The sequence below is a fragment of the Nelumbo nucifera genome, chromosome 8, assembly GCF_055504915.1.
Source record: "Nelumbo nucifera cultivar China Antique chromosome 8, China Antique-T2T, whole genome shotgun sequence".
Taxonomy (NCBI): Eukaryota; Viridiplantae; Streptophyta; class Magnoliopsida; order Proteales; family Nelumbonaceae; genus Nelumbo; species Nelumbo nucifera.
The window spans coordinates 56155210-56281628 of NC_142656.1; the positions used below are offsets into that span (position 1 = coordinate 56155210).

The 126419-nt window shown below is 39.1% G+C and overlaps 3 protein-coding genes, 1 long non-coding RNA gene and 1 pseudogene across 13 annotated transcripts; 1 reads left to right on the top strand and 4 right to left on the bottom strand.

Moving 5' to 3' along the window:
* Positions 1-10881: 10881 nt before the first annotated feature.
* Positions 10882-12906, top strand: LOC104589209 (beta-amyrin 28-monooxygenase-like). The gene is made up of 3 exons (XM_088893636.1): positions 10882-11951; positions 12073-12260; positions 12428-12906. Exons 1-3 carry the CDS (start codon positions 11393-11395, stop codon positions 12722-12724), a joined length of 1044 nt encoding a protein of 347 aa, XP_088749762.1. The 5' UTR covers positions 10882-11392; the 3' UTR covers positions 12725-12906.
* Positions 12907-19515: 6609 nt separating this feature from the next.
* On the bottom strand, positions 19516-26558 carry LOC104589210 (uncharacterized). 2 transcript variants are annotated; one of them, XR_016079294.1, is made up of 6 exons: positions 26303-26558; positions 24570-24635; positions 20300-22348; positions 19981-20184; positions 19815-19885; positions 19516-19730 (listed from the first exon to the last, which is right to left on the bottom strand). It is a non-coding gene; the product is annotated as an uncharacterized LOC104589210 (long non-coding RNA). The 2 variants fall into 2 exon arrangements; XR_016079293.1 differs by having other exon boundaries at positions 20300-24635.
* A 13396-nt stretch (positions 26559-39954) lies between these two features.
* LOC104589211 (beta-amyrin synthase-like) lies at positions 39955-54176 on the bottom strand. 3 transcript variants are annotated; one of them, XM_010247454.2, is made up of 19 exons: positions 54038-54176; positions 53307-53626; positions 46575-46760; positions 45448-45537; positions 45176-45373; positions 44722-44806; positions 44098-44264; positions 43819-44007; positions 43571-43684; positions 43047-43169; positions 42842-42964; positions 42651-42749; positions 42293-42349; positions 41524-41570; positions 41286-41429; positions 40973-41150; positions 40768-40848; positions 40509-40592; positions 39955-40406 (listed from the first exon to the last, which is right to left on the bottom strand). In XM_010247454.2, exons 2-19 carry the CDS (start codon positions 53502-53504, stop codon positions 40278-40280), a joined length of 2292 nt encoding a protein of 763 aa, XP_010245756.1. In that variant the 5' UTR covers positions 53505-53626; positions 54038-54176; the 3' UTR covers positions 39955-40277. The 3 variants fall into 3 exon arrangements, with proteins under 3 accessions (XP_010245756.1, XP_088750022.1, XP_088750021.1); XM_088893896.1 differs by lacking the exon at positions 54038-54176 and having other exon boundaries at positions 42842-42958; positions 53307-53715; XM_088893895.1 differs by lacking the exon at positions 54038-54176 and having other exon boundaries at positions 53307-53715.
* A 14030-nt stretch (positions 54177-68206) lies between these two features.
* On the bottom strand, positions 68207-84656 carry LOC104589212 (aspartate--tRNA ligase 1, cytoplasmic-like; annotated as a pseudogene). Its single transcript, XR_016079809.1, has 11 exons — positions 84500-84656; positions 83745-84303; positions 83559-83669; positions 83110-83223; positions 81440-81730; positions 81109-81219; positions 80938-80991; positions 78654-78681; positions 78399-78566; positions 78091-78206; positions 68207-68737 (listed from the first exon to the last, which is right to left on the bottom strand). The product of XR_016079809.1 is annotated as an aspartate--tRNA ligase 1, cytoplasmic-like (transcript).
* Positions 84657-89890: 5234 nt separating this feature from the next.
* Positions 89891-108435, bottom strand: LOC148790024 (uncharacterized). Of its 6 annotated transcripts, XR_016079237.1 has the most exons (5): positions 106554-108079; positions 102495-102637; positions 100508-102295; positions 99486-99772; positions 98980-99360 (listed from the first exon to the last, which is right to left on the bottom strand). XR_016079237.1 is itself a non-coding variant. In XM_088892634.1 (4 exons), the coding sequence occupies exons 2-4, from the start codon at positions 104021-104023 to the stop codon at positions 102124-102126; spliced, it is 441 nt and encodes a 146-aa protein (XP_088748760.1). In that variant the 5' UTR covers positions 104024-104092; positions 106554-108070; the 3' UTR covers positions 101866-102123. The 6 variants fall into 6 exon arrangements, 2 of the variants coding, with proteins under 2 accessions (XP_088748760.1, XP_088748759.1); XR_016079239.1 differs by lacking the exons at positions 98980-99360; positions 99486-99772 and adding an exon at positions 89891-90263 and having other exon boundaries at positions 106554-108042; XR_016079238.1 differs by having other exon boundaries at positions 98970-99353; positions 99486-102295; positions 106554-108435.
* Between the last annotated feature and the right edge of the window lie 17984 nt (positions 108436-126419).

Consider the following 126419-nt stretch of genomic DNA (forward strand, 5'->3'; position numbering starts at 1 on the left):
CTAACTTTTCTATCTGCGGGTACCTTGTCTCTACTCCCTGCAAAATTTTACTAACATAATATATGGGTCGCTGGACCCAGTCTGTTTCCTTTATTAGTACCGAACTGACCACTTCGTCGCTTGCCGAGAGGTACAGTTCTAAGACTTCGCCCTCCTCGGGCCGGGCTAAGGTTGGCACACTGGCGAGGTAACCTTTTAGCTCGTCAAACGCAAGCTGGCAGTCTTGGATCCACTCGAACCCTTTTCCTTTGATTGCTTTGAAAAAAGGTAGGCAGCGGTCTACTGACTTGGACATGAAGCAGCTTAGAGCGGCTATGCGGCCGTTTAGCCTCTGAACTTCTTTTACTTTCCGAGGTGGTCTCATATCTAGGATGGCTTTTATTTTGTCCGGGTTGGCCTCAATACCGCGCCGATTGACAATGTAGCCCAGGAATTTGCCCGAGGTGACGCCAAAGACACATTTGTTGGGGTTCAATTTCATGCTAAACTGACGCAGGATTTGGAAGACAGAATCTAAGTCTTGTATTAATTCTTGTGAAAACTGTGTCTTGACGACCATGTCGTCTACATAGCACTCTATCTTGGTGCCAATCAGAGGTTGAAACAGCCTATTTACAAGTGTTTGGAAGGTCGCCCCGACATTTTTTAATCCGAAGGGCATGACCTTGTAATAGTACAGCCCGAACTCGGTTATGAAGCTGGTTTTTTCCTCATCGGACTGGTCCATCCGGATTTGGTTATAGTCTGAGTAGGCGTCCAGGAAGCTTAGCAACTCATGTCCCGAGGTCGCGTCCACTAGGCGGTCAATTCTGGGGAGGGGGAAGCAATCTTTCGGGCAAGCTCGGTTCAGGTCGGTGTAGTCGACGCACATGTGCCACTTGTCGTTCGCCTTTTTTACCAGCACAGGGTTGGCCAACCAGCTCGGGTAATGGACCTCCCTTACGAAATCTGCTGCGAGGAGATTCTCGACCTCCTCGTCGACTACCCTCCAGCGCTCTGGGGCTAAGTTGCGTTTCTTCTGTCTAACGGGTCTGACTATAAGGTCAGTGTTGAGTTTGTGAGTTATAAGGCCAGGGTCAATACCGGGCATATCGGCCGCGGACCATGCAAAAATATCTAAATTTTGAAATAAAAAACTCACCAGTTTGGTCCGTAGGGGTTCTTCGATGGAAGCACCAATCTGGAGTGTGCGAGCTGGGTCCGTAGGCGAAGTCGGGATTGCGACTGTTTCTTCTATGGGCGAAGCTCGTTCCTCACCTTGCTCCGCAGGCCGCTCCAGATCGAGGTCGCCGGCTGCCTTGGTTTTTCCCTTCAGGGCGGCAACATAACACTTGCGGGACTCGAGCTGGTCGCCCCGCACTACCCCCACACCGAAGTCCGTAGGGAACTTCATGGCCAAATAGTAGGTGGAGACCACCGCCCGTAGGATATGCGTGATCGGTCGCCCTATTATGGCATTGTATGGGGAGGGGGTCGCGACCACCAGAAAGTCGTGGTTGAGCCTGACCGCGCAAGGCTATGTGCCGACTTCCACAGGTACTGTTATTTTCCCGAGGGGCCTGACTTCCTCTCCGCTGAAACCCACCAGGGGAGTGTTCACGGGCTTTAGTTCGCTCCCCTGTAGCTGTAGCTGGTCAAACGCTGATTTAAAGAGGATGTCTGCCGAGCTGCCCGAATCTACGAGTACGCGTCTGACCTCGAAGTCGCTGATCCTTAGTTTAATGACAAGCGTGCCATCGTGGGGGTAGCGGATTCCTCGCGCGTCGTCCTCCGTGAAGAAGATTGGTTCTTCGTTCTTTGGTCTCTTTGGAGGGTTCCGCTCCTCAAGGGCCGCTTCGCGAACTGAAGTCCGAGCTGCTGCCGAGGTACACCCTGCTACCACTGAACCTCCCATGATTACATGGATGGTTCCCCGAACTGGCCTCTCCACCGAAGGTTGTCGCTGTAATGGTTCGGCAGGCCTGCTGCTAGATTCGGGGGCATCCTTTTCGTGCTCCCCTGGCCGATCTGCCTTATTGTTACTACTGTTGTGCTGGACAAAGTTTCTCAAGTATCCGGGACGGATGAGCCCCTCTATCTCGTCCCGGAGATTATTGCATTGCTCTGTACTATGACCATGATCTCTATGGAAACTACAATACAAATTCTTATTTCTTTCGTTCGGATTTCCCTTTAGGCGGGGTGGCCACTTCACGTATGGGGCGTCTTTGATCGTCATTAAGATCTCGGTCTGCCTTGTGTTCAGTGGCGTGTAATCCGTCCGAACTACTAGGGGAGCTCGGAATGACTGGTTCGGCTTTGGCTCTCAGGCCGGGTTTTTCCGGTCGACTGGGTTAGAGGGCTCGCCTTCCCTCTTTCTTTTCTCGTTTTCACCCTCGGTTCGTTGGTTGATTTCTTCCTCTGTCCTCGTGAACTTGTCCGCAAGCTTGAGGAATTCGGCTACGGTTGCGGGCTGATTAGCTACCATGTGCCATTTGAATCCTTTGTGCGTTACCCCTCTTTTTGCCGCCGCAAGCTGCACCGTGGGGTCTAACCGCGGTATCTGCAAGCATGCTTCGTTGAATCACTTGATGTAGCCCCGTATGGATTCTCCTTCCCTTTGGACTACTCCGAAGATGCTTTCCTCGGCTCTGGGGCACCGTTTGCTGGTGACAAAGTGTGCGGTGAAGACCTGCACGAACTGAGCCCAGCACTTTATCGATCCGGGGGCCAGGTTCCTGTACCAAGTGCGGGCTACCCCCCGGAGGGTGGTGGTGAAGGCCACGCACATGCAAGATTCGCTGGCCCTGGCGAGGTGCATTTGGGACTGGAAAGCGTCAATGTGGTCGTTGGGGTCGAAGGACCCGTCATACTTGTCCAGAGGCGGTAGCTTGAAATCTCGGGGCAAGGGGACCGCCAGGAGTTCTGAGGCGAGGGGGGAGGGAACTGAGAGAATCAGGGTGACTCCTGCCTCGTCCGAGCTCGTCTCTTTGCCTCTGAGCTCTGTCAGGACACGGGTGGCGGTTCGGCGCCTTCGCTGTTGAGTGGGCCTTTGTACCCGCACTGCTGGCCTCTATGCTGTCGAGCTCGATGGGCCCGGAATGCTGGTAGTCCGCTGCTGCCAGTGCACTGAATCGGTTTCCCGCGAGTGGGAACTTGGGCTTGGAGCTCCGAGGTGCCGATCTCGCGGGCGAGGTGCCCGACCTGCCTGCGAGCTGCCAGGCGGGGATGACTTTTTTCTCTCTTCGACCTGGGGAAGAGGCCTGGCTATTAGGTGGGTTCTGGGACCTGGAGGCCTTGCCTTGGTGGGGGCGTCCATCCTGTGGGGAGGCCTTGGCCGGCCTCGGAGCAGGGTGGCGAGGTGGAAGTAGTGGTTGGTTCAGTGGCAGTTGGGGGAACTGCTGTTGATAGTGATACTGGGAGATGTTGTGCAGCACTTGGTGCTGGTGAAGCTGGTGTTGCTGAAACTGTTGCATTTGAGCTTGCATTGCCCACATGCACTGCATCAGGTCGTCCAACCGGTTTTGGCTGGCTGCCAGGGGGACGGCAGTCGATTCAGTAAAGGTTGTCTCAATAGGGGGAGGAAAGGGGATGCTTGTGGCAGGGAGGTTTATGGGCGCCACCGCTTGTGGCGCACTTAAACTAGGGATTCCATCCACCGAAAGGGGGATGGTGAACTGTCCAACGCACACCACGGGAACTTGAAGCTATTCCCCGGTGGTGTTTGTCTCTGTGCCGCGTTCAGCGTTGCTGGAAGAGGCCATGAGCGTTGGGTTTTTTGAAGAGGAAAAAAGGGGGTATGAGAGTTTGGAGGGAGGCTTTTTGAAGCATTTTCCCACAGACGGCGCCAATTGATGATGCGCAATCCGACCGGTCTTAGCTGTCAACGACCTTGCCTCTGAATTGAGTAACTGGGGACCTGAAACGGGGGAGATGAAGAAGCTCCAGGGAGAACCCGGTGTAGAGGCTCCGAAGCTCAAGTTAGAATCCTTCAAAGGCAAGATAAACCAGATAGCGCAAAGTTTGCATACCTCGTTCTTGGGAGGTAGGGAGCCTTTTATAACCACCTCGCGCACTCACTTCCAGGCTTCTGTCAGATCGGGCCTGACTATCTCTGAGCTCCTGCCAGTTTGGATGTCATCCCTTCTGGCCGGGCAGAACTGCCACTACTCCTTTTGTCAAAACTGTTTCTGCGGCTGGTGGCGACGGTGGCAGGAGGCCGTTTGAAGTGCGGCTGTCAAGCGTCAGATCCCAAATCAGTCAGGTGCGCTGCCCTTGGAAACGGACATCCTTGGTGTCAGGTATGGTACACTTGGTTAGTCTGGCATTTCGGAGGCGAAGTGTCGGAGTAATGGGGGGGGACAAAGTCTTGAGTTCGGCTTGGGGAGTGCTCCGAGCTTCCATGGGCCAGCTTGGGTTCATGGCCTCAAGGTTTATGGCCAAAGAGCTTGGGCTCCTTGTTGGGAGCTCGGGTCCTTAGTAGCGAGCTCGGTCTCCTAGCAGGGAGCTCGGGTTCTTAGTATGGAGCTCGGGCTCCTAGTAGGGAGCTCGGGCTCCTTTTTCTTTTGGGGTTTTGGGCGCTCTATTGCCCCGAGCTGTTCGCTTTTGCCATGCGTCGAGTGATGGCGAGGTCGGGCCAAATTTCCCTTCATCAGAACTATTTATATTTCTTGTATTGAAATGCAATGTTCCTATTTTGACACACCTGTGTTATAGATTATGAAAAAAAAAAAAAGAAATACAGTTTTGCCTACTAAAATAGCAAAAACAGGAAGATGCCCTTTCTTTGTTTGTTCTCTTTTAGAATGTGATCCTATCTTAGAGTTGGGTAATCGCTAATTATGTGGTTTGATCCCCAATTTCCCTGATAGAACTATTTTATTCAAACTTAAAGATAGTCTAGTCCATTTGGATTTGGAAAATGTTATTGATAATACACAACAAGGCCAATCTAGTGCATTTTGGGTTGAGAACTCCATGATGACCTAACTAAGGTCTTTATCTGATCTTCAGTTGGGTCAGAAAAATCATGCTCAAACTGAGCGCAAGGTGCTTATATAGGTTGGGCTGGCTTAGCTATGATGATCAACGTGAAATACATTAATTAATAAGGTTTATTCCGAATCTAGAGCTACAATGAGAAAGCCCGTAGAAAATTTGAAAAATAACGATGGATCTGAGAACTCCAGGTGGCTAGTTTGGCTAAGTTGCTCCGATGCTTAAGTTAGTAAGCTATTGCGAGCTGAATAATTTTGAGAATATAGAGAACTTGAGAGCTAGAGAGTAGAGAAATCACACGTACCTTGAGCCATCGGGGTTGGAGGCTTTATATAGTTGAGTCATCGTGGGTTTTGCAGATCGATTCTGGAATCTTCGTCACGATGGGATCCGTTTCCGCTTTAATTGGGGGATAACGTTATCAACTAATAAGGCTTATCAATTACGCCCGAACCAGGCGGGGAGGAGATAAGGCTTCCCATTACGCGGCGTGATCCCGTGAGGGTCAGAATCCGTTGGAGGAATTTCTAGGATTATCATGTAGTGGTCTGAGTCTGTATCCCCGAGTTGATGTTGTTTAGTTCCGAACTGGATTGAAGTAGACGAAATGACAAGGTACTTAGCCAAAAAATTGATACATCATTTTGCACCGTCTGTGGGAAACGCTACAAAAAGCTAAGTTCTCATCCTCTAAAAAGCTAAGTCTTCTTCTTCCAAAAAGCTAAGTCCTCATATTTTAGAAACTAAAGCTCTCACTTTACACTTTCCATTTTTTATGAACTCAAAGACTATGCAAGAAGTTGATAGCAAACAGACTAAGCAGCTCTACCAACTTTATTTCAACTCGGATAAAGCCTCATCAGTCCTCTTTGTGAGGTCCCCTCTACAAAGATGAGCTCTTCATGGCTTCCGCGGGAGTTGGTGGCCAACAGACTGCATGGACGCCCTTGATAGTCGAGCCTTACAAGGCTCCCATGCGAGCTAGCGACCTAAAGTTAGTAGTGCTGCCCCCGTAGTTTGAGCTCCTAGTAGCTTCTTGTAGGAGTGGGTAACTGACGTTACGAGGCTGATGCAACACAATCGTAGCTCTAAGGCGCCGACCTGGTGGCCCAAACGTGGCCTGGCCCATGTGCGAGCTGGCGGCCTGGCCTAGGCGCGGCCTGGCACAAGCGCGACCTGGCAGCTAGCCCTGGCGCGAGCTAGCAGCCTGGCATAGGCACGAGCTGGCAGCCTGGCACTGGCGCGACATGGTGGCTTGGCCCTAGCGCGACCTGGCCTTCACACGAGCTAGCATCCTAGCCCTAGCGCAACCTGGTGGCCTGGCCCAGGCACCGACCTGGCGGCCTGGCCTAGGCGCGAACTGGAAAACTGATAAAAGAAAGACCCAGTCGCCTCATCGGCATGGGCAAAATCAAAGATCAAAGAGAGTGGACTACAAGTCGCTCACAGAGCCTAAGGGCTAATACCACATAAGACCCAGTCGCCTCTTCGGCATGGGCAAGATCAAAGAGAGTGGACTACGAGTCGCTCCCAGAGCCTAAAGGCTAATACCACATAAGACCTAGTCAGCTCTTCGACATGGGCAAGATCAAAGAGAGTGGACTACGAGTCGCTCCCAGAGCCTAAGGGCTAATACCACATAAGACCCAGTCGCCTCTTCGGCATGGGAAAGATCAAAGAGAGTGGACTACGAGTCACTCCTAGAGCCTAAGGGCTACTACCATATAAAACCCAGCCGCCTCTTCGACATAGGCAAGATCAAAGAGAGTGGAATACGAGTCAGTCCCAGAGCCTAAGGGCTAATACCACATAAGATCCAGTCGCCTCTTCGACATGGGCAAGATCAAGGAGAGTGGACTACGAGTCAATCCCAGAGCCTAAGGGCTAATACCACATAAGACTAGTCGCCTCTTCGGCATGGGCAAGATCAAGGAGAGTGGACTACGAGTCGCTCCCAGAGCCCAAGGGCTAATACCACATAAGACCTAGTTGCCTCTTTGGCATGGGCAAAATCAAAGATCAAAGAGAGTGGACTACAAGTCGCTCCCAAAGCCTAAGGGCTAATATCACATAAGACCTAGTCGCCTCTTCGGCATGGGCAAGATCAAGGAGAATAGACTACGAGTCGCTCCCAGAGCCTAAGGGCTAATACCACATAAGACCTAGTCGCCTCTTTGCCATGGACAAGATTAAGGAGAGTGGACTACGAGTCACTCCCACAGCCTAAGGGCCAAAATACCAAACTAGCGAAGACTTCCTCACTACATAAAGCATAGTCGCCTCTTCGGCATGGACAAAATCAAGGAATGGACTACGAGTCACCCCCAGAGCATAAGGAATTGAATCGACTCTTACGAGTTCACCGAATTATTCATTCGAGCCAAAAGGAGAAATCTACTCCCTTCACCGAATTACTTTCGGCTCGAGAGTGGGGGGCAAATGATGAGGGAAGATTTGGCCCTCCGATGATCTTGTGACACTTGGCACCTTAGAGCAACTAGGTGATACCCGGAACCACTTTGGAAACAACTTGCCTTTACCAAGTTGATGGTGTCCCACAGGCGCGGCCCGGCACAGGCGCGACGTAGCGGCCTGGCATTGGCGCAACCTAGCCTTGGTGCGAGTTGGCAGCCTAGCACAGGCACGACCTAGCCCTAGCACGAGCTGGCAGCCTGGCCCTGGCGCAACCTGGCAGACTAGCATAAGCGCGACCTGGTGACCTAGCCTAGGCGCGACCTGGCAACCTAGCCCAGGCACTAACCTAGCGGCCTGGCACAGGCGCCGACCTGGCAACCCCGAGGATCTCGCCACTGTACTCCATGTCTTTTGGGGTCGTACCTTGTAACGGCTAGTATTAGTTCACCCACTCCCCGGTTCAGGCGAGAATGGTGGACCTTACTAGTTGGTGGCATTATCCCCAACTAACACGGCAACGGATCCTGCCACAGCGAGAATCCAAGACCTACTCCACCAAATCCTTGTCGACTCCAGTATATAAAGACCTCACCCCCTAGGGGCGAAGGGTAATGCGTAATCTGCTCTCTAGCTCTCTCTAACTCTCTTGCATTCTAAGTTATTTTCAGCTTGCAACCAAGTGCTAACTTAGGCATCGGAGCGACCTCGCTAGGTTAGCCACCCCGGGTCCTCTGACATTTGGTTCATTGCAGGCTTCTCTAAAGAGCAACGAAGTCTCGTCAATCTAGCTCGGCACCTCATAAGCAGCTCGGCACTATAGTCAGCTCGCCACCTAGCCTGCCCAGCACGACCTGGCGGCCTGGCACGGCTCCACTTTGACCTGAGTCATCGGCCACTTGGAAGCAGACGAAATGACAAGGTACTTAGCCAAAAAATTGATACATCACCAAAAATTGATACATCAGGCCTAATGCAGATTTTTAAATTTCATTGCAAATCTATAAACATTTAAAATGTTAAATACCCCCACTCTATAGATCAATGCTTGCCTATAAATTGGCATCAATTCCGAGCTGGGACCTACCCTGGCGTAAATATTTAGCTAACAAGGAACACCATGCACATAGCCACGTACATGGCTACATCACTAAGAAGAAAATCTTGTGTGCCCATCTCCATCTTCCATCTGATTGATCCTGATGATGTGCATTCTGGTCACTCTCTGCTAGAAGGCAGCTCGGACGATAGGCTGCTACGTAGCTGGGTCAAACTGCAAGGCAAGAAGATTAGAGCTCCTGGGGTACTTTACCCGATGTGGGCATTCCAATACTTAAGTTAGGGAATGAGGTTTTGAGAGAGCTGATAACTTTAGAATAGTAAATTGCGAGAGATAAATCGCGGGTACCTTGTGAGGCTAGAGGCAAAGCCTTTATATAGGCGAGTTATCATGGGCCTCACGATGCATGTCCAAAATCACTGGCACATCTAACCTAGAGTCAATTTTGCACCTCAAGATGGACTCCCAGTAAAGTGATAAGGCTTATTCAGGTCCATCCAATTCGGGTGGGATGAAGATAAGATTTGTTGATGTACGCCGTGATCCCGGGGAGATCGGAGACAGCTGGCTCCCTTCTAGGAGGCTACATGGCACCTTGACAGGTCGGTGGGTATGGTGGCCTGCTCAAGCCCCGTTCTAGGCTAAGTGATCCAAGATGACTACGACTGCTGAGGTGTCTAAGGATGCTGAAGTGTCACTTTGTCATTGCATTGCTCCATGTGTCATCACGTCATTGTACGGGCCAAATTATACCTCGTGAAATCCCATGCACGTCTCTCCTTTGAATTTGATGCCGAATCATCACCTCAACCCCCACCAGCCCGTCATTGGTAGGTTTCACCGATTAGTCAATTTTTTGTAAAAACGCTGCTGCATTGATTAGCTTTTGGATTCATGAGAGGAGGGGTTTCTTCAAACCTTATTAACATTGGTTTTTTTTTTTTTGGTATGAGTACTCATTAACATTTTTTGATTCATCAAATGACGTGGAAACATTTTCGGGTCATTTTTAATTGTAGATACAATATATTTGTATGGTTCCATTGCTGGTTATTTGAAAACTGGCTATCTTATTACCATATAGGAATTTATTATGAAATGTTGGTGGAGAAAGTAGCTTTGTTTTCATGTTTTTCTTAATATTAAAGCATTTATTTATAATTCAGTTTATGTAGTGTCTAATTAGGTCTAATGGTACCTAGCTATCAAACAATATAAAAAAAAAAAAAAACAGAAAGTTATACATAATGCTTGTTAAACATACATTGGGTTAAAATACCATGATAATTAAAAATTTTAAATCAGACAACTTACTTTGTACTTGATGTAGGGGTTCAATTCCGGTTGGCCCATGTTAGCATTTTACACTGCTTCAGCTTCAAACCTTAAGGACAGGTCCATTCAAATTTTGACAAAAGGCCAATTTGAGATGGCCCAAGTTACACCCCTAACTCGATGACACTAAGGCAATGTTTGGTTTGAAGGAAAATGTAGGAAAAGGAAGGAAAAGATGAGTTCACATCTGCGCCCCACAAGGGGGCACCCCACAATGCATCCCCACCATGTATTGAGAACATCTTCCGATGATAACACTAGACCCGATGATGTCATCATTGGGAGATGTTCCCAATACAAGGCGGGGATGCGTTGTAGGATGCTGTGGGGCACAGATCTGAACTCAGAAAATATATCAAAACCTATACAAGGTTTGTACAGGTTTCCTAACCTTTCCTTTCCTTTCCCTACTTTTTTCTTCAAACCAAACATAGCCTAAGTCACCATGCTTTAAGTGCCCCCACCCAAACATCCTATATGCATTATTTGGTTAAAAACCTGGAAAACCCGAATTAATTAGTTGTATTTCAGAACGAAAAAGCTTTGCCATAAAAATTTCTTTTACGTGGCTTCATCAAAACATACAGCTTGGTAAAAGGCTAAATCCCTCCCAAATGCACCCTTAAAAGTCCATATCCATTCTTCCTAATGAGAAAGTTAAGGTTTCCTACTCCACTCTCAACATCCACACTGCATGTATGTGGGCCTTACATGGGATCCATATAATCCGGATTCTACTACAACGGATCAATGTCACAGCTACTGCAAGACCCCACTATTTTTAAGTATAGCTCCTCCTGATTTGTTTTTAATGTAAATAGTATTATAAAATCCAATTTCCAATAGGAAAAATAGGCAAAAAATAATATAATATTAAAAAATGCAAATATACCTACAGTTAAAATAAAATAAAAAAAAGCCACATTATATCACATGAAATCCACATGGATTAATTAGTAATTACCCCATGTAGGTAGGTAGAGCTCTCCAATTGAATCAATTGAATAGTCATGAGTTCCATGTGCTATATATATATATGAAGTTTATGTTCCATGTACTAATTAGCTTTATGTGCATCCTATCATTAAACCCACAAATTGATTGTGAATCCCATGCCAATGAATCGTTGGAAATATCGCTTATAAATATCGCTTGAAACTGGAACAGCCTCTCCAGCTTGACTCAATCGAATCGTTGCTCTCATCCGAGCATCCATCACATCAGCCGCAACGATATGGAGCTCTTCCTCCTCTCCTTGCTTCTCTTGGTGCCTCTCATCGTTTCTCTTTCTCTCTACAAACACAAATCCAATCCCTCCGGCGGAAAACTCCCGCCGGGAAAGATGGGTCTGCCGTTCGTCGGGGAAAGTATCCAGTTCTTGTCTCTTGGACGTAAGGACACTCCTGAGAAATTCATGTACGACAGAATGGCCAAGTTCTCCACAGGACTTCGTTATTTGGAGAGAAGACCGCCGTCTTCTGCGGCCCCAGTGGAAACAAGTTCTTGTTCTCTAACGAGAACAAGCTTGTAACAGCTTGTTGGCCGCGCTCCGTCGATAAGATCTTCCCTTCTTCCACGCAGACCTCGTCAAAGGAGGAGACCAAGAAGATGCGTAAATTGCTTCCCCAGTTCCTCAAGCCTGAAGCGCTGCAGAGGTACATCGGAATCATGGACTCCATCGCTCAGAGACACTTCAAGGCGGGTTGGGATGATAGAGATGAGGTGACTGTGTTCCCTCTGGCCAAGCGGTACACCTTCTGGTTGGCTTGCCGGTTGTTCTTGAGCATCGAAGATCCCGACCACGTCGCCAAGTTTGCCGACCCATTCAACGCCTTGGCTTCTGGAATCTTTTCGATACCGATAGATCTTCCGGGAACATCATTCAACAAAGGAATTAAGGCATCCGACGAGATCAGGAAGGAGCTTCTGGCTATCATCAAGCAACGAAAGATCGATCTTGCTGAGAATAGGGCGTCACCTACGCAAGACATTTTGTCCCACATGCTCCTCTACACCGACGAGGACGGCCACTTCATGAACGAGAGGGACATCGCCGATAAGATCCTTGGTTTACTCATCGGCGGCCACGACACGGCCAGCGTTGCCATTACTTTCGTCATGAAGTATCTCGCAGAGCTTCCCGATATCTACAATCAAGTCTTACAGGGTAATTAGACACCAAATTAAAGATGATTGATTTCTCATTTCTGGATTAATGAATCGACTAATCTAAGCTGGTCGATTCTATTCATTAGATAATTTCTGCTTTGTGTCTAACTGGGTTACAGAGCAAATGGAGATCGCCAAGTGCAAAGCCCCAGGAGAGAGGCTAAACTGGGATGACCTGCAGAAGATGAGGTACTCATGGAACGTAGCAAGTGAAGTGATGAGACTTGCACCACCTCTTCAGGGAGCTTTCAGGGAAGCTCTAATGGATTTCACATTTGCTGGTTTCTGCATTCCAAAAGGATGGAAGGTATAAAATTAATCAAGACCCAACTCCCCACTCCCAAAGTATGATTTTAATTTGTTAATTAGTAAATGCAGTCTGTTATTCTAACAACCATTAATAACAGTTTTTTAATCTGTACCAGCCTCCAACATAAATTATTACTGATCTTCATTATTCCTATGTGATTGCAGTTATACTGGGCTGCAAATTCGGCACACAGGAATCCTGAATACTTCCCAGAGCCTGAAAAATTCGACCCATCAAGGTTCGATGGAACTGGTCCAGCTCCTTACACATATGTTCCGTTCGGAGGTGGGCCTCGAATGTGCCCAGGGAAAGAGTATGCTCGGTTAGAAATTCTTGTATTCATGCATAACGTGGTAAAGAGGTTCAACTGGGAGAAAACTCTTTCTGATGAGAAGATCATCGTCAACCCAATACGCATGCCTGCCAAAGGATTCCCAGTTCGTCTTCATGCTCACAAATAGTCTAATCAACTCCTCATCAACATCCAACTGATCTTGGTTATAAATAGTCAATTTATATATATATATATATATATATATATATATATATATATATATGTGTGTGTGTAATGTATATCATACCCTTTTACTGAGACAATTTTATTTCTTAGTTATCCTACATATATCTACCACATTATATTGTGTATATGGGACCCTTTACAAAGACAGACTTCACAGGGAGCAAGGGGGTCAATGGACTGGTTTTGGATTGGACCCCCTCCAGTCCAAAATCAATTTGGATGGATTGGATGGACCAACAAGATATATTAGATTGGATCAATTCGATCCAAAATTTTTATTAGATTGGATTGGACCTGGTCCATCCCTAACAAATTTATATTGGATTGGGTTGGATTAAGCCAATATCTGGTCCATTGATATAAGATAAGAATATATATGTCAATGGACTGGGCTGGGTTGAAACCAATCTAAATCAAAATGAATTTAAACATATTGGACGGTCTAGACATTGAATTGGACCGGTCCAAATTGATCCAAAATATTCATTGGATTGGGATGGACCTGGTCCATTTATGATGGACTCACATTGGATTGGATTGGATTTGACCAAATCCAGTCCAATTGACACCCCTATGGGAGTTATTGGGCAATTGAAAGAATGTGAATGAAATGCTAAAATGAGAGATGCCATACTTAAGCTCTCTTACACATTCTCACAAGATTCTCATACTAAAGCATCGGAGTGTTCTCCTCGGGTAAAATCTACCTGGGCATTGTCACCATTCCTTCTCTGCAACTTTCTTCAACTCAAACACATAGACATCAGCCTGGCCGTGCAGCTCAGCGCTGCCAGATTGAAACCTTGTTCAACCCAAGTCACCAAGACACGACGAAGCAACCAAACCGCGTATCATCACCATTCAATATCATTCCTACCATAATATTCATCCAAATATTAATATACATACTGAAGAGATGGGAGATCCATCTTATGGATGGTTGAACCATGCATGGTGGTTAGGCGAAATTTAAAAAAAAAAATCTTTCTCCCATCTGGAAATCGTATTCCCTTAATTTATAAAATCTGTTTTTTCAATGTTCGTTGTTGAAACAAAACTGGACTCTTAAATGAATAAGACTTATCTTATCCTTTAGCTAATCCTAATCAGATTATAAACTAGAATTCGCCCATTTTTAATTAATTCACTTAAGCTCAGTTCGAAATGGGCTTTAGGACCATTTAGTCACATAGGTCACTTTCCCTATAAATACTGGCTAGCTTGGCTATCTTTGTATGGCATGGGACCCTATCATTGATCTCCACATAAGTCACACAGGTTCCATCTAGCCTCTTTTACAAGGCCTGACCGAATTCACTACTAAATACAGTGAACCCTTGAGTCCATCAGTATGGGCTCTTAATGGGCCCAACATTTACACTAAATGGTCATTGGGTCCAGCCATCTTATGAAGGCCCAAGGATTATGGGTAGATGTGAGATTAGCCCATCAGGTTTATTATCCATAAATGGTCTTACACTTAATCTCTCAACCCATAATGATCAATCACTACCCGACAAGAGAGGACCTCTCCCTCGGCTGTTGCACTCTCTACTCACATGGATCCTAGGAATTAAAACATTTTTGCAAACATTTTGTGAAACCATAATGTATATGTATATCTATATATATATATATATATATATATATATATATTTGCAAAATAAATCTCAACAATTTGAAATCAACTGCCGGTAGTTTAGATTTCCATCAGAGAGTGCAATCCCCGATCATTCACTTTGTCCGACAAAGGGGTTGATCATATCACTATAATCACCCACTCAGATGAATTCTTTGACTGCCCCAACATACCCAGGTTTTGACCCCCTCTAAGGATCTCACTGATTGGCATATCAAAGACAGTTCAATCCAACACCTAATGCAGTACCATAATCTAGTCTACGGGTCAGATGTAACATTCCAGTTTTGTCCATCTATCTCCAAGGTCTAGGGCAATACTAGAATTTGGTCTGGTTTAATGTTTCAAGAAAACCCACACTGCATGTGCCTCAGGTCTCACCCTAGAAGCTAAAACAAGCCACCCCAACCCACTTGGTAGCACATCAGTGTCAGCCTTGACAGGATAAATCTCCCTAGATCCATCCAACAGCTATGAAGATTCTAAACTAACATGAGTCTCATAAGTGTCCAATTTAGGGTATTACACAGAAACACACCAATATAACATGAATCAAATGTGTACTTTATTCATTTGCAATAAATATCAAAAGATACATCAATCTGATTGGAGCTAAGGGCATAGAACGTCTAACACATACATGATTTAAAACTTGAAACTTTGGATCATAAAGGATGGGTCATCTTTGAATCAAGTGGGTCAATCTGAAATTGGCATATTTATTAATCATATTAAATTGGTAGACAAATATATGATTAAGGTAAACCCAAATTCACTAACTTTACATCATGTTCAAAAAATGTTCAGGTATCATATCAAATAATATTACCAGCCCTACTCAAATCCCATCGTCTAGCTTAATAGATATAAACTCTTAATTAATGAATCCCGCTTGATAATAATAACTTGATAAATAATCCATGACCTACAAGGAACTTCATTTAAGACAATTGACTGATTCATTTACCGGGTGATTGATATTTTTCCTTGCATTGCTAATGAGTCCTTGTTTTAATTTATTTTGGACCATCTAAGAATCGATCACGTCTAATCATTGATGCAAACCTTGCTCAGAATTGCTTGCAAAGAGTAGAGATGTGGACAACCAAAGAGAGAATATAATCGATATGTGGACTTTGACCGAGTGATCTATATAGATAGATAGATAGATAGATAGATAGATAGATATAGATAGATAGAGAAAGAGAAAGACTACCTGCAAAGCTAAAAGAACATTACCATTAGGCTTGACACAATGACGGTTCTTAGTGAATTCATCACGAGCCTTTTCAACCTCGGCATGCTCTTCTAATGTACTGTAGTCGGGGTCGAACTCCCAAGTCTATTGTGCAACGTAATTGTTGGTGTTGGTAGGGGCCATCTCCTTGGGCAATCTTAAGCCTCCACATAGTAGCTCACTTTCTCTATCCTGATCAGTGATCACAACCCATATTATTTTTTAGAAAATGATAAGATAAAATTTATTAAAAAGGGAAGAAAAGTATGCAAGAGGTATACAAAAATTGAAACCCCATAGAAGCCCAAAATGAACCACTTACAACCTAAGCCCAAAGCTCAAGGGCCACAAAACAACACAATATGCACCAACAAGGAGATCTAAAACCAAACTCCTCAGCCTAGCCTAAAAGCTCAAAGCCTAAGAGACCTTCGAAAGAAGAAAGAGCAAACAGACCCTCAATTAATAGCCCAAGCTATTTCTTCTTCTACCCCTTCCCCTAATGCAACGGGCTCCTCGAGGAGGAGGGGTAACAACTGGTGGATCATAGCATTCCCTCAATAGTTTAGATTTCCTATTTCCGACCGGCAGAACTGACGGTGTAGAAGACACGTCTAACCAGGAATTTTTTGTCTCCAAATCTAATTCCGGTTCCGAGCTCCTTGCAAACTGAGGGTTATGATCCTTTACATCATGGACGAAAGAGGAGCTGATCCAATCTCGCAACTAAGGCTCTTGCTCTACAGAGAAGGAGAGGTCCTTTCCTATCGGGACCCATCCTTTACATTATGATTTAAGAAAAAGGCTTGCAAAAGGTTTTAATTCCTAGGACCCATCAGAGTAGAAAGTGGAACACTGCACCTTATAGCCAGGGGAGAGGTCATTTCCTGTCGGGTAGTGTTTGATCATTAAGGGCTAACAAGTTAAGTGTAAGAGACCATTTAGAGCTGTTTTACCTGATGGGCTATATCTCACTTAAGTCCATTGTCCTTATCCCTTCATAGGATGGTTGGACTCAATGACCATTTAGTCTAAATGTTGGGCCCATTAAGAGCCCATACTGATGGATTTAGGGGTTCATTATACTTGATAGTGAATTCGGCCAGGCTTTTTCACAAAAGTCGGGCCAAACCCATATGGGCTTATTTAAGGCCATTGTTGGGGTCCCAGGCCATACAAAGAGAACGATATGGGCTAGCAACTATCTAGGGTCATGAGCCACTTACTTAATGGGCCTAAAGCCCATGATTAATTAAATTAATCAAGTGGTCACACGACAGGTTAAGCAGTCATGTGGCATGGGCGAATATGGGTATGGATCAGCAATTAGGATAAAAGGATAAGTCTAATCCACTTAAAGAGTCCAAATCCAAATAAAGATTTGGATTAGGATCCTCTTAATTCAATTAGGAGTGTTGATCCTTAAGGCTTATAAAAGGACGAGGGTGAACTACTCTAGTTATCACATAAGCTCTCAGTTCTCTCCTTCTGCTCTTGCCACCCATAAACCCTAGTTCGACCTCAAGTTCTTAAACTGATAAAGATCAGTTCTAATTTCTGATTTTTTGCAAGAAAATATCATATTCAATTCGTGCTCACCATCCTTGCTCGATCTAAGATATTGGGTTACAGTTTTTGCTGAAAAAATGCGTTGCTGAATCGGCTTCAATTCAAGTTGCACCATCTTCAGTGGAAGTTGGTTTTGGTACACTCTTTGGGCGTGAACTATCACTTTGGGAGCTACACTTATGGATTCTGTATCAGGTATACTTCTCCCTTCTCTTTGGTTTTAGTTCTGGTCCGGTTCGATGCAAGAACGATCCTTCAAAAATGCAACTTTTCTAAAACTAGGAATACGATTCCCGGAAGGGTAAAAGAAAATTTTTGAAATTTTGCCCAACCATCTAGCATGGTTCGGCCATCCATATGATGGATTTCCCCTTCCTTCACCCATCTCTGCTAAACTCAGGCCTAGGTGAAGAATCATGGTGAGTAAAGAAGTCATTTGTTGTTTGCAAAGGTTTCTTAATTCCCTCCAACCTTTGCCAAACTGATTTGAGAGGGACGACTGCATACGGGAGTAAGGCACCATGGGCTTTACCATTAAAGCGGCCAAGTCCACCCCAACATTAACTTGGCTTTTAGTCGGGTTAAAGGATGTAATCAAGTTGATCCATAGACATCTACCCGTGCCCCAACTCGAAAAAACATTCGCTCCCACCTGCCCTCCTACAAAGAGCAGGAATCTCTTAAAATTTGAAACGCCCGCCGAACGCTGTGATGCGAAGAATGACGTCCCTGGTTTCCCCAGCGACTGGTCCACCATTGAAACCATCTCCATCATCGTGCCTATTGAAGTCTGCATCGCAACATGCTTCCTTCCTTCTGCAACGAATGGACTCTGATGATTGACCCCTACAACATCGTCCTCTGGCGCCGACAACCCCTGCAACACTTCCACTAACTCTTCTCTTTCACCTGTCATCGGAGGTTGACGAGACTTCCTTCTTTTCCTTCGTTTGCGATGCGCTCTCACGGGACAACTCGTAGAATCATGTCCCAGTGGAAACCCACCCCACTCTCTCTGCTTGTAATCCAGTTTCAAAAGGTTCGGTTTATTGAACCGAGGCAGAGCAGTCAACCTCAAGTTCGACTCCCATTCTTTGAAAACCAAGGTTCGACTAAACACCGAGGGCTCCTAGTCTTCAATGGCAACCCTCAACAGATACCTAGTACCTTCCACTTCTAGCTCAACACACTTGGGAATGCCACAAACCGCCTTGCTCCAAACGAGAAGATGGAGGGCCTCAAGGTTTTTCCAGGCTAGATTATCCGGATCAGTAGCATTGAAGCCGCCCATTGCGTCTCCTATCTTCTTGAAGACCGTCGAACACCAGACAGAGAGGGGAACGCCAAATACCCTGACCCACCACTTACCGTAACCTCCTCTCTACCTTTCCAAACATCCTTCCTGAGTCCAACAAGATAAGGTGAACCACATCTCGTTGAAGGTTTGAGCTCGGGAGTGGAAAGCACCGCAAGCTTCTTCTTGGGAGGCAAAAATTAGAAGACATTTACTCCCCTCAAGCCTTCGCATAGCCGGATTACACTGTTCCTCCACCGAAGAGAAATCCACCATTCAATCTCTTCCTTTAAGGGATAAACACCTAGAAACCTTAGGACTAGGCAACTTTGGAAGAAAGATTCACGGTCCCGAACTCTAACCTCAGTGGCCATAACTTTGATCACACCTCCAACCTCAACGATCACAACCCATATTATGAAACAAACACTATAGGAAAAATCGACTTTAGCAACGGATAAAACCGTTGCAAAAAGATACAAAAAACCGTTGCTAAAAGATATAGCAACAATTTAGCAACGCTTTTTTGTCAATGGCGGATATTGGCGTGGCTAAAGCCTATAGCCACGGATTTTGTACATTGTTGCTACAAATATACCTATAGCAACGGTTTAAATCGTTGCTAATAAAAAAAATATTGCAATGGATTTATTTGGTACCGTTGCTAAAAATTTCTATAGTAACGGTTTTATCTGTGGCTATAAAATATGAGCTATTGTTGAATAAATAGAAATAGCAACAGTTTTAAGTAAAACCATCGCTAAAAGTATTAGTCATTCTTATGTATTGCTACGGTTTTTTACATTAACAGTTGCTATAAAATTCTTATAGAAACGGTTAGGGGAAAAAACCGATGCTATAGACTGGTCATCACAAAATATAACCACATTTAAAGCCATTGTTGCATGGCACCTTTAGCAACGGTCGTCATAAACCGTTGCTAAAGGTTTGTTTCTCAATTGAATTTAAACGAATGCCATTACAAAAAAAAAAAAAATTAATTTCACCTATTCTTGTATAATAAAACCTATACAAACTTACACAAAACATTCATAGTAGTCTTTGTTCAACACACACTTTTAATAATTTTTTTTCATCACCAAAAAAAGAAAAGAGAATTAACAAAATTATCCTCATTGCATCTGAATAGTTGATTATATGCACGTGCATCACACTCATGACCTTCGCTTTGGATCATAAACTTTGGTCTGTCATGTTCAACAAAAATGAATACATAAGATTTTATGTCAATAATTAGATATGTAAATTAAATAATTAGAATTGATCATAACCTTCGCTCTGTTCCTGCACAGTGGTTTATTTTCTTCAAAGCACGATTGCTTCTATTTACTTTGCTAAATGTCTAATAAAGAAAAGTAAAGAAAAGTAAAGAAAACAATATATTAGTTAGTATATGTTTAAATAAGAAATCATTTTTAATGAATTTAATTTGCATACCTTAAATTTTTCTGATTGCCACATTTGAAGCAAATTTACCCATTGTTCTTTAACAACACGATCCGTTGGAGGAGTAAGTTGTTCTGCTATTGGAACTTCAGGCTTATAAAAATCCTGATATAGAATGCATTTCCATTGCTTCCATTTTGCATTTAGGACATTTAAACACCATTCTTTACGATCATCTGAAACATCAAACTTATCCTGCATTGCATATGTAAGAATGAGATTTTATATATCATAATCCATCACACATATTTGATTATTTGAAAAATGTTCAAATCCAAAATACAAATAGTGAATAAATTGAAAAGAATACCTGATAAAACCCGAAGCACGATCTTTAGTTGTATTCAATACTTTCTTCCAACTATCCACATCGACAGGTACAATATTTCCATTACATGCTATCGTGCCAATAAAATGAGACAATTTTCCATCTTCTGGTTGACCATACTTATTAAAAGATACAGAAATGTGCTCATTATCATTCATTTTATACACATCTTTACAAAAAGTGGGGCCTCTTGTTTTCTTGTGCTATGAAGACTCTATTTGTGGGGGTAATTGGTCTTCAGTTTCCTCCTGAGAATGATGAGAGGGCAAATGGTCTACTTGGGGTTGAGAAACTTGAGGGTGTTGCAAATGAAATTGCTGTGGTTGTGTTTCAGTCTCTTGTTCTTCAACTTCCCTATTTTATTGAGAATTTGGGACTTGCTGCACTTGATTTGTTTAAGATCATTTTCTTTTTGATGCCCTAGAAAAAAATCCAAGGGAATCAAAATCAGATGATGCAACAAAAAAGCTCATCTATGGTGTGGCCCTCCATATTCAATCAAAATCAGAAGGGGCAGAACCACAGTTTCCAATCAGCACATAAGACAACACAAGCCCGTTTGTGTTATTTAATGCGATTGGTGAGCAAATTAAATCTGACTTTTAATATATGGGGTCGGAAATTTGACTACATGAAGCTTATAAACGCCATAGGTGTTATCTTAAAATTAGAAATTCAGTTATTCCTTTTCTTAAAAAGCTAATTAAGGGGATACATAGTTTTCTGTTTCCAGAAAGGTTTTCATGCTTGACGCTAATTAAACAGATTTGATCACTTTTTTTTTCAATTCCTCATAAAGTCTTAAGTTTTGTGGTATGTTTGAAAAGCTGCACCAAGTCCCCAACAATTAATGGCAGTAGGCTGCCACATTAATCGAGTGACCTTCGACCTAGACCACTGTCCAAGTGGTTAGGGAACAGGTCAAACACCAAAATACATGGTTCTGTCATCATCTTCTCAGCTGTTGACCTATGGCTGGGGCTGAGGTTAGCTGTAATAGTGGTTAGGGTCAACCCATGCCCAACCTCTCTTTAATAAAAGAAAGGTTTACCAATTGTCAAACCCATTAAATCTCTTGTTTGGAGAAAGGAATGGTTTAACTCAAACTGATCAGCAGCTGTGGCCAAAACCCTGCCACTCTCGAAACAAGGGACTTTCTGCTCCATCAGCACATAAGACTTGGAGTGGTTGGATTCTAGAGCTCCAAAGTCTGTTGTCTATGTTTGTCTAGGCAGCCTCTGTAGACTGATTCCTCCACAGTTGATAAAGATTGGGTTGGGGCTAGAAGCATCAAACCACCCATTCATTTGGGTAGTCAGAAACAACAATGAATCCTTTGAGGAATGGTTGTTGAAGGAAGGTTTTGAGGAGAGGACCAAAGGGAGAGGTCTCTTGATTCAGGGCTGGGCGCCTCAGGTTTTAATCCTATCTCACTCGGCCATAGGTGGCTTATTGACACACTGCGGGTGGAATTCAACACTGGAAGGGGTTTGTGCGGGTGTGCCCATGATAACATGACCTATGTTTGCAGAGCAGTTCAGTAATGAGTAGCTGATTGTACAGATTCTCATGATTGGAGTCAGGATTGGTGTTGATGTCCAATGTAAGTTGGGAGAGGAAGAGAAGGTTAGGGTGCTGGTAAGGAGAGAACAAGTGGAAAAGGCCATAGTCCAGTTGATGGATGGGGGAGATGAGACAGAAGAAAGAAGACAGAGAGCGACAGAGCTCATGGAGATGGCAAAGATAGCAATCGAAGAGGGGGGATTTTCTCTCACCAACATGACACTGTTGATCCAAGATATCATGAATCAAGTAGTCATTCAGAACAAACAGCCACTATAATTGTATCATCACACACAGATGTTAGATGAGGCTCCTGAATATATATATATATATGTAATTCTCTAAGAGTATCTTTAACAATTCTTTATCTCATGGTTGTTATTTCTGGGTCAATCACAAAGGAAAATTGTAGCATTATTGTTAGCTTCTGCCTTTGTCAGCAAGCAGCATTCAACTTCTGATATCTGACTAGTTGAAAGAAACATTTCATCTCAGAGGTTGTTAGAGCAACATTGTCTAAATTTGCTAAGCAGTCCACAGCCTAATTCACAAGTACTTTTGTTAAGTGGTCCTCAAAATTACATATGAAGTCATGTTTATATCATCAGAGCTACTGTTCAATTACCTCAATTGGCCAATCCACTCACCAACTAAGTCTAGGAGAATTTGCAGAAAAAATAAATAAAAAACTAGGTTTAGGACAAAAAATCTTTCCCTCTAGAGCCAAAACTTCACTTAAAAAAAGGAAAAAAAATAGATCCACCTCAAACGCATGAATGGCCGAGTGAAAAGCAAGTTAGAGAACAAGAACAAGCTTAATTTATGCAAATCACCCATCAGATTAGAAAAAAAAAAGTTAAAAAAAAAAAAAAAAGAAAAAAAGAAACAGCCCAAGTTATTTGAGAGCTTCCTGCACATGACTCCTCTGGGATTCATCAACTCTAATTATGAAAAAAAGAAACAATAATAAAAGCATAATTATTGTTCATCAAATCAACTCTAAAATTTTAATCACAAAAGCTCTATTCATAAACTCAGCATAAGGGCTCAGATAACCCTTCATAGACTCCAATTTTAACTAGGAAACTAACAAATATTACTTTAGTCTGATATCATAGTATTCTATCATACAAAAATAAGAAGGTGATCTCAGTGGGTCCATCCAAACAGTGGTACTTGGCATGCAGCCATGACCCTGGCAAAGATTTACTACATGACCTCCACAAGCAACCAATGGCATCAGACTGTCTCGTCTCAAGAATGTAATGACTGGTTAGATGAGATTGGTTCTTCCAAGGATAGTGAAGAAGAACCCTGCATTCTTGCTGAGACGATTCACAGACTTAGGAAGAAGATCTATGAGTATCTCTTTACACATGTAGAATCTGCTGCAGTTGCTCTTGGTGCTGAAGCACAAATAGCACCACCAAGCCAAGCAGCAGAAACTAAAGCAAGAAGATGACATGGTGAATATTCTTCTGGACAGACATTCATTATATCTTACCTATACAGCTTTGTGGCATTGGAGGTGAGCCATATTAAATTGTGTGGACAGATCCAACTTAGCCACCAAGTGGTTAGGGAGGGGCATTTTTCTGATTCTAGTTTTGATTAAAATTTGGTTTGTTGGCTCTTTAAGCTGGAACCAATGTCCTTAACCTTCCCGATCTGTCTCAATGTGTCTGTTTCTGAAATGTGTTTTCCAGGCAATAGCAATTTTATTAGGAAAGAAGTTCCTTTCTAAAAAACATAGAATATGATGTCATTGCTCCAGAATAATTACAAAAAGAATGCTATACATAGATATATAAACTTAAAATGGTCATCGGCACAAATACTTGTGTAAAATTTGAATGCTGGAAAAATATGAAATACATTTCAGACAAAGTAGTATATCAGTAAATATTGGAATGCAAACTCAAGGGCCAATACCAAATGTTGGACATGGCTATCCAGGGTCTTGGGAGGGGTGGACTGGTTACAGACCTAACATTATGGCCTTTTTGCACATTGGATGAAAACATGCTTTTGGAACTCACAACCAGAAAAACAATTCATATTGGGATAACACCCCAATAGGAAGCTGGTCCTTTGATTTCAGATTTTACTTTCTTCTTCACATTTTGCTTGAAGAGCTGTATTTCAGTTCAATAGCAACTGATCCTGGCGGATCAAGAAAGTTAAACCCGACCACACACCAAAACCACATGGTCTATTCTTCTCAAAACAAAAAAAAAAATGACTAAGAAAAAACAAAAATAAATAAATAAGCATATAACAGATTTATAAAGTTTCCTAAAGCTCATCACTATGTTGGTTCGCACATCTCATGGCAATATGATATCATATAAAGAATATAAACATAAAAATTTTAAAAAATAAACAAATAACCTATGGCACTCCAATATCAATTAATCTTATAAACATTAGAATTAACCCACATGGATTAGCATATTCTTCATGACCATATAAAGATTATTAACATTAGAATTAGAAAGAAAAACACAAACACGCACGCATATATGTGGTGGATTCATGTAATCCCTAAAACTCCTCACTATGCCCATTAGCATATCCACAGCACTCCAATATCATGTAAAGCATATCCATAGCACAATCCATGGCATTCCAATATTAGAAAAAAATAGCCAAAAGAATAAACAAATTAAACAATAAAGTTGCTACTTACATCCTTTTCCAAAGCAATCTAGATGTCACAAAGCCCACACAAAATTCCTTATGAGTATAATTAATCCTATAAATTGACAACAAACAATATAAGTAAATAATATTAAGGGTAGGATAAAAAATTGTAGCATCAGAAATGAAATCATTTAAAGCAATCTAGATGGGCATGCATTCCTACATGTACAATTCAGGTCTAAATACACCAAATTTCGCTGACTTGACATTAAAATTACCTTTACCATGAAGGGTCCAAAAACTATCATCCTAATCAAAGGATGCAAGCAAATCTTACGAATCCCCTTTGCAATATTTTCAATTAACATACTCTTCCCTCTATAGAAATATTATTCACTTTGATAGGTAGTCCAATGAAACCAAATATATGTTTCATAATTTTGAAGCCCTCAACACCCAGAAATACAAAGAACAAAGTTCCAACAAATCATTTAGGTAAATCTCTAGATTAGCAAATATCCTAGCTGACTCACTTTTGGAGGAGGGGTAGGGAGGTCTGAAAAGTATGATCTTAGCTGATCCTAGCTAAGCTATTTATTTTATTTTACATTGTACTAGTTGAAAAGTATGGATGTCATGTATACGTGTTTTGTACCCTGTTGTTGGATCATTTTCTAATGCAGGGGTATTCTGTTTGTTGACTTTCCTCAGTATGAATTGAGTTTAGTTTTGTTTGGGGACTGATTTCTCTCCCTTGGCTGAAACTCTAAAAGTACATTAGCCACCCTTTTCAAAATGGTGTTGTACCCATGATTAGTTAATTAGTATGCAGCCTTGCGAGCAGCAGATCCGAACTCCTAGGTAGGGGTGCAAGTTTGGTATCTAACTTGAAGAAATTAAATAATATTTGGTCAAGGCGCAAATATTATACATTAAAAACTGCAGTATTTCAGTTCCTGGTTTCAGCCTTTTAAATGCATGCAGATTGTAACTAGGGATTTACCAATTCCTGGTTTCACATTTTAAAGAAACATGAAATTGGGATCAAAGAAGGGCTATAACTCCAACATACCTTGTCATAAACGAGGCAAATCACCCTGTTTCAGCTTGTTCCCAAAAGTGAAGTCAGGAAGCTATAATACAGGTGGCAGTGTGGTACCCCTGTTTATCTTAATGTTTATGACTTGACACCCATGAATGGCTATGTCTACTGGGCAGGCCTTGGTGTCTTTCATTCTGGTGTGAATTAAATAAGCAGATCCGAACAACATGGCCCTGTCTTCAGCGACAATCCGCTGCACTCCATCTTCCTACCAGATACCATCTGAGGGCCCATCCTAATTCTTTTTTCTTAATCTCTCTCTAGGGATTAAATCTTTTAATCAATGAGCCAGCCGGTGCCCAGAGGCCTTATTATTTAAATTAATCCAACTTGAAATTCGATTACTATCAACCCAACTGCTTTTCCCAACGATTTCATGTGAGATCTAGTAAAACCCAATGGTGCAATATTGTTACTGGCAAACAAACTCTAGGGTTTAGCAATAAAAGACAATCCTCCTTTCTTTAGAAATATCCCTAAACCCCAACCTTGATACCCGATTAGAAACTCCTGCCACATCCCCTATAACTTAGAAAACAAGAACAATCGCTCTTGTTCCGTATTTGACACCCACGACAGAAGAAACCAAAAGAAATATATATATTTTCAATACAGGTAAAAAAATAGCAACTTTCTCTTAGAAAAAAGCAGAAGAAAAAAGTGGGAGATGAACTTACTTCTCTACAACGAGCTAAGCAGACCAAGAATCCGAGATGCTTTGTACACCGAGAGAGCAAGAAACCGAAGAAGGGGAAAATGAGCAGAAAGAAGAGATGAAGATCTGAGAATGAGAGGAGAAAAACGAAGGGAAGAAGAGAGAGATGAGAGACGAGAGAAGTCTAAAACGAAGGGAAGAAGAGAGAGATGAGAGCAGTACTCTAAAACGCGGGAATGAAGAGGGCGGGCATTTTTTTCCTCTTTTTTCTATTCCAAATTTCCAATCTACCCACGGTTTTCTAATCCCATATATATATATATATATATATATTGCAACGGTCCATTTTAAAACCGTTGGGGTAAATTTATGTATAAGCCACGGCCCAGCAACCGTTACTAGGTTGGAATTAAAAAGCCAGGATATAGCTACGGATAAAATATTCAAAAACCGTGGCTAAAGGCTACTTTTCTTATAGTGAAATAACTATTATTTTTTCTTTATGATCGATTTGGGAAGTGCGTAAATACAAATATATTCAATGCAAAACCTTGTATGCAGTGTACATATTTGATATTTGTACTCTTTTCAAACAGAGCGTTAACTGAACTTATAAAACAAACCATGGATGGAGGGGATTCTAATAATACTATTGCAAGTAGATTAAGTACCCATTTGGAAATGAGGAGCCTGGATCATTGTAAAGCCGTGTTTGGTAAAAACTTCCCCTAAGCGGGACAGAAAATGCAGTTCAGAAGCCTTCCCAAATGGGTTCTTAATTATACTCTCACCATGCTTTTCCAAAATATGGACGAAGGTATTTATGTCTTTTCACATCAAGGTGGGCAGGTGGCAATAAAAATAAAATGTACTGTTAATTTGGAAATTATTTGTATTTGAGTAGTGGTTAGAAGCTACATTTCTTCATTATAACTAGTTAATAGACATAAGGATATTATACCTTTTTTCCTTAATTTTGCTAGCCAAATCAAAGTTTTACATACCAACAACATGTGAAAAATATGGTGGAATAAAAAAAAATATTAAAGAGGTGAAGAATGCAAAAACATTACAAATGACAAACGACTCAATTTTACGTGTAAGTTACTTTGATGGAAAAAAAATTATCCATATGATTAGGTTTGAAATTGAAGGTTAAATACAACCAATTATAACTTCATTAGATGCGATGACAAGGGAATTTAATAATATATATATATATATATATATATATATTTGATTTTATAAAATATTTATGGCCATTACCAAGTATAATCTATATATTATAAAGTGGTTACTTGTCTTAGTTTTGTGTAGGCCAGAAAAGTTAAGTTCGATTATATAATGTCAATTTATATATAGAGGTGTCAATTGGACTGGATTTGGTCCAACCCAATCCAGTCTTATGTGAATCCACTTACAAATGGACTGGACCCAATCCAGTCCAAATCCAACCCAATCCATTAAAATGTAAATGGATTGGATTGGATCCAAACCAAACCGATTGAATGAAATATAAAAAAATTATATAAAGCACTTTTGGCATTAAAAAAAGTATTTTTGTAAAAGTGCTTTGATAATAAGTATTTTTATAAAAGTGCTTTTCACAAAAGCACTTTATTAAGTGTACTTCGTAAAAGTGATTTTGTAAAATCACTTTTAGAAAAGTACTTCCATAGACGTGCTTATAAAAGTACTTTTGTACATGTGCTTTTATAAAAGTAGTACTTTCATAAAAGTGCTTTTGTAAAAATGCTTTCGTAAAAGTACTTTTATAAAAGTACTTTCATAGAAGTGTTTTTATAAAACTACTTATATAAAAGTGCTTTCGTGAAAGTACTTTTTTCATAGAAGTGTTTTTATAAAAATGCTTTCGTAAAAGTGCTTTCATAAATGTGCTTTTATAATAGTACTTCCATAAAAGTGCTTTCATAAAAATTCTTTTATAAAAGTACTACTATAAAAATGCTCACAAAAGTACTTTTATAAAAGTACTTCCATAAAAGTTCTTTTGTAAAAGTGCTTTCATAGTACTTTTGTAAAAATGCTTTCATAGAAGTGCTTTTGTAAAAGTGCTTTCGTAAAATTACTTTTGTAAAAGTGCTTTTATAAAACTGCTTTTGTAAAAATGCTTTCATAAAATCACTTTTGTAAAAATGCTTTCATAAAAGTATTTTTATAAAAGTGTTTTCATAAAAGTACTTTCATAAAAGTGATTTTATGTTGGCTTCAGTTTTGATTGATTTCAAATTGGACAAGGGTTTGGCCTTACTATCGGATTATTGAAAATTTGATTTAGGTCCAATTCAAACCAATAAGATTATGGACCAATTTATTTTGGATTGGTCAAATCCAATAATTATAATGGACCGTCCAAATCCAATTTGATAAGGTTTGGATCGGATTGGATCCAAACCAAAACCGGTCGATTGACACCCCTACTTATATATTTATCCTTTGCTTGCATGCATGCATAATATATGCCCTCACATTAATACTAGAAAAAGGTATGCATGCATAATACATGCCCTTACAATAATTACTAGAAAAAGGAAAAATAGATAAAAAGTAAGAGGGTTAGTTATGTGATAGACAGGCATGGAGCCAAGAGGCACGGGTGCTCCCTTCCCTTCTCCCCACCCACCCCTCCACCAAAAAAACTCATAAAATTTCTTGACTCTGCCCCTAGGTGTAGAACCCTATAGGTTTGAGTCTTTTTCAAGACACTAATAAAAACAAATGTTCTAAAAATAGGTTGGAATCTAAAAATATGGAATACTTAATAAAATTATAGAAAATTGAGCATGATATATGTATAATGTATGAAAATGAGAACTAATGTTATTAATGATGGAAATGGCTGAAAATAAAAGAGAAATAATGCCTTACCCATTGCATGTTGACTATGTTGACCAAGTCAAATATTTCATTGATTTAACTAGTAAGGTTATTTGGTTATTGACTATGCAAATAATTTTTTACAACAAGTTAAAAGATATAAGCTACAAATAAGAAGATTTGAAAACAGATTTTTACATTTAAAGGCAACAAATTTACCAATACCCCATGCTTAATTTGATTACTTGTCTTTGTTACATGGGCTATGATAATAACATTGGTATTAGGAGGTTTTTAATCCAAATCTTTATTTGGATCTAGACTATATAAGTGGATAAAACTTATCCTCTTATTAGAATGGGTGCTCCAGACCTATATCCAAACCCATATTCGCCCAAGTCACATGACAATTTAATCAGTCATGTGACAACTTGATTAATCTTAATAATCATGGGTTTTAGGCCCATTAAGCAAGTGGATCACATCCTAAGATAGTTACTGGCCCATTTAGTTTCAATTTGTATGGTGTGAGACCCTAGCAATGACCTTACATAAGCCCACATCTGTTCGGCCAGCCTTTGTGAAAAGGCCTGACCGATTCACTACTAAATGCAATAAACCCCTGAGTCCATCAGTATGGGCTCAACATAGGCCCAACATTTATAGTTAATGATCCTTGTGTCCAGCCATCCTATGAAGGCCCAAAGATAATGGACTTAAGTAAGATATAGCCCATCAGGTAAACAACCCTTAATGGTCTTTTACACTTAACCTTTCACCCCACAATGATCAAACACTGCCCGACAGGGAATGACCTCTCCCCTAACTGCAAGGTGCAGTGTTGCACTCTTTGTTCGGATGGGTTCCGAGAATAAAAACCTTTTGCAAACACTTTTCTTTAAAACATAATATGTAAATATCATATAAATATATTTTACAAAACAAATGTCAAACACGGTTGAAATCGACTACCGGTAGTTTTGGTTTCCATTAGAGAGAGTGCAGTCTCAATCATTCACTTTGTCTGACAAAGGGGTTGATCTTATCACTATGATCACCCACTAAGGTGAATTCTCAAACTACCCCAACATACTCAGGTTTTGACCCCCAAAGGATTTCCCTGATTGGCATATCAAAGGCGATCCGACACTCAGTGTTGTGCCGTAATCAAGACTAGGGGTTATGTGTAACTTTTCAGATTTTCCCATCAGACTCCAAGGTCCAGGGTATAAATGGAAATTGGTCCGGGTTCAGTGCTTCAAACAAGTACACACTACATGTGCTTTGGGTCTAACCCTAGCAACTGATATAGGCTACTCCAACATCTTTAGCAACACATTAGTATTAGCCTTGGCAAGATAAACTCCCCAAGTCTATCCAACGGTTGAGAACATTATAAACTAATACGAGTCTCCTAAGTGTCCAGATTAAGGGGTAATTACACAGAAACACACCAATCATAACATGAAACAATTAGGTACTATTCATTTATAATAAATGTATCTATAAATCAATATGATTGGAGCTAAGGGCATACACTGTGTAACAGCTAGATTAATTACGTCATCGAAATGTTGAAACCACGTTAATGGCATCTTATTTGTCCTACTTGACTAGTAATCGTTCAACTATACTTTTTGACAACCGATTTTGATGAAAAAGAAACAAAACTGATAGAAACCTCTTGGCATAATCGACCCTTTATCAAAGTTAAAGCAGAAGAACACTTTGCGTTCCAAAAGTTAAAAGCAGAAAACACTTGGCATAATTGACCCTTTATCAAAACCAACTTTTTTGATGTTTTGATAAGGGATGAAAATGGAAATAAATTTTAATAATAGGGGTAAAGGTGAAAGTATGAAATTAGGGTCTTTTGATGATAACCAATGAACCATTCTTATTTTTATTAGTGGATAAGACAAGGGGTAAAAATGAAAATATGTTTTAATAACAAGGGTAAAAGTGGAAGTATGAAATCAGTCTTTTGATGATAATGAACCGTACTCGTTTTTATTAATGGATAAGTTTATTATTATTATTATTATTATTATTATTATTATTATCACCACCATCATCATCATCATATGCATATGGAAGATAGATTTGATTAGGGTTCCCAACCTAACCCAAAGTTGAAAGTTAAAATTTCCCTTTTTCTCCCTACCTTTTCTTTCAAACCAAGCACACTTTGGGGCTAAGGTTTTCCCATGTGAGAATTTAATGGTACAAGAAAACCTCACCCTCTATGAGGGAATTGAGATCATGAAGTAAAGTTGTTGACTTATTGGATTAGGAATAAGTGGTTGACCAATCCTTTCTCTCCTACCACTCATCTCTCAATTCTTTCTCTCCTACCACTCATGAAGTAAATTACAAAGACACACCCCGTACTATGAGGTCGGTGACAAATATCTCTTGAACTTTCATTTGTGACAAAGATCCACTAGACTTTCAATTTGTGGCAAATGCCCCCCTCTGTTAGAATTTTTTAAACTGGCAAATCCACCAGTTAACTTTGGAAAATATTCTCATTCAGCTGTTTAAATTTTTTAAATCCCCAAACTACCATTCTCTTATTTATATTAACAATTCATGATACGAATAGTTTTCTAAATGTAACATTGAAGTGCTCTCAATTGCTCCAATAGATCTTTAAAAGATTTCTCGCTGGATTCAATATTCAAATGAAATGGTTGTGGTTTCTTTCTGATACATATAATTTTTTTTTTGGTTTTGCTTGCTTTTTCATGATTTATTAGAAAAAGGAGTGGGTAAATTTTATATTTTAATATGAAGAGGGACATTCATAATAGTGAAATGAATCAAGAATTATAAAAAAAAACAATCTTCTATGCCAATAAAATGGTTCTTGTTATTTTTAGCTGGTTTCGTTTGGAGAAAATAGAGGTATTTTTTGTCATTAGGATTTACGATAAAAGGGTGAGGAAAAGAAAATAAGGAATGTTCAAATAGGCATTTTGGTAATTTAATGCATTTCATCATCCCAGTTAAAGGTCAGGGGTATTTATCACAAGGTGAAAGTTCAGGGGTCTTTGTCAAAAATGAAAGTTCGGGGGCTATTTGTCAATTTTGACAATGACAGCTTGGTACAGGTACAAAAGGATGTCTCGATAGTTTGCCCAAAAATATATAATTCTCTCAAATGAGAAGTAAAGAAAGTCTCATGTATTAAGATCTCTAAAGGCATTTGGTATCACTCCAAACAGGCAAACATTTCCCATGATTTTCTATTACATGAAAGAAGAAAGTGTGGAACCAGAAAATAATAATTCATTTCTTACTCATACTCCCAGTGAGAGAAAATAATTATTAAAGGAAGCACTTTAGGCTATAATCCCCCACCATTCAGACATGTGGCAACCTTAATTTTCTCGGAAAAGTATCTCAGAAGTTGGTTGTTCACATTTTCAAAAAGACAACACACTCCTCATATACATAAATTACTTTTAAATACATTTAAACTTGTTTAACTCAAAGACGTAGCACTTTAAGACTAGTGACATACATTCAATAATAGTTCTTTAGAAATACATGAGAAGTGGGAACCTCCCATTTTCATCCATTCCTAAAAAAGTACAAGAAATGTAGAAGTTGTTATTCACAACCACTTCAGTCTACAGTTTGCAATTTTAATAGTTAGTTTTACTTGAATTTCAAATATAAATATAATTATTAGACAAATAGTGAAACTCAAATAAAATAATATTGCTATAAAAAACAAAAAAAAAAAGAGTAAAAACTAAAATGATACATATGTGTGACTGCACCATAACAGGTCACATATATACTAGATAAGATACAGTAAGTCTCTTAAATAAAATAAAAATCTACCAAATCAACAAATGAAAAACCTAACCTAAACTTTTAATATAAATGATTTAAAATAATTGCCCCGTACTAAGTACGGAGTCATGCCTAGTTTCTATTAAACTAATCATTAATTCTTCCCGTCTCCCTCAAAAGTGGAAGTTAGCATTTGCAGAAAAGGAACAGGTTCTTGGCGTTAGATAAACTAGTGGATCCCACATTTAGGGGTGGATTCTAGCCCATACGAGCTCAATATTTGGCTATTCAAACAGATTTTGGCTTGGCTTGACTCGGCAGAAAAACTTTAGGGAGCTCAATTTGAATTTGAGACATGAACTCAAATTTTGCTCAACTCAAAAGCTGGTATGTGTGTGAAAATGATTCTATGAATATGGTTGGAATAATTAGTATTAATTTATTAGTTTTTATTACAAGTAAATAAGTGATACCACAATTCGGATAAAATGTTCAATTTGCCGGTATATTTACGTCAATTGATGGGTCAGAGTCAGAAGAGAAAAGAGAAGAGTGCCTTCTCTTTCTCTCTCGAGTCATTATCCCATTCCTTTGACTCCTACAGGTTCTACGTTAATTTGCATTCCATGGCCTTAGAGAGTTAGAGTACTATTTAATCCTTTCTCCTTTCAAGTGAGACGGGATCTGCTCCTCACACCTGATGCCTCGCTGAGATTTCACATGCACATCCTATTATATATTGGGAACATCTTCTGTACTTATTAGTGAATATTCATGGGAAATGTTTTCAATGCATGGTGGATGTGTCTGTGATGCGCCCATTTGCGAGGAACAGATCCCATCACGGTAGGAAGAGCTTCGACTTGTTGACTGCATCTCATTTAGACTGCACTTCATCTCAAAATTCTGATTTTAACGGCATTCAAAATTATAAATACCTCTATAGCTCCACCTATAACACCCATACCTGCTTGTGAATTAATATCAAATCCGAGCTAGCACCTACCCTTAGTGTACGATGAAGTTAGGATTTCTGAGATGGACTGAATAGTAAAAAGGGAGAATGACGGTTCAGCCCAGGGTCAGAACTTGTAGGCCCAAAGTACTGTTGGGGTAGTTGCCAATCCAGAATTGATGCAGGGTGTTGGTGCATAGAATATGGGTTGTTGACATTTTGAATGTTTATAGCTCTGCAGAATAAATCAGAAATCTGAATTGGGTCTGTCCATACTTTTCCATAGTAAAAACCACTTAATTTAATTTATTGAAATTTTCAAGCTGAAATATTTGGCCATATTTTAGTTATGATTTTTTTTTTTTTTTTACAAAAGGATATTATAAGAGAGTTTTATTTACACTCGAACTATAAAATATTACAATATTTACATAACCAGGGGTGGGTCAGTTAAAATTTTCAAGAATTATGCCAAGACATCTTTAGAAAGGGTATTGCTCTTCAAAAGTTCACGTGTCCTAATTTCTATTATTTAGTATATATATATATATATATATGAAGAAGTCTGTAGGCCGCAATTCATTCATTCAAATCTTCAACAAGTACAGGTAAAAGGAAATCAGGCAGATTCGACCAAGTTAAGGTCTTGGAGAGATTATAAGCAAATTTTGCAATTAAATGCGCTGCTTTATTACCTATACGAGGCCTAAATGAGATAACAGTAGACTGAAAGTCTTTCAAAAAGGTCCCTATAATCAGAAGAAATAATGGGGGATAACTGCCAAGGGATGTCAAATGGGTCATCCAACAAGGCTTGAACTATATTTTGAGCATCACCCTCAATTCAAACATGAGTGATTTGTATGTCTTTGGCCATTTGAATACCATCTCGGAAAGCACGAGAATCTGAGATATCCAGATTAAATAAAGGATTGCTAACCGCTCTACCAAATAAGAATTCACCTTTGTGGTCCCTCAGAATAATCCCCACTCTAAAGCGAGTGGTTATGAGCTCTATCCACATTGATTTTAATGAAAGGCTGGATAGGGGGGCACCAAGAAATTTCTGGGGAGATCATGACTGAACTTGGCCTGGGAACCATCCAGGCAGTCAGTCACGGCCGATCACCAACATAGGGTACTCTAATCCTATAGTCCCTTAGAATGTAGCACTTCTCGGCTAAAGCCCTAACTTGTTCCTTTCCAAGAATGCTATCCAGGTCAAGTGGGGATAATGCTCCAATATCATGCCTCAGTGCTCGGCCTTGCCCAGACCCTCAGCCATGGGTCCCGGCCTCTTTCACGTCTACCACTTCAAGAAGCGTAAGAAAATTTCCAGTGGTGTCAGACCTCGACCATGTGGAGCCAGTACTCTCATTGGTAGAGTCTGCACCCTACTAGAAAGCCAAGGTGTCCTTAGTAGATCCAAGACTAAAGGTTCTGAGTAAATGGTGAAATCTCACTCAACCAACCCCCTCCCCTATTTAAAGGAAAATGTATGGCCTAAATTCAATTGATCCAATGATCATGGATTGATTGACCTAACAACCAAAATCAACGGGCTCCACGTGGCATTGACCTAGGGAAACAAAACGATGTCAAGAGGCAGGGCTGGTTTGCTTGTTGATTCCGGCTCAAGGACATGCCGATCCGGACCCCCCATTCCGTTTCGTGCATGGCTCCAATCAGTTGACCCCGACGCTCATCCTATGTACGGACCTACAACGAATGACATTAGCACCCGTAGGGGGCACGGGTAATGCACATGGGTTGCCCGTACAGACTGTGGTCACACACTCTCAGCTTGGAATGATCATTTACTAACATGAAGGGTGGATGGGGGAGCAATCACCACATAGCCACTGAGAAGAGCTCTGCAGCCAAGGCTTTAATCATATTCTTTTCGGTCGAAGTCGAGACCTCAATGCAACCCACCTACCAACCTCGGCTGCTACGGCCTCAAGAGTGGGGGGCAAATGATGTAGGGATATTTGGCCGACCCACAGATCTTGACATGTGGTGTCAGTTGGATGCATCATGGGCATCCATCATCAACCATTGCTAACCACCACCACCTGCTCCCAATTGCCCTCCTTCTAAAGCAACTCCAGCTATAAAAGGGGCTCACACAATAAGATAAAAACATAAACTTAAGCTCTAAGTTTTCTCTCTTACTTAGTCCGACCCTTCGTAGCTCTCAGCTAATTTGACCATCAGAATTTACACCCCTAGGATAACTTCTAAAACATCAAAAATTAAGTTATTGCCCTCAGCTTTGTATTTAGAGACCTTCTTTGCCGGTCCCAACCAGCAAACTCTTTCATTTGGCGAGCCATCACAATTCACAAGCAACTTATTCAAGATTTTGTTTGTTTTTAGTCTGAAAGTCTTTAGGACTAGACTTTTGGACCCGGATACATACATTAGTCCACCCTCACCCCACTCAACACGCTAACCAACGCATTATTGGCTACCATATTTTTTCAAATAAAATAATTAAAATCAATGATTGATTGAATAAGCAACAACATCAAGGATAAAGGAGCATAATGGTAAAGATCAATGAGAGATAAGATAACCTTATCTTAAAGCAATTTCTAAGACTAATTATCAACACTGTGACGAGATATGCCTATATGATATACCTGCTTGTACATATTATTACTTTTTTTTTTTTTCTTCTTGAGGAAATTAACATATATATGTTTCATTAAAAACTCAGCGTCACAGATTACACATCTGAACAAATTATATTACTTGGTGTTGTTTGTAGATCTGCATGAATTTATTTGGTAAGGATATTTTAAATTAATGTAAATTAGTTGAAGCATGGAAGAATGTCTCGTACAATTATTTGATGCCCACCAACTAAATAGAACAAGATGATACAAAATGAAGTAGCATAGCCCATGTCGGATCAAACGTAGCTAGACAGAGTTGGGCTTCTTAAGCCAAAATTATAGTGATAGCTTACAACTACTCTGATATGGGCCTGTAAAGTCCAATTGAAATGATCACTATTGGTCACTCTTGATTGAGCCTGACTCAATTATATATCGACCTTAATTAGTTAATTAAGGATTGGTTTTGGTTGTTTCCCTCCATGAATCTTGGTGAAAATCCACATGTTTTTCATATTTAACACACTAACTTTTTAAAGTATATAATAATAGTGGGTTTCGACATTTCTGTTGGGACTATCCAGCTAACATGCCAATTGAATCACCACTTAGTTTGTGAAAATCCACATGACACATGATTGATTTTTACTTTTATGATGCCAATTGATTGGTTATAAATTTTTTTCACTATCATGTCTTTCCGGCATCATAGTCGGACCCTAAATGTATGCATGGTACCTAAAAAACCGATAGCCCATCATGAATGTGGTAACCAGTCAATTAGATGGGTCTTTGACCTTCTTTTACCCCTGTTAGAAATGGGTTCGACTATAATATGAAAAAGATATAATATCTGAAAAACTTTTAACCAATCAAATGGAATCATAAGCGTGATAACCAATTAGGTATTATTTATCAAAATTCATAGATGTATTTTGATTGGTGAAAACTCTTCGCATATCATATTTTTTCTGCATCCTAGATTTTCCCGTTAGAGATTTAGAATTGATGTTGGAGTTTTAGATTTTCCAAGGATTGGGGTTTTCCCTTGGCAAGTTATCTTTGCACAGAACGCAGTGTTGGCATGTCTTTGAGTTTGGATTTATTACAGGAGCCAGGTTTAATACGCTTGATTCTCTGTTGAAGCAATAAGTTGACGGTCTATTAGTGCCGATTGCAGAGGCCTCTCAAGTCTTGTACACCAGTTTGTTCTGTGTCTAGGTGTCATATTCTCTGTTATCATTCAGTTTCATGTTGGTACTCAGTCTCTACTTTGTGGCTGTTTTGCTCATTGTTTGATCACATTCAATACGTAAATGTCAGAAATTGTAACTTTACATTCATTCTAATAAGAAACAGGTGCAGTATTTTAAGGGAAATAAAATTCCCAATTAATTGGCTCACCAATACGGGGTCATATTCCATTCCTATCTTCAATGGTCCTCAAATTTTCCTATCTAGCTAATTTGCTTGTTTTCTTTATTGATGCTTCCTGTTTATGGTATTTATTTTTCTTTAATATGATTAATATAAAACATGAAAGAAGTGTCTAAATTCTTTTATAATTTTTGTATTTATTTATAATTTATAATTTTTATTATTTAACTATAGCATAATGTATGGACTCATTTGACCTTGTAGGTATGATCAAGCCCGACATTCACAAAGAGATAGAGAACAATCCAACGGTGTCAAAGTTGGGTTATCTTAAACATATTGGGGAGAAAGTATTGCACTAGGAAGAGACTTTTCAGTTTCTCTCTTGTGAGTTTTGGTCTTACACTATTAAGTGTTCTTTAGGGCATTATTGGTGAATTTTATCAATCATTTTCACAAATGGATGGAAAAACAACAAGTCTTCAATCATTAGTCACTGACAATGGTGAAAGTTCATTTTCCAAGTAAACCAAGAGAATGACTATGATTGTATTTGGTACCATTTCTGTTTAACTGTTTTTAATTACCTAAAATGTTTTGGGTGGGTCAAAACCATGGTTTTGAACTGGACAGTTAGACCGTTCGACGTGGAAACCGGTCTCCAGAACGGTTCCATGTTCAATTTGATTTTAAAAACTTTGGTCAAAGCAATCTTGTAAGAAATATTTTTTTCATCTAAATTAAACATTTTAGGTTGATCAATATAATACAAATTGCTTTTTCTCTACGTCAAAAACTTTGGTCAAAGAATGGTCAGGCATTCTTTTAGGTCCTTGATTTTGGCGTCTCTGTTGGCTAGGGCTGCGCCTACAGACCTTTCTCCCTTCAGCACCACATGTCGGTCTCTGATTGAACTAGATTCGGCAATCGAGATCAGCTACTGTGGTAAACATTGACCAAGCCGTTCTTTCACCGAAACCTGGGTAGAACGGTGCAATTTTTTGTGGTCGTCGCGTGCGTAGGACTGGATTGGAGAGTCTGGCCTTCTTGACGGCTGTTGTCTTCCTTGATCAGACTAAACCCTGTGCCTATTTGGGTGACGCTTTTTCGGGTCCTTGGAGTGAGGATCAGCTGTAGTAAGCGCCTGCGTGGCAGGGGAAACGGTCCGGAGGGCCTATGCTGGCTGTTGTCTTTCTTGATCAGACTGAACCCTATGCCTATTTGGGTGAGGCTTTTTCGGGTCCTTGGAGTGAGGATCAGCTGTAGTAAGTGCCTGCGTGGCAGGGGAAACGGTCCCGAGGGCCTATGCTGGCTGTTGTCTTTCTTGAACAGACTGAACCCTATGCCTATTTGGGTGATGCTTTTTGGGGTCCTTGGAGCGAGGATCAGTCGTAGTAAGTTCCTGCACGGCAGGGGAAACGGTCTGGGGGGCCTATGCTAGCTGTCCCAGCGCCTCCATCATTGCAAGGATTTGGTCGACCTTCTGTTGCATCGCTGGATCCGGTTGATCCAACATCCCAGCGTCTCCAATGCTCAAGTCAGTGGTGTGAAAGGTAGGTGGTCATGCTGAGTAGTTGAGAATAATGTTGGTCTAAGCAGAAGAAACAAAGTAGTAGTATGAAGAGTCAAAAAGTCCCTTACCTTGAGCGGAGGTTACGTACTTATAGTCGAAGATCCGTGTCCAACTTGAATGAGGCTTCTGGGGTTGTCAAGATGAAGTTACCCGCCGTGGTCTTTGGGATAAATCCGCATCCCCAACGGAGTTGTCTCCCATGTCCATGCAGGACTCTCCTTGGTCATGCTTATCCGTCTTGCATGATGCCAACGTGACTGAAGGGATAAGGCGGCCATGGAGGCTGCCACGTGGTGCCCGCAACCAACTCAACCATAACCCCAACATGAGCCACCTTTAATTTTCTTAGGTAGAACTATAGTCCATTTCAATCTTAGTCCAAGCATGATTTTCTGGATCAAAAGAGATTTATATATACAAACCCCATAATTGAATAGTGTTAATAGATGGATTGATTTGGATAATAGAAACATCTGCATGAATAAAGATGAAAAAGTGCACATGGATTTAAGGAATCAATGTTACAGACAATATGAGAAGAATGAAAACATTTTATTAATTAAGACATGAAGATAAAGCTTTATCCTTGCTATTTATACAACCCTTTGCTACTAAGTTACATCAATAAAGCTTGTTCTTGGTACAATGTAATAAGAAAATTACAAAATATACCTATATTTACAACCACTTTCTTTCTTCCTTTCTATTTTTCTTGGTAATTACAGCATCTTAGTTACCATCAAAATGGAAAATACATGCAGAAGTGATTATCAGATTAAAGAACTTATCATTCATTTCTCTTGGAAAGGGGAACTTTAAAACTTAGGACTTAATATTGTAAGTTTCTTGAAGGCCTCATAACCTGCCTCCTGTATTCTCCAAGCGCCCACAGTGGAAATATGTTTCTATACGCTGCATAGTGTAGCATACAATTCTTCATGAAGACTCCAGTGATTTCCTAATTCATTATAAATACTGCTCAAATTAGAAAAACATTGGAAATAAGGAAGTTAATGGAATAATCAATAGCTTTGCGGGTTGTTTCTCAAGACTTTGTTACCTGTTGAGGAAAGTCACCATCTTCCATTTGTGAATTAATCAATAGCTTTGCTGCACGATGCAAGGGTGTTGCATCTCTCTCTGCCTGGTCACAGGAGAAAAGTAAATATTAGCATTTCTGATTTTCAGTTCTAAGAAAATAATTTTCCAAGGGTAAACTATTGTATTTAACTATTTGAAAAGACCATTTCTTTTTTACCTAATTAATTAACCATAATGGTTCAAAGCAAAGTATGTTGAAGTTCAAGCTTCAAACTAACCTGTCCAGAATGGATAAGACCCATCATTGCCCATGCCGTGTGTACTAAGTTTGATCTACCACCTTCTAGAGGGATGTATTTCTGTTTCACAAATAATAACCTAAATGTTAATTTTAAACATTTTAAATGCACTACTTGACTCTTGCAACTATTAATTACAAATGTAAACACTAAAACTTGAGGCAGAGCTCTCTAGAGATAAAACCTTATTTGGGCATGAGAGGTAACTCTCTCCCCAGCCACCAGATTCTTGTTGTGTTGATAGCAGAAAATGAACAGCTTTCTGAACTGCTTTACAGTTAAAATAGGTCTTTCCAGCTGCTACAAGCCCTCCCATTGCAAACCATGTGCCATAGGTAAAACAAACTCCCCAATTTCCATACCTGTTCCATATCTTCTTATCATGTAATTGGTTGACTATTATATCTTTTTTTTTTTAACTTAGTATTGGCAACATTATATTATAATTGGTATTTTTTTTTTGTTTCTTTCATGATTAGAAAGAGAAGCATATATACCATGAGCCATCAGGCATTTGTATCTGTTCAAGAAAATGCACTGCTTTTGAGATGAAATTTTCTATTTCTTTCTCCCTATGGCTTGGATATAACTTCATGAACAGTACTAGAGCTTGTATTGCTGATGCAGTGCATTCAACATATCTGTAACAACATTCCTTTTAGTATATATTATGGGAATTATGTGCAGAGAAAAGGCACTAAAAGTGGAGGACAAAACAGTGCTAAGAAACCATACTCATGCTCAATAACAATGTCTGCGAAAAACTCTGTTGGGTTGAGCAGCTGAAAAGAAAAGAAAATGAAAAAGAATTTCAGCAAGTACTTATCAAGGGAAGTTTTCATTCACAAAATTAAGTGACAAGTACAAAGGTGGAGTTTTTCATTTGTTGTTTTTATTTTCTAGAGCATTGCTAATCTGAGTCTCAGAAAAATCTAAATGTGTCAGTGTGAGGTGATCTAATTACCAAAACAGTGCCATGTGAAAAGAAACAAACAACCATGAGATGGTAACATATAAAAGCAATTGTGATAGTAGATCTCCAGTTCTACCTATAAGAATTTTGGCTATATTTATTCCTAAGTATACACCCTATTTGATTAGACTTTTCTCTTCTTCCAAAGGGTAACCAAATCATATGCTTTTGGCTAAAACATTGGCCATATATATAGAGGTATTTTTGGTATTTGTAATACTCTATATTCTATGTTGTATTCCAATTAAGAAAGCACAGAGAAACCTAATTTAGTTATAGAAGCTAGCTTTATCATTGCAATTTTCTGTTTTAGCTCTTTCTTGATTGCTGGCAAAATAAGACAAAAAGATAAACTAGGTCAATCTGTAACAAATGTGTGTAAATTCAGGGGAGGAACTAATTAATAAACCCTTTCATGATGGAACTTGATTCTTGGGTCCACATCTTTAAAGAAAGATTTATAATTCATTTAAGTTTCAGACACCATCTCAGCATGGATAACCCAATTTAACGTTTACATGAAGTTGCTACCTCCAACCAATTTTCTGCCCTAGCTGGCTCCCAAGCTGTTAAACCACCATTTTTGCTCTGCAAACCAACATAATTAAAAAAAAATTATTAATATCAATTCTATATTGCTTTTCAATAATAATGAAAGAAACAGTGCTCTCATATTTTAAGTTTTCAAAATCTTAGGAACTTCAAGATTTCTCTTGTACAGAGACACCTTAAAGAAACCAGGTAATAACAAGACTTACTTTCATATTTCGTACACACCCCCTATTCTACTTTATAATAATAAATGTACACAAGAGGTACAACATAGGTTCATTAGTGATCAAAAAATACTGTTTAATGTTAACTATATAATCAATTAATTGATGTTTACCTGTAGAGAAAGAAGAAGGTTAACAGAGTCAAAAAGTTTATTTGGTTCCATTTTTTCACCAACAAATTCTTGTGGCAAAAGTGAAAACATGAGACAGGCCTACAAAAAAGAGAGGATAGTTATGACAAACCTAAAATGATTAAAAAATATATTTTATTGTTTGAGAATAATGTTTAATCTGAACTAATTACCTTCAGGCCTTCTGCAGTACAGTCTGATACTTGCCACCCATGATCTTGATCTGAAAATGTCCACGATCCTTTTGAAATGTGACGATACATTCTTCCAAAATCACCAGATGGGTTGTCCTGAACCTTTTAAGAGTGACATACAATAAATAAAAGTGGAGTAGAGTATTCTAATTATGAAATGATTTTGGAATCTACGGAGTTAAACCTGTGACTTTTTAATGAAATCATGCCCCTTCTTAAGGCAAGAGCCAATTTCATTGAGTGGAAGATTACTCGCCATTATTGCTTGAACTGCAAAACCAGTGTCCCACTGCTGACTACCAAAACTCTGCAATTGAGTTCTCTTAGATATCTCATTAGTACTTGGTTATAAGAAACCATTTCAGATAATAATTTCTTATGGTTAGATAACAGAACAGTTCAGTTACTTTTAGTTAAAGTGTGTAGAATATATTTTTCTAATTGGAAGACTATAGCTAATTCAACTTCTATGATCAAGAGCATGGAGCTCGACCATGTTTGAACTGAAAACCTTAGGTTCTGTGAAATTAATGCTACTAGCAGTCTAGCACTAAGATTTGCCATTAGGATGAGATTCAACAAGAGGAATTCTAAGACACTTGTGCTTGTAAACTTCAAGCTTTTCTGTTTTATCTCCATTATTGTTTTCTCTTTCCAACACCACAAAAAAGGAAAAGAATGCATCCCCATTTGATGTTCATCACAAACCTGCATCTTCATTCCGTCTTCAGCAACCCAAATGTAATCTGGAATCCTGGCAAGGTGGTGCTTGAATGCATCCCCATTTGGATCTTCCACCCAACAAGCAAGCATGCATAACACCTGTGACCAAGTCAAGGAAATAGTATATAATAGCTAGCCTTAGTCTGTAGAGGTAATAAAAATATACCAAAATGTACAAACTGAAAAGAATTCAGATATAAGATTGAATTATTTTACTATTATATTTGTATTACTTTCTCCACACATCCAATTGTAATGTATCGACTGTTGTCATCTTCATAGTGGATGTGCTTCATGGTTGTTTTCAGCGCCATTTCTCTCAACTTGTTAAAGGGCCATCTTGTCAACAGTGGTTCGGTAAGAAAATAAAGACTATCCCACAGCAAGTCTTGGATGAAAGGATGAGGGTAGTAGAGGTCCTCCTGTAATACCACATTATAAGTAATTAGCATAAGCTTTCCTAATGTAACATAATTAATTAACATGTTGAAGATTAATCAAGTAAAATCAACCTTTGCACATATGTGGCGGGTTCTGCTCCATTTTATTTCATGGTAAGGTTGAGTGTGAAGCTCCTCCCTAAGTTGCAGAACGAGAAGTGTAATTGGACCTACGAACCTCTTGCCATATAAATATGACATAGGCATGTAAACCATGCGACAGTAGCACCACATCTTAGCTGCATTGCATAACAATTAAGGAAGATGTTAGAAGGGCCAGGAGAGTGCATAAAAGAAAGAGCAATTTTATGATATAGAGAATGTTTCATGGGTATTATGACCCATACTGCATCATTGGGCTGTAAATATTGCACCCTTTAGCTACTAGTGGTGCACCCTCTCAAAGCATATAATATTTACATTATTCAGGCTGTTAATCTTACTTATACGAAGGACAACACTCAGAGTGCAACATTTTACAGCCTGAAGTGCTTGAAAAATGTTTCTGAACCAAGGAATTAAATCTACAGTATTTCCCCATGTAGAGAACAAATTAGATATTCCTTAATTTGTACTATGACTTGGGATGTGCAAGTGTAAATACTAAACCAGCGTCATTGGTTGTTGTATATATAAGTTATAAATATATTGAATTTATATATTCTGATCTGATTAATCAAAAGTATTAATGCAAACCTGGATGCATGGGGAGAAAGGATGGGAGAATCCAGAATTCTGGAGGCATTGGGTTGCTGCCTTCCCATTCATATACTCCAAGTATCTTCATCAAAGCAACACACACTATGAGCATTGATCACATAATTATCTATCTGAAACCACTTAATGGGATATAATTAAGCCTTCTAATTAATAATTAAGGCTGAGTTTGGAAAGAGTACAAATGCATACAAAATAATGTAAAATATAAGGTTTTTCACACTACATACTTATATTTGTATTCCTTCCAAACTGAGCCTAATTAAGGTACTTTTTTCCAGTACTATATTGTCACAAATTTTGAGCCATTTAATGTCACTAAAACTATTAGTTTTCAGCAGTCTTAGTAACCTACTAACCTCTAACAATTGATGTATCAGCTTGATAAAAGCCAAGTAATTAAAGCAAATTTAATTAATGTAAGCAGTCCTACCGAAAGCCAAGTCTTTCCCCAAGATGGTATCATGGTAGCACCACCATGGTCAATGATCCATTTGCGTGCTCTTGGAACGGCCCCATCTAGCCCACCTTCAGACCCTTCTCCTAGAATCCTCATAGAAATGTAGTTAAGTGCTGTACAGAACATGATACTGTGGCCCTCTATGTGTAGCCCCCAACCTCCATCTTCATTCTACAACATATGTACTAGTTATCATTAGACTATAGAAAAGATCCTCTTTGGGTTTAATTTGAAGCAGCACATGCCTGGTGATTATATATATAACGAAGAATCTCTTTGCGATGCTCAGCTTGAAAGACGGTGTTAAGATGTCCAGTGATGTATAGACATATAACCTGCACATGCATGCATGCATTAATTAACATCATAACATTCTTTAACCTATGTTTCAAAACGCCCCCCTTGAGGCTTCTTGTAAATTCTGAAACCTCCCCTAGTCCCCTCTTTTCAAATTGGATTTAGATGGTATAAGACCTAGCTCCCATATTGAGTAATGTCATCGGACAAAGACCTCCCATCCATTAGCAATGGCACTATGTTAAGATCCATCTGTACATGAAATATCATCAGGACAAAAATCTCCCTTAATTTCCATTAGCAATTGGTCAAGATCCGGGTGAAATTGTTTTTGAGGAAGACCCAAATTTGGCCTTTAACTCAGCACTTGTGCTGGCAAGCTTTTGTCTGTTTCTATTAATTAGCGTTCAATATATAGAAGAAAACTAGTTTCAGTGGTGATGTGAGTAGTAATGGAGGTTATCATTGTTCGGAGGTTGAAGAGGATTAGATCGAGCTTTTTTTCTAATTTATTTAAAAAACCCATTTGAGCCCATAAGAGCATATTAACTTTTCTCCTCCATTAGACATAATTCCTAGTTAGTGATTGGCTGACTGGTCCATCCAACCAACCAACCAGGTCAAGAAAGAGTTGAAAATACTAAACCACTTACCTTTGATCAATTCAAAATTAAATTAATAATCAACCGATGGTTGTCCAATTGGTGAATTCTCTGGCTGCTTCAAGTGGAGACTAGATTAATCCAGGCAGGTAGGGCTGTAATAATGGTATCTATTTATTTGAATTCAAATTCCAGTTTCGGTTTCAGTTAAGGGTGATCTGACTTTTGATTCAATTTATACGTGTATTCTATATATCAGTAAAGGATGATCTGATTTTTGAGTCTTGGGTTCTTTGTAATTTATATTCAATATCCAATTGTAATTTGAATTCATTCAAATCCATATATAAGAGATTCTAATTTGGAGCTACCTTATGTACAATTTGATCAAATATGTTTGCAGCCATACAGATAGGCCTAATCAGAGGGGGTAGCTACTCAATCTTATTCAAGTAATGATCAGCCCAACTTACCAATGGAGGAAGAAAGAACAGTGGACCGGTATTTTCAGCTGGCCAATGGCCGTCGCTCGCCTGGATGGCAGCGTGGAATTGGACAGCCCTCTTAAGTGCAGCAGTAGCAGCTTCATAGGTTATCTCCTCATTGTCTCCTATCTTCACTGGTGGTATTGTTTGAACAAAGCTATTCTCCTTCAAGAGCTGTATTTTAGTGATCATCAAGGAAAAAAAAGGCATCTTTGATTAGTGAATCACACTCTAAAGAAGATAGTGAAATCAACCTGCTGATATATCAAAATGATCAATAATTTTGTCAACCTTCCGATCAAGCCAAGGATCCAAGTTGAAATGCTGGGTCCCATCTATAAATTGTGATCTATTTTGCCCCTGTCTCTTAAGGCTAGGGATGCATATGTGGCCCAGTTGACCCAGGTTGAAATAACCCTAGCCCAACCCAATATGTTAAAATCTCATTTCTATTCCTAACCCAAACTAGTAATATTTACAAAGAGTACCCTTCATCCTCTTTAATCTTTCCTATTTGGCAATATCAAAATAATCTTCTCTATTCCCCTGTACAAGATACATTAATTTTTTTTTTTTGCTAATAAAGATTCATCAACCACGGTCCACCCACAATTGGCCCAACTTTAAGACTGACGTGTTGTATCGTCAGCTTTGGATGTCCCACAAATGTGTACACAGTTGTTTGTCCATCAAATAAAAATAATTGAGAAACCAAATTATGTCCAAAAATGAAAACAACAATGCTCAGGAATCTTAACGTCTCATAACGATAATGGTATTCTGACGAGAGAAAAAAAAAACAACACAATTATTAGAGTTTAGAATCATAATAACTAAGGGTCCGTTTGGTTTGCAGTTGGAATCCGAATTAGAATTGGAATTGAAATTTTTGGAATCGAAATTGGAATGGTTCATTTCCATAATCTGTTTGGTTCAGACAGGAATGGGAATGGGAATTAAGGCCCCGTTTGTTTCATAGGAATAGGGGTCCTATTCCGATTCCAACTGTTTGGTTGGGCGGAATCGGAATCCCATTCCCATTCCTACTGGAATGGCATTCCCCCATTTGAGGGAATGGCCACTCCTTGCCCCTCCCTTGGGAATGAAATCTCATTCCTGTCTGAACCAAACAGACTATGGGAATGGACCATTCCGATTCTGTTTCCAGAGAATTTCGATTTCGATTCCAATTCTGAGTATGAACCAAACGGGCCCTAAAATCAGAAGGAATGGGATTTCATTCCCAAGGGAGGGGCAGGAAATGACCATTCCCTCAAATAGGGGAATACCATTCCAGAAGGAATGGGAATGGGATTCCAATTCCACCCAACCAAACAGTTAGAATCAGAATAACTCATTCCAATTCTGATTCCAGACCCCTATTCCCACGAACCAAACGGGTCCTAATATATTTGTGAAAGATTTATAAACTAACCTCTAAATTTATAAGTTTTACAATTTTTTTTTTTGGATTTTGGTACAATTAAAAATGATGCTGTAATTTATGTGTGAATGAATTCTTTTTATAAAATTTTAGGTGGTTGCCCCTCTATCAGGAGTAAAGTTTAGGATTAAAAAAACATAAAAAAAAGGATGTCTTGTGATTTAAGGGCTGCCTCATAAAATTGGCTCTCACCTTTACTATGTCAAAAGTAAGGCTGTAAATGGTTTGGATTTAGATTGGATTCACCAATATCCAATTCTGAACTAAGTTTGGCAATTCAGCTTTTGAAAAAAAATAATTACTTTTCAATTAAAAATGTGCAATACATTTTTATGCACGCGCCTAATTAAATATAAATATATTAGTGCAAGAACAAGTATTATGCACGTGCCTAATTAAATATTAACCATTTATGATATGCTAGTGGTGATCCTGTGCAATACATGGGATGATGTTTAAATATATGTTCTTTACATATAAAATAGTAGAAAAAATAACTTCTTTTCTATTTTAGTTATTAACATTCAAACTAATTCCCTTATATATATATATATATATATATATATATATATCTAATATATTATGAGAAGTATATAAATCAACTACTTAGCATGATAACCAACTAAGGTTGCTCAGTTGATAATTTCTCTAGTTAGTTGTAGCGGAAACTTGGATTTACCCCAACCAGAAAATGTATTTAGCATGAGATCAATAATCAAATTAAAAAATGGTTTAAAATTGAATTGACAAAGATAATTAAATGCTGATCACCTTAAAGTGCTTTTTTACTGCAAGTTTTTATTGAATCAAAACTATCTATGAAACAAATCTACATTAAATTAAATTAACAAAAACATAGAGAAAAAACTGATAATCCATGGAAATCTGCAATGGTTTCTTTAAACTTTTATATACGAAGAAGATTGTTTCATCGGCAAGCAAATTTGGGTTTTTTGACATTAATTTGGGTCTAAGCTATAGTTATTTTGGCAGTTAGCCTAACCTAACCCATTTAATTTACACCCCTACTTCATTAGAGGAAGTCAAAGAGATTGAGAGATATTTAAGAGGAAAAGAGGGATATAATGGGGAGGGGAGATGTTACAAACATGTATATGTGAGAAAGAGAGAGAGAGAGAGAGAGAGAGAAATTTTAAAATGGTTTTATAATTAGAGAATAAATATGAATTTTATGAGAAACAATGAAGATCCATGAAGTCTTAATTTTGACTTGTTTTATTTTTATGATCTACACAGATCAGGTATCGGCCAGAGTAAATATGGATTATTACAAATAATCCACACTAGGTCATTAGATCAAGTATCGGCCACATTTTCAAGATCCGCTAACAGAACAGGATCTGCTCCTCACACATGGGCGCCTCACAGGCATATCCACCGTGCATTAGAAACTTCTCCCGTGAATAAAAATTTATAAGTACAAGAGATGTTCCCAATGCATGGTAGGATGTGCATGTGAGGTCGGTGTAATGTGCCCCGTGTGAGGAACAGATCCGGTCTCATCCGCTGAAAACCCTAATTAAAAGAAGGAAAAATGTTGAGTTAAAGGGCAACACAAGTGAAAAAGAAGCTATTTAAGCTTTTCTTCAATTTAAAGACATTAATTTAGGAGTATCACTGAACTTATAAACTATTTAACAAATTGAATCCACATAGACTTCCTTTTTGGACTCTTTTATAAACATAAGAGTATTGTAGATTGAAGATTAAAGTTATTTGGTCACATCCCACTTCTGATAAATAATCCTTAATTATTAGTGAAAACTGAAAACATTTGAAAAACGTAAAAGGGAAATACATCGTATGTTTTATGATTTTGTCATAACTAAAAGCGGTTTCTTTCTCTTTCATTGGTTATGTGACTAAATTAGTTTTAATATATAAAGAAAAAATGCATAAAAGTATTTTGTTCGCATCTAAAGATAAAAATAAATAAGAATTCAAATATACCAGATCAAAATTAATCTTAATTTAACCAATCAATCAACATCATCCTATTCATAACAACCAGTCAATTTGTTAAAGTTTTTCTTGTATCATACCTTTTTCCTAAAATGTATCAACCAATAAAATGTATCAATAATAATTAGAAAATATAAATCTGTCCAATATGACAAGACGAGAAGATAGAACATAGAAGGACTCCTCATCTGCCGCAAGAATGTCTTATACAGACTATAAAAAGTAAGCATGGCTGCAATTACAGACAGACTCGATGCAGATTTCTCAATTTCACTGTAAATTTATAAACATTCAAAATGTCAAATCACTTTACACACTAATGTGTATTCTGAATTAGCATCAATTTTTCTGACCCTCGACTGGGAAAATTAAACAGGTCAACTAAAGCTTTCCCACATAGATTATCTCACCAGCCCGTTACAATATTGTTTCTAAAAATCAGTTCTTCTGGCATTATCTTACATTAGTCTGGATCTATGGTTTTAAAAAATGACCCTGAAACGGAACCGTTTTAGCCATTGGTTTCTGGGTTGACGGTTCGATAGTCTTGTTTGAATTAATGGTTCGTTTTGACAATAAAAATTAAAAATTAAAAACAACCAAAAACTGTTGAATGGGTCGACTACCCAGATCAATGGGTCGTTGATCGATTAAACAGTCTTTTGCCAGAGACTGGGTTTGGGATAAAACGGAATCGGTTGCCTGGACGATTCCTAGGCCAAATGGTCTGACCATCCGGGTCAACGGTAGTTCGAAAACCATGTCCAAATCTGCTCTTCACACTGTGCGTCTCACACTAATGTCACATGTCCTTGCCATATATTTGGAATATCTTCTGTCCTTGAATATATTATTCATGGGGAGATATTCCCAACGCAGGGTGAGATGTGGCTGTGAGATCGATGTGAGGTGCACTATGTTAGGAGCAAATCCCAATTCAATGAATACTTTCAAATTGCCTGAATGCAGCGTTCCTGCTAATAGGTGAGATTTAAGCACAGTGAAGCATGGTTTTCAAAACAGGACCGAACTGGATGGTCCGACCGGAAAAACTGGGAACCAATCAGGTGATCGGTCCTGTTTTTCCCTAAAACCAGATATTTGCAAAAAAAAACATTGATTTGGTTAGCAAAACACTGATCCGAGCGGTTGAACCGTTCAATGGTTTTAACCGTTTTTTATTTTTTTTTAATTTTTTTAATTTTTTATTTTTTTGTTAGAACAGACCGACCATTTGATTCGAATAGTCAGACTGTTCGACCTAGGAACCGGACCCCTGATTGGTTGGTTCTCCAGATCGGTTTTAAAAACCTCGCAATGAAGTGAACCATAAAACCTACATAAATAAAGTGAATCACCATTTCGAGGTTAATTCAATAAATTTTTAATTTCCATGAATAGACAAAAGAAGGATCTAAAACTTCAAAATATTAATTACGCCAACATTTTCGATTCAAGACATTTACGGGAAGGGATTATTTAATTTGCATATGTATTTAAAACAGGGGAGGTCAAAATACAGGGCAAGTTTAAGTATTTGTTAAAAAAAAGCAAAACAAAACACACACAAGGGAGGATTCAGTAATGGAAATATGTGGGAAAATTTTTTCCGTCTAAGCTTGACAGTTTGGAGCAAGGTTTTAAAAACCGGATCAGACATGTAACCATTCTAGGGACCAGTTCCCGGGTTGAACAGTCTGATTGTCTAGTTTAAATGAATGGCCCGTTATAATTAAAATAATAAAATAAAATAAAAAACAGTCAAAAACTATTATCCGGATTCACTGATCGACGATTTGATTGCCCGGATCAGCAAATTGCTGACTAAATCAACGATTTTTGTCCAGAAAGCAATTTTAGAGTGAAATGGAACCGGTTATCTAACTGATTCCCATATCAACCGGTCTGACCGTCCGGTTTTCAAAACCATGGCTTGGAGTAATAGGGATCTCCCCACATCGCCAGTTAATACACACAAGAATCCTTGCTGGATGCATTGATGGGTAAATCAATGTGCAATGCAAGGAGAGAGCCCCGTTGACAGCCAAGGCTGTTGTGAACAACCAATTAGATTAGATCTTCTACTGATTAACCAGAATTCATAACAACAGATTACAAATCCCAATCAGAAATATAAACACATGAGTTGCTATTAACATGTTGGTTGCACTTATATTGGGTTGGATTGGGAATTTGTTGATTTTTCATCTGGGAGCGCAGCTTTGATTGAGCTGCTTTTGGAGAAGCCACTAAAAGAAGTTTCAGCAGAAAGAATTAAAGTATTTCTCACTAAAGGCAACTACTTATGATTTTCTGAGGTATTCACCAAACATAACTTATGGGCTGTCTGAGTAGGGCCAACCTCATAAAGCTAGAAGCCATTACCTGAAAATGGAAAAGCCACTACCTGAAAATGGAAAAGAAGTTTCAGTGGAAAGACCTATTTCTCACTAATTAAAAGGCAACTACTTATGATTTTCTGAGGTATTCACCAAACATAACTTATGGGCTGTCTGAGTAGGGCCAACCTCATAAAGCTAGAAGCCATTACCTGAAAATGGAAAAGCCACTACCTGAAAATGGAAAAGAAGTTTCAGTGGAAAGACCTATTTCTCACTAATTAAAAGGCAACTACTTATGATTTTCTGAGGTATTCACCAAACATAACTTATGGGCTGTCTGAGTAGGGCCAACCTCATAAAGTAGAAGCCATTACCTGAAAGCCCTCCCAAACGGACAGTGATTACATAGTCACGCAAAAACATTAAGAGCCAAATGAACAAGAAAACTTTGGCTCTCCACGTTCAAGAGTCTGGGCTGTCCAAAAAGCCCTCCTTGAATGACACATTAGTTCAAATAGGAATACATCCTGCAATCATACTGTCACAAGGACACATGAGAAAATGAACTTTGGCTGTTTTATAAAAGCCTGAACTGTTTGGGAGCTTTCTGTACATAAGATGTTACCATAATGGATCTGGAGAGTAAAAGAGCAATATAGTTATTATGCTCAATATTATTTTAAGCAGAAACACAAAGGTAAGGGATTGAATTAATAAGCTCTCAGGCTGTTTCTGTCCAAACAGCCAAAGTCTCTCCTCCCCTACAACTTTATGTGAACTAATAACGTGTCCTGAGGCAGCCCAGGATGTGGAATCTACAATCTAGACAGAAAAAATTTTCCCTTTCCCTGTAATGGACAACACTGCGGTGAGTAGGTACAAATATTGGAGAGAGGAGAGAGGAGAGAGGAGAGAGAGAGAGAGAGAGAGAGAGTTCTGAGTTAAATGTACCTGGAAGCGCAGAAGAACATCACCGCTGGGCTTGACAGAGCGGCGGTTGTTCCTGAATTCCTGGCGAGCAGTTTCGACCTGGGCACGCTGTTCAGGTGTGCCGTAGTCAGGATCAAACTCCCAAATCTGTCGTCCCACATAGTTGTTGGTGCTGTACAGATAAGGATCACCGCCCTGCCCGATCTTAAGCCTCCACATACTCCTTTAATTCCCTTCTTCTAATGAACCAATATTGCACTCGATCAGTTTCTGTTCGTGTTCTACTTACAGATTCCAGTAGTAATCGCAGCTCACAACCCCTTCGTTCTCTGAATCAATTCCTGCAGTTTCTTCATTAAAATTGTTGATTATATTGCATTTGCAGGCTAAAACACACGATAACTGACGATGGAGAATTCAAAGCTAACATGTTGATTGTATTGCTATTCCCATATATATATTTACATGGTAATCAGGTTGTTGTATACAAGACAGAGTTCTAGTGATACACGTTAGAGAATGGTTACAACTGATATGGAATGGCCCAACAATTCGTGATAATGGCGCAAATAATGGAGTGTGTAATAAACATGAATTCTCAGAACCAACTCATTATTAATAGATATATTGAACTTGAAGATACCCAGCAGCAAAACAATAGTGAAATACTTGAATCATTAGAGAGAGAGAGAGAGAGATCATAAGGAAGGAAAAGGGTTGATGAGAAAAATAATACAAGCAAATGCACATACCGGTTTAGATTTTATAGAGAGAATGAGATTATGGAAAACGATTTGTTGAAAGTTTGGACAAACTCTGGTTCAGGGAGCTTTAGAATTAGAACTACTAGCTAGACTGGACAAGTAAGAAAGCTCATGATCAGTATTGAGGATGGGCTTAGCTAGATCTCCGGCCAAACCAGCTGCTGCAACTTTGAGAGGTATGAATGTGTGTGCATGTTAACTCCATGGAACTAAAAGAACTCACCCACTTATATAGGGAAAAAATGCAAATTTATCAGATTAATTAATTTGAGGATATGTGGGGACTCCAGTGGTGGTAGTTGCACCTCAAGCATTATTTGATCAAGCAACATAATTAAAACACTACAGTCAGTGGCTGCTGGTGCACATCCCAGATGCCACATTTAAAACTCATAAAAGTCCCTCAGATTCGAACTTTTATCGTAATGAAAATAGACATCTAATATTGTATTCATAAGAAAATACCAACTCAAGGTTTTTAAAACCGAACCGGACAATGATCCGGTCGAACTGTTTAACCACTTAGTCAGTGATTTGTTCACCAACTCAATGGTTTTTGGCAAAACAACGATTTTTAGATAAAACAGAACAATTCCTGATTTTTTCCGGTCCAACCGTCCGGTCCGATACGGTTTTGAAAATCATTTACCAAATTGTTTCACGTTTTCCTTGCGATACAAAAACAAATTTATTCTAGTTTGCAATTATTGAAGTATAGTAGTGGTTTGTTAGAGGAGGCGCTACCAGTCACGTCCACGGTCCACATACAACACTTTAGTGGTGGGAACCCATCGGATAAGAAACCATATGTATTGAAGTAGCCATGTCCTTACATTAATTTTCATGTGGTTTGTTAGAGGACATTATTAATCCTAAGAATTGAAAAAAGAAAAAGGAAATTCTTTAAACCTCCCTTCCCCTTCATAATTTTCTGTTTTTCTTAGGTGGTTAGTGTTTAATTTTCTGAAAAGTCCTTAAACCTCCCTTCAACTTTGACCTGCCCTTATATCTCCCTGACTTTTGACCTTTGGAGTAAAGGAATTTATAGACCCCTTCCACTACTTTACCATTAGATCTCTAACAGCAACCGTTGATATCATGGATTCAAATTTATTATAATGCCAAATTTTTCCTTACATAAAATCATCAAATATTTGATAACTGAAATACCCTTAAACCTTTAACCAAAAAAAAAATCCCTTAAAACATCCTTTACTATGGATCAGTGACAAATAGCCCCCCCCCCCCCCCCCCCCCCCCCGAACTTTCATTTGTGACAAAGACCTCCTAAATTTTCACCTTGCAACAAATACCCCCTTAAGTCAGATGACAAAATGCATTAAATTACCAAATATCTACCCGAACTTTCCTTAATTTCTTGACCTCAGCCTTTTCCCTTAAACCCTGGATGACCAAACCAAAAATACCTTCATTTTCTCCATATGAAACCAACTAAAATAACAAGAATCATTCCAGTAAATCAAGAAAAACCAAACAAAATCATATCAGAAAGAAATCTCTACCATTTCATTTGAATATTGAATCTAGCCAGAAATTTACAAAGATCTATTTGAGCAACCGAGAGGACTTCAATGTTATAATTAGAAAATTAATCGAATCATAAAAACGTTCAAATAAATAAGAAAAAGGGTAGTTTGGAAATAAAAAAAAATGAATGAGAATCTTTGTTGAAGTTAAATGACAGAACTTTAAGGGAGGGGCCAGGTATTTGTTACAAAGTGAAAGTTCAAGGGGTATTTGTAACAAAGTGAAAGTTTAGGGGGTTTTATCACAAATGAATGTTCAAGGGGGTATTTGTCACTACCCCATAGTGGGTCTTTGCAATTTACCCAAAAAATCCCTGAAACCTCTCTTTACCCAAAAACATGTTTGTTTATGTGGTAAAAAAATGAAATATTAAAAGTAATGGGATTGGGAAAAATCTACTAATTTAATTGGAAGAATTAGTTTGGGCATAACAAACATTTAATGTAAGTGTCCACATAATTAAAGTAATGGAAGAGATTTATAAGTCCCTTAATCCTCAAAAGTCGGGAGGATTAAGGGCAGGTCAGTCAATGTTCAAAGGAGGTTTAAGACCTTTTCAAAAAGAAAAAAGAAACCCAAGGGATGCTTAAGAGATTTACCCGAAAAAGCTTATTTGTGTGAGTGATCTAGCTAGTAGTTTAGTTGGTTGCTTAGCATCTCTCCTTTTGACAAGGAATGGATTCAAACCTGCAAAAGCTAGGCTCTCCTATATGCACTAAAGAAAAAATATTAAATCCAGACTAATTTAATAAGTTCAATGATGAGCTCAAAGTTACAATAAGCCCTACTCATAATATAATATCAAGACATGATAAGTAAAATTAATCCTACTTAGCAATGTTTGCATATGGTCCTACTAGTTTGGCAAAAATTGAGAGACAAGAAATTTTCGATCCACAAGTTGAAGTACAACAATAATGCACTAATAATATTTTTGTTTCTATCATAAAGCAATTTACCGATCACTAAAGGCTCTTGATGTGTTAAACTACTAAATTGAACATATGGATTTATATGTGCTTATGATATTTGCTTAGTGTAGGTCTAAGGTGAGGAGCACTTGTGGTGTCTAAGGATAGTAGATGGAGGCAACGGTGGACTCGAGGAGACTGTGAATAAGGGAGCAAGAAGTTGGAGGTAAGTTTTGGAGAGGTAGAGCTTACACAGTCTCAATACTGGATGTCTACAGGGGCCGGGGCCCTCGAAGAGAAACCACATCTCTGCCCCACAACACCTCACAGCACATCCCCGCCGTGTATTGAAAGCATCTCTGCCCCACGGCGGGGATGTGCTGTGGGATGAGACGTTGTGGGGTGGAGATGCGAACTCCCTCGAAGAACCCCTATTTATAGAAATCTCCTCGGAAAAAGAAGGAAAGTGTTTTCACTTTTGGAAAGGCAATTCCAAGTTAATTAGACCCGGGATTGAAAAGCAGTTTGAGGTTTTGTTACATGTCCATGTGAAGTGTCGATATGGGTATGTAATGTAAGGCATGGTTTTAAAAACCATGACGGCATCTTTTGTCCCTGCGCTGGTTGCTTACAAAGGCTTTATGGGGTTCTTTTTGGCAATCATGACGGCATCTAATTCCATATATTTATGCTTAGTAAGTTGGGCGTTGATAATATTCAAGCTCCAACATTAATTCAGGTTGGGTCATACCGTTTTTATGATCTAAGGGTGTTTTTGAGATTAGCTTTCTCTCTTCTAGGTGCTTCACGTAAATACTAATAGCGATCGAAGTTGAAGTTGTAATGTTGAGCAGAATAGACTAATGGGGTGCAAGTTGGGTTGGCCTGAATCAATAGTTTACACCGTTTCAGGTTTGGGCTTCCGATTGCGTTGATTGAAATATTGACAAAATCCCAAACTTAACTCTGAAGCAAAAAAAAGAAAAAAAAAAATCCCAACCTTATCTTGCAAAAGTTGCAAATCTTCTCTTCTCTACTTCTCTTATATCTCTTGTTTCTTCCTATTTGTTTTGTAGTCTTTGGTCAATAATTAACTATTAACCTGTCAAGGTTTTCAATACTCTTTTTCAATCTGATTTTATAATTACTTCATTTATTTAACAATAGATATGGCATTAAAAGGAATGGAAAAACAGGATAATATTAACAAAAGATATGACATTAAACATAAGGGAACAATATAATAAAACAGGATTCATGTAGCAAAACCCCATATAGTTAAGATAAAAGCTATGATGATGATGATGATGACTGTGATTACCAATTGAGAATCGTTTTCTAATCCAATCGTGGGACATATTCATTATTCGTCTTTCCCAAATTCATTCTTTTCCTCTTTTGTACCTCTCCTTTGATTAAATTATAACTGATGGACAATATAAATCAGGTAAGAGGGTCCTATCAGAAGAGGGAAAACAAAAACAAAAAGTGGAAAGAGGGGTCAGGTCTAGTCTTAATTGGAATCATCTTGGTGGAGTAAAAACAATGTTTGGTGGAAAATCTGAAGGATCCCTTAATTTTTCTGTATTTTGCATGACTTGATTGATATTTCTTTTAGTGGCCTCTACAAATCTTTTTGCTCCCAAAAGAGAACCTAAACCATAAATAATAAAGCTTTGTTTTGATGGTGTGAACGTTCTTTCTTAATGTCAAATCGATGAGGATAATAAAAAGGTAGAGTGTAGACGAAAATAAATTTGTCCAATGAAATTTAATTTTTTGTTAATACATTCAAGATTTCCAACCCATCATATATCAACTTCTTGACTCTTTCTATATATATATATATATATATATATATATTAAATATAAACACAAGAGATTATATAAAATATTAATCAATCTATCAAAGTTTCAAACATCCTTACATGCTGCAAACCACATAATTTCATCTAATTTCCTAAAGTCTGAACGTCAAATCATTTGAATTTGAATTGATCTTATTAAGGATGATCTACATTCTATCTGTTTATAATTGGACCAAATATGGATCTATCTTGATTCCATCTAAACACATATGTTCATATATATTTAAAAATGCATTTATCATTGAAGTTGGTCTCAATGTTATATTTTCAATTCATTTTGTTCATAAAATATAATATTAAAGTCATTTAATTTTAGCTCATTTTATTAATAATATATATAATATTAGGGTTTGACTATGATACTGAAAAGACATGATATTCGAAAAACTTACAACCAATCAATCAGTATCACAAAAGAGGTAACCAATCAAGTAATATCCATCAAAATTCACAAGGTTACTTTGATTGGTCAAAGCTCATCCATTACTATGTCTTTCCAGTATCATATAGATTTTTCCATATTATTTTGATCATTTTTAATCTAATTTATTTATACTATATATTTAATATCTGATTGTAATCTGAATTCGATTCGAATCTATTGATATGATCAATTCGAATTTGAATGTTAACAAGTCAAATTTGGATATGCCTATATCAAATTAAATTGGGTCCCCTTTGTAGCCCCTAACTAGTAATTATTTAGAGTTTAGCTAGAGAGACTGGTTCTAAGCGAAATCTCCATTGACACTGACTGATCTTAGGGTCTGTTTGTTTCACATGATTAGGGGTCTGGAATTTGGATTAGAAATAGCCAAAACGTTTGGTTGGACGGTCAGAATCCAATTTTGGTCAAAAAACAGAATGAGAATCCCATTCCATCTAACCAAAATTGGCGCACTCCTTCCATCTCTGTCAAAACAATATAAATACAGACAAACTTTTTTTTGTATTTTCTTTTTTCTTTTGGATGGGGTTTCACGGGAGAGATGAATCCGAGGAATTCGAATGGATGTTACATGAACTCATATAGGAATAAGATTGCTGGGAATTGAGATAACAAATAACAACAAACTAGAGAGCTGGTTGATGGTTAATGATCGATGGAAAAGTAATTATTAATTAATTAGAAGGATCTAATAGCAGCCATTGATAACTCAACGTCATACGATAATCTTTTTCCTGATTGCATAAAGACAAGGAGGAAAAGATTAATTAAAATAATCTTACGAGGGCTGTTTTCAGTTGCAGCACTCAACAAAAATTTAAGTAAGACAAATGCAAAGAAGAGAATCAAATGAAGAAAAGAAGAACAACGATGGATATTGTATAGTATTATCAATTCTTACAATAGAAGAAACTTAATATTGTTATTATGATAATTACTGAATTATCAGTGGATTATTATTATTATTATTAGAAAATTAAAACGGCCAGTTATTGCTTAAAATTGGGGTTTATATATCTTTGTTGCTGCCAAGATGGGCCGAGAGGAACAACATAATTTCACTTCTTCAGTCGAGGGTTGCAATGTCCGATATGACGAATAGAAAGCACGTCAGAGGCCCCGAGTGTTATCTCAAGGGTGGAAACTCCGACGGTTAATTTAGTCAAGTACGTAGTAAGGGATCTGATGAGGCCTGACGAAGAGATGAGACGAGGCCACCCGAGTGCTAAAGAGCTTGAGAGTGACGCAATTATTTATACTTGACCTCACCTGAGAATTGGTTGGAAGTTATTAGCAACGAACGGCTGAGATTCGATCCGGCTGATGCCACATGGTGCCATCCTGGCCCTGCCATATGCGCCTATGTCAGTCTGGTATACTAAAAAGTAGATGGAACAATAAAAGTGATGATCAGACAATGAGATAACTTGAGGACTTGCAATAAGAGTTGGTGTTTAGAAAAGTTGGTAAAAAGACGCCCGCCATGTCAAATGCCAACGATCATCAAATCTTAAATATTGGGTTTTCTTGTCTGCAAACACAGAAAAAGACGTTTTCCTAAAATAGATGAAGGAGAACATAAGAGGGTCCATTTGAACTCAGCTGAACTAAAGAGGAGGCAGGTGACGTGGAATATGGATTCAGTACTTACAAAACCGTCCTTACACTGTGTTCATGGAAATATCTCGGTATTTGTATGTTTTTATGATGCATGGTGAGATTTGTATTTTCAATATACAACTGTAAGTGGTTGTGAACACGTGCAAAAACAATTTTGTAAGAACTGAATCGGAATTTCGTGCTATGACCCTCAGGAGCAAAAGTTGGAAACTAGCAACAAAATTTTAATTTTATATCACTTGTTTTTCCTCATCTACCTCTTCTCATGGACTATGGACTAATACTTAAGGCTGTATTTGGAAACAATGCAAATGGAGTGTAAATCCTGGTTCAGGGTAAATTTGTACTTTGGTTTAATTCACTTTTGCTTGTGTTTGGTAACATTACATTTATGCATTGATAAATGACAGACTAATGCATATTTACATTGATAATAAGATGTAAAAGTACATCAATAAAAAATAAGTAAATCTGCATTCAAGTGGGCTTTTGAAATTCATGTTTGCATCCATTACAGCTAAAAGTTTGTTTGGTAAGAAGGTAAATTTGTCAATGCTAAACTAACCCAATTTTGCATTTTATATGAACCGTTTTACACTCTACATATTTGCATTCACACTTATTTGCATTGTTTCCAAACGCAGCCGACTGACTATAACCAATTAGTGCCTCTAAAGAATTAAAATGGCCACTGTCCTCTCTTGTCCCTTGTTGGAAGCCTCTACACGTATCTAATGTCAAGGGTATTTCTGTCTTTTTATGGGATGCATGTGGAGATGTTTTGATAATTACACCAACTTTCGTGCATGGATACTTGTTATAAGAGCAATAGTGAAGTAGAACAGGTTAGCATTAGAATTCCTAGAAAGAGAATTCAAAAATGTTAATTGGGCTTAAATTTGGGAAGAGAAAATTAAGTGATCAAAATAAATTTAACACGGCAAATAAAATTCCACCATAAACTTATGGTTTAGAGTATCGATACAATACATTGATATGGGGTATATTGTATCGTATCTTTAATACACCTATTTACAAATTCTTTTTATAATAAATAATATATAATTATACTTAAATTAAAATTTGAAAAACAAATAAAAAGAATAGTGATGAGGGCAGATTTGGCCCTCCAGTGAAATTGCGACACGTGGCACCTCGTGACAACTAGGCAAACACCCAGGCAACAACTTACCAAGTTGGTGTCCCCCCCCCGGGGCACCGGTCTAGCTGGTCTGGCGCGACCTGCACGCGGCCTGGCGCGGCCCGCGCGACCTGCGCGCGACCTGGCGCGGCCTGTGCGCGACCTGCGCATAGCCTACGCGACCTGTCCGGATCAGCCTACCACAGGCGCCGACCTGGCAACCTGGCCCGGACACCGACCCGCCGACTGACACAGGCGCCGACCTGACAACCTAGCCCGGACACAGGCGCCAACCTGGCAACCTGGCTCGAACACCGACCCACCGACTGACACAGGCACCGACCTGACAACCTGGCCCGGACATCGACCCACCGACTGACACAGGCGCCGACCTGGCCCAAGCGCCGACTTGGCCGCTTGACACAAGCGCCAGCCTGACAACCTCGAGGAGTTCATCACCGTACCCCGGTTCTGATGGGATATGACGTCTTACCGTTTGAAGGCTTTTCTCCCACCTAACCCGCGAGGGCACCACTATATAAGGACTCCGACCCCCAAAGCCAAAGGGAAGGAGGAAAAAGGATGGTAACCCCCGCTCTCTAGCTCTCTCATTTCTCTCCAAGCCCTTTGTAATCAGAATGCTAACTTAGGCATCGGAGAGTCCCCACCGGGAAAATACCCCCAAGTCCTCTGATTCAGTTCTCGCAGGTCCCTAAGCTCCCGCCGTCTACAAAGGAGAGAAAATCACCTCACGCGAAGGGTAGTCGGGTTGCGCTGCACCAGGGAGCTCCACCATCCTCTGAGTTGCAGACCGCCTAGGAGCAAGTCAAGTGACGAGTTCGCCATCAGGCAGTTCGCCATCAGGCAGTTCGCCACCAGGCAGTTCGCCACTAGGCAGTTCACCCCCAGGCAGTTCGCCACCAGGGAGTTCACCACCGGGCATTTCGCCCCCAAGCAGTTCGCCACCAGGGAGCACCACCAGGCAGTTCGCCATCAGGCAGTTCGCCACCAGGGAGTTCACCACCTGGCAGTTCGCCACCAAGCAGTTTGCCACCAGGCAGTTCGCCACCAGGCAGCTCGCCATCAGGCAGTTCACCACCAGGGAGTTCACCACCTGGCAGTTTGCCACCAGGCAGTTTGCCACCAGGCAGTTCGCCACCAAGCAGCTCGCAACCAGGCAGTTTGCCACCAGGCAGTTTGCCACCAGGCAGTTCGCCACCAGGGAGTTCGCCACCAGGCAGTTCGCCACCAGGGAGCGCCACCAGGCAGATCGCCACCAGGCAGCTCGCCACCAGGCAGTTCGCCCCCAGGCAGTTCGCCACCAGGCAGTTTGCCACCAGGGAGTTCGCCACCAGGCAGTTCGCCCCCAGGGAGTTCGCCACCAGGCAGTTCGCCAGCAGGGAGCACCACCAGGCAGTTCGCCACCAGGCAGTTCGCCACCCGACAGTTCGTCACCAAGTAGCTCTCCACCAGGGAGCTCGCCACCGGGCAGTTCGCCACCAAGCAGTTCGTCACCAAGCAGTTCTCCCCCAGGGAGTTCGCCACCAAGTAGCTCATCACCAAGGCACATCACCACCAAGTCAAACAACGAGATACTTAGCCAAAAAATTTATACATCACAAAAAATGGTACATGACCAAAAACGGTTACATCAAATAGGCATGTCAGCTATAGTACTGGAAGAGGTGTATGGATACTTTGAACCATGTGGAAACCCCAAGTGAAGACATTTAAGTCTAATATTTTAATTCAAAAATGTCCTCTCAAGTATCAAGAAGGTCTTGTCTTAGAAACATAGCTAGCTAGGGCTTTGAGAAGAAATTTGCCAAATGAATACAAATGGGTATATGAAACCAATCCATATCTTGCTAATTGGAAAGAATCATGGGTCATTTCTGTTGGCTGCTTTAGATAATAACCCGATTAGCTGAGTTTTGGTAGAGAAAGGGATGGAAAGAGATAGGAGGATGACGTGCGTATACAAAACTTACAGGGAGGTGGGATATTGCCTCAATATATTCCATATCATGTAGCATTGAAAGAGAAAGATAGCAGCCCTAGATGTGACCAAAGCAAGGGGCACGATTTCAAGGGTCTTTCCTATATGAGAGGAAACAGAAAGAGATTTGTCCTGGCCTCAATACTTTTTCTTCCATTTATCTTGGCCTCTCTCTCTCTCTCTCTCTCTCTCTCTCTCTCTAGACCCCTATGAAAGGTTACAACTAAAACTAACCAGAACCAGCTCCGCCACTTAAATCCAATGGACAGGGTGGGGCCACTTAAATTCACCCTTTGAAAATTGGAAAGGACAGAGTTGGGTCAGTTCGGATTGCCCCGACCCTCTACCAACATGATCTCACACCGGACATCTCATACATGGCAGGTCCCACTTTTATGGTGGGTTCCAGTCTCGAGGTGAGATGTACAGTGTTAGATAAGGTTAGTAGAGGGTTGAAACGTGTTTTATTGGCAGAAGATCTCAACTCAAGTTGGGTTTGGTGGGACTTGGGAATTGGAGAGAATTATAAGAAAATAAAAGGATCATTTACTAAGACACCCGGCCTTATGGTTTCACGTAGATACAAAGACTACATCCCCTCCTCTTAGTCATCTACTTTGTAACTGCTTTACTTTACTTAATGCACCCTTTGTTGTTAGGAATTCATTTGTATATCTATTTGTGAATGGTTTTTTATTTTGAAGATACCCGTAAAAAGTCATATGGCCCTTTTAGAAACAAAATTCTCCCTTCGTATTGTGAAAATAAAACAAAAAATAAAGGTTGATAACAAAAAGAAAAACAAAAGTAAATTAGACAATGATAGGAAAAATATTTTATTATTTATTTTTTGTTATCTTCCTTTATGTTCTATTTTAATTTATTATTATCTGTTATTTTCCTATTATTGTCTATCTCATTTTTATATTTTTATATTTTTTATTATTTCAAATCAACATTTCAATTATTCCTTTTCTTATAATTACTTTGGTCAAATAGACACTAGGATTAAAATGTCAATTTACACTTTTTATCCAAGGGAAGTGGTTGCAAAGTAGAGGGGTTGTCTTAGTGGATGACTCAAAATAAATAGAGAGAAGAGATATAATAAAAGCTTCAAAATACAACCCTTGTGTGCGCGTGTGTATCCCCAAACCCATCGCAGTTCCCATCCTTACATATCTTATCCATTATAAAAAAGAGAAATGGACAAATCGTCCATCGTCCAAATATCCTGATTTTATATTTCCAATTCTACCCCTTCCTGATTTTTTATTTCCAATTCTATCCCCTCTCCCCTCATAGAATGACTGAAGTGAATGGGACAAATAGATTTTGGGCGTCCTACCCCTCCCTGATTTCTTATTTCCAATCCTATCCCCTATTAAAATGCCTGAAGTAAAGGGGACAAGTAGATTTTGGGCGAACACCCTCGTTTCTTCAATATGATGTTCCTAATTTTTATCTTAATTAAATAATTAGTTTAAATGGAAATTATATTATAATGTTTTTAAATGTAAAGAAATTCTCCCAAAATGAAAATTGAACAAAACAATTCTCTGAAAGAGAAAGAATATGTAAATGCTTCATCATTATTGATGTATACCCCATATGCATTTTATATGCAAATTTATTTCAAATTTTTGTAACGTTTATGCATTTTTTTTACATGAAATTAATAATAACAAATTTAAAAACTAATTATTTCAGTAATAAACTACCGAGACGAGCATCTCAGTTTATTTTCACAAACAAGCTGATTACCACTCTTTCTAGACCTAACAAAAACAAATAATCAAAGATTGCTTACACCATTATCAACACTCCTTGAAATAACCAAGAAATTAAATCCAATCCCAAGCTATATTCAGTTCTGCATAGTTCCATCTGCACATCCTGAACCAGAAGTGACACCATTGTAACTATCAGCTCAAAGAGAGAGAGAGAGAGCTGTACTTGGAGAAATAGATGAAGCTGTGGAGAGAAAGAAGGGCAGACCCAATACCCAATACTCAAAATCCAGTCCCTGTGACCCAATTCATAAAAAGACTGAATTCAAAAATCACTCTTTCCCCGACTTTTGTAAATATATCAGCTTTTCCTAACATAAGGCTGATATACATTATATATACCCAACTTGCACCCAGAACAGGTATTGTTTATTTATCCCTTTGCTTACCCAATGCATCTGTCATTGCATTGGCTATTCTTGCTACCCAATTAAAACTGCAATGCAAATCCCTTTACAGCCTTTATCTCCCTCATGATGCTTCAGAATTGTGATTTCACTAAGCTATCACTTCCTAGCCAGCCCAGCAGCAAGACAACATCAGTTCAACTAATAGATGATAGATCTATGAACAAATTGAAACAAAAATTGACACAAAATAACTTATAACAACTGGAGTGTTTAATGATTTTATCGCTTTTTACCAATTAATGACTTTATCACCTCTAATATTCCTGCCTTGTTATGTTTGTGGTTTGTTTTTTCCAATAAAGATTTCTGATTTATCACCACAAAATGTGGAACCTGAACATCTAACCCTCCCTTCCATCACTCAACAACTGAAATTGCACTCATCATATGACAATTTAAAACTGTTGGATTAAAATATCATGAAAATTAGTATGAACTAAAATATCATGAAAACTGAATTTTGAATTAAAGTATGTTTGAATTTTCAGTTCTCTGCACTCTAGATTGTTTAGTTAATGTATTGTTTTAATTTTTTTGAATGAATTTATTTATACGCTACTTTTTTGTGCTATTAGTCCAGATTGGCCAATTTTTTGGGGCCAGAAGTACAGCTTAAAAAGTAGAGAACTGTGGAGCTGAAATAAAATATCATGATATTTTGAATTAAAGTTAGTATGAACTAAAATACCATGAAAATTAGTATGAACTAAAATGATCATGAAAACTAAATTTTGAATTAAACTTAAGCTCAGAACTGTGTCATATCTTGAAATTTTCTTAACTTAATTGAGTCCTGGTAATGTTATCTAATGTTTCCCATTCCTCAATTTCTTTTCTTTTCCCCTTTAGATATATTATCTATTAGATTAAGCCCATACAAACATGGGTTAGAAATAAATCCTATAGACAGAGCAAATATGTCAGTCTATAGAGGGCACTTATAACCCTAATGATGAATCTCATTAGCAACCATTTCCTTTTTGCAATGTTAATATTAACCTTTAATTATTGAAAATTTTGGACTCATCTCTTTCATGTTTTTGGCGCCACGTGACAGTGGGTCATCTGGTTTCTGCATATTGAACACAAGTTTTTCAATAAAAATACATTGAAGTTTCTTTTTAATTCCATTCAACATTTTGTTTGATCCATAAAAATACATTGAAGTTTCTTTTTCTTTTGTTTTCTTTTGTTTACTATTTTTGGTTTCCTTAATTTAAAGGAAACATATCACACAATTGTCTTGTTTTTCATTTTCTTTCCCAGATACAAGTTAAACATTCACATGGTTCATACAAGTTATTGTAGAGAGATTGCTCTTATTGGAATTACCTGCACGTGGTAGTTTCTTAACCTTTTGTTAATTTATTTGCCTCCTTGTACATATACAATTACAGTCACAAACTAAATACAGATGCATCAATTACGGTACCTGTTTACACTTTTTGCATACTTTTATATATTCACATTTACATTATATATTAAGTGGAATCATTAATCATGTTTTAAGTTAATTCTGTTTTTTTAACCTTATCAGTCCTACTTAATTAGAATTAAAGAAATTTCATTTCATTTCATTTTGGGTCAAAGCTTCAATAACCAAACAAATTAATACTAACACAACCAATCAAGAATCAACCTAAGTGACCACACCCAACTTAATAAGTTCTATTTCTGGTTATGATTAATCATTCACTGGTTTAAATTCCCCGGACCATTCTATTAGTGGTATAGAAAAAACCTCAGCCGCTCAGGGAGATTAGGTCAAAAAGTGGAACCAAGTGTCAGAAAGTGGCATGTGCCATGTATGCCAATAGAAGGGGCTTGTGTATTCACAAAAACTAGAATTTTCAACTTTTATATCTAATCTTTAACTTGGAATTGAGACATTTAAAACATAACAAAGTAAAGGGTCCTGCTAACCTCGAAAAAGATAGTTTTTCAAAACTAGTTCAAAAGGGCCGATTCAAGAGCATACCAAAAAGGTTCCAATATCATATGTATCAGCCGATACAGACCAATGCATAACGAAATTTTGATCCTTGCATGTAACATGTGAAAAACCTTAGCCTCCAACTTCGTGGGACCTGGTATCTCGTAAAGGAGAACTCATGTCTACAAGAGGGGTTGTGTGGTCCCAGTTCATTCTCATTATCATAAGATTTCCATAAACTAGCATTTGCCAAATATAAAATCTAGTGGTCTTTTAATAGTTTTATTCATATAATATAATTTAAAATCATAGACCATTTTTTTGATGGACCCATGACCACCCCTGGTTAGTGTCATTGTTTGCATAGTGTCGGTATCTAATCCCACATCAAATCTGTATTGCTAACCCCTATTTAAATTCTAACACATTAATTCTGGGTACCAATGGCTTAAGCCAGTAAGACCTCTGGCTGGATGTAGTAGTGCAAACTTTGGAGGGTGGGGGTGGGGGGTGTTTGTCCGATCTCAATCTTTGAAACTTAAAGAAACTAAAATGGAAGAGTATCGCCCCGTTTGAAACATATCGGTACTTTTAACCTCAAGTAATGCAGTCAAAAATTGCCTTCCTGATTCTGTGAAATACAAAGTATTTTGAACCGTGCATACCTGGCAAGTAAATGTTTTCTTCAACCAGGGAGGTGGCGTTTGATGACAATGACACGATATCAACCCTAGCACCATCAAAAGGTCTTTACAAGATGAGAAAATCTACAAAATTCAAAACCATCGGGGTAAATTGTTGTATTGTACATGTTCATTATAGGGAACTGTTAAACCTTTTTCTTTATTAAGAACTTTCAGGACATACAGTCTAAACCAAACGGTGATAAAATCTTAAGGAGCAATTCTCAGTGGGTCACGAGGGAAAAGTGACGTTTTGCGGATATTATTGAGGGCACAGAAGAGCATTACCACACGTTCCAACCCAACCCCAAATCCACCATGTGGGGGCGCTCCATACCTGTAGCAGACCACGCATTAGTCACATTCACACCATTCTAATAAAAGCTTGTTTTCACACCATGAGACCTCTCAACATTATGCAACTGAAAAGATATGACCAGGGTTTAGACCAAGGACAGCCTTCACTCTTCATTGTTAAAGCATTCACTTACTACGTTCGTACAAAAGATAAACTAGACACCAAGACTTCTTCTTTCCAATGAAGAAACAAGGTCTTTGTAATGGGCCTAGTGGCAGTTGCAACACACGATGTAATGACCCTTTCGTACCTAGAATTAGACACTCTGCCAAGTCCAAGCCTACGGCTGTCAATGGACTCTGAAACTTCAATACCTGATTGAAGTCCAAATCTGATGTTGAAATTTGCATCCAATTAATAATTGAATCAGATGCGGATTTAACCCCATTTGATCCGATTAAAATCCTAGTCCGATAAAAATTTATTATTTTATATATGTAGTATAATTATGTATGTATAAACGCACACACATATATTCAAGTAAAAACAAAAATAATTAGGTTTTAAAAACAATAAGATGGAGGTGGAGTAAAACCAAATCCTATCCAAGTCGCATTCTGGATTTCGAATCAGATTGGATTCGGAGTAGGCAGATCTGATCTGATTACAGCCCTATCTAAACCAACTCATCAGTAAAAGTTAATGTCCAATTGCACAAAGGTGAGACCAAGGTTCAAAGTATTGACACGTACCGGCCCGTATCAGCCGATACGTATTGTTCCGGCACCCCACTGATACACCCCTACAGTGTGTATATCGGTGGTCTGACCGGTTCAGGGTGTGGCAAAGACCTAAACCGGCTCCCCTGAACCAGTTGGCAAAAAAAAAAAAAAAAAAAAAAAAACCACCAAAAGGAGTATCAATTCGCCTGATATGCCCATTGTAAGCCTTGAGACTGTTAAAAGAATAAATCCAAATATTCAATACACCACCTCGGTGATTTAAAAGTGGGGCAACTTGTGCCCAGGGCACAAGGGCGCAAGGCAAGGCTAGTGTCCTTTTGAAGCAAGGTGCAAAAATACAAAAAATGTTTAAAATTTTCAAAAAATACCAAAAATTAAAAAATGCTAAAAATGGAAAAAATAAAAAAAATAAACTTAATATTAATAAAAATATACTTAATTTTTAAAATAAATGCTTTAAAAAACTATTATCTAAAATTAAAATACATAAATATAAAATGTAAACAAATGAAAATTTAAAAATAAAATCAAACATAAAAAACATTTTCAAGCATGTAAAACCTAGAGTCTATTTCCTCAATTGTATTACTTCAAATAACTAATGTGATGTAAAACATCTTGCATTCCAAATTCTATGAAGCGTGTTTGTACCAAGCCCAAACAAGTCCATCTTAGGGTCTTAAATTCTTAATCCCTACACAAAATAAATGATTTTATAATTTTAATTGCCTTTTAAGAAGATATTTTATGAAGATGAATGAATGAACATTAGCAAATAGGGATTCTCGGAGCTCCGCCCCTGGCCCAACTGTTAGGTTCAACAAAGAATAAAATGTGCAAAAAAATAATAAAAAAAAAGGCACACGCCTGGGCTGAAACACAAGGCGCACCAGGCCTTCACCTTTTGAAAGTATTGTGCCTAGGCACGCCTCATGCCTGAGGCGTGCCTTTTAACTCACTACACCCTGATGGTTGATAATGATAGTAACAGCAAATACTGTAAAAAAAAAAAAAAAATAAGATAGAAAAAACAGAATAGAACTTGGTTGAACGAGAGTAAGGTTTTGTAGTATTCTGGTATTTCTCTCTGATGTATCGAACCAGTACAGAGGTCTATTTATACTAGATGAAGTCGGTTGAAGGTGAACCGACTTACATTGGACTTGGGCTGACATTAATTACCTTGGGAGAAGAATCGACAGACCTTGGGAATTAACTAGATTTGGAAGATGCAACGAGTTGCATTGGAATGAAACAAAACATTGAAAATAGATTATCTTTACTGATCTTCAAGAGAGTTCATTTAACGACTTCTGAAAATGCATACCAACATTTAATACTCCTCCTTGGTGCACATTTCAGCAACTCCAATCATTTCTCGTAACAATTCGAACTTGCCTTTTGGTAGAGCCTTTTGGTAGAGCCTTTGTGAATATGTTAGCTAGGCTTACTGCCTCTGCCCAGAAAATTTTGGGAAGACCTTTTTCCATGAGCATGGCTCTTGCAGTCTCCATAACAGTTCTGTTTTTACTTTCGGATACTCCATTCTGTTCTGGAGTGTACTCGACTGTAAGTTGATGCTCCATGCCTTCATCTTCACAGAACTTGTTAAATTCATTAGAGGTATATTCTTTGCCTCTGTCACTTCTTATGGTTTTGATGTTGTGACCACTTTGCTTCTCAACACGGGCTTTGAATTTTTTAAAAATATCGAAAACCTGCAATTTTTCTCGCAAGAAATAAACCCATGTCATTCTAGTATAATCATCAATGAAGAGGATGAAATACTTGTTTTGATTATTTGATGGAGTACGCATTGGACCACAAACATCTGTATGAATTAACTCCAATGGTGCTTTGGCTCTCCAAGCTTTGCCGGATGGGAAGGCTTGTCGATGTTGTTTTCCGAGCATACACCCTTCACAGACATTGTTGAACTCCTTGATGGCTGGTAGGTCACACATCATGTTCTTCTGCTGAAGAATCCTTAATCCATGGAAATTATAGTGTCCGAATCTTCTATGCCATAGCCACGACTCGTCCACTTGTGCTTGCATTGCGATATAACTTGCATCTTTCCATTGAATGGGAAAGCACCTGTTTTCTGTCATTTTTGTTTTTGCAATTTCAAGGGATTTGTCTTGCTTATCATAGATTGTGCAAGAGTTTCCCTCAAAATGTAGAGAGTAGCCTATTTCTATCATTTGGCCCACACTAAGTAGATTTTGATCAATGTTAGGGACCAAAAGTACATCATTTATGTATTTCTTGCATTGTTTGGTGTCAACAACAATGGTGCATTTGCCGGTTGCTTCCATGAAGTCGCCATTACCAATTTTGACTTTTGTCTTGATTTTATCAAGGCTATGGAAGATGCTTTCATTTTTAGTCATGTGATTACTACACCCACTGTCAAGATACCAAGTATCCTTTTTTTTCTTCTATTGCAGAATGACAAGCATAAAAGAGATTATTTTCATCTTTCTTTTTTGAAAAATTAGCTTGATGGGTTTTCTTGAATCTACAAACTTTTTCAACATGGCCAAATTTTTTACAGTTTTGGCACTGTGGTTTTCCTTTAAACCAGCAATCTTTCTCCAAGTGATTTCTCTTCTTGCAAATACCACATGAAGAAAACTTGTCATTATTTTCTTTTGGTTTTCCTTGTGACTTTCTTCCATCAACTTTTGGTTTATGAGACCGCAGATTAACTTTAGACTGAAAGGCAGATTCAACCGAATTTTCATTTTGCCTGTCACGCCTATTTTCATATGTCTCGAGAGAGCCCATCAATTCTGTTGGTGATAGTGTTTCTAGATCCTTTGTTTCTTCTATCACCAAAATTATTGGATCATATCTCTCTGTGCAAGAGATTAGAATTTTTTTGACTATTTTCTTGTCAGAAATAGTCTCCCCATAGGCTCTCATTTGATTTACTATTCCTTTTATTCTAGAATAGTAATCTTTTGCAGTCTCATTATCCTTCATTTTAAGATTTTCAAACTCCTTTCTAAACTTCTGCAATTTAACAGTGTGTACCTTGACAGATCCTTGGAACTCCTCTTGCAGTGTATCCCATGCTTCTTTTGCAGTTGATGCGCCCATAATTCGAGGAAATATCTCCTCAGCCATTGCTTGCTGTAAGCAGAATAGTGCTTGACAATCCTTTTGTTGATTTTCTTCATAGATCTTCTTTTGACTTGCTGAAAGAGTAGAGGTGTCTTCAGCAATGCAGAATCCTTCCTCAACGATTCTCCATAAACTTTGTGACCGAAAATAGGTCTTCATTTTGATAGACCAGAAGTCATAGTTTTCTCCATTGAAGATTGGAAGAGAAAGGGTGGAACAATTGGCTTCTGCACACATTGTTTAGAAGAACTCATGCCCAAGAGATTTGATCGAACGTGCTCTGATACCACTGATGGTTGATAATGATAGTAACAACAAATACTGTAAAAAAAAAAATAAGATAGAAAAAACAGAATAGAACTTGGTTGAACGAGAGAAAGGTTTTGTAGTATTCTGGTATTTCTCTCTGATGTATCGAACTAGTACAGAGGTCTATTTATACTAGATGAAGTCGGTTGAAGGTGAACCAACTTACATTGGACTTGGGCTGACATTAATTACCTTGGGAGAAGAATCGACAGACCTTGGGAATTAACTAGATTTGGAAGATGCAACGAGTTACATTGGAATGAAACAAAACATTGAAAATAGATTATCTTTACTGATCTTCGAGAGAGTTCATTTAACGACTTCTGAAAATGTATACCAACATTTAATACACCCCCTGGAGGCCCAACAACAAGTTTACATCTTTTTATTTCATGCATTGGGTTTAAATACATATACAGTGGTTTTGTTCTTAGAAAAGATTAAGCATGGAGATATATATACAACTGATAATAAAAGATGGATGGTTTTGTTCTTCATGCCAAGAGAAAAAATACATGTGCACGATTATTGTGATGGAGATCAGCTCGTTGCAGTATCTAAATGGATGCCAGCAGCAAACATGCTAACAGTCAAAAGCCATTGAGGTGACTGGCGAAAATTGTAGGCCTCCATTCAACCTAAGGAAGACCTATTCATGAGAAATTAAGAATAAACAATTTACGTGGAAGTTTTTGCCAAGGTCATCAAGGAAACCTTGAAGTTCATAGACCTTCAGATAACAAAAATAAGGACTGTTAGTGACCAAGTTGCTTCCATCCCCTACACATAGCCACTGTTCTACAGTGGCCTTTGTTTCATTGTGAGCTACTATCCTCTGCCAAAGCAACAATGAGATCAGAGAAAATTTAAAGTTAAATGACATGGAATCTTTGCAGGGACAAGGATATCTCCTACTGACCAAACCGGGTTAAGGAGTGATAGCACCAGAGAAAGCAATGGAAGAATTTGAACCAGTAGGAAGTTGGAGGAAGGGAGTCGTGATTGAAGCAAAAAGATTAAGTTCAAAGAGGTGAGAGCATGGAATTCTGTTAATCTGAAGATTAGAGAGGAGAAAAGAACTACAGTGTACCTACAGAAAGAACCGGTAGCCTGGATAAAAGGATTTATCGATGTGGTGTTGGTGTCAAGGAAAACTAAGTACTGGAAGAACAGCCTGAAGAAAAATGGCAAGATATTCATAGTTGAGGCGAGATATAACTCTAAGGGCTTGTTTATCATGTTAACAGAATGGTTTAGAGAGGGAAGAAAGCAGTTGGTCTATATTCCCCTGGGAAACAAAGTAAGGGATGGAGTAGGTTCGTGGAAGCCTTGCAGGAGTTACTTTGGAGAGAAAAAGATATCAAGACAAACCAGAAGTTGCAGGATTGCAAAAGACAGCTGAGGAAGGAGGAAATGAGGAGGCAGGCCAGGAAGAATGACAGTTTCTGGAATGGTATTGCTGAGGCGATCAAAACTAGGTTAAGCCCTAAAGGCCCTTTCAACTTGTGTCCATCCCAAAAAGAGAAGGCTCTGCTAGAAATGGGAGATGTTGAGGAGGAAATTCATGCATTACCAATCCAGACATCAGAAAGATTGGTGATGATTGGACAGTAGAACCTGAGTGCAAACAAGGTGGAACAGGAAGGAACCCTCTTGGGTAAAGGTGTTTGGGCTCCCCCTTCATATGTGGAATCCAGAAATCTTTGAAAAGGTGGCAGCACTCTGCAGTGGAACCATGGAGGATCTGGACATATCTAATTTCAGAGCAGCTTCCTTTAGATTGATTGGGGTAAATCTCAATGCAATACCCTGAGTGGTGATGATGGAGTTCACCGGACAAATATATATGATCTGGTTTTTGTCTGTAGAAGCTCAGCTATGGGAGGGGTGCAGGTACAGTCAAAGGGGTTGAAGGCTTGAGGAAGAAGTTTGATCAGTTAGATTCAAATTTTGGGAAGGAAACTGGACAGTCCCTTCCCTTGAAAGATAAGGGTCAGATAGCCTTAGAAGTTGTAAAATCTGGGCTGTCTTTCTGTTGCAAATCGAATATCAAGAAATTCAAAAGGGCGCCAATTAGAGAACCGGTGAGTGAACCAAAGAAATCAGTTGGTCCAAGTGAGTCTAAACCAGGTCACGAGACCATTTAAAGGGTCAGGTTGCCAATTTAGCCCAAGGGAAGGGGGGTGCTACTTTCGGTCTATTATCTTCCCAATCGACCCCAAAGCCCCCCCACTCTTTCGTTGCAGAAGCAATGCCTACCCCCCAAGAAAGCTCCCAAAGCCTTAGGGAAATCGTTCAAAGTAACTAAGGCCTCAAATTGCATTTGGATTTGAAAACTGGTGGCATCCAACAATGCTATGACCCCGAACAAACCCAACCCAAAGTTTTATAGGGAGGAGTGTGATGACTCTGAAAAAGATAGCTACTGGGAGGATCTGAGACAAGAAGAGCACTGTGGGGAGTAACAAATCTCTAGTATAGGAAGTGTTGACACAACGGACACAGAAGTTTGTAACTTGTGGGATGATAAGATGCTAGGTACGGAACTCATATTTGAAGACTCACTTAGCAAGACTTCTTTGATTCCAAGAGGAGGTAATGACTTTCCCGCTACCTGTCTCTAGGTGGACTCAGATGTAGTCAAAAGAGATTTTGGAAAGCAACCAAAGGAGATGGAGGCTTAGGGTGTTTGTGTAGAGATGATGGGGATTTATATTATAATTTTACCTTTCTTTTGTTTCTTTTATACACTACCTTTGTACACTGTTGTACTTTATCATTCTTGTACGGACAGAATTGTCCATTTACACATTAATATATATCTTTCTGGGCATGTGACACACAGAACACACCCCACCAATTTGTGTCTCTCTTGTTTCTTCTCTTCTTCGACTAGAACTAACATGGTATCAAAGCAGGTTGCTCTTTGATCAGTCTCTTGCTTGCTTGATACTCTCTGTATGCAAGAATCTCATCCTGCTACTGAGATTCACTACATTCTTCAATCGGTGGAAGAGTGTAGGGCTGTTTTGATCAACCCTACCTGCTGTTCACACAGTTGCACAACCAGAAAGAGAGATTTCATTAGATCTCTCTTGGGAGACTTCAGATCTGGTGTCACTTAGACCTGATCTCTCTTCCCTATAAACATCTCTTGCTTTGGTGAAGATCTGAAGAAGTTTTGATCTTCCTTGGGCAGCTGCTACTTACAGTTTCCTTTTTGGAATGCCACTCATCTGAACTCAAGTTTTGGGCTTAGCTTGCTTGTTCTAAGATCTTCAGTGACTCTCACTGATTATCTGACTTCTCTTTAAGGTATTCTTCTTGCTTTTTAGTGGCTATTATCAGTTATTCTTACTGTTTTCTTGGTTTTTTGGCTGAATATGGAATCGAAAAGCAGTGACTTCATCTCTGTGAGGTTCGATGGAACAAACTATGCTCTCTGGAAATTCCATTTCCAATTTTTTGTTGAAAGAAATGTATGACTACCTAGAGAAGGTTTATCAACAGTCAAAAATGTCCAGACAAACAAATATCAAATTGAAATGGGCATAATCTCATACACTCAGGGGAGAGAAAATACAAGAATACCATGCTGGATTTGTTACTTTGTGGATAGAATATGAACTTGTTCATCTTGGGGCTGCTACTACTATGAAAAAGCATTTTGATCAAAGGAAAATCATGCATTTTCTTATGCATCTTAGACTGAATTATGAGATGATATGGTCTAGCATACTCAGTAGGGAAAACGTGCCTGATCTAGATATTATATTGGGCAATCTTCTAAAGGAATAAACTAGACTGTACACACAATCCTTTCTTGATAGCAAGAAAGAACATGGCCTGGACACAATGTTTCTAGCTGGCAAACTAAACGGGAAGGACTTTCCATGATTCAATGCTATGAGCGCAAGGAGTTCAGGCATGTAGCCTCTCACTATAAGAAAAAGAATTTTTGTACCCATTGCAAACAATAGGGGCATATTATTACTAAGTGCCCTACTCAAACCCCCAAGAAAGATCAGCACAAGGCACTTCAAATAGTTGTGGAGTCTTCATTTGATAGTACTCCTTCCTCCACTTCAGCTCAAAAGGGAGAATCTTCCAGCAATTTGACTGAGGAAAAGATATGACAGCTTATGTCTTCAGCCATTTCATTTGCTTTTTCTACTATCAACATGTCTAGTAAGTCTTCTACCACTTGTTTCTCTCCTATACATATGTGCATTATATATTCGGGTGCCTCAAATCATATGACTGAGGCCTCCTTTAGTCAGACTCCCAAACCCTACTCTTCTAATGGCTAGATTGTCATTGCTACTGAAGGGGGTCTACTGAAGCCGAGGGCTGTGTGGTCAGAGAGGAACAATAGGATTTTTGAAAAAAAAAATCTTCTACTGAAGCCGAGGTTAACTTGGCTATAGAGGTTTTGAAAAGTTGGATGTCTATACATACTGATTTTAGAGATATTATTTCTGATTATACCTTTTTGAGGTGGCTTTCTTTTGAGGTCCTTTATGTACACAAGACCTTACACTAATACAATCATACTTTACCTTTTCTAAAAAAAATGCTTAGTTGTCCTAGGCAAGGTTCAAAAAATCGATACGATACGCCCCGTATCAGGCGTATCATATCGTATCAGGTGTTTCGGGACCACCCTTTTTTAACTCCCCAAAAACCAAATTTTGAAAAAGAAACTAAAAAAAAAATTATTTCCGTGTGTATCTAAGTACCGATACTCCTAGGTGATCACGTCATGGTATTAGAGATATTATTTCTGAAAAGTTGGATGTCTATACATACTGATTTTAGAGATATTATTTCTGATTATACCTTTTTGAGGATGGCCTTCTTTTGAGGTCCTTCTTTATGTACACAGGACCTTTCATTAATACAATCATACTTTACCTTTTCTCAAAAAAAATGCTTAGTTGTCCTTTTTGTACACAGGACCTTTCATCATGGTATCGGCGGACTAGTTAGTGATGCAGTTGAGATGGCCCTCCACCAACTAGTCAACAACTAGTTGATGCCTAGACAATATTGCAAGAAGCAAGATTCTTAATCTTAAATTGATCTCACAACTAGTCAACTACGATGGTTCATCCTCTCCATCCATAAAAACGCTTGGCAAGAAAATGGGGTGGCATTCAAGGAAAATCAAGAAAAGGAAGACAAAAAAAACGCATAGTATGAGAAGCATACCGGAATGAATCAATGTATGTAGATATTGTCTTGACGTCAATGCCACATGCCTCTGCACGAGTAGCCAAAAAATTCTGGTATATGGATACGCTGAGCTCCCGATATAATTTCCTCACCTTCAAATAAAGGAAAGCACATGATGCCCAAAAGTGAAAAGAAAAGAAATAAGGATGCACAACTTTGAAATTAAATTAGAAGAACCACATCACATGGGATATCAAGCAAGCAACAATTCTAGGGAAATAACACATACAACACAAAGTTAACCCATTAATTGTTCATAAAATATTACAGTGATATTCACAAACCTCGAATAAAGACATCAAATGAATTACTATATGCAGGATCATCAAAACATGGCATTGTGTAGAATGGTCTGACAGCCAGAGGATAACGGTGGAGTATATAGAACTCAGTGTCGTACCTACATTCAGAAGTAAAACCACATCGAGTTATCCATGGGTCATGACAATTTCAAATATTCACAATTAAACAATATATAATGCTAGAAAAATTTAAGGAATCATTTACTTTCTAGAACCAATTGGCCCACATCGAGTTATCCAAGGGATCAACTTCAATTCCAGCTTCCTGTACAAACCATAATTACAACATCAGTACACATTGGACAAGAAGATCATGCCTTCTAAGTTTACTACAGTAAAGTGATAATTCAAATGCACAATTTGATCCGAAGACCTGAATGATGGACTTCCCTAACTGCTTTTATCATAATTCAAAAAAAAACAGAACTTGAGTAGAATTAGGGTTTCCCTATTCAGGGTGTACAAAAGTATGCACTATGTCTACTAAAACCCCTTAATTATATTCCTTAAAGGAAATACCCTTTGATTTTGATTTTATGTGAAAGAGCTACTTTGCAAGGGTTAAACCCAATAACAGGTATAAGCAGTCCCATCAGCTTGGACTCTTAGCGGGTTATACCCATGAGTGGGCCCCACAATTGGTAGATAGGTCATGGGACACATACACCATTGGGTACTTATGTATTTAAACTTATACATCTTAACAACGAGTCCCGTTAATTGGTAAAAAGTGGGACCCACTATACTGATTCGGTGGTGGGCATAAAGTACTTTGACAGTGGGCCCCGCTGACAGGTGGGACCCACTAGGTTGATTTGTTAGTGGGTGTGGCCCACTTTAAGATTTTAAACTTAAATATTTTGACAGTAGGCCCCGCTAACAGGTGGGACCCACTAGATTGATTTGTTAGTGAGCGTGACCCACTTTAAGATTTTAAACTTAAATATTTTGACTCTAGGCCCTGCTGACAGGTGAGTCCCACTAATTTGATTTGATAGTGGGCATGGCCCACTTTAATGTTTTGAACTTAAATATTTTGATAGTGGACCCCACTGACAAGTGGGACCCACTAGTTTGATTTGATAGTGGGAATTCAGATTATATTTTATTTATCTATTTAGATATATATTTTTTATAATTGAGGTGGATAGGATCCACCGATTGAATCTTAACTAATTCACGGGGTAATGTAATTTATCTTCTTAAAATGGATAAGATCCACATCATATGACAATGGGTCCCTTTGTAACAGTTGGCAACAAACTAAAATAGTGGGTCCTTGGGGTTTGTCATTTACAAATGGCAATATTGGCTGCAACAAATAGCAAACAAGTACATCCGTCCTCCTTCTCGGGTCTACAGCAGTAACACATATGGTGTCCCCTTTTTAAGTGGATAAGATCCACTGACAGTGGGACCTAGAAGCCTACCATTTACAAGTGGCAATATAAGCTGCCCCAGTAATACATGTGCCCCCCTTTTCAGATCTGCAACAAATGGCAAAGTGCTAAACCAGCACACCTATCCCATTTTTAGGTAGATAATAGTGTTGCAACAGGTGGCAAAGTGCTGTTACAGGTCAGCACACCTGTCCCATTTTAGGTGTATTGACAGCACTGGGTTAGCCAAATGAAATTCTTTGAGGTGGATAGAATCCACCGACATATTAGAGGCTCCCCAATATTATTATTATTTTTTAGTTGTCTTTGAGGTGGATGGGATCCGCTAGATATACATATAAGTATAAATTGAAATAAGCTTTTGAGTTTTAACAGAACTCTAGAGAGAGAGAGAGAGAAGATAAGGATTGAAATAGATAAAATTTTAAAGAGATAGAAGGAAAGGATAAGATTTATACCTATGTAAGCCTATCCTTACACCTCAGTCAGCCGAACTTCAAATTCCCTCCTCTATTTCTTCTCTTCCTCTCCCTTCTCTTTTTTTCTCTTTCTTTCTTATCTCTTTCTCTTCTCCCTTCTCTCAATCTGCCGCTCAATTTTCTTTTGCTCTCCCCCTTATATAGAGGGAGACGGTTATGGGGTAGGGAGGTTAGAGCAACCTCCCCACTCTTCATACGTGGGGTGGTTGCTTAACTCCCCCCCCCCATAACCACAACAACTTAAATTTGAATTTATGTGGAGCGGGCCAGCTGTCAAATCTGCCCCCCCCTCAAGCTTTATATTTATTTATATTGTTTTTTTTACATCATATATTTTTAATCATAAACACTAACCATCTCAATATGGCCTACCATTCTCAAAAGTTATGGTAATTTTCCCAAGGGAATCAATCCTCTTGCCAGTTACCAGTCCAAAGGATCAATTTTATGAGCAGTCCAAACTCGAAAGTATCAATTTGAGAGAAAAGATGCAAACATAGATTGATAACTAAGTTACATTTTCAAATTACACCAGTTTATCATGATTATATAAAACTTCTCCCATACATGTCATGATACAACACCTATATCCAAATTATTCATTCATTCGTTTGCTAGCAATATGAAGGAAGCAAATTGCACCTTAAGCATTTGAACCCCTTCTTTGAAAGTCAGCCGCAAAGTCTTCCGTAAGTACTGTTATGCAACATAAAATGTCACCATAAGAATACAAAAAATGCAAAAACCAAGAAAAAATGAAGTGTCTTATTCATAATTTTATTGATATCTTGGATCGCAGAATCTAGATACAACCTTTAGAGGTTCAAATGGGTATTGCTTTCTGATAGCTTCAAGTTCCTTCTGACAGTTCTCATTCAGATTGTCAAACATAGTAACAAATAAGCGGTCCACAATGTCCAATACCTGCATAACAAGCTCATTTCTTCAGTAATATTGTTTTCAAATTCAAACACTATTCAGCCATGACAAAAAGTTGAAGCTATCAAATGATCAATAACCTACCACCTAGTTGCACAACCAATGCACCTCATTCAGCCATGACAAAAAGTTGAAAACAAGTTGCAAACCAATTTCTATGCATCAATATACTGAGTACCTCAAATCCAAATACATGACAACTTACCTCAAAATAGTGCTCTTTAATCTCCATTTCAACATCAAGACCTGTAAACTCACACAGATGTCTATGTGTATATGAGTCCTCTGCCCGGAAAACAGGGCCAATCTCAAAAACACGCCCAAAATCACCACAAATTGCCATTTGCTTGTGAAGCTGAGGTGACTGTGCTAGGCATGCAGGCTGCCCTTTGTAATCCAGCTTGAAAACAGCTGACCCGCCTTCACTTGATCCTGCTATCAATTTTGGAGTATGGATTCCAACAAAACCTTCAGATAACAAGAATTGCCTGAATATCTGCACAATATACAATAAGATTCAAGACAAGACTTTTAGTATAACCTAATACTGTAGAAAAATAAGAAAATAGGTTGAAGTTACAGGCACAGGAGAATGGAAACTGCTAATGATGAAAAGCTTTTTTGAAGCAGTCAAAACTTTCCTTTAATGATGAAAAGAGACATCACAGTACAACCAGGACCCCATGAAAGGAACAAGAAGCATGAGGACAACAAGCAAACAACTTTGACACAACTCAAATATGCATCTTTCTAGATGATAAATCAGCCTCAAAATAAGGGACACTGAAAAGGGACCCTTACAGGACCACACCCAGGCACACAAATAAAGCATCTTTTTTATATATAATGTCAATACTTGCCTTGGCCTCATGTCCAGATAACCATCCCAAAGTTTTAGTCCATTTATTTTCCTCTCTCCACTCTCTCTCTCTCTACTCTTGCACATGCATATGTATGTGCCACTCAACTAGTAGAGCTAACATGATTAAGGTATGATAAACAAATAATTTCTTGTGGAACCATCAGTGGTGTCATCAAGTATCAATTTAAATTCCCTGTCACCTAAAACAAAACCCATCTCAAGGGGTAGAAAGGGTCAAAAAACATATGCAGACTAACAAATGGAATCAAATTAACTAATCTATTTCAAAGCAATCTATGTAGTGCGACTATTCTAGGAGATCTAGTATGAACTAACAGTTTTAGATGTCTATCTCGGTTTAAATATCAGCCAGTTATTTTTTTGTATCAAGAACAAAATTCATTAAAGATCAAGATATCCAATATGTCTAGAAAGATGGTTTATGAAAGCATTTTAAAATATGAGAACCATGGAAACATCACTGAGATATTGAACTTTTATTGACTTTAGAAATATAAGTATTAAACAATACATTAAAATTCAGTTTTATACAATTAAAACACACTAACTAACCAAGACACTGTCTAAAGTAGGAAAACTAAGATAAATGATAAGGTCCAAAAGTTACAAGCCATACATGAATTAATGGTTCAGAGCTATGACTATAGTACATCCATCAAAAATAAGAACTGTAAATATAGGCAAACCACATAACAACCTAATAGCCTATTCTATGAGACAACAAATAAAAAGGAAAAAATGCATTTAAGCATACAAATCTAGTAAAATTATACAATAATAAATTTTTAGATGCAAAAACATTAATAAAAATGTAAATTTTCGCAAAACAAAATATCTTATAACTATAGCTACTATTTTGGATGAGTGAACATCTGCTTGCATAATTACTGATAAAAACATATGCATCAAGGACCTTAATTTTGGTTGGGGAGAGGGGAGAGTGGGGCAACAGGGCCTACTTGCCAATGATAAAAATACATATATACACTTACATTTTCAACTTGGCATTGAATACGGAAAATTCCTTGGTTAGCAGGTGTGCGCATGTCGAGGACTCTGTAGTTTAAGCGTGTGTCCTGATTAACACGAACAAGCTGTTCTCCAGCCTGAAACATCAAAATATACAATTAATAAAAAGAAATTAAATAAACCAAAAAGCTACAAAAATACTTTGAGTGCACCTCTTACTACTAATGACATAAATTCCTTTTCTATTCTTTTTTTAATGGCTAAAGGCCTAAAGATGAAAAAGAAAAGATGCTAATTTAGTTGTCAAGATGCAAATACTGAAATTTTGACTTCCATACAAGTGAACCGCTGTATCATGCATAAATTGTCGAGATACTAATTTAGTTGCCTGAATGAAGCGGACACAGAACAGGAATTGCTTCCCCCAAAAAGGGTTTTAAAAAATGTAAAATTTCATTTGAGGAAGGCATGCCTGCAAAGCTTTCTCGATTTCACTCTCACTTCGTACAGCATCCTCAATGTTAATCGGTAAATTAGGAACTGCTTTGCTAATGCAGAATAGTTTTCTCACTTGAATTTCCACCTGCAAGACAGAATGTCAGTTCCCTTACGAAATCCAATTCCAAACTATATCCTCTACCTCAAGAAGAAAAGCTACCTGCTGCGACGTTCCTTTGATGGGCACGCTTGGAACAAAGACAATCCCTTCAATATCCACATGAGACTCTCTGCTCAAGCCTGTCGCAAATTTCACCATTTGCCTGCTAACAAGCTCCGGAGCCACCGTTGCGACACACTGAACGGTACAACCTTTCTCTCTCAAAACTAAGAAGGCAATACTTTTACCAACTGCACGAATTGTTTGCACCCGCCCACGAATTAAAACTTCCTTATCCTTCAATTCCTCATTCAGCGATCCAATTTCAGTCCATTTCCAGCCACTCACTGCCTTCGACTGTAGTTCTTCAAGCGGAACCTCACCGTAATTACCAGAGAGAGGATCAGCCTCTGTCGAGTTTGCAGCTGCAGCCGCCGCCGCCGCCTGTTCTTGTTGGCGCTTCAATTTTTCCAATTTCATGGCTTCCTTCTTAGCCGCCTTTTTACTCAGAGTCTTCCCCTCTCCCTCTCCTTCAGCCGCGCCACCGTTAGCGGGAGCAATGGCTATGGGAGGGTTTTCAGGCTCTGACGCCATAGAAACTTGCCGAGGCCCTAGCAAACTTTAAAGTGAACTAAGAATTAACAATACGAGAATAAAAGATCCCAGATAAACTAGTACACTACCTCGACATTCCACAAAAGAAGAGATGGAAATGTGCTCGAAGAACCAAAAGAATTGTAAGAATCAATGAAACTGATGATGACACGATAACAAATGAAGAAATAGAAGAAACCAAGAGAAGACAAAAAACTCACGAAGAAATTAAGGTGGAAGGATAAAACTGCTGTTATTCGATTCTTCTTGCTTGCAGTTGTTTTGTTCCAGCCTTCCAGGTTCAATGCGCTTCGGAAGGAGTGTGGGGGTATTGATTTTCGCGGTCGCTTGAACTTCTGGCCGAACCCACCTTCCACGTGGAAGGGATGCCGCAATACGTGTCAAGTTCTATTCACTCCGGATCTGCTGCTACACACAAACTGTTCGCATATCCCTACCCACTTTGTACTTCTTACTTGCTTCTGTCGAGATTTTCATGTCACGTGTAAATTATGATAATGAATTCAAAACTTTTTATAAATATATATTTTATATATTTTTTGTTTTTTATTATTATAATAGGATGTATATTGTAAAATTCAAATCTGATTACATAAGTGATTAGTGACATTGAATTGTGAAGTTTTAAATTTCATTCACAATTCTATCTATTTGGTTAGATTTTTTTTATAATATTTAATTTTTGTGTTTTTTTTATTTATTTGTCAAAAATGTAACACTTAAATAGAAGAAATTGAATGAGGTGAAAAGTAATAGCTCAATTTACAATTTAAATATCACAATTAAATAGACACTAAATTTAAAATTGACTATTTCAGTCAAAATAAAGCTCCACAATCTTATTTATATTTTTAATAGTAATGTAAATATAGAATTATAGATGTGTTCAATTTTTTCTATATTTTTTTTATATTTTTGTGTAAAAACAATTTCAATATGTCACACTTACTTTTTGTTTAATATGATAATTAATTAATATTATACATGTGTCTAAATGTTTTTTTGCAACATTTATGTAATTTTTTGTTTATGTATTTTTATATTTATTAACTTATTATTTATTTATGACATTAAATGTTAATACATTTGACGCAAAAGTTGAACTATTGATCTTTTCCAAATAGTAAAATAATTTTATTTTTTGGTCAGTTCTAAAGTATGTATTTCATTTTTCATTATCAATAAAAATAAGGGATTTTTTGACTGCAATCCCCCTCAAAAATTGAATTTGCAGCCCCCTCCTAGTCTACTATAATATCCGCCTCATAAACCGCATCTTGCCCATGAATTTGGCATCAATCCACAGGTAGGATTTAGTCTACTAGTAGTTCCACCTAGGGGTGGACTAAACGATAAAAACCCCTAAAAATAATTCTTTTTATTACACTTATTTTTTTATTTGGTTAACAAAAGTATCATAAATGTGTAACTTTTTTTCTACATTTTTTTAATTTTCTATAATTATTTATATTTTAAAAATTTTATTACCTAAATATGACTTCATAGGTTTATCAATTTGATGATTTGAATGGTTGAATTGCTTAGCCATTAATTGAATAAAGAATGTTTTTGTGTTTTAGTCAGTTTTAAAATATATGGGTTTATATTGTTAAAAATATTGAGATAGATCTAATTAGTAGCATTTATTGATGAAAAATAACTTAAATATAGGATTTAATAAGAGAAAATGGGAGTTAATAACTTTAAGTATAACGCTTAGTGAAAGGGGATTAAATGAGGTGGAAAGTAATAACTAAAGTTACATTTTTAACCATTACAATTAGAGATGTAATAAATAGACAAATATGGGCATTTATGTAGCTATCAAAAGTTGGCATTAAAGCTGTAATAAAACGACTTTCATACTTTTATCAAACAAACAAATAAAGGGTAATTTTAGTCTAAAAAACTTTCACTTTGCATTTGCACTTTTATATATAGTATAGATCTTTTTCTTTTGTTCATTTATTAGAAAAATGTAAAATTTAAATAGAGGGCATTGAATAAGGTGAACAATATTAGTTTAATTTACAATTTAAACCTTACAATTAAATAGGGACTAAATTCAAAAATGAATATTTTAGTCAATGTTTTAAAACCAAATTGGACAATCAAACCATTTTGGCCCCAGAATTGGTCTGGTCACCAGTTCCATTTTGGCTCTGAATTGCTATTTTACAAAAAAAAAAAAAAAAAAAAAACTCTTGAAATGGTTAGAAAACTACTAATCTAGACAGTTTAACCATTAAAATGTTCGACTAGTTAATGATTCTCGAGTTGCTTTCAAACTAATTCCATTTTTTTTATTTATTTTAAAAATAGAAATTAGAAAATAAAAAAATGATAAAAGAAACTTTCACATCTCAAAATCTTGTTCGATTATTCCCTATGGCCAAAATTAGTTAAGGTTTTTATTAATTTCATTTTGATTTTGAGTTTTCTCATTTGTTTGATTCTTTTAAGTTGTAACAACAAAAAAAAAATGCAACTCCAATGAAGAAATTGAAAACTTGATGCAAGAGATGAGAGATCAAACACCAATCTTATATTAAAATCTGAGACACACCAATGAATCAAATGATCTAGGGTTTGAGAGAGAGAAATGAAAGAGATGTAAGAAGAGGACAAGCAATGTTGTAGCGATAGTTGAACTGCTGACTCGAAAACCGAAAGCCAAAGCGATTCCATTTATTGGTCAGTTTTTAAAACATTGACTTTATTCAAAAGAAAGCTCCACAATCTTATTTATATTTTTAATAATAGTGTAAAATAGAATTATAGATGTGTTCAATTTTTTATATTTTTGTGTAAAAATAATCCTAATATATCAAACATACTTTTTGCAACAATGATGTTTTTTTCATTTTTTTATTTTTATATTTTATTAATTTTTATTATTTATTTATGACATTAAATATTAATACATTTGACCCAAAGGTTGAACTACTGATCTTTGCTAAATATTAAAATAATTTCATTTTATGTTAGATTTAAAGTATGTATTTCATTTTCATTATCAATAAAAGTAATTCTTTTTGTTACACTTATTTTTTAATTTGATTAATAAAAGTATCATAAATGTGTCTAATTTTTTGTATATTTTTGTAATTTTCTACATTTATTTCTATTTTAAAAATTTTATTACATAAGTATGACTTCATAGGTTTATAAATTCGATTCGAATGGTTGAATTGCGTAGCCATCACTTGTATAAAGAATGTTTTTTTTTTTTTTTTAGTTGGTTTTAAAACATATGAGTTTATATTGTTAAAAATATTGAGATAGATCTAATTAGTACCATTTATTAGTGAAAATTAACTTATATATAGGATTTAGTAAGAGAAAATGGGAGTTAATACATTTAATTATAAGACTTAATGAGAGTGGATTAAATAAGTTAGAAAGTAATAATTGAATTTACATTTTCAACCCTTACAATTAGAGATGGATTAAATACACAAATATGGCCATTATAGTAGCCATTAAACTTGACATTAAAGCTTAATAAAATAAATTTTATACCCTTTCTCAAACAAAGAAATAGAGAGTGAATAATTTTAGTCCAAAAAAATTTCACATTTCATTCACACTTTTATATATAGTATAGATATGAAGACTAGTAAATATGTATTTGCGTTGCACTTGTTAATTTGAGATCACATTAATAATTTTAATATTTTATTAGAACCATTAAAAAAAATAAATAATAAATGCATAATGTGCTAGTGTATTTAGATTTTATATTTCATTTTTATTATTTTTTAGAAAATTTTAATTTTTATTGTTCATAAAAATATTTCTTATTTATCATATTTATTTTTGTTTAATATGATAAATATATGATATTAGACATGTGCATAAATTTTATAGGCTTATTTTTTGTGTTTTCTATATTTTTTTTATTTCTATCTATTTTTTAAGATTTTATTATATAATTATATGACACCATGTACTTGCCTATTTGACTTAAAAAATGCAATCTCATATTTAGGCAACTTAATTTTTTTTTTCATTTACATAATTAATTCTAAAAATAATTCTTGTTTATCACACTTGTTTTTGTTTGATTATAAATCTATAATATCTTAGATATCTCAAAATTTTCTATAAATTTATGGTGCAAGTTAAGTAGGTTAGACTAAATTTAAGCTTAACCTAGGCCCAACCCTATGAATAGGGTTGTCAATGGGTCGGGACCGACCCAATGGACCTCGACCGATTAGATTGGTTCTGGTTCCAATATTTGTACCGATGGGTCGGTTTTGGTTCCTAATTTCTTATCCCGATTATTATTAGGTCGGAATGAGTCCACCCTATCTCGAACCAATTTGGACCCGATCCGATGTAATATTTAAGTTAGTAGATGCCCAAAATGGTCATTGTGGTGGGGTTTCATTCAAAACCCTACTGAAATGACCATTGCATCTCCACTCTATCGAAAGGGAAAACAAAGGGGATTAGGGGTTGCCGAATTGGTACTTTGAGTTTGAACTCTCAACTCTAGTCTACCATCTACAACAACAACAACGGCTTTTCTTCAGGCGCACAGGAGCATTCTCCCTAACCCTCTCTCTCTCTCTCTCTCTCTCTCCATTCTCCATTAAAGAGTGAAGACTTTCGGTTCCAATTTCAGTTAAGTAGCGAGAAGCCATATCAATTCTAGTTAAATCTAAAAAAAAGGTTAGGATTTTTATTTCTACATAGTCATAAGTTATGGTAAAAACAAGATTTGAAATTTCAATCCATTTTAAGTTGGAAACATCAATCTTTTTTTTGTTATAAAATTCATCTATAAGTTAGTTTCAAGTTATTAGCGTGAATATTCATTTGAGTTTGAGAATTAGACATTGCGAAGGGAATGTTTCTAACTTTAGTCTTACCCCTCTATTTGCACGGTTCTAAATGCTCGGGATCTAGCTAAACCATCTCTAATAGAACTGATCGGTTCATTTGTCATACTCCTCTGTTTGCATTGTTCAGAGTACCAGGGAGCAAGGGTTTTTTTTCCTCAATAGCCATATTATAATCAGGTTGGACCGGATTTTCCCAAGACACTAATCAATTCAGTTTTGGGTCCAAAATTATAGACCCTCTAGGGTTTGGGTCGGTTTTGGGTCCATGATTTCTCTTGTCAATTTAGGACCGGTTCTACCAAGTTACGACCTAGAACTGACCCATTGACAGACCTACCTATGCATTGGACCTAGAGGTGTAAATTGGGTCATGTTGTGTCAGCCCGCAAGCTGAATCGGGCCGCGCTTCCCTCCCTAGGATAATATGAGGGGTCAGCCTAGCATGGCCTATGGCCTAAGCCCACGCGAGCTCGTGTCGCGGGCCTAGGCCTAGGATGGACTTTGAGCATGGGTCGAACCAAGCTAGATTGTTTTTTTTTTAATTTTTTTATTTTTTTCTAAGTAAAACTAAAATTCTTAAATTTCCTTTGGGAACAAGTTGGAAAAATAAAAAATCTAACAAAGAAATGACAAAATACTTAACAAAATACAAAATGGATAATAAATTGAAAAAAAAGGAATTTTATTTCATTTAAATTTGAACAACACAATGGTCAATGAATGAATAAAATTATGAAATATGGAAAATGGAATAAAATATAAAAAATATAGTACAATTACAAATTAAAAATAAAAAATTACATTGTTGAAAAAATAGCAAATAATTTAAATTAAATTGAAAACAAAATTTACAATAATAACTTTTTAAAAATGTTAAAAAATTATTTAGTATACAAAAAAATATTGATTTCATCATTTTTCTTCAAGTTCCATTTGCATCTCTATCTCCTTGACTTTGATCATTTGCTCCAAGTGAAACTTTAGGTGTAATGTCATGCCCTCCTTTGACTTGTAATATATCATAAGCATCCAATCAATCTTTAAAGTAGATGTGCATCTCTAGAACTTTCATCATTCATGCAACTTCTCTTGTCATCCAATACCTTAGTACCTACACTAAAACAAGACTTAGATGGAATTGTAGATATCGGAGGGATTAATAGATCATGTGTCATTGCGGTAAGGACTAGATTTTTTTTTTCATGTCTACTCTACCAAGATAAAATATCAAAACTATCTATTTCCTCGAAGTCGAAATAATCATTTAAACTAGAACAAAATGCTTGTAAATAAAAAATAATTTTAGTAAATAAACTTGTCGATGAAGTGGCTGTAGATTTTTGCCTCTTACTTATTAGAGACCAAATTCTTTCTTTTCTACTACCAGAAGTAGTTGTTTCAGAAGTGGAAGTGACACCTGTACAAGTTGCAGATTTTTTATGCCTTATCATTTGAGATTCATATAAGCTATACATTTCAAATAATATATAAACTATTAATTTTTTCTTTGTGATTTCCAATTTCAATATTCATATTTTCACAATATATCATTCAAGTAAAATATCTAAACCATCTTTCCTATTCTTAGGATGTAATGTTGTAGCTAAGCAATAAAGATGATAAATGTTCTCCCGATATTTTTAAGTTTATTTTCTATTATTTCAACAATACTTTTAAATTGTGTTTTTTTTTCTATATTTTGCAAAACATTCACTAATCATAAATAGTTGATTAACTAAAGTATAATTAGTTGGGTAATAAACACATGGAAATTCATTAGTTGCATCATAAAAATTTTGTAAAAAATCTTTTACACAAATCGTCATTTCCTAGTCATCCTTAAGTATAATATCATGTGGCATTTTTGCATTATAAAAATTAGTAAGAGTTTGTTTGTAAGGAATACAACTTCTTAACATAAAATAGGTAGAATTTCATATATGTTGAACATTTAATATAAAATGTTTATATTTTAAACCATGATTTTGACAAATATTTAAATTCTTGTTTTCTTGCTCAAAAACACATACATTTAGAAATATGATGAGAGATAATACTTATAGCATCTTAAATAAATAAATTTAAGATGTAACATACACATCTAATATGAAATAATTTACCACGTAAACATGATTTTAATTACAATTTTAAAATATTTATTATTGCATCATTATTATTAGCATTATCATAACTAATAGAAAAAAGTTTATTTTCAATTCCATAAGCATTTATAGTATTTTAAAGGGAGAATGACCGATCAGCCCATGGTCATAATTTGTAGGCTCAAAGTACTGCCAAGGTAGGTGCCAGCTCGAAATTGATGCCAATTCACGGACGGAGCATTGGTGCATAGGGTGTGGGTTATTGACCTTTTGAATGTTTATAGCTCTGCAGTGGAAATCAGAAATCTGTATTGGGCAAATCCGTACTTCTCCATATTTTAAAGTACTCGCAACAATAGTTGGCTTAGTATGTGGACATTCAAGCGTAGTAAAATTAAAATTCTTTATTGTAAAAGCCATTTTTCATCAATAAAATGACCTGTAACACAAATATAATTTATATTAAATTTAGAGGTCCAAATATCAGAAGTAATTGCAATTCTAGAATTAAGATTTGATAAAATTGAAATTAAATTTTGTTTAAGGCTCCAGGTCTAGATGGTCTCCCAAATTCATTCTTTTAGAAGCATTGGCACATTGTATGTAGTAGTTTCAAATCAGTAAGTGAAAGAGTTCTTCCAAACTAGGGTTCTGCATAGAGACCCGAATAAAACATTCATTGCTCTTATTCCAAAGTGTAAAATTATTGGGAGTGCTTCCAAATTTTTTCCATTAACCTTTGTAACACCATTTACAAAACAATTACCAAGATTTTTGTTAATAGACTAAAATCTATTTTACTAAAAATTGTGTGTATATCAAAATGCTTTTGTACTTGGAAGGTTACTTTTTAACAATGTCTTGATTTCCCTTGAAATTGTTCATTTTATAAAAACTACAAGGTAGAGGTAAAGTTACATGGCTGTTAAGCTAGACACAAACAAAGCCTATGATAGGGTAGAATGGGTTCTTATCAAAAAGGTGTTGAAAAGAATAGGTTTTGGGAAAAGTTTATTGATTGGATCATGCAATGTATTTATTCTATTTTCTATCAAGCTTTGATAAATAGAAGTCCTAGTACTTAATTTTGTCCTTTCAAAGGGTTAAGACAGGGGGCCCTTTATCCTTGTATTTATCTTAATTTACTCTAGTGTGTTGTCCTTGGCCATTCAACATTTGCACTCTTTAGGATATCCGACATTAAATTAAATTGAAATTGTTCTGCCATCATTCATTTATTTTTTGTGGATGATGGAGGGCCAGCTCGAGACCCACCAAACCAACCGACACGGACATCAAACGGTGGACGTCGAAGGCATTGACATCGGATGAAGGGCGTCGAAGACATATTGAAGAAGACTTTGAAGTTGTTTTACAAGTTACGTTTCCTAGTTGTTTTACAAGTCCGAATTACCTAGTTATTTTACTCTACAAGTTTACCAGTGTCTATTATAAATACTTTTGTTTCTGAGCTTTAATAACACACAAGAATTTCTTTTATCACTTCTCTCTCTACTAAGGCTCTACGCCTAGTTCATTTCGTGAGGCTTCAAGTTCGTAGCCGACTCGATCGTCTGGGTGCTTGTATAGTTAGCCCGGTCGAGTACATCACGCTGCGTCAGGTGGTATCAGAGCGGGAGTTCGCCCAGTCAGATGGCCAACCAAGATGGTAGCAGTCGCAACCAACCCCGTGACGGAGATCAGGGGTTACAAGCTGTTTGGAGAGCAATCGAAGAGCAGCGAACAACCACTCGTAACATTGAACAACAGTTGGCAGAGATCGCTGGACAACTACGGACTTTGTTGCGGGAGGATGTTCCAAGGAATAGGGATAACGCATTGCACTAAGCCGGGGGAGACAACCACGGTAGGCCAATCATTGATCCTATACCCAGGAACCCTATTATCGATGATGATCGTGACGATGAGCTAGAGTTCGGCGTTGCTCCCGGTGATGGCAAGACCGGTAGGAATTGGCGAAATCATGGCAATTTTAATCGCCGTCGGAATGATGATGAGTTTAAACTCAAGGTGGATATCTCTACTTTTAGTGGAGATCTGGATATAGAGGGCCTTTTAGATTTGATCACCGAGGTCGACCGTTTCTTTGAGTACATGGAGATCCCGAAAGAAATAAGGGTGAAACTAGTAGCTTTTCGATTGAAGGGATGAGCATCTGTCTGGTGGGAACGAATGAGGGAGACTCGGATCAGAGAAGGAAGAGGTCCAATTCGAACGTGGAGATGCATGAAACAATTAATAAGAGGTAGGTTTTTGCCTCCTGATTATGAACAATATATGTTTGAGTCGTATCAACGATGTGCACAGGGAACAAGAAGCGTGAACGAGTACACCTCAGAATTTCTGAGATTGGTTGAAAGGAACAAGTTGTCAGAAAGCGACAATCAACAGACAGCCCGTTATTTGAGTGGTTTGAAGCCTGCTATTCGAGACAAGATTAGAGTCCAAATGGTTATGAGTGTGTAGGAAGTGAGGAACTTAGCTTTGAAGGTTGAGTTAATGTTCCAAGAGAGGATTCGAGCCGATAATTATCGATGGTATAGCGGGAACGACAACAGGCCCGCAGCGGTTGACAAGGGCAAGCCAACTCAAGGGGTACAACCCTCCCACCCGCCGAATGTAGCTAACACCAGTAAGGCCGCCACGAGAGGAAACACTCGAGGTAATACTTCAAACCCTCCTAAAACCATTAATCCCTATGCAAAACCTGCTCCTTTTAAGTGCTTCAAGTGCAATGAAGTTGGGCATAGGACTAGTGACTGTCCTAGGAGAAAGGCAGTTAACATGGTGGAGAGGGATGATGAAAAAGTTGGTGATGACGAAGTATATTGTGGGCCCGATGGAGAGGACGAAGAAGGTACTTATGAGCATGAAGAGTACATGTGTGTTGTGAGGAAGCTCATGCTATCTCAAAGAAGTAAAGATGACAAACAACGACACCGGCTGTTTCGCACTAGGTGTACGGTACAAGGTTAGTTGTTTGAATTGATTATTGATAGCGACAGTCAGGAAAATATTATCGACAGAGATGTGGTGAAGAAACTGCAACTAATTCCTGATAAACACCCGAACCCTTACACGATTGGTTGGATCAAGGAAGTCGGGGGCATACATGTGGAGGAACGCTGCAAGGTTCCATTCTCTATTGGTAAGTATATTGATGAGGTTTATTGCGATATTGTGGATATGGATGCTTGCCATATTTTGCTTGGTAGGCCTTGGCAGTTTGATGCAGATGCCAAACACTTGGGTAGGAAGAACACATACCAGCTTGAGAAAGAGGATATGCGCTATACACTATTACCTATGGTGGAAAATAACCAAACAAAGACTTCAAAAGTAGAGGAGAGGAATTTTCTTACCATAACACATCGCTACTCTAAGTTTGTAAGGGAGTGTAAAGATACCCACGAGGTCCACTTACTGGTTATAAAAGGAGAGAGTATGAGTGAACCACTAGGGGAGAACAAAATTCCAGTGGAAGTGCAAGGACTGCTCGACGAGTTTCATGATGTAGTTCCTGACGAGTTACCTAATGAGCTTCCACCCATGAGAGACATTCAGCACCACATTGATTTTGTTCCTGGTGCTAGTCTACCTAATCTGCCACACTACAGAATGAGTCCTAAGAGAATGAGATTTTATGGGAGAAGGTAGAGGAACTGTTGAAAAAGGGGCACATCCAAGTTAGCATGAGTCCTTGTACGGTACCGGCATTATTAACACCGAAGAAAGACGGGAGTTGGAGGATGTGTGTTGATAGCAGAGCAATCAACAAGATCACTATTGCTACAAGTTTCCCATTCCTAGGCTGGATGACATGCTTGATCAACTTGATGGGGCTGTGGTCTTTTCCAAGATCAATTCTTAGAGTGGTTATCATCAGATCAAAATCTAGCTCAGAGACGAGTGGAAAACTTTCAAGACAAGAGATGGATTGTTTGAGTGGTTAGTCATGCCTTTTGGACTAACTAACGCACCAAGCACTTTCATGAGACTGATGAATCAGGTACTACACCCTTTCATTGGTAAATTTGTTATGGTATATTTTGATGATATTTTGATTTATAGCAAATTTGTTGATGAGCACATAGGACATATCCGAGGGGTATTGAGTGCGTTAAGGGAAAATAAACTATAGCTAATTTGAAGAAGTGTACTTTTATGAGCGATAGTTTATTGTTCTTAGGTTACGTTGTAAATAAGGATGGAACTAAAGTGGATGAGGAGAAAGTGCGAGCCATTAGGGAGTGGCCAACCCCAACAAACGTCACTGACGTAAGGCATTTTCATGGGTTAGCAACTTTCTATAGGCGGTTTATCAAACACTTTAGTAGTATTGTAGCTCCTATCACTAAGTGTTTGAAGAAAGGTAAGTTCCAATGGGGAGAGGAACAAGAGCAAAGTTTTGCCCTAATAAAAGAGAAGTTATGTACCGCTCTTGTCTTAGCACTGCCAAGCTTTGACAAATTATTTGAGGTTAAGTGTGATTCTAGCGGAGTGGGCATAGGGGCTGTGTTATCACAAGAGAAGAGACCAGTTGCTTTCTTTAGTGAGAATATATGTGAAGATAGAAAGAAGTGGTCCACTTATGATAAAGAGTTTTATGCTGTTGTGAGAGCATTGAAGACTTGGGAACACTATTTGATTGCTAAAGAATTTGTCCTCTACACCGACAATCAAGCTCTTAAGTATTTAAGTAAGCAAAAACAGTTGAGGAGTGATCTGCATGCTAGGTGGTCTGCTTTTATTGATAAATTTCCATACAAAATTGTGTATAAGGCTGGACAACAGAATACAGTGGCAGATGCTTTGAGCAGGCGTGTGGCCCTGATTAAGACTCTCAGTATCGAAATTATGGGCTTTGAATGTTTGAAAGATCTGTACGCCTAGGATGAAGACTTCAAGCAGGTTTGGGAGAAATGCATGAACATGCAACCAGCGGGTGATTTCTACGTACATGATGGATTTCTTATGAAGGGAGACCAATTGTGTATTCCTTGCATATCCCTTCGTGAGAAAGTCATTAGGGACTTGCATGGTGACGGCTTAGCAGGACACCTTGGGAGGGACAAGACGATTGAGGCTGTCAAGGGGCGTTACTACTGGCCTAAACTGAGAAGAGATGTGACACTATCGTGAGTAGGTGCTATATATGTCAAACAACACCAGGTCTTAGTACTTCAGTAGAACAGTTGGCAAGACAAATCCGGTAAGTACAAGAGGAAGTACAACAGAAACTTCAACGGGCCAATGCGAAGTATAAACTTGCAGCTAATAGGCATCGAAGGTACCAGGTGTTTGAAGTCGGTGATGAAGTCATGGTGTTCTTAAGGAAGGAACGTGTACCCGTCGGGAAGCATAGCAAGCTACAACCTTGGAAGTATGGTCCGTACAAGATTATTAAGAAGATGAATGACAACGCTTACATAGTGGACTTGCCAAACCACATGGGTATTTCCAAAACATTTAATGTTGCTGATCTCCATCATTATTTGCCGGAAGTGACGCTTGCCTATCCTGATCATGACTCGAGGTCGAGTTATTTCCAAGTGGGGAAGAATGATGGAGGGCTAGCTCGAGACCCACTGAACCAACCGGCACCAGCTCAAGTTTAGAAAGGACTCCGTATGCCAACCGACCTACATCGGATAATGGTGGACATCGAACGGTGGACGTCGAAGGCATTGACATCAGACGAAGGGCGTCGAAGACATATTGAAGAAGAGTTCAAAGTTGCTTTACAAGTCACGTTTCCTAGTTGTTTTACAAGTCCGAATTACCTAGTTATTTTACTCTACAAATTTACCAGTGTTTATTATAAATACTTCTGTTTCTGAGCTTTAATAACACACAAGAATTTCTTTTATCACTTCTGTCTCTACTAAGGCTCTACACCTAGTTCTTTTCGTTAGGCTTCAAGTCCGAAGCCGACTCAATCGTTCGGGTGCTTGTATAGTTAGCCCGGTCGAGTACATCATGCTGCGTCAATAGATGATTTGTACATATTCTTAAGAGACAACATTGTAGAAAGATGAATGATCATGGAGGTCTTAAAATAGGATGAAGAAATTTTAGGCCAAAAGGTTAATCTTTCTAAATCAGACATCTTTTTTAGTCCAAATTTGCACCTAAAGCTTCAAAAAGTAATATCAAGAGTTATGGGCATAAAGAAAGTTCTTAAGCCTTCAACTTATGTGGGTTTGCCTTCTTCTATTGGTGATTCCAAACATAATATTTTCAATTACTTGTGTGAAAGAATGGATAATAAAACTCTTGGGTGGAAATCTGGTTTCTTATCCTTTGTGGGGAAAAAGTTTTGGTTAAAATTGTTTGACCTCAATTCTTGCTTATGCTATGTCATGTTTTCTATTACCCAAAGGTATTTGTAATCAGTTTGCTAAGGCCCAGAGGAAATTTTTGTGTGGGGAATCTAAAAATATAAAGAAATTAAACTGGATTAGTTTGTAGAAAATTTGGAAAAGTAAATTCAATGGTGCTTTGGGTTTTAGAGCCCTCAAGTTTTTAATTCGCTATCCTAGTTAAAATGTCTTGGGGATTTATTACTAGTATAGAAGGGTTAGATGAAAATCATTTCAGAAGGTATTTGAAAGACCAGAATTTCTGGAGTTTGAAAGTTCCATCAAATTGTTTTTGGGGTTTTAGAAGCTTACTAGCAGGGAGAGACATTTTAAAAGGAGGTGCTAATGGAAGTAATATTAGCATTTGGGAGGAGTCCTAGCTAGATTGCGTTATACCTTAATTCAAGCCAATGGGTCCAAGAACAAATCCACAAGAAATTAGATGTTTTAGTGATTTGATTAAATACCAGACTAATGTTAAAGGTTATGGAAAATTGTCCTCTTTGTCAAAAGTCATCAGAAAGTATTATCCATGCTCTTTTAGATTGTGAACATGCAATGGCTGCATGCATGGTTTTACACTCCTCTTCTTTTATAGAGTGGTGGTCTTGGTGGTTGGACCATATTCCTTTTGTTTTTGAGGATGTTGATTTTGTTCTACAATATTTAGTTTCTTTATTATGGATATTATGGAAAGCTAGAAATGGGTTCGTTTTTAATGGCACTCATCCTAACCCTTATATTTCCCCCGATATCTATGGACAGGTGGAGGAAGGGAGTTTGCTGATTAAGTGTGATTCTTTATTTTTAGTTAATGATTTTAATTACAATTGTTTATTGCTCCCCACACTCTTGGCCTCTTCTCTCTGGCATCTTTAAGCTCCTTGGCATTAAGCTCAAGCTGGTTTTGTTTGTGTCATAGTTCCATTAAAATAGCCCATGAGCTTGCTGCTAAAGGTTGATCAGTTTTGTTTTTTGGTCTGCAGGTCACCCCTCATTGGCCATCTCTCCTCTTGGGTGCTGATTGTTTAGGTTTTCTTTCATAGAAGGATTTCAGCTGCCTTAGTCCTTAGCTTTTTTTGCCTTGTTTTGTTTGCTTGTAGTTTAGTTTGTTTATTTGTTTTCTCTGTTTTCCTCCCCATTTCCCTGCATTTTAGTAAATATTTATATCTAAAATATAAAAAGGGTAAATTACAAAGACCCCCCGTACTATGGAGTCTATGACAAAGACCCCCTGTACTATGATCGTGAGACAAAGACCCCCTTCCCCGTTAACTCAGCTAACATAAGGTGTCATTTGATGAAAATACCCTTCACAAGTCAAGTTAACATTTTCAATTTGGCAAAAATAGACACCCACCCATTATTAGCTGTTTTTGAATAGATTTCACATTTGACCTAAAAACTGCCTGAAACTCAGCCGAAAACCCTCGTGTAATCCATCCCAGATTGTCTGTGTCTGTTCTCTACCGGAGATCCCCCTCATCCTCGTTTCTTCTACGTCCATTCATGCAACCTCAACCCATATAAAATTGCTTTCCTATTACATGTTGTAATTTATTACACTTACACCAAAATACAAGCTGCTAGAGATGCAAATCCAGATTATCATCAGACGGCTTTGCTTCATGTGGGACCATCCTGGTCTCCTTCACGGGTCTTCGACACCCAACAGACCTTCATCAACGTCTTCACCAGCGCCTAGCCCACCTGGCACTGCAATCTTAACATAACAGTAATAGTGATTTGTTTATGCAACAAGAATCTTGAAATTCAACACTAAGTACAAGCAACCCCAAGGATTCAAATTCACCCAAAAAGAGGAATGAATCAAAACTTAATCTTTACCAGTATGTGTGTTCATATAACCAACTTCAAGTATGAAGATCACTTAATATGTATATCTGTTGATATTTAAACAGCAAATTCCGAAGTTGAAGCTTGCAAAGTGGGTGGATTGGAGCTCAATCTCAACTGGACGTGTCTCCATGAATTCACTTGGAACCTCAATTGAGTGACTACTTTCCTTGCCCATAACCATACCGGCCTTCCGGGGTTCAGCACTGGTTCAATAGATTGGATAGATAGGTGTCTTTAATAACCATAAATCCACACAGTTAGCATGAAAGTTGTGCCTGCAAGGAAGTAGTTTGCACTTGTCACCTACCTTGGAATTCTCCAAGCAAACAGCACAGTCTATGGGACTACTCCCCTTCTCTCCTGCTTTGAAATCAAAGCAAGGAAGCCTCTGCAGATCATCATGCGACATGCTGTTATCTCCACTTTTGATCCTCTCAACCAAGTTTGTCTAGTGAACCCTCTCCTCAAAGGCCAAAGTCCTCCCAACTATATAGACATGGATGAAGACCACAACACAGATACCCACAAATAGCAATACCATAGAGACAACAACTGCCATCACCACAATCTCTGTTGCAATTCCTACAACCTTGTTACTCATTAAATTCCCTTTACACACCGAAACTCCAATTTATCATCCCAAGTATCCCAACAAATCTAAATCCCCAGAAACCATTCGCAGTCGTGTTCCTATTCAATTACCCTTGACACCTAGAACTATTCTTCTCATCCAAGCTCAGAAACCTTAACCATAACCCGGTTACACATTCAGTTGATCACAACAGATAGAACCCCATCAGATAGACTATCAGTTCTATCTTCTTAGAAACCCATATGAATAACAACCCTGAGTCTTAAGACTTTTAACCCAATCTGTTCCATATGTATTAGCAAAGAATATAATGGGTCTACAAGTGATCCATGGTAATGAAATGAAAGAAACTCAAATGCACAACTTAAAAGAAAATTCAGAAAAAGATACATCCAAAGAATTCAAAGACAGAACTTACAAATGTTTCCTCGGGTCTGAAGTTTGGTAGGATTGCATAATTTAATGGAAACCGGGTATTTGCACTTGTTACAGGTGGAGTGGTTGTTCTTTTTGTGGCGGACCTTCTATCTATGGACGATCGTGCTAGCCATCTTTTACTGTATAACCATCCACTTTGCAATGCACAAATCACCCAGATGGCTTCTGGTGAAAGGATGCAAAGATGAAGCAATCGAGACGTTAAGAACCATAACCATGAGCAATCAATGTAGCTTCGGGTTAAGCGTGAGATTCTCCAACATATCCATCGTACCGGAGACATTTGACAGAAATCTCTACTCTGCTATCAAGGCATTGGTTGAGAAAAAGTGGGCCTTTCAACAGTTAATGGCAGTAATGACCATTGGATAATGATAATAGAAAAAAGGAATAGGAAATCAAACAAGTAGATATGCAGCTTGAGGCACCATCAACTACACACTAAAATATCAAGGTGATCGCAGAAAGGAATGCCACGCAAGTTTTTCGATCTTCGCCCATGAAAACCCACAAAACTCTCTTCTCCTTTCCCTTCATTCTCTCTCTCTCTCTCTGTTTTTCTCTCTAAACAGTTTTCGATGGAAGGCTTCACCGAACCATTCGTATTCACTCAACTTGCCGAGTTTGTTTTTTCTTCTCATTAATGTCTTTGCCCCATGCAAAGACACGTGAGGCTGCCTTTACAAGCCTCTTCGACTTCCAACTCCCCCCTCTTTTTTCTTTTTTATTTTGTGGGCCCTCCACGTGGGAAGGGAGCCCAACCAACAGAGCGTCACCTTCAATGCCTTATTAGAGCTGCCATCATCATTGTTGATGTTCTTTCCTATCAGAAAATTGAACAGGAGAAGTTCGCTACTGGTGTTCACGACTATAAGTGGGATTTGCAGTATAATGTGTGGTGGTGGGTGAGTCACGGCAGGAATTGAAGGTGGCGGTGGAGTTGGTGAGCTTCTTTAGCGCGTGCACGACGTTCAGTGTGTTGCTGATATGCATGCTGGTGTTGTTCCCGATGTGCGTGAAGATTTCAGCACTGTAGATGGTGTTCGACGGGGTGTTCAGTTTGGTGTTGGTGGCCGCCAGGAGGAAAGATGGGTTGTTATCTTATGGGGTGTTTGGGTTGGTAATTGGGTGTTGTGGATTGTTTGTGGTTTGCTTGTCGAAAACTAAAGGTGGGACCTCTGTGACATTGACACGATGGGTGATTGAAAGGGAGAAATAAGGCGAGAAAACCTATAAAACACGAAAAGAAGATTAAAATTGTCCGAATTGTAATTAAAGGTTAGTATGGGGATTAAAAAATACTGTAACAGTGGAATTTTATCTTTTTGGATGGAAGGCTGACGGAAGGAGATCTTTGTCTCACTGTTATAGTACAAGGAGGTCTTTGTCACAGACCCCATAGTACAGGGAGTCTTTGTAATTAACCCAAATAAAAAAGTTGGTCACTTGTTAGGGTTGTTCATCAAATGGTTCTTTTTTTTTGGTAGGAACAAACAACGCAACAACAGAAAGAAAGAAAAGAAAAAGAACACAGAAAACCACATAAGATAAGGATCAGAGGTCCTCTCCACAAAGTCAGGCACCTGAGTCACATCTTCAACACTGGAAAGCGGGAGCATCCTGAAAACCAATCTTTCCCATGGCATCCAGCCTATGCGCTGCTCCAATAGAAACCCTCTTAGCCAAATTAACCTTCAAAGAGAAGTCGGATAAAGCAAACAGGCTGTGAAGGGTCGGCCAGATACAAGGCTCACAATCAAAAGATCTCCTGGTAATTACAGACACAAGAGTAGAGGAGTCACGGAAAATATTAACAGATCTTAGGCCCAATCCATAAAGGAACAAAACACACTCATGTATTGCTGTGGCCTCTGCATAGAGAGCAGAGAACGCTTTACAAGGTCAGCATTTAGCAAAAAAGAAGTGTTTTCTGTTAATAGAAACCCAAAAACCAAAAGCACTACTACCTGCTCCAAAGCTTCCATCAGCCATAGCAATACACCCCTCACATTCCATCCATCTTTGCAAGAAAGCCTTGTCCACCAACTTTTTATGCAGAGAACAGTTGATTGATTTTGGAGGGGAAGCTCTCTTCACTTCCATCCTCAACCTATGAACAACATGAAGAGCATTAAAAGGGTTTGGGGAAACAGACTAAAAAATGAAGCCATTTCTGGCTTTCCAAATATTCCATAGCACAATAGTAGATAGTTTCAGAGCATCTTCACCCACACAATACAACAGCTGGTCCTGATTAATCCACCAACCCCACCAATCAAAAAAGTAATTAAAAGAGAAAAAAATGTCTGCACGAATGGCTAAGCCACTACCAAACCAAACAACTCTAGCATGATCACACATAAACAGGGCATGCATAACAGATTCAGGCTCTCTACCACAAATTGGACAAAGGTCTTTAGTTCCTATCTGCCTCCTTACTAGAACTTGTTTTATATACTGTTATGGCAACATTTCCACAAGTGTTTTATCTTCTGGGGGATTTTAAGGGCCCATATTTTCTTCCATAGCTTGTTTCCAAAGGGGCTTTGGGTTAATCTTTGAGAAGTTGGTTGTTCCTTGTTGGCTAAAACACTGATAAACTGATTTTATTGACAACTTATCCTTTGGATCTAGCTTCCACATTAAAATATCCTTCCCTCCCCTTCTAGGCATTTCAATTTTTCTTATCTTTCCAATGGTATAAAGGTCAAACAAATCATTTAACTTTATATAATCCTATTCTGTGCTTTGTGAATTTATCAAGTCAGCTACTTTAACTTTTTCACTATCTTTGGGTTGAGGACCCATTGGTTTGTAATAAGGGAGATCATTTATCCATGGATCCTCCCATAGTGATAGGTCCTCTCCAGTGGCCACACTATAGCAAACCCCTACACTTAGCACTTCTCTCTCTACCAATAAGCTTCTAAAGCCCTAGGATCAAGATTTGGGAGCTTTAAAGCTCAAAAAATTCTTATCCCCTTGTTAGTGCACACCCTCTAGGCAAGCTTGGAAAGAAGGGCTAAGTTAAAAAGATGAAGGTCTTTGAACCCCAGCCCTCCTGAGAATTTACTTTTACAGATATTGTTCTAGCTCACCCAATTGACCTTTTTTCTGCATGCTACTCTCCCCCACAATAATTGTCTTTGAATTCTTTTAATTTTTTCACATATTCCTATAGGAATGAGGAAGGCTGACATTGTATAAGCTGGGACCACCATTAGCATTGCTTTTATCAACACCTCCTTTCTTGCAGCAGAAAGAAAATTGGCCTTCTAACTCTTTGATTTGATCTCCAATCTTTCACAAATATAATTGAAACACCCTTTTTTTTACTTGCTTAGCCCCATAGGTAAACCTAGGTAGTTTGAAGGAGAAACAACCTTTTTAATCTCCATCACCCTAGATATCATTTTTTGGAACCTATGATGCATTTTGGGACTAAAAAAAATTTCAGATTTAGAGAGATTCACCTATTGTCCTGAAGCTTGGCCATATTGGTGGAGGATTTCCAGGATCAGACCTCCTTGCTCAATGTTTGCTTCTGTAAAGACATAGGAATCATCTGCAAGGAACAGATGTGTGATGGTAGGACAACTTTTGTTAATTTTTACTCCAGAAAGTCTACCAAGAGAATGAGCATTATGAATAGCCAAAGATAACACTTTAGAGACTAAGAGGAATAAATACGGGGATAGAGGATCCCCTTGCCTAAGACCCTTGGCTGGATAGAAAGTCAGACCCAAGTTGCCATTAACAATCAACTGGTAGGAGACTGAAGAGACACACTGCATAACCCACCCAATAAAGATTTGACCAAACTTGATCCTTTGCACCACTGTCTTTAGAAAAGACCATTCAAACCTATCATAAGCCTTACTCATGTCCTACTTTAGAGCCATGAAGTTCTTTTTTTTTTGTAGTTTTCATAAAGTGGATGAGTTCATTGGAGATCAGAACATTATCCAGAATGGGTCTACCCGAGACAAAAGCATTCTGATTTTGGCTTATAACATTTGGTAGGAATGACTTAAGTCTGTTTATTATTATCTTAGCTATTGTTTTATACAGTGTGTTGCAAAGGCTTATGGGTCTGAACTGGTCGGCTATTTCTGGGGACCTACACCTAGGGATTAACACAATGATAGTTTTATTTATCTCTTTGTGGAGTTATCCCTTCTGAAAGAATTCTTTGACTGCTTTTATAAAAAAGTGGGCCCCACCTCCTTCTAGAACTGTTGATAAAAGGAGTTTGGATACCCATCCGACCCAGGAGCTTTGTGAGGGTTCATTTGGAACAAAACCTCCACTATTTCCTCTTCTTCTATCTCTCTTTGCATCCATTGGTTGTCTTCATCACTTACTAGGTTTGGGATAACATTGAGAAGTTGCTCCTCTACATTTGGATTGATAGATTCGAAAATATTCACAAAATGCTCCACTAGGTGATCTCTGATTTGGTCCTAGCCTGTTATCCAATTATCCCCTTCATCCTTTAAAGCCACTATCCTATTTCTAGCTCTTCTCCTTAGAGTTGATTGGTGGAAAAAATTTGTATTCTTATCTCCAAGGTTTAGCCAATTCTGCCTAGATTTTTGATCCCAAAACATTTCTTCTCTTTTCAATTCCTCATCCAAATCCTTTTCAAGCTGACTACTCTTGACTAAATATAGGAACTACTAGGGGCATTTTGTTCCTTTTTATAACTTAGCTTGAATGGACTTAATTCTTTCCTACACTTTCCCAAATACTGTCCTGTTCCACTTCCTTAGGTCAATTCTTGATTTGTTGTTTTTTTCCACTACTTCCCTTTGGCCACCACTATTGCTGATCTGGGACCAAACCTTTGTTACTAATGTTGGGCAGTCCTCATGGGTCGCCCAAATATTTTCAAATCTGAAAGGTCTGTTCCTTCTACATTGAACTGGGTTAGTGTGTAGGAAAATTGGGATATGATCTGACCCCCCAATTGGTAAATGTTGAACCCTGGCCTCCTGAAACAAACCTAGCCACTCACCATTTGCCATAGCTAGATCAGTCCTCTCTCTCACATTTCTTGACCCCTCTCTTCTATTATTCCAAGTGAATCTTGGACCATAGCTTTGGATGATTTTGCAGCCTAAGGTTCTTAGTAGCTCCCTATTCCTTCTTAGATGACTTCTTGATATTTTCTTTTCCCCTTCCTTATCTTCTCTATTGAAAACCATATTCATGTCGCCTATGTTGACCCAAGGACCATCACACAACTGGGCCAGTCTTTCCCACAGGTTCCTAAAATTTTCCTTCTTTTGCTTATTTGGTTCCCAATAGACAAGATATTCTCCACCTTCCCCCAGCTTCATCTTCTGCATCTGCTGTAATTATTCTTGCACAGGCCCGCTTGATTTGTAATTTAACCTCATTTTCCCAAAAGACTACCATTCCCCCTGCTAGACCTTCTGCATCCACCCCCTAGCACTCCCAATCATTAAACCCTGGAAGTTTTTTCCTTCATTGTGCTACTGAGCATTTTGTTTCCATTAAGAGGATTATATTCGGCTTTGTTTCCATGCAGGCTCTCTTGAGACCCCGAACTATCAGGGGAGAGCCTAACCCCCTGGCAGTTCCAACTCAAGATTAACATGACTTCTTTGGGGGCTGATTCCGGGCAACCTCCCTCACCCTTTTCAGTTGATAGTCCCAACACCCTTTAAACATCTCTGAATTTTCCACCCTTTTCTCCTTGTTCTTTTCTAGTTCTTTCATCAACAGACCCCAACGAAACCCACTTGGCTTTACGCTATTATAATAAAATTTCATTTTAATCAGTAGTCCCCCATTATTGAACTTCAGCCCTTTTATTTTATTTTTAATTTTTTCCTTTCGAAGGATCGCAAATTTCTGCATGCTAAATTTTTTCCAGACAAAGATAAAGTTCCTCCCTATTTTTCCAACGCCCTCCCACCTTTTTTTGAAAACAAATTTGAAATTTCAGTTCTAACTTTTCTACTGTTAAAATAAAAGGATTTTTGGTTATAGTCCGTTACCTCTTGCTCTGTCGGGTTGCCTCCCCCATGCCTCCTTCTCCATTTCCGTCAGTATTCTCCTTTGTTCAAATTGTATGGATTGTCATTAATCCACTCCGCTACCTCCATTTCCTCGTCTGACACTTCCTTGTTGATGTCCCTCTCTTTTAGGTTTGTCACCCTCTCCCAGTCAGGTAACAAAGCCGACTTCAGTGTCTTCTTCACGGTTTTGCTCTTTTCTCCTTTTTTTGTTCTGCAAAGCGTACACTTTTGCTGGATTCCAGAGCAGTTTCTCTTCCTTTCACCCAGGTCCGAATTGCTGCTGACGTCATTTCCCCCTCTATGCCGAAGTCACTTTCCTGAATCCGCCTACTTAGCATATTGTACTGATCTTCAACACCTGTCTCTCTGAATCTCTTTTCGTATCCACGTGTATTTTCCTCATTAAACTTTGCTTTTTTCAATGTCTTTGACTTAGAGCCACGTCCTCCTCTTCTTGGACCAACTCCAGTATTTGGGTTGAGACCTTCTCCAGCGGTTCCAAATTCCTTACTACATTGCCAGCTAGCCTGGATACAATGCAACTTGGCCCTTTCTCCACCGCCACTCGAAACCTCTGATTTGATGTCTGACTTGAGTCTTCGTCCAACTGCCACCCAAATCTTTCACCTCCTCCCTGATTTCCGGCCGTCAACTTAACAGGTGACAGCCTTACTTCGAAATTCGCTCCCACCGGAAATGCCGCTCGAACCGGCCTCTGCACCTGCTCCGAATCGTCTGAGAATAGTCTCCGACGAACACCTTGCCCCACTCCTCCAGCAGCGTCTAGATCCTCAGCTTCCACTAATCTCTCCTTCGTCGGTTCCGACTCCGGCATTTTCGAACTTTGACCCTCCAGTAAGAACCTCGGCTGCAATTGCTTCTGATTCCTCTTTAATACCCAACTTCGTCTGAAAGCATCCGCTGAGTGCTCCGCATTCATGAACCTTCCCGATTCCTTATCTCCATTAGCTCTCAGTCAGGGTCCGAAACCCTTATCTCCCGATCCTAGAAAAATTTTTGGCTTTCTAAGTTTTTGATTACTTCTCCGACCAGATCTTGTCCCCAAAACTCTGCACAGTTTTGCTTCAGATGCCCCAGCCTCCCACACTTATCGCAGAAAGCTGGGAGTCTCTCATATTGGATTGCATGCCACTTTCTTCTTCCGTCAGGTAACCTCCTATGTACAGCACATGCTAAAGGTTTAAACACATCAATTACTACCCTCACCTTGAGAAAAGCTCCTACTAAATGTACATTCCCAGCATCTTTTGTGCTGCATTCTTGCACTGCGATAACCTCTCCTATCTGTTTCCCGAGCGTTTCTCCTACAGCTTTTGTCATGCATTCCACTAGCAGCTGGAGTATCCTCACTCAAACTTTCATTTTGTTTTGGAAATTCACTGATGCTTAGGTCCGGTTCCCATTCCTTCAGCAGTAGCGGGTAGTCCTTGATCACCCACGGTTCCTTATCTAGGAACATCTTTTCTTCTTTTGACTTGAAGCTGAACCAGAGGAGAGGATTCCGTCGTTTAGCATCTTAACCTTGTAACCTTTTCCCAACACGAACATATTTTTGGCTTGTTCTATTGTACCCTTCGCATTTAACTTCTTATCCGTTAAAACCCATCCGAAAACGCTTTCTCTAAACTTTCTCAGAGCCTTGTCTTCTTCTTCTTTAATCTCATCCCCATCCCAATCCCCTTGATCTTGTCTATGTTCGTCGCTTTCCAGGTCTTCAGAACTTGAAGATCCCATTTTCCTTTGCTTCGATTATCTGGTACCAGGATTCCTAACCTTTGTCTTCTCTCTGTGCTTTCAGGCCTTCCCAAAAGCATATAACTCACTCATGCAGAGCACTTCACTCCAGAGCCCGAAAGCTTCCAGAGCACATTCTCCATGGATACTTGAACTTGGTACCCTTTTTGGCCCACATAGAGGCCTTACACTCAAATGGTTCTTAGTAATCAAACCAGCAGCCCAACCTGACCCGTAATGGTCAATTCCCAAAAAAGTTGGTTCAATTTTGGATTATTTAATAATGGAACCCGATTAGTCAGTTTTGGTTTTGGTTTAGTTAATTGTAAATCAATTTGAAACAAATCCAAACCAATTATGTACGTTACCATATATAGAACCCGATTACTTGTACTTTCTCATGTTTTTAAAGTTTCTTTAAATATCAACATGGGCATGGGCTTGATATATAGAAGTGTATTTTTGTCATAGTCTCCTATTCTTTTCTCTTGTTCCCTCTTCTTTCTCCTCTTCTCTTGTTGAAAAACCTTCAATTACCATGGATTGCCAAATGCTAAATTACCTAGAACAACAAAGGGATTTATATGGTACTAAGGCTTTAATAAGGGGCTTTTGGTAAATACGAACTTGAATCTTTGAATAATGAAAAAAGGTTCAGGAATATTTTTGAGCTCTAAGAAGTAAAATTTGCTTTTTTTCGCTTTTCTTGATCTCCGAGTGTAGTGAATCTATTTATTAATCTAAATGTCAAAAGTATTCTAAATTTCTTACCTTAATAGGTGCATATTTAGTTTATTATTTTGAACTATTATTTAATTAATTATAATATTATTAATAATTTTGACTTTTTTAGTATTTTAAAAACCTTTTCATAATTTTTAAGTGCCTTATTATTTTTATCTATCTAACAATTATTACATATTCACTAGTGTATTTTACATATTTTATAAGTATTACTTATATTTTTAAATATAAAATCACTAATAATTGTTCCATTTTTATTATTTTGAACAAATTTTAATAATTTTAAATGTTTTTTATATTATACTATAACTGTTTAGTATGTATAACCATTTAGAAATTGATCTTGCGCAATCTGGCTACTTTTAGCTGGCAATGAAGTGGCTTCCGGCTGACGGCGGAGGCAGTTGATCTGCAGAGAAAATTAGAGAACCTGGGGGTATTTACCCGACGAGGTCGCTCCGATGCTTAAGTCAATATTTAGCGAGCTGATAAAAATTCAGAATGGGAAGGCTAGAAGGTAGAGGTTACACGTACCTTGGGCCCCCGGAGGGAAGGCCTTTATATAATGGAGTCCTCGCGGGCTTTGCGAAGTAGTTCCGAGATCTTCGCCATGATAGAGTCTGTTTCCGCGTTAGTTAGGGATAAGCGTTATCCACTGATGTTAATCACTTTCGCCCGAATCGGGCGGGGAGATACGAGGTGTAATCCCGTAATATCCGAAAACCGTTAAGGATAGCTTTTTAGGACTCTTAAGAAGGCAGATCAATATACTTCGAGTTAGTCTTACTCGAACTAATATTCTCGAGTTGCCACTCATACACTTCAGATTAGACTAAGTGTCGATGTCGCGACCTTGTACCAAAGTGCTCTTAGCTCGGGGTGATCCCAACTCGGGAGAGTCTTAGCTCAGGGTAGAGGAGTATTACCTTGTAGCGAGCTGCCATTTGTGGCGAGCTGTCAGGCTGGGTTGTAGCGAGCTGGTCACGCCGAGTTATAGCAAGCTCGTTATGCTGAGTTGTCACTTACGTTGAGTCATGTCCATGTGTCCCCCTATTATGAGGTCGGGCCAAATCACCCTCCATCAATTGCCCTCCACTCCCCGTGCCAGGGGTCCTGACCTTGTGCGGGGAGTTCACGGCGTGACGGGTGGATTTGGCTTGAGGTTCAGGCCGTCCAGTCAGATAGTTCGTCGTTCTGACCAGTTCGTTGCTCGGCTCAATCGAGGATAACTCGGGTCGCGTACAGTTCACACGCAGACGTCATGCGATCTATAGACTCTACGAACGTCAAAAAACACGCTAAACTGATTTCACCTCGAGGGTCGCACAACCGGTTTTCTTGAGAACCGTTAGATCATCTTGATATTGACCGTTGATTCTCGGACATAGCGGCTATAAATAGGGGGGACTCGAGTCATTTTCTCTGCCATAAGTTCACCAGCACTCGCCTTAAGGTCGTGACTAGAGTCTTCAGCTCGGGTTTTCTAGCTCGTCAATCTTTCCAGTTCGGTCGTTTTCCTTTGGTGAGTCTCCCTAGCTCCCTCTTTCAGTTCGTTTTCTACTTCTTTCCAATTTGTAGTTATGTCTAGCCAAAGTTTTGATAGCCTTCTAGATGAGCTCGAGGTGGGTACCTCAGCTCAAGTAGACCCTTTCGAGGTGCAATCCTCTCCTGAGGCGTGGGAGGCCTCGAGTAATCTGGCATCCACCTCTCATCGAGGTCGGATACCAGACAAGTTCGGTCCCTCCACCATGACCGTAGAGAGACTTCGGTCTCTTATACACCGGTACAACCTTCCTAGGGAGTACACCTATAGCCTTCCCGCGGGCAACTTCCCTTGGGAACACGGTCATGATGAGATCGTGATTTTTGAGGAGTAGCTCGTAGCCAGGCTCCACTTTCCACTACATCCCTTGATCATAGAAATCTTAAAGTTTTTAATGTCACCATAGACCAACTTCACCCGAACTCTATTCGGAACGTGGTCGGGACAATTTCCCTCTGTTTTGACTACGTCCTTTCCCTCAACCTTGACATTTTTTCGTCCATTCTGTCAATAAAGAAGAATGCCTCTAGCGTTCTCCCCGAGCATAGGTGGGCCTATTACCTGTCCCCTCGCCCGGGCTATAAGTTGTTGCACAAACTCCCTAGTAAAGTCCCGGCATGGAAACAAGATTACTTCATAGTCCGAAACATCGTGGGATGGCCCTTCCCTACTCATTGGAGGGCGGCTATTCAGGACTCCGGTATTAGGCTGGACCTAAAGACAAGGGAAATTCTCCAATCTTGGGGCGGAGCTCGGGTTCGACTACAAGGACTACAATGCCGAAGACAAGCTCGTTCAGGCCGACCTGAGTCCTAGTAGGTCGCCTTGTTTAGAGTTTGTATTTCGATAGCTGGCATTTCTTCTTGGTAGTGTTACTAATATCGAGCTTCGTTGCAGGACCCATGCAGCAGCTTAACGCGGACAGGCTCTTTGGAAAGATGAAGGGGAGGAAGAAGCGGGCTGCGAAGAGAGCTCGCGTTGAGTCTCCTCGGGCTCCTACTCCCAAGCCCGAACTACCTTCTGGTGCTCCGGTGATTGGCCTGGAGGAGTCGGAGAACCCCCCCAGGAGTCGGAGAACCCTCCTCCTCAGGAGCCCGAGACGACTGCAGAGCCCGTTCCCGAGATAGCAGTCACTTCCTCAGGGAGCGAGGGAATAGCCCGGAGAGTTCTGAACCCGCAGTACAACCTCCGGAAGAGCAAGGGGGCAGTGTGCTGAGGAGGTCTCCGACTGGGTAGAACTGACGTCTGCACAGCTCGGAGCTCGAGCAGCTACCCACTGCATGGTGGTAAGTATCGTTCCTCTTTTTTTTTTTGGCCTTGTTGGTACTAACTTGTGTTCTTTGCAGGTGAACTCCGTCGTGCACGCCCTGACCTACCAGCCCAAGCAGCACCTAAAGCGGGCCCTGACTGCCGAAGACTCAGCCCGCGATGTGAGTGACGTTGTAGGGTATATACTTGACCTATCTGCACACAAACTACTTAAATAGACGTCGGATGTTCTTAACGGGCCCAACCTGTTATATGCCGAAGCGAGCTAGGCATCATAGGGCTCATACTCGAGCTGTCTACGCCTTAGGTATTAAGAGTACTTTGCTTATGCCGAAGAGGCGACTAGGTCTTACGTGGTGCCGATGTCTTTTGTTAGCTCGGCGTTTTGGCCCTTAGGCTCTGGGAGCAACTCATAGTCCATTCTCCTTTGGAGCTCACCCATGCCGAAGAGGCGACTGGGTCTTATGTAGTGCCGAGGTCTTTTGTTAGCTCGGCATTTTGGCCCTTAGGCTCAGGGAGCGACTTATGGTCCATTCAGCTCGATAATTACAGGTAATATTGCCTTAAATTGACAATATTCCATGCCCGAGGTACTTGCTTCCCTTATAATGTTTCGAGCTCGTACTCTCCTTCCCCGAGCACTCACCTTACTCGGTAGGGGCCTTCCCAGTTTGGGACGAGCTTACCAACACCGGGCTTAGGTACCATGACTTTACGAAGAACTAGGTCTCCGACGCGGAGATTCCGCTTCATGACTCTGGCGTATTTGGTTGCCTGATGCTCTACCCTTCTGGCAGCATTAAGATCTGCAGGGAGGGTCCCAGGCAGCAGGAAGCTCGTGAGCGGGTCAATCGCAACAGGAGCGACCTCTTCTGCCCCCCGAGAATGCTAGGCCAAGGCAAGTTCTCTATGTACACGGTTCTCATGGTGTTGTCGCTTGTGCTGGCTAATCGGGATAAGGCATCGACCTTACCGTTCTCGAACCTTGGGATCTGCTTGATAAAGTAGGACTGGAAGTCGCGCAGAGCCTCTCGGACTTTGGATAAGTAAGTGACCATGGTCGGTTCGCGGGCTTCATAGTCGCCGGTGACCTGGTTGACCACGAGCTGTGAATTGCTGCAGATAATGAGGTGCTTAGCTCATACTTTGCTTGCTAAGGCGAGCCTAACTATCAATGCTTCATATTCAACTTCATTGTTGGACGCATCGAACTCGAATCGAAGCACATACTCCAGTTTTACTCCTCTTGGCCCATGCAGAATGATTCAAGCCCCGCCACCTTGCTGATTTGACAAGTCGTCCACATGGAGAATCTAGAGCTCCTTATCCCAGGTCAACTTTGGTCTAGCCTGGAGAGGTGCCGCGCTGGTTGAAGCTTCCTCGCTATGTATGGGCTCAACTAGCTCAGGGAACTCGGTGCTAAAAGTGCATTCCTTGACAAAATCAGCTAAGGATTGGGCCTTGATAGCAGTTCGTGGTTTGTACTGGATGTCGTACTCACTAAGTTCAATGGCCTACTTTGTCAATCTACCAGAGACCTCAGGTTTGAGCAGGACTTGCCTCGGAGGCTTATTGGTGAGAATAACGATCGTATGAGCTTGAAAGTACGGTCGAAGTTTCCGAGATACAACAACTAGTGCGTATGCCAACTTTTCAATCTTCGGATACCTTGTTTCTGCCTCCTGCAACACTTTGCTAACATAGTAGATGGGCCGTTGAACCTGATCTACTTCTTTTATTAGTACCGAGCCGACTACCTCGTCACTCGCGGAGAGGTACAACTCCAAACTATCTCCCTCCTCGGGTTGGGTCAAGACTGGGATGATAGCGAGGTACTTTTTGAGCTCGTCAAAAGCGAGCTAACACTCTTGGGTCCATTCAAAGTCCTTGCTTCTTTTAATTGCTTTGAAGAAAGGCAGGCAACGATCTGCCGATTTAGACATGAAGCAGTTCAGAGCGGCTATGCGCCCATTCAACCTCTGAACCTCCTTCAATTTTCTAGGTGGTCTCATGTCTAGAATGACCTTGATTTTATCAGGGTTGGCCTCGATACCATGTCGATTAATGATGTAGCCCAGGAACTTACTCGAGGTGACACCAAAGACGCACTTATTGGGGTTTAATTTCATATTAAACTTTCGCAAAATTTCGAAAATAGAATGCAAATATTTTATTAAATTATTTGAAAATTGAGATTTGACGACCATGTCGTCTACATAGCAGTTTACTTTTTTGCCGATCAATGGCTCAAATAATCGGTTTACAAGTCTTTGAAAAGTGGCCCCGACATTTTTTAGTCCGAAGGGCATGACCTTGTAGGAGTACAGGCCTAGCTCGGTTATAAAGGTCATTTTTTCCTCATCGGCGGGGTCCATTCTGATCTGATTATAGCCCGAATAAGCATCTAGGAAGCTCAGCAACTCGTGCCCTGAGGTCGCATCCACCAGACGGTCGATCTTGGGAAGTGGGAAGCAGTCCTTTGGGCAAGCTCGATTCAGGTTGGTATAGTCGATGCACATGCGCCACTTACCATTGGCCTTTTTTACCAGGATGAGGTTAGCCACCCACCTCGGGTAATGGACCTCCTTGATGAAATCGGCTGCAAGGAGTTTCCCAACCTCCCCATTAACTATTCTCCAGCGCTCTGGGGCTAAGTTGCGTTTCTTCTGTCTAACGGGCCTAACTACAGGATCAGTGTGTAATTTGTGAGTGATTATGCTAGGGTCTATGCCGGGCATTTCTGTCGCGGACCATGCGAAAACATCTAAATTTTGAAGTAAGAAGCTTACCAGTTGAGATCGCATAGGCTCCTTGGTCGAAGCGCCAATCTGGAGAATCCTAGCGGGACCTTCTACTGAAACGGGTATGGAGGCCGTCTCTTCTATGGGCAAAGCTCGCTCTTCGTGGTGCTCCGTAGGTCGCTCTAACTCAAGGTCGTCTTCTGCCTTGGCTTTCCCTTTGAGGGCGGCGACGTAGCATTTGCGAGATTGGAGCTGGTCACCTCGTGCTACTCCAACTCCGAAGTCCGTAGGGAACTTCATGGCCAAGTAATAGGTGGACATCACTGCGCGTACAACGTGGGTGATCGGCCGACCTATTATGGCGTTGTACGGGGAGGGAGTGGCGTCCACTAAGAAAGTGTGATCGAATCTCACTATGCTAGGCCAGGTACTGACCTCTACAGGTATTGTAACTCTTCCCAGGGGCCAGACTTCCTCTCCGCTGAAGCCTACCAAGGGAGTGTTCACTGGCTTGATATCGCTCTCCTGGAGCTGCAGCTTGTCGAATGTATCTTTGAAGAGAATGTCCGTCGAGCTGCTGGAGTCGACTAGGACGCGCTTCACCTTGAAGTCATTTATTCTCATCTTTATGACGAGTGCGTCATCGTGGGGGTACCGAACTCTGTGTGCATCATCTTCAGTGAAGAAAATGGGTTCTTCTAACATCAACCGCTTCGGAGGATTTTGTTCTTCTCTTTCAATCTCGCGAGCTGATGTCTTCGCCGCGGCTGAGGTGCAACTAGCGATAATCGATCCGCCGATGATCATATGTATTACCCCACAAACTTGCCTCTCTTCGGGCAGCTATCTTTGTGGCTGCTCGTTTTGTCTGCTGTTGGATTCGGGCGCGTCTTTAGTTTGCTCCCCCTGTCGACCTGCTTGACTTTTATTATCATTTAATACAAAATTCTTCAAATATCCGCAACGGATGAGCTCTTCTATCTCGTCGCGGAGGTTTTTACAATTCTCGGTGCTATGACCGTGATTTCTATGAAAATGGAAATATACATTTCTATTTCCGGTATTTGGGTCTCCTCTCATCCGAGGTGGCCACTTCACGTAAGAAGAATCCTTGACCGCCAGGAGGATTTCTGCTCGCTTCGCGTTCAAGGGAGTGTAATTCTTTTCAGCTTGAGGAGCTCGAGAATGCTGATCTGGCTTTCCTCCTCGAGCTGGCTCTTTCTTTCTTCTCTTGTTGTCCCCATTAGTCGAGGTCTCACCTTCTCTTTTCCTCTTATCGGATGGATTTTCACTCTTCTGGTTCATCTCCTCCTTTGTTTCGATGAACAGGTCCGCAAGCTTGAGGAATTCAGTTACATCTTTAGGCTTGTTGGCGACCACGTGCCACTTGAGGAATTCAGTTACATCTCTAGGTCGGGTATCTACAGGAATGCATCATTGAACCTCTTGATGTAGCTGCGTATAGATTCTCCTTCTCATTGGACAATGCCGAGGAGGCTTTCTTGGGACCTCGGGCACCTCTTACTAGTAATGAAGTGTGAGGTAAAGATCTGCATGAACTGTGCCCAAATTTTTATCGTCCCGAGCGCAAGGTTTCTGTACCATGTGCGAGCTACCCTCTTAAAATTTGTGGAGAAAGCAATGCACATGCAGGATTCATCTGCTCTGGCTAATTGCATTTGAGACTGAAACGAGTCTACATGGTCACTTGGATCGAACGACCCATCATACTTGTCTAAGGGAGGTACCTTGAAATCCTTTGGCATTGGAGTGGCCAAGAGTTCGGGAGATGGAGGAGATGACACAGTAAGGAGTGGAGTGGTCTTCACAGTCCCCAAGCTCACCTCTTCTTTTCCCTTAGGCAGTTCGGTGGAGTTCCGGACTGTTGCTCGACGAGCTCTGCTGCATCGCCTTTGCTGCTTCTTTACCGGATCTGCGTTAGTGCTGCTAGCCTCAGTATTATCAAGCATCGTTCTCACTGGCAGCTGCTCGGACTGTTGATGACGGCTACTACAGACTGAAGGGTCTTGTCTGGAGTTCGCGGCCAGAGCGCCAAACCGGTTCTCTGCGAGTGGAACTTCGAATTGCGAGGGCTGAGGTGAAGCGGGCCTGGCGAGCTGGGTGCCTCCCGACCTATTTACTTGTTGCGAGGTGGGAGGAGTGATCTGTCTCTCCCTCCTGCCGCGGGATGAGACTTGACTCCCCTGAAGATTCTGGATTTGGGAGGTCTCTCCCCGGCGAGGAGGGTGTTCGCTATGTCAACGAGACTTAGTTTGCCGCGTAGCTGGATGCTGAGGTGGCAGTAGCTGCTGGTTCTGAGGTAGTGGTGGAAACTGTTGTTGGTACCACTGTTGATAATCATGGTGCAGTACCTATTGCTGATACAATTGGAACTGTTGGACTTGTTGCATTTGAGCTTGCATGGCTTGCATGCAGTGTACTAGATCTTCAAGTTGGTTCTGTGTGGCCACTGGAGGGACAGACGGTTCGGTAAAGGTCGCACTTATTGTGGAGGGGAGCGGAGCATTCACTGGTGCCATGATCTGGGACGCGTTCAGAGTAGGGATCCCATCTGCAGAGAGAGGTATGGTAAATTGACCGAAGCATACCGTTGAGACCTGAGGTTGCCCCCCAGAGGTGTTCATATCAACGCTACGTCCGACATTGCTGGAGGATGCCATAGAAACTTGAGTAAGAAAGCTTGGTGGAAAGAGGCTTTTCAAAGTGTTTCCCACAGATAACGCCAATTGATCCCGCGCAATCTGGTTGCTTCTAGCTGGCAATGAAGTGGCTTCCGGTTGACGGCGGAGGCAGCTGATCTACAGAGAAAATCAGAGAACCCGGGGGTATTTACCCAGTGAGGTCGCTCCGATGCTTAAGTTAGTATTTAGCGAGCTGATAAAAATTCAGAATGGGAAGGCTAGAAGGCAAAGGTTACGCGTAGCTTGGGCCCCCGGAGGGAGGGACTTTATATAATGGAGTCCTTGCGGGCTTTGCGGAGCAGTTCCGAGATCTTCGCCATGATAGAGCCCGTTTCCGCATTAATTAGGGATAAGCATTATCCATTGATGTTAATCACTTCCGCCCGAATCGGGCGGGGAGATAATGTGAGGAGTTTTGAGGTGTAATCCCGCAATATCTGGAACTGCTAAGGGTAGCTTTTTAGGACTCTTAAGAAGGCAGATCAGTATACTTCTAGTTAGTTTTACCCGAACTAATATTCTCGAGTTGTCGCTCATACACTTCAGATTAAACTAAGTGTCGATGTCATGACCTGGTACCGAAGTGCTCTTCGCTTGGGGTGATCCCAGCTTGGGAGAGTCTTAGCTCGGGGTAGAGGAGTACTACCTTGTAGCGAGCTGGCATTTGTGGCGAGCTGTCAGGCTGGGTTGTAGCGAGCTGGTCACGCTGAGTTATAGCGAGCTCGTTACGCTGAGTTGTCACTTACATCGAGTCATGTCCATGTGTCCCCTATTATGAGGTCGGGCCAAATCACCCTCCATTAGAAATATATTTTACACATTTGGTAATTGCTTATTATCAATTATATAATTAATTTATTATTTTATAAATTATACATTTATTAATGATTTTAATATTTAAAAAATTAAAATGTTTAAGATTCATGTAAGATTTTTGAAATTCATAAGGGGCATTAGTGTTCAAAAAATATGTTTAAAAACCTTTAAAATGTTCAAATGTTTGAAGTATTCAAACTTTCTTAGAATTTCCTTAAAGATCAACACATGGATTTAGAGGCCATAGCAAACACCCTATAGTTACATAAAAACAAAGTTCTAGTGATTAGAGATCACTCCAATGTTACCAAATGACACTCTACTCTTATGCAAATTTAGAGTTAATGAGTGTGAGAACATGGACTAAAGACCTAGTATGAAGTTCCAAAGCTTGTTATTTGTCTTATATACTATAGTTGGCTTGTGTGGTAAGGTAAGGCTACAAGGGAGGTTTAACTAAATGACAATAGATGACTAGAGGCGTTCAAGATGGTGTAGGCTAGAATAGGGTTACAGGGAATTTTGGGAAAGTAGAAGGTTGGGTTGCTAAGAATCTCTTAGTACTCTCTCCAGATGATCATGTATGGAAGACTTCAGGCCTTCCCTATTTATAGAAGGAGAGGAATGACTATAAGAGGGAATGAGGAATATCAGAAGGAAGCTTTCTTATCCTAGAAAGATAGTTATAGTTCATTAAATATAAAATGGGTAAGTAGCCTAGGGTTTTGCCACATGTCCATGGGAATCTCTTAAGATTATGAATCCCTGTCTTTAGAGTTCTCAAGCGAGCACATTAATAGCTATAACCCTTTTGAGAGCTCACCTATACGCACACGGGATGATGCGAGCACATTAACATGCGATATTGCATATACTATCATTGTTATTGTATTAGGCATTGTCTTAGTGGCATCCTGTGATGTCAATTTAAGTAGTTTTGTGGGTGCGATAGTGCATTATCTGTTGGTCATGCTATAGTGCTTATCGCCATCATCATAATGTGTCTTTTTGTAGTCATCTTATTTGAATGACATCCTTGTTGATAATAGGATCAACAAGTTTATGGAGAGCATCATTGCATGTTTTATATGGTTTGTGGAGTCATATATTCCTATGATTTTAATCTTTAACTATGTGATTTGTATTAACTTTGGTGATGGATATAGTCATTATTGTATTTTCTGTGGTGGTTACTCTTACATTATCATGATCTTCATCGTAGATTCTATGATGATTATTTACATGTACTTATAGTTGGGATCCATGCCTAATAAATTTCAACCTTTTTTAGTAAATGGTATCTATTGTGCACTTTATAAAGTACTTTGGCCATAAAACATTAGGCTTTGTTTAGAATTTGGCACAAATACAAATATGTAGAGTGTAAAACCTTGAATTTTGTATTATTTTGTATGCATTTGTACTATAAATGTTTGTGTTTGTACTCTTTCCAAAATTGAGCCTTAACAAATTTGTTTGTAAATTGTGACATAATAAAGAAAAGTGCTTATTTTTAAATGTTACTAAATAAAACAAGCTTTTTAACTTAAGACTACAACTATTACAATATTATTTTCATGTAACATTCCCCCTCTTTGTCATTAGATACAATTAATGCAACTTTATATTGTTTTCAATTATTGATGTTAATTAATTGAATAAACCATTTATAAATAAACTAATTATATGTGTATGTGTGTGTATTATTAACTATTCACACATTTAACACTAGAATCATATTTTGTTGTTAATACCATGATGGGTTTTGGTATCTTGAACACAAAGCAAGCATTAAACTAAAAAATGGTATTATTATGTTAAGAGGCCCTATATCTGATTTGGTGAGAGGACAATGCAATAATGCATATTGGCCAAAGTTGACTAGAGAAGAATCCTAATTGAGAGGGTGTTGCTTCTTCTTCGGTATTTTGCCAAAGTTGAAGAAGTGAGAAGTGATAAGATTCCTTTTGTTAATTCCAAGGAAAGCACAACCTCCAAAATAAAGAGATTTATAGGAATTAGACCTGCTCACGGGTTGGGCTTCGGACCCAATTTTATACTATCTCTGGTTCGGGCTTCGAACTGGGCTCATTAGAATTTTGACAAAAGTCAAGCCCGAGCCTAGCTCATGAACAAGTCTAGTAGGAATCAAATCAACATCAAATTTAATGAAATTCTAAGAGATATTTATACTTGTAATTATATAGATATTTTTCTAATGCAATAGTTGTTTCCAAGTAAAAGAGAAATTCTCTCCTTATTTCTAGTAGCTTCTATTAGTAACTAACCCAATGTTAAAATGACAAGAGAAACTTGAATACTTCATCTAGTGAACACTAGATGATTTGCAATAACCATTGAATAACTAGAGAAGAATCCTCATTGAGAGGGTGCTGCTTCTTCTTTGGTATTTTGCCAAAGGTGAAGTGAAAAGTGATAAGATTCCTTTTGTTAATTCCAAGAAAAGCACAACCTCCAAAACAAAGAGATTTATAGGAAACAAATCAAGATAATGTTTAATGAAATTCTAAGAGATATTTATACTTGTAATTATAGTAGATATTTTTGTAATACAATAGTTGTTTCCAACTAAAAGAGAAATCTGAATACTAACTAATCCAATTTTAAAATAACAAGAGAAATCTGAATACTTCATCTAATGAACACTAGATGATTTTCAATAACCATTTAATAACTTGCATCTTGTATGTAAATCCATGTAAACATGACTCCATGCCATTTGACCACTTGGGATCCCAATTTATTTGCATCAATTCAAAAGAAATCATTACATTCTTTATCTTTTTGTTTAACAATCTTTTTGTCATATCTATGTTACAAGTGATTACATAATTGGTTCAATCCTATGCTTAACTGGATGTAACAAGTTGTAGAGTTATTGAAGCTTTGGAGGATGTTTAACTAGATAGAGTGCATTTAAGCTTCATTCTTAGATAAACTTGAACACCCAAATAATCAAAATCTAAGTAATATAGCTTGGTTTTCATTAATGCTCAATCATGCTCCAGTTAATTGACTCAATCATTTCTTAGATGGTTCTATTTTTAGTGTGGTTTGCTTTAACCTAGATAGTGTCTACCACTTATGGGAAAAACTATCCATCTCAAGCAATGCGTATTATTAATTGTCAGCACTCGATTTTTGTTCGGTTCCCTCTCTAATCCATTCCTTACAATCCAAATGCCCAACCAGACCCTACAATTCTCTCTAGAACATGTCAAAGCTCTAAAAGACCAAATTTTGACTCAAGCACCCTCAAAATCCACTATTAAAACTACAATATTTCCTTTTGACGGCCATGATTGCGCCCCATCACCACACCTATCACACAATTAGATCCTATAATATGAACCAAAACCTATAAACAGCCAATTATACCAAAATTCAGCCTTAAATTTCTTAACTTCGTCATCCATCCATCGAAGATTCCATTTTAACGAATCGAATGCTATGACTAAAACCCACGATCCAATTCTCAACCTTAAATTCCTTGATTTCTCCATCTACTCATCGAAGATTCCACTTTGACAAATTGGACGCTCCGATTAAAACCCATGATCCAAATCTCAACCTTAAATTCTATGATTTCGTCATTTTCTCATAGAAGATTTTATTTTGACGAACCAAAAACTACAACTAAAACCTAGAATCTAAATACCATGGATATGAACAAAACCTTCATCATTCGTTTAAAAAGATTCCAAATAGGTAATTCTTATTGGCAGTCACTCTCCAAATTCAAGACCTCCATCGTAACTTATAATCCAACACCTCAAAACCCATAAAAACTTCCATCAACTCCCCAATCAACCCATCCACCGAATTTCAGACCTAAAACTCTCATTTCTTTTTCCATCCTACAAAAAAGGTTCTAATTTAAGCCATGTTGTTACCCATTACTCTTAGAACCATAGATTTGTACCATAATACATTTTCCAAGACCCTTAAACCTTTACCAATGCCTTTCTAAAATTCTCATTGACCACCCATCAAATTTTAGCCCTTAAAATAGCCGCTTTACCTCTTCATTATACAAAGATTCCATTCTGAACCTTTTAATTGGTTGGACCACTCATACATCAAATTCCCTTGATCCAAACACATTCGAAGTTTCGAACCAATCAAATCTCATTAATTCATCCAAGGCATTCAAAAATTTGATCCTACAAAATTTTAATTCAAAATTCCTCATTTTGCCCATCCATCAAATGAAGATTCTATTATGAATATTTTCATTGGTTGGACCAACTGTACCATAAATCCCCCTCATCCGAACGCATTTGAACTAATCAAATCTTGTTAATTAATCTAGGACATTTAGAAATACCACCATACAAAATTTCAATTCAAAATTCCTCCATCTGCCTATCATCAAATAATATTCCATTCCAAGCATTTTCATTGGTCGGGTCACTTGTGCCTTGAATTCCCCTCAATCCGAACACATTTGAACTGATCAAACCTTTCCAATTCATCCAAGACACATAGAAATACTATCTTACAAAATTTCAACTAAAAATTCCTCCATCTATCCATCAATCTAGTAAAGATTATATTTTGAACATCTTTATCGGTTAAATCACCTGTACCTCCGATTCCCTTAATCTGAGCACATCTGAGCTGATCAAACCCTGTAAATTCATTCAATCTCCTCAGAAACCTCATACTGTTAAATTTTAACTTAAAATTCCTCAGTTTACCCCTCCATTGAATAAAGATTTCATTTTGAGCTTTTTTGTCAATCGGAGTGCTCATACCTCAAGTTCCCTTGATCCAAGCACCATTAGGCTATTATGACCGCACCAATCGATCTAGAATGCCCAAAAACCCTACCCTATCAAATTTCACCCAAAAATACCTATATTTACACCCTTTCCTAATCGATTTGACAAAAATACGCCTAAATGTCATAGAATTACGAAATTACCCCTTTACTCCTTTATGAAACCCAATTTGTTTTAGGGTTACAAGGGGATCGGCCAGGGTGTCGCAAGTGTTCTCTTCGCCACGCCATCAAGTGCCATCCATCGTGCCTATAGCTGCCACTTCAGTGTCCAAGTGTGCGTCTTGAGTGGGCTATGCATGTATTTTTGTATGGGGGATTGCCAATGGCATTCTTATAATTACCTAGTATGATTTTTCATCACTTTGATGTATCTTTATGTCACTCCCCCAAAAGCTTAACGTACTCTTTGAGGGGAAGTAGGTAGCCGAGTGAGTTACAAGCGTGTAAAGGTTAAGCACGAGATCCCCTCGACACTGAAATGTGTGCTTGTGCTTGGCATCCATTAATGTAATAAAAGTAGGCTGTTTGACTAATTCATGTGCCATCTTATTGCCTTTTCTTGTGTTGTTGCTTGTTACATAGGCTTACTTGTCACATTCGAGTGCCGCACGGGGCCCCAGCAACTAGCCCTGTGACAGTTGGTATTAGAGCAGGAGCTCCTACACACACATTGGACCTTGTCTTCGCCCTTACTTCAGCACAATGAAGAGCAATCGTGACATTGCCGATGACACACTACACAGGCTGCACCAAACCCATGACACCAACGAGGCTCCACTCGACGATCCTGCTAAGACGCAAGCCCCAAAGGGCCGCACAACTAAAGCTAGCAAGCGTGACAAATCTGTCGACCAACTAGCTAGCATGGACATGCGGATCCTACGTTGCGAGGCAATAGTAGGTGAGACTCGAGACCGGGTCGACGAATTCCATCTCAACATGGAGATGGTAGAGAATGCTGTGGTGGAGCTGGAAAGCCGCTTTAACGGAGCCCTCCAAGATGTCTAGAACACCGTGTAGCAGTTACAAGCCAGCTCTTCCCAAAGCAGCCTTCATGGCATGATGGACAGCTTCCAAGCGCAGTTGGATGAGATGAGGGCCGAGCTGACAATCATGAAAAGAGCTATGGTCAATTCCACCAACCATTCATCTGCTCCATCCACTCACATCAAGGTGCGTCAACCAACTCCATACTCCGGTGCTCATGATGCTCGGGAGCTTGAACACTTCTTGTGGCAACTTGATCAGTACTTCTCCACGACTAGCATGATGACCAAACTCAGGTATGTATAGCCGCCATGTATTTAAATGATATTGCAATGTTATGGTGGCGTAGATGTTGCAAGGACATTGAATGTGGCACTCGAACCCTCAACACTTGGGTCAATTTCAAGAGAGAGATCAAGCGACAATTCTTCCCCGAAAATGTTGAGTACTTGGCACGAAGAAAGTTGAAGAACTTGAAGCACCAAGACTCATTGCATGACTATGTCCAAAAGTTCTCAGCCCTGACCCTTGAGATCTCCGACATATCTGACAAAGACATTTTGTTCAACTTCATGGATGGTCTCAAACCATGGGCGGAACTCGAACTACAACGGCGTGGGGTGAAGGTCTTAGCAACAGCCATGGTGGTGGCCGAGCAACTAGTTGATCTAAGGAAGTCAATAGAGGAAGACCACCAACCACATAGCCCGCGTACCAATAGCTTGAGTGGGGGAGATCAGAAATCAACCTCTACACGGGAGAAACCAGTGCCCACTAACAAGCCCAACAATTATCAACAAGGGAAGAACCCACAAGGAGGCCCAAGCTATTAGGGCCACTGATTCACTAGGAGACCAAATACTCCTCCTGCGCCTTGTTACCTTTGCAATGGGAATCATTGGACGAGTGACTGTCCAACACAAAAGAAACTCACTGCCCTCATCACCAAACTCAGCGACAGTGAAGAGAGCGATGAGGAGAAACCCACAACGGTACCAAGAATAGGCGCCCTCCAACTCATCAACGCCATGGTTAAGAAAGAGGCCACATCCAAGCGGCCCACCAAAGCCCACAAGGGGCTGAAATATGTAGACATCACCCTCGGCGGGAGGCCGACCCAAGCCTTGGTGGACATTGGGGCCACCCATAACTTCATCTCGCTTGCGGAGGCAAAGCGACTTGGCTTGCCAGCACCAAACAGACAGGGTGGATCAAGGCTGTCAACTAAGGGGCCAAGGCAGTAGAAGGCATGGCTCGTGGGGTAGATCTCCATGTTGGGTCATGGAAATGAGCCATCAATCTATTTGTAGTACCTTTGGATGATTTGCAGGTTGTCTTGGGAATGGAGTTTCTCGCATAGGCGGAAGCAGCTCTTATGCTACACATAGACAGTTTGCACATCTTGGACGAGTGTTCTCCTTGCATGATTCCAGTGACAACAACCTTGAAGGTACATGGGAAGCAACTTTTGGCCCTGCAATACTATCAGTTAGCAGATACCCACGAAGCTAGCACCGTGCCTACAAGGAAGACCCCGTCACAATCATCTCACATAAGCACTAGGATGGGTTGGGAAGTCATTACCAGGAAGAAGTCTCCCCCAAAGCCATTCCAACATCAGCACCAGCGCCAATACCAATGGTAGCAGCAGCACCAGTGCCAACATCAACATCAACAATGGCACCAACGTCAACGCTATGAGTCGACAACATAGAAGACTCTTGGAAGACCCAAGGCCGTCTCCAGCCACAACCAATTCCACTATGACCATCATCAGGGAGAGCGATTACCACCGAATCCACTTAGGTACCTTGTCTACCACCACAATGATCAAACCAACCCTCATAGGAGCTTTGTGAGGAGCAACCCTTGGGAAAGAAATCATCAGGGGGAACAATACCCAAAAAATCCAAACCTTCATTTTGACCTAGCCCTGGCCACAAACCTTCCTAACACCAAAGCAGAACATCCAAAATCCTACATTGAAGCAGCCAGGCAAGGACTTAACGTAGGGACTAGCCATAGGTTTTCCCACCATCCAGAACACGCTAAAGACTTCCACCCATCATCATGCCCGGGCCTTGGAAGAGATAAAGTTCGTGGAGCAGTTGAAGAACCCTCATTCATCAACAGTAGATCTAAGCCTTGAGCAGAAGCTAGTCTTCGAAGACGAACATTGAATTGAGTGGGGGAGACTGTCACAAGTGTTCTCTTTGCCGCACCATCAAGTGCCATCTATCGTGCCTACAACCACCACTCCAGTGTCCAAGTGTGTGTCTTGGGTGGGCTATGCATGTATTTTTGTATGGGGGATTTCCAATGGCATTCTTGTAATTACCTAGTATGATTTTTCATCATTTTGATGTATCTTTATGTCACTCCCCCAAAAACTTAACGTACTTTTTGAGGGGAGGTAGGTAGTCGAGTGAGTCACAAGCGTGTAAAGGTTAAGCACGAGATCCCCTTGACACTAAACTGTGT

What these genes read in the sequence shown, in the direction of transcription:
- LOC104589209 (XM_088893636.1), top strand. Translation starts at nt 11,393, where the DNA reads ATGCGTAAATTGCTTCCCCAGTTCCTCAAGCCTGAAGCGCTGCAGAGG. An exon ending in CTACAATCAAGTCTTACAGG is followed by an intron (nt 11,952 to 12,072) that starts GTAATTAGACAC and finishes ACTGGGTTACAG; the next exon opens with AGCAAATGGAGATCGCCAAG. An exon ending in GCATTCCAAAAGGATGGAAG is followed by an intron (nt 12,261 to 12,427) that starts GTATAAAATTAA and finishes ATGTGATTGCAG; the next exon opens with TTATACTGGGCTGCAAATTC.
- LOC104589211 (XM_010247454.2), bottom strand. Translation starts at nt 53,504, where the DNA reads ATGTGGAGGCTTAAGATCGGGCAGGGCGGTGATCCTTATCTGTACAGC. An exon ending in CTTTCTCCCCATGCATCCAG is followed by an intron (nt 44,265 to 44,721) that starts GTTTGCATTAAT and finishes TATGCAATGCAG; the next exon opens with CTAAGATGTGGTGCTACTGT. An exon ending in GGGCAGAAAATTGGTTGGAG is followed by an intron (nt 41,571 to 42,292) that starts GTAGCAACTTCA and finishes TTTTCTTTTCAG; the next exon opens with CTGCTCAACCCAACAGAGTT.
- LOC148790024 (XM_088892633.1), bottom strand. Translation starts at nt 106,582, where the DNA reads ATGGGGGAGGCAACCCGACAGAGCAAGAG. An exon ending in GCAACCCGACAGAGCAAGAG is followed by an intron (nt 102,638 to 106,553) that starts GTAACGGACTAT and finishes TGTTGTTCATAG; the next exon opens with GTTGAGGATGGAAGTGAAGA. An exon ending in TGATGGAAGCTTTGGAGCAG is followed by an intron (nt 102,399 to 102,494) that starts GTAGTAGTGCTT and finishes CTCTCTATGCAG; the next exon opens with AGGCCACAGCAATACATGAG.